General features: G+C 40.1%; 5 protein-coding genes across 13 annotated transcripts; 1 reads left to right on the top strand and 4 right to left on the bottom strand.

Moving 5' to 3' along the window:
* Positions 1–27,625: 27,625 nt before the first annotated feature.
* LOC146507989 (uncharacterized) lies at positions 27,626–44,132 on the bottom strand. Of its 3 annotated transcripts, XM_085177879.1 has the most exons (11): positions 31,633–44,132; positions 30,510–30,596; positions 30,037–30,177; positions 29,777–29,916; positions 29,533–29,669; positions 29,334–29,427; positions 29,091–29,190; positions 28,714–28,973; positions 28,437–28,623; positions 28,138–28,265; positions 27,628–28,051 (listed from the first exon to the last, which is right to left on the bottom strand). In XM_085177879.1, exons 1-11 carry the CDS (start codon positions 31,751–31,753, stop codon positions 27,734–27,736), a joined length of 1,713 nt encoding a protein of 570 aa, XP_085034005.1. In that variant the 5' UTR covers positions 31,754–44,132; the 3' UTR covers positions 27,628–27,733. The 3 variants fall into 3 exon arrangements, with proteins under 3 accessions (XP_085034004.1, XP_085034003.1, XP_085034005.1); XM_085177878.1 differs by having other exon boundaries at positions 27,626–28,051; positions 28,437–28,973; positions 29,777–29,895; XM_085177877.1 differs by having other exon boundaries at positions 27,627–28,051; positions 28,437–28,973.
* Positions 44,133–45,542: 1,410 nt separating this feature from the next.
* bckdhb (branched chain keto acid dehydrogenase E1 subunit beta) lies at positions 45,543–104,998 on the bottom strand. 2 transcript variants are annotated; one of them, XM_085176786.1, is made up of 11 exons: positions 104,626–104,998; positions 102,558–102,635; positions 102,296–102,364; positions 97,887–98,020; positions 95,186–95,341; positions 93,251–93,359; positions 87,387–87,484; positions 85,959–86,069; positions 59,676–59,762; positions 48,163–48,317; positions 45,543–46,089 (listed from the first exon to the last, which is right to left on the bottom strand). In XM_085176786.1, exons 1-10 carry the CDS (start codon positions 104,801–104,803, stop codon positions 48,177–48,179), a joined length of 1,161 nt encoding a protein of 386 aa, XP_085032912.1. In that variant the 5' UTR covers positions 104,804–104,998; the 3' UTR covers positions 45,543–46,089; positions 48,163–48,176. The 2 variants fall into 2 exon arrangements, with proteins under 2 accessions (XP_085032912.1, XP_085032911.1); XM_085176785.1 differs by having other exon boundaries at positions 45,543–46,013; positions 104,626–104,990.
* A 593-nt stretch (positions 104,999–105,591) lies between these two features.
* ttk (ttk protein kinase) lies at positions 105,592–118,420 on the bottom strand. 3 transcript variants are annotated; one of them, XM_085176777.1, is made up of 25 exons: positions 118,401–118,420; positions 117,271–117,358; positions 116,966–117,188; positions 116,778–116,884; positions 116,548–116,691; positions 116,281–116,389; positions 116,119–116,200; positions 115,893–116,008; positions 115,618–115,708; positions 115,300–115,408; positions 114,983–115,208; positions 110,943–111,049; positions 110,242–110,385; positions 109,958–110,127; positions 109,585–109,730; positions 109,200–109,326; positions 108,811–108,903; positions 108,540–108,697; positions 108,251–108,402; positions 108,002–108,126; positions 107,023–107,097; positions 106,750–106,926; positions 106,487–106,583; positions 106,317–106,402; positions 105,592–106,234 (listed from the first exon to the last, which is right to left on the bottom strand). In XM_085176777.1, the coding sequence occupies exons 2-25, from the start codon at positions 117,356–117,358 to the stop codon at positions 106,166–106,168; spliced, it is 3,021 nt and encodes a 1,006-aa protein (XP_085032903.1). In that variant the 5' UTR covers positions 118,401–118,420; the 3' UTR covers positions 105,592–106,165. The 3 variants fall into 3 exon arrangements, with proteins under 3 accessions (XP_085032903.1, XP_085032902.1, XP_085032904.1); XM_085176776.1 differs by lacking the exon at positions 118,401–118,420 and adding an exon at positions 117,936–118,062; XM_085176778.1 differs by lacking the exon at positions 118,401–118,420 and adding an exon at positions 117,936–118,062 and having other exon boundaries at positions 114,983–115,205.
* A 137-nt stretch (positions 118,421–118,557) lies between these two features.
* ebag9 (estrogen receptor binding site associated antigen 9) lies at positions 118,558–129,648 on the top strand. Its single transcript, XM_085176787.1, is given in 7 exon segments — positions 118,558–118,871; positions 119,194–119,288; positions 119,602–119,687; positions 119,834–119,985; positions 121,159–121,269; positions 121,649–121,740; positions 123,974–129,648. Coding segments are annotated over 6 exon segments (642 nt in total). The 5' UTR covers positions 118,558–118,871; positions 119,194–119,205; the 3' UTR covers positions 124,092–129,648.
* sybu (syntabulin (syntaxin-interacting)) lies at positions 124,670–141,951 on the bottom strand. 4 transcript variants are annotated; one of them, XM_085176780.1, is made up of 8 exons: positions 141,866–141,951; positions 135,723–135,766; positions 135,326–135,512; positions 134,731–134,931; positions 132,432–132,531; positions 132,100–132,252; positions 130,681–130,836; positions 124,670–129,361 (listed from the first exon to the last, which is right to left on the bottom strand). In XM_085176780.1, exons 2-8 carry the CDS (start codon positions 135,744–135,746, stop codon positions 128,197–128,199), a joined length of 1,986 nt encoding a protein of 661 aa, XP_085032906.1. In that variant the 5' UTR covers positions 135,747–135,766; positions 141,866–141,951; the 3' UTR covers positions 124,670–128,196. The 4 variants fall into 4 exon arrangements, with proteins under 4 accessions (XP_085032906.1, XP_085032905.1, XP_085032907.1 ...); XM_085176779.1 differs by lacking the exon at positions 141,866–141,951 and adding an exon at positions 140,978–141,175; XM_085176781.1 differs by lacking the exon at positions 141,866–141,951 and having other exon boundaries at positions 134,731–134,877; positions 135,723–135,891.
* Between the last annotated feature and the right edge of the window lie 2,228 nt (positions 141,952–144,179).

Genomic DNA, 144,179 nt, shown 5'->3' with positions numbered 1-144,179 from the left:
AATAAAAGCATACCTGGAAGGAAAAACACACAGTGAAACATTACCAAGCATTGGGTGGCCTCCCCAGAGCCTTAATCTCAACATTACTGAAGCAGTGTGGCAGCCAGCCCTTCAAGAAGCCTGGAGGACAATTATTGAAGTCTACTTACAGACATTATAAGAAAACTGAGAATTCAGGCTGTGATGAAAGTGGCAATATCAAATTTCAAGCTTGTTAGAACTCTACAAACGCTGTTTTTGCCTCATGTTCCATATTCCATAATTGACAGCTTTAGTCATTTATGCAACCTCAGAGTTTGTTAACGTTACTGTGCATCATACTGCATTTACAAGTTATAGTTGTGAATACGATTTAAATATCAGTAACTGTAGTTTCATTACATTGCAGGAGACAAGGCAAAGTAATGTTTTCTGACTCTGACATGGTTCCAAGATACTGCAAGACATTACAATGGTTTTGGTGGAGCGCTCCAATTACACTTCTAGTTTAAAGTAGGCAATTAGTAGCACTTCTTTGATTCAACCAAAACAGTGGAGTTACATTAGAAGGAACCTTTCAGTGTTAGTGTTCTAACTGCCTATACTTTATACTGTAACTTACTGGTCCAAGGACAATGTTTTCCTACAGAGTTTCGAATGGGTTAATAGAGTTACAGTAATTGTGAAATATGGCATTTCCTAAAGCATGTTTTACTTTGGTTTTACCCAGCACAGCTTGTCATCCTTTAAGGCGCAGTTGTGCACCAAGTTTTTATAGACAGAGGAAGGAGGGGTGTAACGCGTTTAGGAAGTTCCATCATAGGGCTCTGCATTTACTCTGCAGAGCTAGCCAGGGTTCACATTATGTTTGCCTTTAACATGTTGCATTCATAAATTGTCCTTTTTCATAGGCACGTGCATTTTTTCCCCCTAGTATGAACATTTATACAGAAGAGCAGATGTGTGTAGTCTCATACACAAATCTTAAACACATGAACAGTTAGATCACTGTGTTTAGGTGTTAACTGACTGATCCCCATGACCAATTCACCAAACATTTCCATAAAGGCAGAATGTGGGGAATGCTCCGTTGAACAGTGTTTTCCCTAGTCTTTAAGCAGTAGAGCGGATGACAGGAATACGGGTTTAGCAGGGCTGACTCAAGTCTGAGGTTAACCATCAACTTGTGTGTGTGTGTGTGTGTGTGTGTGTGTGTGTGTGTGTGTGTGTGTGTGTGTGTGTGTGCGTGTGTGTAAACACAAAACCACTGATAGGTAAAATAAATAACATCATAATCTTGTCACAATGCCAAGCTCTGCTGGAACATCTTGGATCATTTGGGTATTAATGCTCCCCCAAGGCTCGCAAAATTTCAAAATCTCTGGTAGCCCTTTGGGCAGGCATTCTTCAGTTTTTGGTAGCCCAAAATAAATTTAAGTAGCCCGAATAAAAAATAAAGCAATTTTTTTTATGTTTTGTTTCCATTACAATATTATACATTAAAGTATAATATTGTAATGGAAACAAATTAATCAAAAAATAAAAATTACAACAACTGTATAACAATTACAATCATCAACTCAAATACTTGGTTCAAATTGAACAGAAATTTCTATGAACTTGTAAGAACTGTGTAGAACATGAATCAGTCTGTGTCACATCCTGAATCTGAAATTTCCACTGAAGTCACGGGTAAGAGGCAAGTGGAACCAAGATCTAGGCCATTTGCTTTTTGAAGTTTGCAAAGACTGTTCACTCTTTGCAACATAGCACGCTGTTCTAAACAGATTTTTCAGGAGTTCTTGTTGTGCTTGGTTTATTTTTAGTATGTTTTTTGCAATTGCTGTTTGTTCTGGGAAAGATACTGCAGACTGGGCAATAATGCATTTCTTGCATTTCTCATGGGTTCTGACGGGGTCTTTCTTAAAATTACTGGTCCCAGTAACAAAGGCGCTTGTCGACTCAGAAATCAAATGAAACTCACAACACACCTGTCAGAACATCATGTTATTTAGCTCATCATATTCCAGCCACAGAAATTATTTTGTCCATGAAACCAAAAAAGCTGCGCTTTCTTTTTGCCTCATAGTCTGATTTGTCATAACTTTTCCGTTTTGTGGCAAGCTTTTCTTTGGCTGTCACTTCTTCACCCTGACCTGTCTTATTTGGCTGAGCAGGCTGACCTTACATAATGGTCAGCGATTCTTTGCGCACTCAACCTCTCACATGTTTAAGCTTGCTGCGAGAGATTTCACTTGTCATGTTTGAATAGTAAGCTAATTGGTGATAAGACAAAGTCAGAGGAATTGGTGCGCAATTAATCGTCACTTACCAATCAGTGCTGCTGCTCTCTACACACCGTTCGCGCGATGGCAAAATGAAAGTGAAAGCGCAAATTCAAACGCGATTTCAATATGTCACATATTGACAGTGGCTCATCGATGCCAATGACATAATTACTCAGCTACATTGGCGAAAGAATGCAAAAGCATAGACATATATTTTCCTTCCTATGATAGCCCGACGGGCAGGGCTGAGTTAGATTTTGGTAGCCCGACTGGAAAAATCGCTAGCCCCGGGTGTTAGGGAACGGCTGTGTGCAGACAGGAATAGGACCCAAAGTGCAGACTCCGGAGACAAAACTTAAACTCAAAACCGCTTTAATCTTAAACTCAAATATAACATAACTGGAAATATCCAAATAAGGACTGAAAAAACACACAGCTATATAAACGGTAGATCGCGACAATGACAAACTGAAACACAGGGCTTAAATACATAGAGGGAGCAATCAGGGAATGGACAACAGGAGGGAAACACAGCTGGGGCAAATCAGAACTGACGAGACAAGGAAGCGTAAACTGAACACACTGAGATAAGACAGAGACCTTCAAAGTAAAACAGGAAACACATAACACAGACTGAACAAAAGACACAGACTCACATGCAGGCACTACAACAGAGGGAACAGAAATGTGGGACCAGGACAGACACAGACACCGACTGGACACGGGGATATAGCAGACAGGGGAGACAGCAACTAAGGATTACACAGAGACAAACCGTAAGACATGACTCTAATGAAAACCCAAAGACTAGAAATTATAAATAATATAATAAACTCAAAACCCCTGGGTCAACGACCCAGGCATCCTAACACCGGGACGTCGGGCTAGCGATTTTGCGAGCCCTGTCCCCCATATGCTATTGTTTTGCAGCAACCGTAGCTATACAATGTTAGACAGGCGGTTTTACACAGTGGTTTATTGGAGTATGTAATTGCTATGGGACATGTGTGTTCTTTTGCTATGTGCTAAAGGCATTCTGTGAAGCATTCTGTGAAACAGAGTGAATCACCTTAAGAATATTGCACAGTCCATCAAAGATAAAGGAGGGGTTCCCTATGAGACGAGGACTGGCGGGTCAGTGTGAAGACTAGAAACTAGACTGCCAAAAATGGGAAGTAGTTGAGTTATGATCTGAGATTGTGAGTTTCAGTGAAGTATTTTGTGAAGCAAGCAGATAATATTTGGTAATACAGAATTGGCAATCGTGGTGGATGATTGATGAGCTGATTGACTTTGTTGTAACAGTACACACATCTTTCTAAAATTGTTCTCCTTGGCTTATTTGCTCCTTTGTTTTTGCAGTTAGATATAGTTGCTCAAATGTGCCAAAAAACATTTGGACTTCAGGAGGAAAAATTGTGTCATTGTGAACGTTTGTTAATCATGACTCAATAATGAACTTTTCTCTTTTTTTCCTTTTTAAACATGTACATTGATATAACTTCAGTTTATTTTAACCTACATTTGTGTCACACTAGCAGTGACAAGGCCACGATATTTAAATAACCATTAGAGGGACTACTTTGAAACTTGCTACAGATATTCATATTTAGAATATGAATCAACTGCAATATTTTTGAGCATTTTTGATAACATTTGTTGTTTTAATGCATTTGACATTTAATGTCAAATGCATTCAACAAAAACTCTGCTCTTTGTTTTAGCACTTGTTAGCAAGTAAAAGTATGCTAAACTATCATGATTAACATGGTAGATATTATTATTGTTAATTACAGAATGTTATTTATAATTACACCTGAGGTCTTGAATAACCAGGCCCCTCTAGCTAGGGCTGAATCAGGTAACCATGAATCCTCCCTTTGTTACGTTGAAATAGCCCCAGGCTACTGGTAACTTCCCATGATGCTTTTCTTCTTCTACAAGAATGTTTTTCCTTTTTTTATTAATGAAAATCACAGTTATGCCAAGTTCTATAACTTAGGCTTAAATTTTCAGTTGTTAAAACAAAAAACAGTGTAGAACTGAGCTCACTACACACCAATACTGGTGCTGTTGTTGGGACTACATGCTACACAGCCACACTGGGTGCTGTTTCTCAGGTGGTAAAGAAGGCTACCCACTAATTCTAGGGTCAGTGATGTGATCTCTGGCCTGTCTACACTGCTTTGCATAGCCAAGTTAGATTAGCTTAGCAAGCCAATGTTAAGAGGTACTCCCTACATGTAAGTGCAGGACATTTTCTCTGTGAGCTTGAGAGGAATTCCATTATTTTATGCCTAGAGGTGACATTTTATGAAATATATGTTGGGTGAAGCTGCTAAGATTGCAGAGAAACTGATGGAATTTGGAAATATTGTAAAGGTGAAATGGGGATATTCATCCATCACACAAAACATATAGACATATGCACATTTCTGTCCAGTGTGTTTGAGTTCATTTCCTTTCACGTGACACAATATGCTCTGTGAAGCAGAGAACATCAGACTCAGCAGTGTTTTGATGGCTCACTGCTCAGCTGCAAATATTCCGTCATCCAGTGCCAAACTGGGTGGCAAATCACTAAGCATTTCCTGTTGGTGAAATTGTCTCTGCACTGTTGTGATGTTTAAGAAATTGGCGGTTTAACGCACTGCTGCTATGGTCTTGATTGGGTTTCATGGCCTGTAAGGATATGGGAAACAGCATCAGCTTCACTTCAACCGCAGCATTGTGAGCCAAACCTTGGCACAGGCTGCAGCACACAGTGTGTAAACATGTCACGTGAGACCGATCACTATAGTGCAATCTGTAAGTCTTTAGACCCCTTAGTTTCCACAATTTCTAACGTATCACTGATGCTAAAATGGAATCAGTCTTTTTTTTTCTTACTAGGCTACACACAGTAATCCCCGTTGAAAGGACAAAAAGCACAAAAAAATGTTTTTGTCTTATGTCAAAAGTCTTTTGTTAATATATTAAAAAAAATTTTTTTAAAGTGGATACTTGGGTAAATGAGTTCAAATATCCACTTAGTGCTTAATTCATGTATTTTACTCAGCATGCTCTAGATTGTTGTTCATTCATCTCTCGGTCCCTGTCACAGAATCACATACCAGCATTTGATGCTACCACCATTGTGTTCGGCTGAGGTAATGCTTAGGGTTTCCTTCTGGAATTGTGGCCAAATAATTCAGACCAGAGGACTTTTTTGTTTTCATGGACTGACAGTTACTTGGATGCCTTCTAGCTAAATTTATGCAGTTTTGTGAGCATATGGCTCAGGAATTCTTTATGGTCTCTCTATCATAAAGGCTCGATTAGTGCTGGAGCAAAGTTTGTACTTTTGTAGGGTTCTGCTGACTCAGGATAACAAAAGCTGTGCTTTTGTAGTTCATTTCAGATTCTTTTCAGTCACTTAGTCTTAATGGTCAGATCTAGGAAGATTACTGGTGGTTATAAATTTCTTGTCTTTAAGAACTACTTTACTGTTTGTTTGTTTGTTTACTGCATCTTTTCCTCATATCAGTGCATACAAAAAGTCCTGACAGTTCTAGAGCTCTTTGCTTTCACTCTATAATACACCATCAAAGAGACCTCATTTGTGCGTGCCCTTCTAAATTATGTCCAATGAATGATTTTATTGGTCTTATGTATATCTTTTGGTTTGAGAGCTGAGCTATTTAACTGGTAATGAGGTTAGATGCTAGAGTAAGCTTTGCTTAATATGATGATCTATGAAAACAAATCAACCACAGCATTGATCCAGGCAGGTCATGAAAATATAAACTTATTACTCCTCTTTGAATTCTGCTGACAAAACTTATGAGTGCATGTTTCAAGCTGCATTAGGTTGTCTACAGTTGTTCCAAGCCACTTTGCAACCCACATATCTGCCTTAATCTGGATTAATCTTTAGGTGTCATTGATGCTTGTGCTGTTCTGTACAAGGTCTTACTGTTTCTTTTCCCACAGTATAGGTCCTAGAAAAGAGCCATAGTAACAAATACAAATTACTGCAGATGGTAACGGCAATCTTCTACTTTATATAGAGCTACCCCATATGGAAAAGAAATAGTAAAAACTTATATGACTTAACTCATGAAAGTGGCCACTTTCATGAGTAAATCATATAAGGCTTACATGATTTACTCATGAAAGTGGCCACTTTCTCATTACTTTCATATATTGTTTTAGTAAGTATCCAAAACATACAAGTTTCATTATATAATTTTTCAAGGGATCTTATATCTGTTTTTACTCTTGTATGCTTTTCATACAAGTTTCACACAAGACAGATACAAACTTTATAAGATTTATATATATCTTTTCCATATGGGACTGTCCAGATACCATAATGTCGGAAGTGCTAAAACATTCAATAACTTCATAACTTGACTATCCTAAACTCTGTAAAGTTTTAAGGTTTAAATTTAGTTATAAAAAACATGTATGTGACCTGGCCTGGACCAAGCAACAAGCAGCAAGTTAGTGACTTGCTGGTAAACATTTTGGATCATTTAGCAGCTGTAGTTTACCCAGAGGTCGGAGGAGGTCAGACTGTCTCAACCAGCTCTGTCTGAAAAGTTCTTGGCCAGATCTTTTGGATTGTTATCCCACCAAATGATAATAATGTCATCCAGTTAATTTAAGTGCATATAGCTCAGTCCAACCACACATACTGCTTCTGTTTCCCTCCTGGTGCATCTGTCAGCAGGGGGATCACCAATAAATGCAAGATTGGGAGTTTAGTTGGCAGCCAAAGATGTCTGAGGCATAACCGAAGCCCCACAGTGTCTTACAGAGCGACGATCCTTGGGGTCATGATGTGTTCCCATATTTCTCCACACTTTCCTTTTTCCATCATTTTGATAGATGATTTGATAGATCCGTCGATTGAGTTTGCTCCATAACTCTAAATGTATTGGGTCAAATAGATTCAGACTCTATGTCTTGTTTCCCAACTCATAAAAACTGCAGGTTATTTTTATATTTAAATATACATATAACTCATCAGTCTGAGTTCTGGAATTAGGGGTTTGTCCCCTTTAAAAGACAGGTGTCCTCATACTGAGCCATACCTTTTCAGTGTCGGCTAGGCTTCTGTTAGCTAGAGTCACTCAACTGAACCTCTCAACCAAATTTATTAGGCCTTTGGTACCGTTTGTGTTTTTGAAATGGAAATGGAATGCTTTTGTTTTTTCGGTGGGTCACATTCTAGAATTCTATTATTAGTTAGCTCTAATTACTAGATGTGTGTGTGTCCCACAGTTTATTAATGTCACTAGTTAACAATGCTGGGTAGTTTTACTTGGCACTGACTTGTCTCATCTATATATGGCAAATTTTGGTTCCAAAAAAACAAACAACAAAACTTACAGATGAGCATACTGGGTGAGGTTACTATGGCTCCAGTCATCTTTTTTATACAGTATATGGTGCATTTTCTTTTTGAATGTTCCCTATTGATTTTAGCCATTTGGCAGCTCGTAAATCTTAATTAACTCTGAGCAATGGTGTATGAGTTAATGCCAAAACGGGACACCCCTGCTATAGAAACATTCAGAAGCCAAGTGTCCAATTTAAAACTCAATATAATGTATCACTATTATTTAAGTCAAGTTAGTAGTGAGTATGTTTTTTTGTCAAACTAAATTTACAGAAGCACAAAGAAGCAGGAAATGTGCATTAAACGATAAAGGTCTGGAATATATACTTTAAGTTTAAACAATCTTAGACAAACAGTTTCATGATGGCACTGCAGTACTGTGCCTAACATTGATGGGAGCGCGACACTTTTTAGTTATTGATTGAGATGAGTCAGAATTTAATTGCTCATGAAATGCTGTGGAAAATCAACCCCCACTCAAGCTACTGGCATTTGTTTGATGCTCCACTGAGCCGTAGCAGTAATCTTTGCAACAGCAGCTGGTATAGTTTTGTATATAATTGGACTATTTTCTTATATTATCACAGATAGTTGACAACAGAAAAAGCTTTTTAATAAGGTGGAACAACAGGCCAACGGGCTAGTCGCTTCAATAGGCCATTTTAACTTGTCATAGTAGCATATACTGGTGTGATGGATAAAATTAATTACGGTCTCATTATGTAACAGGCATGCCAGTGAGTCAGCATGCACAACACCAGGGCCCATATAAATACGACAGGGCCATAATTAATGTAATCAATTACACCTGTATTACACCTGCAGTGACATCTCTATGGCCACTATGAAACAGATCTAATGGAGATGCAAACAAAAAACTAAAAAGATACACGTGATTTTCACAGATATGATTTCATATTTTCTCTCTCTCACTCTCTCGCTCTGTCACATGCACACACATCCTAAAAGAAGCTTGCAGCTAATAATGATTTTTAATATATAAGCAACCTTCAGTAGCAACTGGCGAAAAATGTTTTGACTCACAGAAATAGAATAAAAAAATCAAATTACTTGCTAGAGGGTGTATATATTTTAACACTTTTTTTCATCCATATTAAAATTCAAGAGAATGCAAATGCGACATAAGAAAAAGAGCTTTATGTTTGTAATTAGTTTAGGGCATTTATACATGGATAAAACTATCATTGTGTAATACAACAGCCTTGCAGCAATATATCACTCATTCCTGCTTCTCTCCAATAGCAAGGCAAAGACCCTTTTCTAAGCTTCACAGCTCACATTTTGATGTGAGGGAAAACACAGGAGTCAATGATAAAAGCTGTCATTCATCTGCTGCTTTGGTTTCAGGTTCCTGGTCTTGTGAATGCTGGCTCACTGAGCAGAGCCAAAGAACAGATGGAACAGATAGAATGATGGCTCCACAGAACAGCGCCATCATTAATGTTTATAACTAACACCTGTGCTTATCCTATCCCGAGTCAAAATGGCTGCTGGCCTCAGGAAGTCATCTCAGACAGTCCTAACTGGGTTATGTAAGTAAATATGCTTTGAGGGGGAAAAAAACACGAGTTATCAAGTACAGAGATAGTACAAAAGAATAAAAATTAGACTAATTACTATTTTCTAGAGATAGTGTCATTATTTCCATGTACTCTAAAAAGCTCCTGATTTGTTAATTTATAGACTTCTTAGAATTATCCTTTCTTCAGTAGGAGGCTTCGTGCCACTGTCAGAAGTGTTAGCTAATGTTTTCTGAAAATGATCAAAGCAGTCAACAAAACTACTTTGAATTATTCCCAAATTGCCCATCGAGAAAGGAAATGAGGGAGTGAAAATGTAAAAGTTTTGTTTTCACTTGTGTCTATATACATGAAAAAGAACACAAGTTCACTCTTACTGGATCCAGAGGAATAAAGAGACTAAGTAACAGCACATGATCGATCAAATGCACTTGAATAAATGATCATCGGTAAGTATGATCACTTCCATAAAAGTGGACGTTTGCTGGTCTGGAGCATTCAGGTTTGTGTTAATACAATGCCACATTTCCCTCAGCTCAGAATATAAAAGAAAACCAAAAAAAACCCCAAAACCCAAGAGCTACAGCTCCGAATCTACAGGCCTCACTTTCTATATAAACTGTGAAGTTCATGACAGTACAGTTTGAAAAAGAAACACCCCCCCCCCCCCCCTTTCCAAATGGTTTATTTGGAAAGTTTGCCAGGAGGTTCTTAAAAGAACATGGCAGCATGCTTAGGTTAGGAGTCAAATATGAGGACATCTGTCTGCCAGCTAAAGCTTGGCTGAAAGTGGGTCATTGCAACAGAACAATGATTCCAAGCACAGCAACAAATCTACAACAGATGAAGTGAGAAAGAATCAAGGTGTTGCAATGGCCTAGTCAAAGTCCAGACCTTGACCTGACTGAAATGCTTTGGTGGCGAATTAAGAGAGCTGGTCATCAACAAATGGCCACAATCCCCAATGAACTGTCACAGCAATGTGAGACGCTAATGATATCATACAGCAAGTTCTTGCTGCTGAAGTTATTGACTCATGCGATGTACTTAGTTTTTCAGAGGACTGTACAGAGTCCTGTAAAACTGTCTCTCTTTTTTTACAATACTGTAGCTTTTGAAGAACTTTAATACATTAAAGGTGTTTTCCTGGTCTACTTTTATTTGAGGTTAAGTGTTACTTAAACACACGGAGCAGGACATTACACTTGATGGTTCTCAACTACACTCTACTAAAATATGATAGCAAAAGAAGAAGAAGCTGATTTACTCTAAAAAGCACATAACTGTGCAACTAACATGCCTAGGGGGATATTTTACAGCCTAGATGTCCACAGTTGTCTTCCATATTGTGGCTTGCCATTCAGGAAGCTATTTAGCATTCAAGATCATTAAAGCAGATTAATTTCTGGTAGATACTTTAACCAAGAGAACGGGAGCCAACATAGAAGGAGATCTAGAATAGATAGATAGAACGAAGCCCGTCTCCCTCGCGCTCCCCCTCCCTCTTTCCTCCTCTCCCCGCAGTGGACTTCAGGCAAAATGACATATAAAAGGTTGTGGCCCACGCTAACCAAAAGTCTGAATGTTTGTTTCGCTTGTTGTGCATGTTGTGCACAACAAGCTTGTTGTGCACAACAAACATGTGCTTGTTGTGGTTTGTTGTGCATCCACAGTTCATTAGACCACACTACTAGAACTACACCACATCGCCTGGAGGGAACATGAGGAGGAGGTGAACAATTTTATTGTCCAATTACTCCACCGGGTAGGCATGCTGAATTCTACTCCCATGGTGATTTTTCTTACAGACAGCCACATCTGCACAACACTGCAGTTAGGCTAAGGATATATTAAAATTGGATAAGGGGGGTAGGATGTAAGGCTTAAATGACGGACAGAGATCCGGAAGCTATGGCCTTCTGCCCTGTGTTTTGTCCCCTGTGAAACTACTGAGAGGCAATGTCTGAATAGATAAATGGAAAAGCATGAAAAATTCAGACATTGAAAGAGTATGAAAGTGACGTATATCACAACTGAGCTAAACTGAGATGTTTTGAGGCAAGATGCGACTTGCAATACAAATAATTCAATGATCAAATAAGTAAATCAAGTAATCAATAAATAAAGCAGGTAATACACTTTTTCAAGTGAGATATCTTGTCTTCTCCTTTCTTTCAGATGAAGCAACATCTGTATAAAGAATAGCGGCCACAGACCTGTTCTCGAGCTTTTACATTTTGATGTATCACCACAGGAAAAGCACAGAAATCAATGATGAAAACAGTCATTCTTGTGCTGCTTTGGTTTCAGCTACTTCTGAATTCCTTGCAAAGAAGACGCGGAGCAAAGCGAAACCTTACAAAGAAACTTCTTGTTGGTTTTTCTTCTCACCCATTACTAAATTCCAGCTGCCATTTAACCCCATCTTGTCATCTGTTTCGCTGTTGTGTTGTCTTTAGATGATACAATTAAAGACAGTCCTGAATTGGACTCCTCTCAACTGATCTACAACCAACTTAGAACAGATGTGCACACAACATGCGCTAAAATGACTACAGGATGATAATAATGTTGATGATATGTGATATAAATTCTTCCACAGCACCTTCAGGACTTTAGATCTGACATCAGCCTCTGCCTTTAATGAAATCTTAGGATCATTCAAGTTCAGTCTAGCATTTTATATAACAGGATTCAAAGAGTCTTGTTTCCTGACTGTCTAACGTCACACTCTGGAATCTGGATCTAGTTTAGGACATTGTATTTAAAAACATTTAATGTGTAGTATGTGGAAAGACAAAATTAATTTTGCATGTTTAGGGAAATATGGCTTTTGACATGCTCTGTGTCTTGAATCCATTGTCAAAAAGTACACTGGTGGTTGGTCGAGAATACAGATAAGCCTCTCGGATCAAAAGAGCATTTGATTGCGGTTTTATGTCTGGAGTCAACCAGTATGTGGTCCATGTGGTGGAAAGTCTGTTCTGCTTTATACTTAAATCGTGTGTGAAACATTCAAAGTGCACACCGAAGCATCTGTCATATCCTCAGGTTGCTGTTACCGATGTGCTGTCACTGACCAGTACCAACATTGGGCTCATTGGGTCAAACGGTTGTTGCTGGCATTCTGCACTGTATCCACACGCTCTACTGTAAACCCTCCAGCTGTTGCTGCACCCCTAAACTTGACTGGAACTTTGGGAGTGATAGACAGGCAGTTTTTTCTGTTCTACCGTGAGCGGTGTGAGTGCTGTCAATGGGGGACACATAGCGGTCAGCATCTAACCAGAACAAGCTGTTTTCCATCGCCTCTGCCCAGGCCAGCACATCATTATTTTGTTTGGATGGTAGCCCTGTCACATGTGTGTCACACTCTCTGGCTGGATGTCAAATCTCTGCTGTAGCCACTTTCATTTTTCCCTTGCAGAAAGCGAGTTTGTTAGTAGTAATGAAGTGCACCCGTTACACAAAGAGGGTTATTAGGTGTATGAATAATAAAATACTACAGTCGCTTTTATGCAGTCACTGCAATCAGTGATTTTTACAGCTACATGCCTGTGAATCAAAGTGTGATATTTAAGTCTTATCTAGAATATGTGAAACATGTGCTAAACTGATTTGAGAAGCAGTTCTGAGCAAACAGAATTTAATATCTGTGCTCTGTGGGAGCTTTCTTATTCACTTAACTAACCAAAATAAAGCATCAAAGCACAGACAAGAATAAAAAAAAATGGCGTAACATTGAAGGCATAAGGGCTGCACATTGGTTTGCATCAGAGGAACATTTTCTGCTGTGAAGCAGGGTGAAGTGGTTACAACAACAGAGGGACGTAAGGATCGCGGGATTGTTTCATTTAGTCTGGAGTATGAGATCCATGTGGGCAAAACCAAGACCATGTGAAGGTGCAATGCAGTGGAAAGTTTGTGCTAATGTATTTTTCTTTAATGAGAGGATAACCTCAAAATCACACTTTTACATTTAGTGTCTAATAATAAGAGAATTAAAAGGAAAGGCTAAAGATAAGGCCTGACTAACACAGGACCTAAAGATGTTAACAAATTAACAAAGAAAGATATTTTTAGGCATAGCTTTAACATCAAAACAATTTAACCTTAATCATTATTTGAATCATGAATCATCCCTCCGTTTTTGCCTTTAAGCAAAAAGCAGCATCTGGTTCCATATGAATCCAGAGTGCTTGTCACTGCACATCACAAGTGGCTAAATGTCCCCGTGCCTGTGACTCACTGATGACATGAGTCAACACCCGGGCACAACCTGCCGCTTGGGGAGTCAAAGGTCAAGGGACGGGAATTAATTAGTGCAAGCTGGTAGCAGAGACAAACGTAACATGGGTCATCACTATCAGCCAAAGATCTCCACTTATGACGTCTGTTTATGAGCATGAATCATCATGCAGTGGCATATCATGCTTGAAACTGTACCTGCTGAAGACTCTGAGATTCCTCCCTGTTTCTGGGAACATTCAGAGAACAGATCAGTCATACCTGGGAGCCTGGGAGAGCCAAAGCTTACAGGATTATGAAGCTGCAGTGCCAGAAATTTGAAGAGAGTATTTGAGGCAAAAGATATATTAAAGGGTCTAGTTTTGCTCCAGTGTGCTGTAAAGGCTGTCAGTTATTGGGTAATTGGTTAGAATAAAGAAATTTGGTAAAACCAGGGGAAGAGCAGTGCTGGATGAAGATGAAGTTCAGTCTCTGAGGCAGTGTAAAGTCAAAAAGACCATTATAGTTTCAATTTTCAATTTATTTACATTTGATTTATGGCATCATATGGAGGAAGAGATATAGACAATTTTGCAGATAAGATAAGAAATGATAAAAAAAAATTGCGTGCCTTAAAAATACCTAACACAAACATGTATACGTATCTTTCAGTGAATGTGAATCCCATATCAGTTCTCCTGTTCATCTCCATTTGTCTCTCTCTCTTTGGCTGCTAAATGCATGAATTTGTTCACCTGCTTGCATCCTTTGTCATTTGTTGATGAGCATCCATCATTAAGCAGCTTTATGTTACCCACTTTTTTTGTTTTTTAAATAGAACAGCTGTGACAGGAAACTTAAGTTGATAAGAGCCAAAAGATATTAAAACCATGTAGATCTGACAGTAATGACATAGTCAGCCAATGAGTGACAGCTTTTATCTTTCACGTTGTAGCTGTTTGATACATAGTGTACATCCACTTTTGATAAGTGACGTGTTTCTAAATTATACAGAAATACTTAAACTATGAATATAAGGTAAAGGAAAACAAAATCAAATAAAACGAATGCACCGAGGACACGTGCTAAAAATGAAAAACGAAAATTTAAACAGAACATGACACAAATGACACAAATTATAACCAACCATGCACTGCATTTAGGGTGAAAATACCATCAGAAGATTAATTTACTTTTATGGTGATGAAATTGACACAACCTTCCACATGCTGTCCATCCATACAGTCTGAAGGCAGCTTTTTGGTCAGTATCCATGGAAAAACATCAATTGTAATTAGGGTTTACTTCAGCACAGGGGAGATATTTTTCCTGCTCACATGGGAGCCCAATTTATGGTCAAATTCTGAGGTTGAAATTACAGAGAAAGTAAGAGAACTGCTGTCAGTCTCGGTTAGTTGGAATGACATGGATAGAGCAAGGAACACACAGGATGGTAACGGCACATGAGGTTTTGCTATAGCGTGATCCCGGAGTGCTGACCAACGCCAAGGGCCGGCAGTTTGAGGTCCACCTTGAACCATGTGTGGAGCTGAAGGCCGTGTTGATGTCAGTTCAGGACAGGTTATTATCTCAAACAGGGGCTTTACACTTTCTGAGTCCTACATGCTTCATAGCACAAGCATAATATACAAAGGATGCAGCATGTAGTTGTTACATATAGTAAAATGCAAAACAGGAAAGAAAGCTATATAGGGATTCACATGATATAATCTTTGGGATCTTTGGAATGGGGTTAAATGACAGGGTTCACTTTGCTACCGAGTATGCTTCAACCAACTATCTTAAAGTGGTGAGCCAAATGCAACACTTCATTGTACATCATATTGTCAAAAGTATCCCCATCCAAATTATTGAATACAGGTGTCCCAATCACTTTCATACTCACATGTGTATATAAACAGCAAGTTAGGGGATGGCCCCTTCCTGTTCCAACATGACTGCACACCAGTGCACAAAGCAAGGTGCATAAAGACATGGATGAGTGAGTTTGGTGTGGAAGAACTTGACTGGCCTGCACAGAGTCCTGATTTCAACTTGAAAGAACACCTTTGGGATGAATTAGAGTGGAGACTGTGAGCCAGGCCTTCCCATCGAACATCAGAGACTGATCTCACGAATGGTCAAAAATTTCCTTAAACACTTAAACACACTCCTAAACCTTGTTAAAAGCCTTCCTAGAAGAGCTGAAGTTGTTATTAAATTCAGTTTTATTCCCTTAATGCACTTAATATTGTAAGGTAAAGACCCTATCATAATATAGAGAACCTCAGCAATCAGACAAACCCCTATGAGCAAGCACTTTGGTGACAGTGGGAAATAAAAACTCAGCAAGGACGAAACCGCCGGCAGAACCAGGCTCAAGGAGAGACAGCCATGCGCCACAACCATTTGGGGGAGAGGGGAGGGAGACAGGACAATAGATGCTGTCGAACAGAGCCAGAGATTAACAATATCTCATAATTAAATGCAAAGTGTTGTATAAAGACAAAGTGAGTGAAAAGGGATGAGAGAAGGAGAAACACTCAGAGCATCATGGGAAGCCCCCAGCAGTCTAAGTCCATTGCAGCATAACTAAGTGAGGATTCGGGGTCATCTGATCCAGCCCTAACTATATGCTTTATCAAAAAGGAAAGTTTTAAGCCTAATCTTAAAAGCAGAGAGGGTGTCTGTCTCCTGAATTCAACCTGGGAGCTGATTCCACAGAAAGCTGAAGGCTCTCCCTCCCATTCTACTTTTAAATACTGTAGGAACAACAAGTAAGCCAGCGGTCTGAGAGAGACGGTCTGAGAGTCTGATGGTACCATATCACCTAATGGGGTGATATGGTACCATGAGGTCTTTAAGATGGTGCCTGAATATTCAAGACCTTGTACGTGAGGATCAGGATTTTAAATTTGAGTCTATATTGAACAGGAAGCAGTGAAGAAAATGAGAAATATGTCCTCTCTTTCTAGCCCCTGTCAGTACTCTTGCTGCAGCATTTTGAAGCAACTGAAGCTTTTCAGTGAGTTTTTAAGATATCCTGATAATGATGAATTATAGTAGTTCAGCATAGAAGTAATAAATGCATGAACTAGTTTTTCAGTCTCACTCTGAGACAGGGTGTTTCTAATTTTAGAGATATTGCACAACATATTTGTTTAATATGTGCACTGAATATATACTGGTGAGAAATGACTCTAACATTCCTCACAGTGTTACTGGAGGCCAATGTAATGCCAAAGGCTGTGCTGACATCTTTCCCCATGGATTAAGAATAGGTCGTCACTCAAGTTCATATGTGTGTGAAGACAGACGAGTGAATACTTCTGTGTATCTTTGCTCCTCCATGTGGTAAATACATTACACAAGAGTTTGTGGGTGTGATAAGATGTGTGTGCGTGAGTGTCCACATCAAGCGACGCTGTGATTATGACTGACCTGAGTAAATATTTTATACGGTAAGAATGGGAATTAATGATGAAAGATGTATAATTACACTAGTGCCGTGGTCTGGTGAAGCTGAAGTCATAAAAGAACAGTATGGTGCGCAGCTATTGAGAGCTTTCTAACAGAAAAACACAATTTATCAATTGACAGAGCCCACAGGAAAAACAATGGGGAGATAATGACTGCTATTCATCTCCCAACATCTGTGAATTAACAACCATGAGCTACAGCGCAGCATTCAGTAAAATCCGAGAAACATAAAATACCGTTTTCATATCTTCCTTCAAAGGATCTCGGGGCAAAAAGTAAGATCCTGTGGGAAAGTAGAAAGTGATACCCTGCGTCACAGGCCAACTGAAATGGCAGAGCATCAGAATAACCGATGCTGTTGTATTCACTTCTTTTTATGTTGTGCTAATTCCAAAAAAACCCAATTGATCGGGGTCATAAAAATGCTTCCACTTTCATAAAATACTGCAGATGAGAGAAATCAAATACAAGTTGCTGCCAATCCATGAAAGCAGCTTTGATCGTTCGAAAACAAACATGCCAATGAGAGACAATACATAAATCAGCAAATTAGCACCTGCAGTGTAACATTTTCCTTCCCCTTTCATTTACCTCTGTTTGTAATTTACGACTTTGCAGCTCGATTGTCTTGCCAAGATTTTAAGTTAAACTATGTTATAGGTGACGTTTTCTTGAGGTGACATGCTCGCCTGCAGCTCCAGCTGGAAGAATCAGTATCCTGGGCCAAATCTCAGCACCTGCAGTGATGGATTATTTCCTGACTTCTACCTGTTTTAATCAGGCCGCCTGCAGTTCACTGAATCGTAGCGAGAATCAATTAAGTGAAAGTTGGAGAGGTTTCAGCAAAGGAGATACACACACTCATATATATGGGGACTTCAAGTGGGAATAGGCTATAAAACTAAATCATACAGTATCTTAAAACACATTTTCACATTATCTCCTCAGTGCAAAAGACATTATGAGAATATATGAGCTTTATTTTTCTTTATCTGTGTTAAAGAATAAAGTGTTTTGGGATATGAGGTCATGCAAAGTGCCTTTGAAACCTTGAAATCATGTCAGTCCTGTAGGATCAAATACACCCTTAGAGGAAGTTCTAAAGTAAGCAAATGAGGTCTGATTGGAGAACAGTGTTAAAAATGCAGCTGTATTTAACAATGTGTCAAACAGGATGTGTGTAGAGATGAGAAGCAGCCATTGGTGTAACTCTGATGAGAGGCAGGGTAAACACGTGAATATGAAGACAAATCTTACACAGAATAATAGAGGGGTACAGTGAAAGTACTGTGTTTGAAGGGGTGTTAATTACAACGAGTAAACATTACGAAATCACTTCAGAAACTATTAGAAACCATCAAGCAAAGGGGAACTTTATTGACTGACACACAAAGGAAGTGATGAACAGAGCTAGCCAGCTTGCAAATCCTGTAACTGGAGACTACACTACAAAAGCAACATACCCCACATACTCACTAGTACTATGCAAATTATATTAATGTATAAAGTCATTCAGTGATCCAACCTCACTGATAGTACTAGGAGTTTTTTTGCCTCCTAAACTCTTCTAGGCAAACTGATGTTTTCCATAAAGTGTTTAAGAGGGGCACTGAGTTTCTTTCACCCTGTGCCCCCTACAGATGGTTTGCATTTCCTCTGTAAATTTTGACATACAGGGTTTCGGCACCACTTTAAAATTTAGAAACAATGTTTTTTTTAAGACCTACAGTAATTAAAAATAAAAATAAAACGTGAAAATATTTTCGTTTTGTTTTTCCTGTTTTCTTTGCTTTTTTATTTTATAAAGAAAGAATAAATGCACATAATAGTATAACATCCATTTATTTTAGTATAATTATCCCTACAAGACAGTATGTGATACTTTTCATTGCCACACAAGACAACAAAGCAAGTCTAGGTTTTGAGCCAGACACACATGTCTAAAATGATCTGTCATTTTAACCATTTAGAGTTTTTAGGATTTCAGCCAGCTGACCCTTCTAGCCTAAAATAAACATTAAGCTTAAAACAAACAACTGAAAATAATTGAAAATAATTCAATGTTTAATTAACTTTTAATTCAATTCTGCTTTATTCATATAACACCAATTCACTGCAATATTGTAGGATAAAAATGCTTCAGTGTGAGAGAGAAAAGACCTCTAGCAGAACCAGGCTTGGGAATGGCAGCCATCTGCCTTAATCAGTTGGGTACGAGGAGAATGGGAAGGGGCGAAAAAGGAATAATATATTTATTTCTATACTTCGTACATATATTACATATATTACACCTGGGATGTTGATCAAATGATATGGCTGATGTCTGACCAAGCAGTGCCATCATGACACAGGTGTGTGTACACATGAGAGAAAGTTTTATTTGGTCCACATCGCTGACCAGTGTCATTCTGCAGTTAGAAATCCTCAGCTGTGATGTTTTCTTTCACATCAAAGACAGATGCATGCCAGCTACCTGGTGAAGCGATGGCAGCAGGGTTATTTATGGGAAGAAGACAAGCTGCCTGAGGCAGTATGGAGCTATGGGAAAGATTTTCTGCTGGAAAAGCTTCATGTTATGTTACAATGACATGTACCACCTATCAAAACATTTTTGCGGATCACATACATCACTTCATGGCAAAAGTATTCCCCGATCGCAGCGATGCCTTCTGGCAGATTAATGCACCCTGTTGCACTGCAGAAATGATTTGGGAATGATTCGAGGAACAGGAAAAAAATGTTCAAGATATTTACTTAAGCTCCAAATTCACTCAATCCAAACAAGCATGTCTAGGATGTGCAAGTCCGAGCCACTGAGGCACCACCTTGCAACTCGGAGGGCTTGGGAGATATGCTGTTTATGTCTTGAAGGCTGATACAAGGAACACCTTCAGAGGTATTGCTGAATGTATGCCTTGAAGGCTAAGTCTTGCTTTGGCAGAACAAGAAGTTCATATAAAGTATTAAGCAGGTGTTTTTAATGTTGGAGAGAGCAGATGTATGTCTTCAACTTTCTTTCATGTGGGTTGTTGATGTTTCAGCATCTAAGAAGATTAAAGAAAATCAATTAAGCTGATATTGTTCTCATTTAAAATGTTCTAACTAAACATTGCCTTTATTTTGTGTGGACCTATCCAGTTTTCATGTGATGTCAGAGCTACGGGGACATTCCCATCTGGTGAGCAAAAGCAGTGCTTTGCCCTCCAGCCATCCTTTGATGATCTATTTAACTCGAATTTAGCCAAAATGCCTGATAGTTGCTGTGCTATCGGATGCATTAATCAGTCTGTTCATTTACAGCTGCCAAAAGAGTGTAGAGTATTTATTGTTTATTGACAAATTAATGCTACCTGAACTTTTCTGGTCCTACATTGTAAAAATACAAGTCAACAAAACGTAGGGTGACCATATTTTGATTTCCAAAAAGGAGGACACCTGGCCCAGTCATGAAGAACTTTAATGATACTGTTTACTTAAATAAAATTTTAACATATTTAAATCATGCCTTCTCTGTGCGGTTAATGAATGGTGAAATAAAAAATGTCATACAGGCTTTTACAAGTCAACAAGGGCAAAAAAATAACTTAAAAACCTCTGGAATTAAATAATGGTACAGAAATAAGGCCTCATCTGTATATTAAAAAAAAATTACCCGTACTGGGACAGTACAAGGGAAATTTTCTTTTGTAATTCATCTGAAAAGCTGTGCTTGCGCTTTGGCATCTTTTAAACATCATCAGGCGCACTGCAGCGCGCTGTCTGTCCCGTCTGCGAGCGCAGAACAACCACTCACGAAGCAGCAGCTTGGGATGACGTCATACATATGGGTCCTCTGTAGGCCTATAGAAAAACCCGGACATTTTCATCAATCTCGAAAATCCCCCCGGATGAATCAGCTGCATTTGAAATCTTTCATCCTGGCAGCAGAAGGTGAGCGATTCTCTACAAGATACACATGAAAGTCACTAAACTGGAGCTCTGGCCACTTCCAGGCATTTGGACAGAATATGGATCACATGTCCCCTAGTCTAGTATAGTACAGTGCATGCAGAAAGTATTCACGGCACTTCACTTGTTCCATTTTGTTATCACGTCTGTGTCCTTAGGGTTGTTGTCCTGTTGGAAGATGTGTGCCTTTCCATTCAAGTGAGTTTACCACAAGTGGACTCCTGTCCAGTTGTAGAAACACAAGTAGAGTGTCACTGCAAAGGCTGTGAGTACATGTTGTATTTTTGTTTTTGATGTTTAAGAAAGCTCAAGCAAACATTTTTTCACTTGAGGTATTCTATGCAGATATTTGGTGGTGAAAATAAATGTAATTTATTTTTGAGTAATCCCGTAACATGATAAATGTGGAACAAGTGAAGCACCATGAATAGTTTCCAGAAGCACTGTAATTCATACTGAATCGCACTGGTAATTTGTTACATTGACAATATTTTTTCTACCTTCTTTTTCAAGCAGGTATCATAAATAAAAGGCTGAAGGGAAACTGTAGATATACTGGAGTGATTAGCATCTGTTTAATAACATTTCTAAAAAACAAACAAACGTGTTTTTAGATTTAGATTGTCCATTTGTAATCTCTACAGTGTGACATAAATGAAATAACCAATAAATGTGCTTTAAATGTCAAAACATCTTTTAAAAGCTGTTCGCCATAAATTAAACGTTTTTATTACCTATTTTCCAACTACTTAGGTTGATACTGACTTTAACATTTCAGGATCTTTGTCAGGATCTTTTATCAGGCAACAGAAAAATACTAGATTTTTGTTTGCATAAAAATATCACCCATCACAAGTGCGAGAAGTCCAAGATGAACATCCCCCTCGATAGAATTAATGTAATGCAACTCAAATCATCTTATTCCATCCAGCCAATATTTGTCAAAGCTGTCACTGTCCAAATGCAGGAAACCTGAGAACTTCAAATCTGGGCTGTCACTGTCAATAAAAATAACTGCTACATGTTTGAAATTTTATGATTACAAATGTGTATGTCCATGCCAGATTATTGCTCAATTGATAATCTAATGATGAGGGTTGGCTTTGTTGCTCTGGGAGAACCAGTGCCAGCAGGATTTAGAAGGCTTTTTAAGTTACTATAAGCCCATTATAACCACTTTGTTAATGTTATAAATAAATAAATAGGGGCCAGGAAACTTTCAGAGCCCTATCCTGGATTAGGTTCATGAGCTCGCATGAAGAGATTCTCTGCTCCTTCTCTCAATCCTTCAGCAGCTGAGGATTTGAACAGGCAAATTCCAGTTTTTCTGACAGAGCGAATTCTTCATCTTCCAAACAAGTTGTTTTAAGTTCAACTGTATTAATATCAGTCCAGACAGTTGACTGTAGACTTCTATGGCATGCTGGTTATGGGAAATGCCCCGAGGCATATCTGAAATCCATGAATATTTCTCATGGTTAGGAGATGGTCACAGGAAGATGCTTGAATGTGCAGTATGAGTTGCCCTACTTCTGTCCACACTTGGCTAAGTGGTGGGCTAGTATATTTGCTATTCTCAGTCACAGAGAGATAATGCAAAATATTAATTAAAAAAACAGAGACCTTTGATGTTGTGCCTCAAATCTGCTCAAGCTAATTTTCCAGTTTTGGGGTCCAGCTCCTAATGCTTCTATTACCACTAGGACTACTTTGGACTTTACCTTCCATATCTGCTCCAGATGTTTGTTCAGCACCTGGTTCTTCTCCATTTTCTTGAGCTCCTTCTTCCCGATGTTGCTGTCCGCTAGGATTGCCACATCTATCACAACTGTGGTCTTCTGTTCCTTGTCAACAACCACTACATTATGTCTGGTTGGTTGGCCAGCAGCTGTTTGTCTGTCTGGAAGTGGAAGTCCCAAAGGACCTTAGTCCTGTTGTTCTCAACCACCTTTTGTGGTTGAGGACTTGGGGACTTCTAGTCCATATGCAGCACAGATGTTCCTATACACTATCACAGCCACTTGGTTGTGCCCTTAAGTTTATTCTGTCCCAACTTGCTTCCTACACCCTATTACTATATGTTGGATAGTCTCTGGGGCACAGGCTGCAAATTGGGCTCTGCCAGCTGGTGCCTTGGGCTTGTTCTTGAGCTCCCATGATCAGAGCCTCTGTGCAGTCCTTTAAGCCATTCTTTTCCATCCACTGGTAGGATTTCTTGATGTCAGCCACTTCTTCCATCTGTTGATGGTATATCACATGAGGGGCCTGGTTTTCCATCATAGATCTCCATCCTCATCACAGTCTTCAGGTGCCTGCAGCATTCTTGGAGCAGCTCATCTTGGGGTGCCATCTTCCTAATGCATTTGCAGATGCTCCATTTTTCATACTGGATTCTGGGGTTCACACTCAGTAATCTTTGCCTTCTCTCTTTCCTTTGTTCATAGAGCCTTAGTGTACTAGACTTCGAGCGAGACGTTTTTGTGTATTAACATTAGTGTCATCTATTTCCTCCTATGGCCAGCTTATTGCAACGTATTATTCCAGCTGGGTATCTGATGGGCAGTAGGGGAGCATGTATTGATGGCTTAGATCTCATTCTACCACTGAGTTGGCTTGTCAGCACCTGTTTTACCTTCTGGCAGTATTTGGCTCCTGCTGATGCATCTTCATGCATCTTCATGATGGCCTGTGGGATACCCAGGTACTTGTAGCTGTCCTGTATATCTGCTATTCTCCCTTCTGGGCACCCACACCCCTTCAGTCTCTCTTTGCAACCATTTAGTCACACCTACTAAACACACACACACACACACACACACACACACAAATGTGTGTGTGTGTGTGTGTGTGTGTGTGTGTGTGTGTGTGTGTGTGTGTGTGTGTGTGTGTGTGTGCGTGCCACGTGCATGCCATTTAGCCAAATATTTGCCTTGGGTGTAGGACTGGTCAGTGGTTGGGAGACCCGTGAAGAGAGGAGGGAGGGTGTGCCTCGAGCCAGTCGGTGCCTTTGAAAGGGGATCAGAGCAAGTTTTTGTCTAATTACTAACATGTTTTCACCTAGACATGTAAGCAATGGCAGAATCTGCTGAGTGACTAAAAGAAACTGAGAAAACTAAACAGCTGGGGGGGGGGGGGGGGGGGGGGGTGTGGAGTACTGTTATTGAATTTTACAAGGAAATGCCACAGCTTTTGTTATGAAAATATCTTGATTGACCTAAGTCCTTTCCAGATTTAGTCTTTTCTTAGCATTGTTGTCCAGAACTCTAAAAAAGGCAAACATTATGCCAGCCAAAAGAGACTAACTACTAACTAAAACTAGACACTCTCTATAGAGAGAATTAATACAGCTTGGCAGTCAAGGCAGAACCTTTATCTTAATGCAGTCCATTTTCATCAAACTCCAGGAGAAAAACTAAAAAGAGCAGTGATATATGGCGAGACGTCTTTTGTAGGGCTGGGTATCGTCACTGATTACTAGAATCGATTCAATTCCGATTCACAAGGTCCCGAATCGATTCGATTTTATTCGATTCGATTCGATTCACTTCGATTTGAATCTGGGAAAGTTTGACAGTCAGAAATATTATAATTCAGATCAGTACATTTACATTTTTTTGTATCTATAAAAAGGAAGCTGACACACGCAAGACTTTATCAAAGGTATCACAGCAGATGCCTTTGTGTCAAAGTAGCTGAGGATAAAACACAGAAAAACATGAAGGTGATTTTCCTGGCCTGGGATTTTATAAAAATATTCTGCAGTACATCAAAAACGAAAGAAAACCAATAATCAACACATGAACATTACCTCTGAAGTTACAGCGGTTTTATTAGAGACATGGCTAAGCGTTTTGCATTTTGCATAATTTTAAAAAGTTTAAATTTGTTCAGTATTGAACGACAGAAATTAGGTTTTCTTTTCAGAAGTATATAAATCGGAAAAAAAAACGTCGGCCGACAGCACTGTAAACAACGGTAGACTTGTGCGTAACAAGCAAGCGAATAATGCAGAAAACAGTACAGAGAGAGGGGGGGAGAGAGGGAGAGAGAGAGCGCGCACGCGCGCACGCGCGAGAGAGCTGTGCATCGTGAAGCAAAACAATAAAAGTAAGAGTGAATACATGACGATGTTTATGTGATGCGTAGTTTGGATCTTCTTTTGCTGCTGGTTCGGTCAATATTGTTTGGAGAGACATCAAACTAACAGCTTTAGAATCAGCGCATAAAGGGCGTGAACACAAAGCGCGGACCCGCCGACAGATCAGAATCAGCGAGCTGTGGGCTTTCAGCCCCGACCGTGAGAAAGGCGACATCTAACTGATTCTGATCCGCGGGTTGCGCTGTGTGTTTATGTCTTTGTGCAGAATCCGTGTTCCTGCTCTCATTTACTGTCTTAGCTGTTTGGTGGTTGTTGAAATTTTGTGAGATTTCACCAGAGATTCTGGCATTTCGGGCAAAATAAATTTATATTAAAAAATCGATTCAGGATTTTAATGAATCGATTTTACGTTATCCAAGCCAGAATCGATTTTAATCGATAAATCGATTATAAAAACCCACCCCTAGTCTTTTGTATCTGAAGCCAAAGCTGGCAGAAACTCATGGTCTCAATGAAGAATGGTTTTGCTACCTACACACTGAACCATTATTTTGACACCCTTCTATTTCACAGTGAAATCTAAGCTCCCTCCGAGGGTATCATTTACTGTGCGGCTGCCTTACAGTTTTTAAGAAAATTAAAATTAATGTGAAATAATTTCCAAAATTATAGCACACTAGAAGAGCAATCCCCAGCTACTTACTCATTTGTGAACCGCAGACAAGCGAGAGACTCTGATTCAAGTTTCACTTTTAAAAGAGTCTCAGCAGGGGAGTAGAGGGAAATGTCTGCCTGCCTCACCCACACTTCCTGTTCAAAGCCTGCCTCCATAGAGGACAAAAACCCAAAACAGCTATCAGTATTAAGACACAGCTTCCTCTTATCAGCTCTGCCACAGGGAGATTTACACAGTTTGTTTCCAAAATGTCTATTATGTCTTAAATCACCCGTGTCACCCATGAATAGGGCGAACAAACACTTGTCTTAATTACAAGCAGCCACAATATCCATCTTTTAAGCGATGATTCATTATTATTCATGAAAAAAAATCAGCCAAAAACATTTGCAACTAAATCTTTACCAGACATGGTACCGCAGCTATTCACACTGTGTGTAAAAACATGCTACACAACAATCAACTCCATGTCACTGCAGAAAATAAACTAGCTTTCAGCTTCTGCAGTGAGTGGGTATGACAGCATTCAAATTTGAGCAGAACTTTCATACTGAAAAGATCTACTCCGAGTCAGTGCTCTGAAGACCTTGCATGCAGCAGGCAGCCATTGTTTCCTCCATTGTTCTCCGTAGCGACTTAAATAAAGAGAGTCTCCAAAGCCACACCACTCTAAATATGTATTTCTGCTGTGCTAATTAGAGACTGTCTGTCAAGCGGGCACTGAGCCCAGGATGAGGGATGGCTAAATATACCAAAACAAAAACAAAGCTTCCAAATGGAAAATTATAAACATTTAGACAGAAAAATCAAGGTCAAAATTGAAAAATATAAGTGGTAAGGTGACTTTATGTGTATTTGCTTAACTGAAGGAGAAGTGCAGCAGTGACAGAAGTCTGTGGTTTGGTCACAAGTTTTGAGACTGTGACTATGAAGCAGGAGCTCTTTTAAAAAGGCAGGAAGGGTCACAGTGTCACTGAGGCAGTTTGAAGAAATTTCAGACAGAAAATGTTCTTCCTTCTATTTTAAAGTGGTTCAATTTAGATGAGCCGCTGCAAAAAGTGTTCTGTGATTCCACTAGTGTAATAAAGTGTGACTTTAGCAGGAAAAAATATCAGATATTATCATATACATAATGGTGATTATCTTTACATTCTTCGGGCAACTTTAAAAACGTTGTACACAGTAAAATTCGGAGTGTTAAAATAACACTTAAAGAGTTAAATTTAACACTGGTCCCGAGTCTATTTGGTCCCATTCGGAATTGGTGTTAAATCAACTCTTTCTATAGTGTTAAAATTTTAGAGTAAAATTAACTCTAAATAGAGTAAAAATTTAACACTGAGTAACACCGCAGAGTGTTAAATGAACCTAACACTACTAGTAGTGTCATATTATTTACTCTATCATAGTGATAAATTAACTCTATTTGAGTAAAATTCCACTGATTTTTAACACTGAATTGAGTTATTTGAAATTAACACTGGGGGTTCAAATAACTCTGATGGGAGTTGATGTTACTCTATACTGTGTTATTCATACACTAATCTCTAGTGAAAAATTAGCTCTCATTGAGTAAAATTTTTAATTAATTTTACACCAAGTAGTGTTACTAAAACTCTTTCTGTAGTGTTACCTTTACACTCAATTTAGTGTTTTGCAGCATGAAAACCTGGTTTCTAATAATTCTTTAAAATATAAAACAAGTAAGCAAAAACCACAACTAGATAATACGTTTAACGGCTTTATTTTGATGTCAGACTCAAAATATTAAAACATCTCATGTAGTGTACATAAAACACTACACACACAAAAGCAGTCATAAAACACTTCTTCACATTGCTTCTTCTTTAACTGCCACATCAGGCTGTAAATTAACATCAGTGTCAGGCTGTTGGTCGAAATAGTTAAGGTGTTTGGTATTTAAATGTTTTCTAAAACCTGAAAAAGTGCCAAACACACAGCCACAGTCACGCAGGGCACATTTAAGGCAAAGATTTCTTCCAGGTAAGTAACCATGGACTAACCGTAAATGCCTAACAAGCATGTTTGAACCAGTAAACTCAGCCTGACAGACAAAACACTTCATGGTGGAGAATTAACCTTCAAGCCCTAAAGAAGCAACCTTGTCCTTATTTCAGCAACTCTGGGACTTTCTTTGACTTTGCCAACATCTATATTGTACACAGTGGTTTGGATGAACGTGTACATGTTGTAAAGCATGGTGTTGTAAGATGTGCCAAACACAAAATGTGCTTTAAACAGTTCATCAAAAGCACCAAGTGAAGAGGTAGACTTGCATGGTATGGCATTCTTGTCAAGAATAATGAAGAACTGGTGGATGTCATTCTTTTTCACCCCAACAGCCAGGAGGTAGGGTTGCGTGCTGGTAGTGATGGCATCAAGGTGCTCTTGGATATTTGTTCCAGTCTGAAAAGACAAATACAGACAGGCAATAAGAATCAAGTGTTTCTTAAACTGGTAATTCATACCATAAAAACAGAAAAGAAACAAACCTTCTTGAAGACCACAAGATGCCTTTCTGCTTGAGAAGCTGACACCTTTCCTGGTCTCCTCCGACCCTGACCAGATGGTGGAATCAGATGTAATAGCAATAGAATCGCTGAGAGGTCACTGTCCCAGCCTGAAAAAAATATTTGTTTTTAATAAAGTTGAATCATCATCATCAATAACAAATTTCAATGCATCTGCATTGACAAAATGTTTGAGTAGACCCAAAATACAAAAGGACAGTTGTTCTGTGACAAACATTATATATGCTGTGAATGTGCTAATCAAAGAAATAACAGCTCACCAATGTCAGCATTAACTTCAGTGCCATCCTCAGGAGAGTCAGCTGCCAGCAAGAGTTCTTCCAGGTCAGTGGTAGAAGGAAGCTTTCTGCCTTGTTGGATAATCTTTCTTTTGAATGTTGTTGGCCACCTCTCCAGCAACCTGCCTGATACATCCTCACCAAACATCAGTACAAAATCCTGTTCAATCTGTAACAGGGATAGAGAATAGAGAATTATATCTGCTATCTGCAAAAAATAAAATGTGTTTACATTGTCAACGTAATGAAAAATATTCACCAAGCCTTTGATATCTTTGAAACGTGGAAAAACAGACAGTATGTTGCTTGACAGCAGGGGGTCAAGGACCATGTTGTGTCGATAAACAAATGTCAACTTCATCTTCTTCTTGACTGTGTCTTCATCAGCTGAATGTTTCATCAGAGAGATTGCTTCCTTACACGCATCCTCACTCAGCACGTTCTCTGTAACAAACTGCAACTCTCGTCTGACAGTTGGTCCGCCACACTGGTCTTCACCCGATGATCCATCTCCTGGTGCTAGACAATATGAAATACAACTTTATCAAAACTAATAATAACATTTAATAACCATTATTAATACAGAACCACAATTTGGAACTGTATTATATGTTTCCACTTAATTATAAATGTTACCTCCAGATGATAATCGCCTCTCTTTAGCAGTGCATCTCTGTATGGTTTTAATCCTCCAGGCCAAGTACCCAGTGCCACTCTCGCCATCATAATAATGTTCCTTGGAGAGTGACATATACAGACATTTTGCTTATTAATTTATCAGTAAGTTATGTAACCATGAACAGTTGATAAGGACATACATTTTGGCAGGATTTAAAATTTTGATTTTAGTTGTATCAGTTATTACTGTTAGCTACTTACATAGCCATTTTTTGAGTACGGGTCACTGAGGTAAGGGAAAAAGGTTACAATTCCTCTGGCATACATTTCTTTTACCTGCCGTGGTGGTGATGTACTGCAAGATCAAAAGGAAAAGAACCAGTCAGCTTCCCTGGAATTAATAGAGTTTTAAAATAATTTGAAAATGATAGTAAAAATCACAGGGCCAGAAATAAATTACCCATTTTTTTCTGTCATGTCAGCTACCAGTATGTTGACCATTTTTCTTCTGGTTTCATCCACCAGGGACTTGGTCCGATTGTACTCATTTATTATACGTTCTCCACCAGGTTTGCTGGTGAGAATGGATTCCACCAACTGCAAAAAACATTCTACATGTTGATATAACCACTACAGTTCAGAACACTTAAACTACAAACAAAAAAGACACTATTAGAAGAATGTGGAAATCTGTTAACTCTTACTTGCTTAGCTTCTGCATCCAGCTTCTGACGTTTCCTCAAAGGGCTGTCTGAAAGGATGACAGTATCCTGTGAATCTGATGAATGTGGCGATGATAACTGGAACCGCTCAGGAGACACTTCTGCAACAGATGTTTCAAGACCTCAAAAATAGGAGCAAAACAAATCAGTTTAGACTCATTTTATACACTCTTTGATTAAACAATGTAATAATGACACACACAAAAATGACATCCAATGAAACACACATCACTCAAACAAACCTGTTTCATATTTGATGGTTAGTACTCCGGTTGAGGGATCTGTTACTATATCCTCAAATACATCCTCATCCAACTCAGTCCCTGAACTATCAAAAACTTTCACTCCTTCTGTTACGGCTGGCACACCAAACTTTGCAAATGCTGGAAACAAGCACACAACTTTGTGTAAACAAAAAGATTACATGACATCGAATGTTTTGTAGCTTAAAATGAAGATCATTTCAAGATACTTCTTCAAAAGTGAGTCAGATAAATAAAAGCTAAATTATTAAGCGCCACTAACATGCTTGATAAGTGGTAGATTAAAATGGGTGACACTCACATTATGCACTTTTCCCCCCACTAAATATACATTCATAACTAAGATGCTTCCAAAACACAGATCATTTTCAATTAATCATAAAATGCAGTTTGAAGAGACTAAATAACAAAAAGAACTTAAAGCCCCTTGTACACCTTTGTTGGTTTCTTACCGGCAATCAAAAACTCCTTAAGGCTTGGCTCAGATACTCTAACAAATTTCTGCACACCTCCGAGTTTTGCTTTAAGCAGCATGCTTCCTGTAGACAGTAATTTCTTATAGTCAGTGCTCTTCATTGAACTACAGTGAACAGAAAATGTGAATATTAAAACAGTCCCATAAATACCAGCAAAATAGCCTTGCAATGTTATTTCTTATTGTATGTTACTTTTATGTCAGTGTAACAAGGTGTTTCAGTTCTTTGGCGGTAGTTTTTAGCCCTTTACTAAATGAGTATTTCATCTACAAGAGATATAATGCTCAATACAAAACTAAAGTAATTACTACTACTTTTTACCATTTGTCTGATCTAACTTAGCACTAGGGAGTCAGTATTTTGTCATCATTAGTTAACATACTGAACAGTCTGGTAACCAAAATGGAAAAAGGAGCGGGGTAACTTTTGTCAATACCATCAACTCACAATAAATACAAACGCTGTCATCTTAAGTTCAAACTACTAAAAAAGAAAAGCATTAAAAACTGAATCCTGGACATTTTGGATACTTTATCAAGCTTATAACACCTGCTGGTTGTACTCCTGTAACTGTAAAATCGCTGAAGACAGCCGAGTTAAAATAAGACAATAACCTTACTGAAAACGACCTCTATATCTGGTACATAGGTATCAAAAAAAGAAAAATGTAACATTTAGTGTAAACCTTTAATTAGTTAACGCTTGGGTTACATAATTTAAAATTTAAAGATAACTAGCGAATTGCCCGCGCACTGAGGTTAGCCAAAATGCTAGTTAGCTAGCTAATGTTAAGATGTAGATCCCAACACATGGAGGGTTTAATTTAATGGAATTTCGAACATGCTAGAACACAACACAATCACCACTACACACTGAAATAAATTTTGATAACAAGCCTTACAGTCCAACACTGATATCAGTCAACTTTTTTAGCTAATTAACAACCTTACATTAGCATACAGACAGTGTCACATTTGCTTCTGGTACAAAATCAAATATATAATAAACATGGACAAAAGGAATGTAACCTTATTTTAACGTGCTACCTGTGCTTAAAATGTCGAATTGTTAGTTTAATAAGTAAATATGAACAACTTACCCTGCAACTGATGTGAAGAAAATGGCGTCCTGAAAAATCCTCTTGGTTTGAAAACGAGTCTGTGGTGGGAGGAGCTTTCTAGAGTAACGTTGACACTGCCTCTTTTAACTCCACGAATCATCACCCACACTGGGGGGCGTTTTGCTCCAGCTGTTGTTATAATGACTCTATTAGAGTAAATACACTTTAACACTGCTGATTTAACACTGGGAAATTTACTGTGTAGCCACGTTTGCTACAATGAAAAAAACAGCAAACAGTTATCTAGTTTTATTTTTATGTAATTCGACGAGTATTCAGTCACGTGAAAAAGAAAGCTTTTACAGGACTGTGTGAAAAACTAAGTACACTCTTACTGTTTCCATAGTTCAGCTCAATTCAGTAATACAGAGAAAACTCCAACAATCAAACGCGCCCCTTCGAGCAAGCACTTGGTGACAGTGGGAATGAAAAACTCTGTTTTAACAGGAAGAAAATGCTTGAAGAACCAGGTGTAGGGAGTGTTGGGTGTTGTTCACATTACGCAGTTTAAACTATTAAAGATTGTAGTAGGTAAACTTATCATTTTCTCACATTTCTGTCACTGTTGTGTTCTCACAGTGGTTGTTGATCAATGGCCATGATGAAGGAACTGACCTCCCAGCCTATTGTTCCTTCAGTGGGCTGGTTTCCGTCATTATCCAAATGTTCTGTCTATAAGATTGTGGAAATCTGCAGTCAGCTGAGACTGAAGAAGTCACTTGGATGAGTGACGAAACGTTTCTCCCACTGAAAACGCTACATCCAGATGAACAGAATCAACTTTTGGAGGTTCTGTCACTGTTGTTTATTATGTTAAATTCCCTCATATTAGATGTATCCTTGCAAACCAGCTCTAGGTTCAAGTTCATATGACATCCATCTGAGGAAAGTTGGCGCTGCCTGATAAAGACATTATTAGCAGGAACATACCAAAGTCTGAGCATATTATGTAGAAACGCAAAGTTCTGGCTGTGCTTCAAACGACTACAATATCCCTGCAAATATTTGTCTTTTTACCCGAATAGCAATGTGGTGTTTAAAAATATATGTTTAAAAATATTTAAGTACATACATGTACGTACATGCATAAATATACATAAAAGATGTGTGAGGTACACCAGTAATACTTGCAGTCAGTGAAATTGTGTGAGAGTCCAGACGCTCAGATAGCCTGTAGTGTTTTTCTTCACCAAAATCTTGTTCAGATTACTTTTGCTTTGAGTAATAGGAACGGTAATAATCACATTTATCCCTCCTTTCCAGTCTCAGGGGTGTCGCAGCTCAGTCAGTTCTCATCACTTTTCACCATCACTTCACTGCCCCCACCCCCCCCCACCCCTGACTCACTCCCAGCTCAGATAGAAGTGCTCTGACTCAGCTTCCAGGAAGGTGAAATGTTTTACTGCTCGCACATTTCCCTTTTGCTGACCTCAAATGACTCCTCTTCTCCCTCCCTGCAAAATAACTGTTCCTTGAGATCCTTCAGCACCGCTGCTCAACGGCACATCTGACACAGCTGGGAACCGAGAGAGGAGCGAAGCGCTCTGTTTCTCTGAAAAGTGTGAGTTCCTTAAGAGTGGAACAATAGAAGTCATGCCACAAGCCCTGACTGGTATGTTCAGTCTGTGAAAACATTACATTTTATGGCACGATAGTGTATTTTCGAGCTCTGCACGAAGGCTGGCATGTTCAAACTGTGGAAATATGTGTCTAGCAGATGGTCTTGATGCAAAGACCGGCGGAGAGTCGTGCCGATATCATGCTGCGCTAATGGTTTGGTAAAGCTGCAGTTTCTAGCTACTGACTGGCTAATATCATAGCAAACTGTTACTGTAATAAATTCTCTCATAAAAACTCTTCATGGAGGAAAAGCTAAATTTCCAGAGCACTGCTGTCTGAAACTGCTACAACTGTACACACAATATATATGAGGCAGTGTAAGATAACACAAATGGCTTGATGCGAATGTTAACTGGAATTTCCTTTGGTGCCTTTCCCATTTGTAGATATCGTATGAGCTGATTAACTGCATACTTATAAACATCCCAGAGAAAGCTATTTATCTTGTGGAATGCAGGAAGATGCAGCCTTTATACAACTCTTGGACAAGCAGCTGATATCAATAGATCATTTTGTGATAAGCAATACAAGTGGTTTACACTTGTCCTTCTCGATGGGAGCTTCAGTACAGAGGGACATCAAAGTGTTGGACAGAAATGCAGCATAGCAGACGCTGTTGATGAAGCGTGCCCAGACATTTTTACCTATCTTTAACATTCCTGCTGACCAGCTGCTGAGCAGGCCCTATCTGACCACATACAGCTGAAAGAATACTGGATGTAAGCATATTCACAGAATGTGAGATAGCATACTTAAAAACAGGCAACATTTACCTCAGATGCCACAAACCCAAAATTTAACAATAATCGGCTTTAATGCGGAGATATCGCTTCTCTAGCAGTTTAGCTCATCAATCGCTTAGAACTGAAATGCAATGAACGTCTGCACTTTATAGTCTGGTGCAGTTATGTAGCCATGAAAAACTGAGGATGTCGCCAGCACAATGGAAAAGTAAAAACTCTTGTGACAGTTTCTAGATTTAAAGCCACCATACGGAGAATTTGGAAAGAAATCCCCCTCTGGATGAGTTCAGAGGCAGTATTAAAAAAGCAAAACAACGCTGAAATTCATCCATCCATTCTCTTAACCGCTCATCCAACTTAGGGTCAGGGGAGGGGGCTGGATCCTGTCCCAGCTATCATAGGATGAGAGGCGGGCTACACACTCGAGATGCCACCAGTCCATCACAGAGCTTAGCGACACAGAGACAACCACATACTCTCACATGCACACCTACTGGATTAATAATCCACAAATAACCTCACAGGAATGTCTTTGGAATTTGGAGGGAAACCAAAGCACCCTGAGAAACTCCATACAGTCACAGGGAGAACACAGATACTCTCACATACAAGAAGACTGCAAATCATTTTAAAAAATCACATCTTTGTGTCAACAGAAATCAATCAGTATATTCTGATAAAAGCAGAAACCAGAGTTGCTCAGGCAGCATATTAGAAATACTTCCTTAGAGTCACAGGTTGATGGCATTTTTCCATATCAAAATTTGGTGTATGCTTATGAGAACACTTACTCACACCTAATCAAATATATTTTTATTTCATTTGCAACATTTGCAAATAAGTGGTGCAAATGCTTTTTAGTGGTAACCAAATGAATTTTTATTCAAATTCAAAGGGGTATGATGGAGTTTTCTAAATTGTGACAAACCAGCTACTGAACCTGTGAAGTGAAAACTTTTGCCTTTAAATGTTAAGTGAAAACTGTTAGCCACACACACACACACACACACACACACACAACCACACAGTCGAAAAAAATGACAGACCGTGTCCTGAGTTGAGGTCACAATTTGCTAAACACATGTCATGGAGGCAAAGGATTGTGGTGGAAAAGTGGCTATCATGTGTGTTCTTTGCAGACACAAAAAGAAGAAGAATGCTGTGCCTACAAAAAAAAATGTTTTTCTAGATTTTTGCCTCATCTCTAATCAAACAGATTGTCTACATGTGGCGCACTGTGTCGACTCTAATCCATCTGCCTAACATACTGTGTAACAATGATACTTGTATCACTGTTATATGTTAATCACCTTCAAAATGCAGGTATCACCTACACTCTTACTTTAATGGCTTCTGTGTAACTGCATTGAGAGTATTCAAGGCTGCTGCTAAATATGATGCTTACACAACATTTTCAGTAAGGATAACAATGCAGAAAGGCCATGTGAGAGATGAAATAGTATGTAAGGTTTGGATAATTTCTCATGTGGCTCTTTTAATTTTTTCTAAGCACTTTAAGTGTAAAAGCTTGTCAAATGGTTAAGCTAAGAAAAAATAATAATGGGAGGTCAGTTTTAAAGAATCTTCTTTAAACTCCAGACCAAGGCTTTATTCATTATTCCTCTTCACAATGTGAAGACTGATAGGCAAGAACAGCCTTCTCGTTGAAGAATTTTTCAACTTTCTTATAATGACTTTTCCTAGAACAAATATTAGACAAGCATTTTCCTTCTCTGTCTCTAATGCACAAACCTCAAAGGCTGCTCTAACAAAATTTCAAGCAAAATGACTGAAACTCTGTTGATGTGGAAGCTGACTTGGAGGCCCTTGGAGTTTCCATTTGTAGGCACAGCACAAACAGTTTATGCTAATTCACCAATTGGGATTTCAATTTTCTGTGCCAAATAACCCAGTCCAAATAGAGACCTGATCTGTTTCCACTGTGAAGACAACAACAATGACATAATCTCACCAATAATCACGATGTTACCTTAATCAAAAGCCTTTCGGGTCTGTTAAATTCACCTTCTCTCTTTGCAAGCATCATGCTCCCCCACCGGTCAGACTCGCGCAGATGGGATGCATTTGTACAGTATCAGTTTTCAGACATAATAATGTGTTGTTACCACCAAGGTGAAGTGCAAAAACGCTGCCCTTCTCGAATGGGCAACACATAGAAACAGAACTTTCCACAGAGAGCATATGCGTGTGAGCCTTACATGCAACACTCCTGCAGTTAGGCTGGAAATTATTTCATTGCTAAACAAATTAGCGCCCCTTATGTCAGGTGACACTGAACTGCCCTCTGTCTCTAACAGGATGTCACTGGCAAATTAAAACACACTGTCAAGCCAACAGCCAGGCAAAATTACATCCATTCAACCAAGAGTGTTTAGTATCCCCCCCACCACTTTCCAATAACTCCATTGCAACCAACTGTCAGATAAAATGGCCAGAACTTTTGTAACTGTGATGATGAAGAAAGACTCATTCATGATATCCAGCAGTTCTGCATGAGAGGGAAGCTCTGATCGTCAGACAGGCAAATGTGCATGTGTTTTGTGTTTTAGAGTTGTTCAGAGTGCCCTGTTTGGTTTTAAAGAGACATGTGGACAACACTTGAAAACCCGAACAGTATTTGCTGTGGAGTCAATTCTTAGGTCTTATGGCACTAGTGAACTAATGTACAGTGCATGCTTTGTGTCTGTGTGTGTACTTGTGACAGCACACTGCTTGCAGGTAAATGTTTGACTAGGTAATGAAGCTTTGAATAAATGGAACAAAAACAGCTGGTGTTCTCCATCAGTCCCGTGTTATTCTAGGAGGTAAACACTATGGTCTGGGTTTTTACAAGCAAATACACTTATCTCATAAGGACAGTAGTTTATAGGCAGTAATTTTATCCTCTGAGTGATTATCGAACATAATATAATCCACAGAGTTGAGAGAGATTTCAGTTCTGCCTTAAAGGGTAGAATTTCTAACACCTCGTTATTTTCTTTCCTGTCAAACACTATATGAAGGACTGACCTATAAGCAACTGCGTTCACGTGCATCTCTGTCAAAGTTCAGCAAAGGCTTAGCTTTTTATCTCTCCATTACCAACAGGTAATAAAATGTAGGCTATATCCTGTTCTGCATTAGTGTGCCCTAACTCCACGAACCTCTGAAGTCAGGGATCCTTTCAGATCTAAAGAGCAATTGGAAAGTATCCCGGCAAAGATAGATAACACAGCCTGTTCTATGAATAAAACAGACTATAAAACAAAAACACAATAGCTTACTTTTAGCTTGAGAACAGACAGATGGCATAATTACAGTGTCAAAAAGTTTGCGCTGTGTAGTTATTGTGCTGTGCAGCTGTTAGTAAACCCATTACTAAGCTTCAACTCAATTTTATTTATATAGTGCCAACTCACAACCAGTTGCTATTTGTAAGGTAAAGACTTTACAATAATACAGAGAAAACCTCAAGAAACAGACAACACCCTATGAGCAAGTACTTAGTGACAGTGGGGAAGGAAAAACTCCCTTTTAACAGGAAGAAGCCTTTGGCAGAACCAGGCAGTAAGTTTGGGGCAGCCATGTGCTGCAGTTGATTCGGGGATAAGGGGAGGAAGACAGGACACAAGACATACTGTGGAATAGAGCCAAATTTTAATAACAACTAATGATTGTGTGCAAATCAATCACAAGTGCAGCAACATATATCTCTTTGCAAACAATCCCTTTTGTTTCAATTTACAGAAAATGCCAATTAAAAAAAAAATCATTTTAAATGTGTAACGACATTTCTATAGCAGACAGTGGAAAAACAGGGACTCTTCTGTCATTTTCTTGTTTATCTATTGCTTAATTACTTTGATGTAGTATGAATAGCAAAAGCTAACCCTGAAAACGACATGCTACATGCACTTTGTCCCACTTTCCAAAGCTGTCCTGTGGGGTGGATTGGAGTCTTTGCCAGGCCAATTCTGGCCCTTGGGCCTTGTGCTTGACACCACCGGTATCAACTGACAGTCGCCAGTTTAAACAGTTCCTCTTTGCTTGCCAAATCCTTTGGTTCTCTCTTTAACATCGTAGGATCATTATGAAGCGACTTGAGACAACAACTGTTGTGAACTGGCTCTGTATAAATGAAATAGAACTGAACTGGTTTGAGTCAGCTTTTTATTCCAATCTATGAACTTTATGTGATGCATAAATCACAGTTTAACAACAAGAATGTTACAACTAAGCTAAGATTTACTTTTTTGCTGACCATAATGTTTTAAAGGACTTTCATGCAAAGGTAATACTTGGAGGCTTTTGATTTGACTGACAGAGGCCTTGCCACCGCTCATTACTGAAGTGATGTTCAACACAACTCTGTTGTGCAGATATGTGCTGTCATGACATGCTGTACTGCTCATTTGACGTTTCTAATAAAACCAGCAGTGTTTTTCTTATCAGTAAAAATTAATGTGCTTCTCAGAAATTGGTTTCTAATTCGATTTATAGAGTTTATGTAGCACTGCAAGAAACAACTCTCAGCAATGCTGAAATGAAGTTATTTGGTACTTTTTTCTGTCCACAACAGATCATTTACTTTACCACTATCTTCATTTTTTGTCTGCGTTAACCACAGAAAACTATCCCAGGCTGTTTGTGTTATAATTAAATATCATGTTGAATAAATACAAAGCAATCTCATGAATTTGTACCAATGTTGTAAAACATGCCTCTACGACCGCTGAAATGTACGAAGGGCCACATTACAGGCTGAGCAGTTCTATAATCTCCACTCATCTGTGGTTGTACAGTTGGACATGCACCGGAGGATCTTCACCCCCCGTTGCTTTGCGTCGTGACCTGCCACCCTGGGTTTTTGAGTTTCATGTAAATTTAGTGTGTAATGACACACTGTCAAGCGCACAGATGCTATTATGGTATCCTTACCAAGCAGAGGTCATCTTTTGCCACCCCACCCAAAGGAGGGATCGCTGCGCCAACATGGTTAAAGGCCCTGCTTTCACCCAGACCAAAATGACATATGATTTTATCTATATATTGGCAAGAGTTTGTGGTGCAGAGTGCTGAGAATCCTATCTGAAACTGTACAAGCCAAACAGATACTTAAGTGAAGTTTTCTTTACAGGTTTTTATATGTGCTAAAATTTTGATTTCTTTGTTCTCTTTTGATTCATTTACTTTAGAGTCAAGAGACTTTAAACTGGGGAAACACTATTACAAGTGTCCCCCCAAAAAAAGTTTATTCTCTTCATCTGGACGTATGGGACAATGGGAGAAACATTTTGTCACTCATTCAAGTGAATTTTTCAGGCTCAGGTAAATGCACTTTTCCCCAACCTTATAAACAGTGCATTTGCATAATGACTGAAACCAGCACCACTGACGAACAACGGCTGTGAGGTCAGTTTCTTGGTTGGTACAGTGGAAAGGTAGGAGGTACTCCAGCCAAGTCTCTAAGATTATGAGAAACAGGGAAGAGAGCATTTGGCATGCAGACAAGTCCATCCATCCATCCATCCATCCATCCATCCATCCATCCATTTTCTTCCGCTTATCCAGGACTGGGTGCAGCAGCCTAAGCACACGTGGGGTGTCCTGATGCCCAGTCATCTCTTCCAGCTTGCCCAGGGGAAGACCAAGGTGTTCCCAGGCTACCTGAGAGGTAAAATCTCTCCAACATGTCCTGGATCTACGGCCGGGGCCTCCTCCTGGTGTGACATGCCCGGAAAACCTCACCCAGCTGGCACCCAAGAGGCATCCTTGTCAGATGTCCAAACTACCTCCATACTGCACCTTCGATGTGGAGTATGGAGCAGTGTCTAATTGTATAAGGATCAAATGGCTTGCAGCAGCAGGCCACACCCCATACTCCCAAAGCACCTCCCACAGAACACTATGAGGGTTTTCTATGGGCTCTTCAAAGTCCTCCAACACCTGAGTTTTTGCTTCAGCCACTGCCCGAGCTGCTTTCTGCTTGGCCTGTCAGTACCTATCGACTGCCTCCAAAGTCTCACAGGCTAGCCAAGCCCAATAGGACTCCTTCTTCAGCCTGATGGCCCCTTCACCTCCGGTGTTCACCATCTGGTTCAGTGGTTATCAACCACTTTGTGGCTGCAGCTCAGTGCAGCAGCAGCTTCAATAATGGAGGTGCTGAACATGGTCCGTTTGGACTCAATGCCCCAAGTCTCTCTTGGAGTGCTGTCGAAGCTCTGCCAGAGGTGGGAGTTGAAGATCTCACGGACAGGGGCCTCTGCTAGGCATTCTCAGCGCACCCTCACAATTCATTTAGGCACCACAGGTCAGCCCAGCATCCTCCCTTGCTACCTGATCCAACTCACTACTAGGTGGTGATCAGTTGACAGCTCAGCACCACTCTTCACCTGGGTTCATCCAGAACATATGGACATATAGATCTGATGATACAATTACAAAATTCCTCATTGGGCCGCAGCCTGGGGTGTCCTGGTGCCACATGCTCTTAGGGACACCCTTATGTTCGAACATGGTGTTTGTTATGGACAAACTGTGATTTGCACAGAAGTCTGGTAATAGAGCATTGCTTGGGTTCAGATCTGGCAGCCCATTCTTCCAAATCATGCCCCCTCCAGATCTCTCTGTTGCAGATCTCTCATGAACGTAGAAGTCTCCCAGTAAGACTACGGAGAGCACCCTCAAAAACCCCACCCAGGGACTCCAGAAAGGCTGGTAACTCTGAACTGTCATGGCGCAGGCGACATTCCCGACCCGAAGGCACAGGGAACAAACCCTCTCATTCACTGGGAAAAAACCCAATGTGCAGGCAGCAAGTCGAGGGGATACTAAGATACCCACCCAGGCCTGCCGCCTTTCACCAAGAGCATCTCCAGACTGAGACAGAATCCAGCCTGGAACCAGGAGACTGTATCTAGCCGGCACCTGTTAACCCTAACGCAAAAGCTCAGGCTCCTTTCCCACCAGAGAGGTGATGTTCAGATGTCTAAGGCCTGGCCACCAAGCACTCACCCGTGGGCACCTTCTCTGGGCTTGGCTCCAGGGCAGGGCCTCAGTAACCCTATGCCAGGTAGGGTGAACTGTTTCCTAGATCTTCCACTCATAGGGGTTTTTGAATCACTTTTTGTCTAGTCCCTCACCCAAGATCAATTTGCCATGGGAGACCCTGCCAGAGGGCAAAAGCCCCCTGACAACAAAGCCCTGGGTACCCTTGGACACACAAACCTCTCCACCATGATAAGGTAGCGATTCACAAAGGGGCTCCATCTTGAGCCAAAAATCCAATTAAAAAGTTTGCCTTTGAAAGTACACATGGTGATAGACTTTGAATGCACTGAAGATTTTGTGCACTGAACATGCACCTTTTTAAAAACAAAAAACAAAACCCTGAAATCTACCAGTACACTTCTAATACAGCTGTCCTAAATTTATAGATTTTGCAAGCCAGGATCAGAGCTACATGCTTTCAAATGTTTTTCTTTCCGAGCTTCCAAGAGTCGATTTCTTGGAAGCTCGGCAAACATCACTGATGGAGTTTCTTGTACAGTTCACAAGGCTGTTCATGTTACTTTTACAAATCGTTTACAAAGCGACACATTGAGTACATTTGCTCCCAAAATGTTAAAAGAAAATGGGCAAGTGGCGCACACTGTGGCACACATCTTGATTTCTATGCTCCTAAGATGAAAAAATAAAAATTAAAAACAACTGAAAGAAATACCCAAATCTGCAAAGTGAGTAACATTCAGAAGATTTTCCAGATGGCTGTTTTACATTAAAGCGTTGGGACTTTCGCTGGGGGTGTAGATTTGAATTTAAGCCATCCTGTCGAGAATTCTGGGCCTTATACCCCTTCCTTTAAAAGTCCCAGGCAGGCAGCGCCACAGGGAAAACATCACCTATTAAGTTATTATTCACACTTTGAAGTCCTTCTCACCTTTCTCCTAAGCTCCACTCAGCTCAGCATTTAAGGCACAAATTAAAAGCAAGGGCCTTGAGGCACGGGGCCATCTGGTCCTTCGTATGCCTCGGCTGTACATTTCATTAGCAGGCTGATTTTTCTTTCCCCACAGCATGAAACAGTACGTACTGAGGGCAAGAGGCAGTAAGACATTTTTATATCACTTAGCATGACTGTTTCTAAACTGAGCATATGGGGAAGAATTTTCCATACTGAACAAGTACCAAAATAATGAATAAATAGTTTTTAATCTCACTAAATTGCAGTTTTCACATGCAACTGCAAGGAATGAGAAGACCAAAAAATGATTTGAAGGTCAAACTGCTATGTTTTAACATACTACAAAGGCAAAATGTTTTTTGTTTTTTAAAATTTGCTTTGGAATAAAGTAAAGTGTATGTAAGTGCCAAACATTGCTTTCATAGTGTCTTTCACCCATTCATACAATACCATAAAAAATTTAAATTTATACATCAGCATTATAAATTCCATTTGTGTTGATGTAATTCAGACATGCCTCTGAAATGATGATCTGTAAACAATAAGCACCTGTATTCTTAAAACAAATCATAGGATGAGAATCTAGCAAATTTAGTTATCATTTGATGTCAATTTAGATCTGTATAAGCTGCACCCAGTTATATTTTTACAGCGTTATTGCATCAAAGGATTTAGTGTAACACGAAGTGTAATGTGAATGTGAGTCACTTGTATTGAAAAGGTCACAGGAAGCCACGCAATTGCAGATGCCCTAAGCTCTATGAAGCATTTTAGCAGCTTTTTTTTCTTGGGTATTTGTAGACCTCATAAGACAAAAATGTAGAGACTCTATCTGCTTACACATTTTTCACAGTTTAGCCAAAAGCCAAAAGGTTAAAAATGAGTATTATTATTATTCATTGTCATGCTTTCTTGAAGATAAAGGGTTTGGTGATAGTCCAGTTTTGTTACATGTCTTTTTATCTTACTTCCAAGGAGCCAGGCTTTCATTGTTGGACAATGGCTCGATCAATTTTAAATCCAGTTTTTCTACCAAGGGTGGATGGGTGGCTGTTAATGAGTGTTATTATTTCAAGAATAAGCAAGACCCAAAGAGACCAGTGCAAGCATTACACATTCATTTAGACAAACAAAGATGCACTCAGGATTCAGGTCAATACTTTCAGGTAAAAGTTTTGCTTGAAGGGTCCAAACACTGTTGTGCCAGATGATTGCTAGAGAAGAAAGAACAGGTTAGAAGTGTCCCCAATGAATCTAAGGAATGAACTGTGAATGGACATCTAACTTGGGTCTCTTTTCTGAGTTGCAGGTGGGGAAGGCAGATGACAGCTCTAGAGGTAAGAAGTGGTAGAGGGTGAGCAAGCAGATAAATATTCTAGGGTGAGTATTGTTGAGGAATTGCCAGATCTTGGTTTGCAAGTTCAACTGGAGCCAAGGACACATCAAGCCATTCCAGCAGGTTGCAGGGGCCAGCCAAAATACACAGCAGGAGGAATTAGGAACAGAGATGACAAAACAAGGTCAGGAAACTAGGCAAATCACAATGTTTGAAGCAATGATCTGGCCAAGAGTGGAGGTTGCAGCTAGGCATTTGTTCCAGAGGAGTGTATAGGAAATGCGAAGCAGGTGTGCAGTGGACTAGAAAGTGGGGCCGAACAGTGACCCAGGGTACACTCTACCTGAGAACAAGATAGAAACAAATGCTTCTAGGTGGCCTGCAAGCTTGGTCAGGGTTTGTCTTGTAAAAGTCAGAGATCAGAAGGGGAACCAGGATGTAAGCCCAATGAACCAAAGACCGCCCCTCAGGATCATAGGCCCTGACCCTGCCAAGGAGGACTGGAAATCCCAAGGTGTATCTGGCGTGAAAGTTTTGGTGAATTTTCACAGGCCCTGATACCATTCCAGGTATGTTGGAAGCAGGGGTACGGAAAATGGAAGATGGTGCTGAGCAGACTACTACTATGATGGGTTTGCACTTCTTTCGAGCCAATTGACTCACAAGAGAGCAGCTCATTTTGTCACAGCTCATGTGAAGAATGTTAAAGAATAATCCCTTATGAGCTTCATCATTCCAACTGGTTTTAGCTACTGGGATGCAGAATTCATTAATCTGATTACTAATTCCTCTAGCATATCTAATATGCAGTTTGTCGTGGCTTTCTTAAACTTTCTTACACTTTTTTTTCTTTACACTTTCTTAAATTCTGCTCTTGAGTAAACTGAAAATGTACGAAATCTTAGACTGAAGTAAATTAATAAGGAGTATGACTAAAGGCTAAAGAACACTGGAGAAGAAAGCTGTGACAGAAGTTTGCCTGTCTTCAAAGATATCAGGAATTGGAAAAGCCTGAGTGGGAGGGATCACACTTACTGAAGCCTCTGGCTAGGGAGGAGGAACGAAAGGGTGAGGACTGAAGTCTGGCATTTATCTTTTGAATTGCATTACTCAGCAGATCTAAGGATATATTGTTGGCCTGCTGCTTTTTTACTAGGAAGTGCAAGACTTGCTCATGCTTTCCTAACACCTGCTGGCTGAATATCATCATATGAACAGCAGCCGAGTCTGCTGAGCCCACTGAGTGGTCAAATCATTCAGTTATATTTACAAGAATGAACAAACTGGGAAGCAGGGTTCAGGCTACAACTATTCACGAAGACTACTTAAAGCAAAGCTTACCCAAGACTGTTCACACACTCGATATCGACTTTCATGCTAGTCAGAATTGTTTTTGCCTTACAGTATATACTACATTTCTATTTATGTTTACAAGTTTCAGTAAGTCGGTGCACTTATTTCCCATTTTCTTAGCAAAATGTCGTCGGGAAACTGACATCCCTCCTATTATTTTATACTATATTTTGTTTCTCTTTATTTTTGTGTTGTTCAGCACTTTAAAAACACACCAGCAATACCAAAGTGCTATATAAATAAACAATGGTGATGATGAAATGTCAAGACAGGAGGGGTGACGTTTGCCCAGCACATATATGTGGCGCATTAAGCACTGGTTGAGGGCACGATTGCTTCTTGTCAGTGTTTATTAATGGAATTGAGGGCAGGTTTTCAACTACTGTTTTTATTGTCCATTGAGAAACCATATCTCAAGATTTTCAGAAACATGCAGTAAATGGGAAAAGGCTCCCAACCACGATCATGATTGATTCCATGTTGAAATCTAAAATGGCAAACACGGACAAGAGGTTTAACAAGAAAACTGATTTCCTTATGGAAGCGCTGATAAGATGGAAAAGCCTTAAAACATCCCAGTAATGGCCATGTGATAAAGTTCTACAACTTTTTCCATTGTTTCACAATTTTACATCTTTAAATCAAAGCTGCGATAACAGAAAACCCATCAGCTCATCTTTAGACTCCTTGCAGGCTGAACAAGATGAGCAGATGGCTGAAACATCAAAAGTGGTGCAATAAATACAACAAAATATATTGAATGAGCAGTAAAATATAGCTGTAAAATATTTTACCAGACCTCTTGAGCAGAAATTGTTTTCCATTTCCAACATGACAAAGTAAATCCCTACAAATCCAAAACACCAAAACCAAATGCTTTCACCAATTCAGCATCTTTTATTTTCCTTAAAATCCACAGATCCACCTTTATTAGTACAACAAGGTTCAGTTCATGTCAAACTAAATGAAGATTAGAGCACAGTTGGACACATTCAAATCAAAAGTAACAACACAGAGAGGCAGACAGTCACAAATGAAACCAAATACACTTTTCCCCACAGTATCCAACTTTGACCTAAGAGATAACTAAATCACATCAGTTTTACATGGAGGTTCATCGAGCAAATGAAGTCACTTATGTCTTGCAGAAGAACAAGGCTCTCTAATTCAGAGATATGGTAACAGTCTTTTAGTTTGAGGACACAGAACAACATGGAACCCATCTGGTTACTGCTTTCTGATTGGATGGTCAACAAAGTGTCTTTTCCTGGCTGCTCTCCACTGTCTGGATGAAAGAAGAGGAAGAAGGAGAGGCGATCAAGTTCAGGGCTACCAGGAGTTGGCTCTGGAAAAGGAGAAAGATTCAATAAGTGAAGAACTTGGCGGTGTGCTGTAGATGGCAGATGAGGAGGAAAACAGATCTGGATGGAGATAGTGAAGAGTGAGGATGAGAGGTGACATGTGTTGGATGCGATTAGAGATGTAATAAATGCCTCTTTCAGACTTACAGGCCAACATTTAAAAGGGTATAACTCAAGGTGACAGTAATAATTAAAAAGGAATTGCAAAAGAGCTCTCAATACATTATTCAACATTTCTGGAAACAATCAAAGGACCAGAATCAAACTGTTAGTATTAGATTCCCAGGATGAAGTTCCACAAATCCAGGGGCATACCCCTGTCATCTATGTCCTGTTAACGCTTGGCATTAAAATGAGCCTTGGGTGGTCTGATTACAAGGTGGTAGGTATTTAAACACACATAATAAATGCTATGGCATTTTCAGAACTCTCCAGCTTCACATCAGGTACATACACTGTATGCAGAGTGACCACATGCACGTCCTCAACTACAATGACAAATCTATGGCAATTTATTTTGATTAATTTACAGTTAGATTAGCAAATCCAGACAGGTGTTACTACAGCATTTACTAAATTTTTACTGAGAAATTTGTACATAAACAGTTTTGGTATTTGCTTCCAATCAGGGTTACAAAGTTTACAGTTTGTCAAATGTAATTTTTATGTTGGAGCACAGTAAAAGATACAAGTGCAAATAGAACAGTAAATGTTACAGTTAGAGATATTGGTAATCACATTATTGGTAACAACAAAGATACAGGAAAATATGTGCCTGGTCTTTAGTGCCACTTCCTTTTTTGAAAGAAATAAAATTAAGTTTAAAATGGGAAAAATTACATTTATGGATATGAAACTTTGCAAGAAACAAAAGTAAAATGAGGCTGACTGTATTTGACAGTAAGTACCCCCCCCCCCCCCCCCCCCCCCCTCAAGTTACATACTGGATCTCCTGTCCAGCCATTTTCTTAATTGCTTATTAAATTCAGGGGCGGGTGAGAAAACAGTGCTCAGAAGCACCATACTGATTCTTACAAATCCCTCCAAAAAATACAAAGTCACAAGAAAATCAGACATATCATTAAAAAACGATTTATTTTTAATTTTTTTTTTTTTTTACTAAAGGATGATTTCTGTTAAGAAATGGTTGAAAAAAGAAAAAGAAAAAGAAACGTATTTCTCACAAACTCAGCTATAGAGAATGATCGTCCTTACTGTATGCAGACACGTGTGCAATTACCCCCTAACAGTCCGGCATGAGCCAGGAAAAACCCTGTCTTCACTGGAAGTAATAAGATGATGTCATCATCCCAATACCTCACATAAGATGACTTCAAACATCTGTATTCTGTACCATGCAGAACATTTGGAGAACCTGTTAAATGTTACTAGACAATATTAGATAGACAGTAACAAAGTAGGACTAGATACGATCACACACGCTCAGCTAAGCGCTAAAAACAGATACAACAAAGATGGACCATGAACACTCTAGCTCTACTGAAGCTTACCCACGCAAGAGGTCAACTTTATTTTTCTCATCTCAACTCCATTAACTTTATGGGCGAACACTATTTAATAGTTGGAGCGCTGTATTACACAGTTACATGAAAACCAGATGCCTTCATTTTTTTTCTTACTTATAAAACTGTTAAATTGTTCCCTCTTAAATAAATTGAAAAATTTGGTGTTGGTTTAAAAACAATAAGAGTGTATTAGTCATTGGAGTTACAACTAGCAACCTGTAATGTTTGTAATTACCAAAATTTGCACATAACCGTTCAAATGCACAATATCTCCAACAGTGGCAACTACCAACAGATAAATAAAATGCAGTTTTGCATGGCAACAACATTTGTAAGTCTTAATAAAAATCCTCTACATGTGCAGTGACGGCTTATATGAAACACAATCTGAGTGTTTAAGAGAAGAGGCAATCAGATTTCCTATGATGCTTCTTGCTCCTGAAGGCAGGTTGTAGTTAAGTTACCTTCTCATGTTTGCATTACTGATATAAATAATACATATTACAGGGTAGCTGTTGGCAGGCTTTAATATAGAATAAGAGTTAGAAAATTACATAATGTCCCATCATAAATTTGCTTCAAAAAGAAGCTGTCAGATTTCTCCTACCTGATGGGGGTGGTTCAGTAGTTGATCATCTTCTTGATTGCTTCAAAGCACTTCCACTTGTCTGGGATGTAGAAGGGCTCAAAGATGTGCGGGAAGGGGGTGTCGTAACCGCAGACCCTGCTGATTGGAGCCTCCAGGTTAAGAAAGCACTCCTCCTGCATGATTAGAACAAATGCCACCATCGTTATTATTAGTATTATTATTATTCTTATTGCAATTCATCATTCATTCAGACAGGAACGCTAACATGTTCATGCATTAACTATGGAAAACAGTCTTACTCCTGCGTGACACATATACACTGAGTCAAATTATGGATTGACAAAGGTTAGGCCAGCAGAAACCTTAAAGCCACGATAATCCAGTAGTCTTATAAATGACGTGCAATGTGACTGAGGCCAACCTGTTATTGAGTCAAATATAAAGAGATTAAATGGCGTAAATAAATAAATGAAAATGTTCAGTAAGGCAAAGATCCCAGCTTTTCTTAATGAGCTGTATAGATAAATGACCAAAACATCGACAAATCTTCTTTGCAGACCCACAGTTTGTTATCAAGGCTAGAGCATGACATGCGCATTTTTAGCTAAGTGTGCAATAGCGTCAAAACTTTTGATATGAATTGTGTGCTCCTGATCATGTAGTACAGATAAAACAGATGTGGGTAACATAAAAATAATTTTATTTGACAGAAACACTATTTCTAAAATTCAGAAATGGACAGCGTGTGTTTGATTTGAAGGGTTTTTTGACAGTTTTTCAGACTTTTCCACCAAAGCAAGATCATCATCACTGGTACTTCCTCAACTCAGCATTTTGACCGTGGCGATTTGTTTTCACCTTCAAGTTTATATTCACAGAACTACTGACAGCAGAGAAACAAACTACACGTTGTAATAAAGGTAAATTTAGGGCAACAGCAAAATGGTATTTGACAGTTAAACAAACTTTACTTTGATCAATATGTATAATATGATCTAACGTGGCTCATTCAGACTGCTCAGAGCAAAGTATTACTGGGACAATTTGGACAGAGTACAAAACAAGCCATGACTCGTGTCTCCATAGTGGCTTTTGACCTCTTCCTGTGGAGACAAAGCAGAATGAAGCTGACCAAAACACTCTGAATGGGACAAACCCCCTGATGAGTTACACGAACACACTAGGAAGCCTGTGCGCAGATTTGCAGAAACAGACCTGAAGTGCACTCTTTCTGATTAACCTTTCAGATTAAACTGAGCTGCGAACAACTCAAAGAAAAAAACAAAACAACAACAACAAAACATTATCTGAAGTTACAGTCTGATACCGAATGAATGCCGTTGTCTTTGCTGACTGGCTGCCATGGAGCACTCTGACAGTCGGCAAGGCAGGACTTGAATGTTTCACACTATGTTCTTCATTTCTTATGCAACATCTGGCAGAGTCTAGAGGAATGTCAGACTTGATGGGGAGATCTTTTATGCTTCAGTGATTTTGCAGCCTGTAAAAGTGCAATGCAACAAGAGAAACTAAGACAAAAGAAAGACGACTCCAGCAGCAGTAGATTGCTGATGTGTGTGGAGCTGATGTTAAATGGTAAAATGGTAAATGGCCTGTATTTGTATAGCACTTTACTAGTCCCTAAGGACCCCAAAGCGCTTTACACATCCAGTCATCCACCCATTCACACACACACATTCACACACTGGTGATAGCAAACTACATTGCAGCCACAGCCCCCCTGGGGCGCACTGACAGAGGCGAGGCTGCCGGACACTGGCGCCGCTGGGCCCTCTGACCACCACCAGTAGGCAACAGGTGAAGTCTCTTGCCCAAGGACACAACGACCAAGACTGTCCAAGCCGGGGCTCGAACTGGCAACCTTCCGATTACAAGACGAACTCCCAAGTCTTGAGCCACGAACGTTAGTACAGTGGAGGTTTCCAATTCACGTCTGCGACCATCAAATAGGACTTTGATACCAGGGGTGTCAAAAGTCCCCTTAATTACTACAGAGTGGGCCATTTATATGGATACACCGCAATAACATGGGAATGGTTGGTGATATTAAAGTCCTGTTTGTGGCACATTAGTATATGTGAGGGGGCAAACTCCTCAAGATGGGTGTAGACCATGGTGGCCATTTAGAAGTCGGCCATCTTGGATACAACTTTTGTTTTTTCAATAGGAAGAGGGCCATGTGACACATCAAACTTACTGGTAACGTCACAAGAAAAACAATGGTGTGCTTGGTTTCAATGTAACTTTATTCTTTAATGAGTTATTTACAAGTTTCTGACCACTTATAAAATGTGTTCAATGTGCTGCCCATTGTGTTGGATTGTCAATGCAACCCTCTTCTCCCACTCTTCACACACTGATAGCAACACCGCAGTGGACATGTATCAAGCTTCTCCATTAGGCAATCCAATGAACAAGTCTGGACTGGTACTCCTAAACCTTGTAGAAGGCCTTCTCAAAAGAGTGTAAGCTATTAAAGCTGCATAGGGTGGGCTGACATCAAAATGGAATGGGATGTCAAGTTCATATGAATGTGAAGGCAGACGAGTGAACCCTTTTGAAAATATAGTGTATTTGTATATGTTTTTGTGAGTTTGACACTTCCACATTACCATTAAATTGCACAGTGCTTTTTTAAGCCATATTTTTTTAAACTGGATGTGGCAGATATGATACAAAGTAAAACTCATATAGGCAAATTAATATTTATTAACAAAACAAATTGTCACGTTTCAGCAAACTTTAAAGAGTTATGTTCATTACTTCTTAATGAACATACAGAAAAGCAGCGTGACTGTGGTGGTGACGGATGATTGCTGTTTCACATTATTCAAATGGTCTGGATTCACATAAACCATGAAATACTAAGAAATATCCAATCATATGATATTTACACGAACAAACTAATTTTCCCGTCATATTCAACAGCCCTCATCCCAGAGCTTCAAACACTTTTCTGTTTGTTTACATTTCAAAAAGCATGCGGTTGTGTTAGTTTATGTATTTCTCCCTACTCCTCCTCCTCCTCCTAATTTGACAAGACAAGAGCTGCAAGTAAAGGCCAACTGCTGCTCTGCACTACTGTGCTCTGCAACTTCGCCACACTTTTTAGAAACCTCAAAAAACCACTAAAGTACTCATGAAGCTTTCTCAAAGCTACTAAAACTATTTCCATTTAGAGAAGTGGTACATCACAACAGAGAAGTCTCATTTAACTGCAGGGTCATGCAGTCCTGGTCAATGTAAAGAATGGGGACTATCACCTTATTTATTCACCATTTGAACTGGGGCTTCAAATTTTAAACCAACAGACTGCAAAAGTGTATATGAGCTTATTTTTTGTACTTCAAACAAGTTATGCAACGACTGGAAATTTGTTCTAACATCACTATTTGCATGGAAATAGGTTTAGAAAGGACCATTTATTCTGAGACCTAAAATCAGAAGACTGGATCGGCAAATGAAGACCTGTTTAGTGGTCACTGTGGTCTCTCATTTTGGTTCCAGTAAAAATTAAAACCTAAACCCCACAGGGAGCTCCACCTGATTTACCATAAAGTATTTTCTTTCCCTGCTGCTGGCACCATTATTTGTCCAACATCTGGACACAGTGCTCTACAACTGGCAATCTGCTCCACCCAGCTAATTTACTGTGATTAGCTTTAATGAATGTACACTGAATGGAGACAACTAGTTCAACAAACCTTCCTTTCCACTTCTCTGTTCTGTTTCCTCCTTTTCTTGTGAACTCCAGAATAACCTGTGACTGATTTGCTCCAACAGGCTGCGGCAGATATTTTTCCATTTCTCTACAAGTTTGCTTGAGCGCGCTACTTTCGTGTGCTGACAAATGTCCATGGCCTTAGGGTCTATGAAGGAGATTGAAAAGAGAACGTGAGAAGTAGGAGGGGAAAACACACTTGTTCTGAACCGTTTTGTAAAGTCTGAAGCTTTCACTGAACAGTGGTGCTACTGTACAACTGTTGCAGACGGCAGACATGTTTTACCTCTGCTAACACAGAATGTGATAATTTGCAAACCATTTAAAAACTAGATTTTGTTGACATGACGTTGAAATGCAATGTCCGTATCTGTGAAGGCATCACTGATGCTTGAAGACAGACTACAGCTTTTGGAGCAACATATGCTGTCAAACAGACAATGTCTTATTTAAGCAGGACAGTGCCAATCCACATTCTGTATGCAATCCAAGACCGTCAACGGGCACTGACTTATCACCAATTTAAAAAATTTGGTTAACAAAAGAGATCTTGAATTGCTGAGCAGCTGAAATTGTATATCAGACTAAAAAGGGCAGACACTGGCTTTTCAAAGTTCAGCAGCTGGTCTCCTCAGTTCCAAAATGCTTACAAGGTGTGTAAAATTTTGCAAGGATGACATCTAATATGTTCTTTTTGTGCTGCTACTTTTTAAAATAAATAAATAAATAAATACATACATAGTTTCAGTGATTTGCTCTTTTTTTTTTTTGTTCTAGTTTTAATCTGCATTTTACAAAATATACCAGCTTCTTGGAATCTGGGCTATTTATTTGGAGATGCAGATTAATTAAAAGACTAGTTTTTTAGCCTTGCACATAGAATTTAAACACCATTAATGGCTTTTATTAGCAGGTAACTGTGGCTCTCATACTCATTTACTGAAAAACCTGTAAACTTTGTAAAGTCAAATCTCAGCGTTGAACAGGAGTGTGCTTGAATAGACAGCCTGCAGCAAAGCTCTGGCACTCATAATAAGATTGTATCTTGTTGGGTCTGGATCAGTCTTTTTGCTCCTGTGCAGCCTTGACTGAAAAGCCCTGCTTTTTTACATTATTCATTTGACAGCAGGATATGCAGTGAAGGAGCTTTTGTCCAAGGTATTTATGAAATGATGAATTTCTGTTGAAGACTGAAGAGGGGAAAAATACCACACCACATGATGCTTTCTCTTCATCTCAGGGTATTAGTGGAAGCAACAATGTGATGACCCTTGTCCACTGAGATTACAACATTGAGATCTATTCTCTGTCCGACTACAGAAAACTAGTCAGACGGTACCAGGGAGTTTGGTCTTTTTGTCTGGATCAGAGCTGTAATCTCCTTTAAATACATCTACTGGAAGTGGGAGAAAAGTACAGCAGTTTGACTGCCTGCCATCCCAGCTGGATGGGGGATGGCCATGCATCTCAGATTTCATTTAAATCTGTGTTTATCTTATGAGAGGTGCATCATTATATGTAATATACTTAAATGTCAGAATAAAAATATGTCAACAGGGCAGTTGCAAAAAAGCTCGAGTCCTGCAGTGGTGCAGGATTTAAAAATACTACACAGCGGGGGCTTAGAATCAAAATGATGATATTTAGATTGTCAGAAACACCCGCAGATTGGAGGTTGCAGTCAGACAGGGGTAGAAAAAAGCCAGTATCACATGCTATATCAGTTAAGAAAGTCCCAAGCCAAACCAGCTAGATTTCAGTTATTGTTAAGTTCGTGACTTCTAAACGTGTTTTTAAAGCTCTCCCAATGATAATGAGATTGAAGGACAGATACAGCATGTATGCAACGTCTCTGTTCTGATCTTTACTCACATAGTAATCAGGGCTCTAGACTAACTTTTTGCCATAGGCGCACGGGTACGCCTAACTTTAAAAATTTAGGTGTACCGGCACAAAAGTTAGGCGCACTCAAATTTTTCAACCGCATCGCTTAACACCACAGTTTTACATGTGATTTTTTAAAAAAAAAATTTAAATTTTTTTTTTTTTTTAGTTGCACCACTGAAAAATTTGGTCGCACTCTAAAGCCCTGGTAATTGTAAGCTGATGCTATGCAAAGTAAATTTAATGTTTTGAATAAGTTTGCAAAGTAAAGCACAGATAGTTCATCGTGTTATGCTGAGTTAAGGATAAGGCAAGTTGCTACTTGTCGGATGTTTGGCAAAGAAGAAATGAAATAATACTAAGAAATACAACAGAAAGGCTTGAGTGTCAGAGCTGTGAATGTGACATTGTTTTGTTGTTGTACTGTTGATATTAGACCTGTGGAAAAACCATTGAGCTCAAAAAGGATCCACTGTAAAGAAAAAACACGGAGGCCTCTTACTAAAGTTTAGTGGGTATGAGAACAATATGATATGTGGGAATTGCAGTTCTTCTAACAATAAGAACAACTATACAGTGAGGCCACTAGAGAAAATAAATAGATTGGATCATGACAAATGCCACTATAAATAACATATTTTTTTTAAAAAAAGAAGAAAAAAAAGATTTAATCTGTCATTAGTCAGCTTCTTTATCTGAGAATCGTTGCGGCTGCTGTTGCTTTAGACTTCTGGTTTTATTTCATATAGGTAAGCCATTAACTTATATTACTGGCCTGGTGTGGGCTTCCTGCTGTTAAGCAAGTGATGATAATGAGCGGAAGGAGACCTTCTTAGCTAGTGCACTACATGTATCCAATCAAATCTTCTGAAGGAGCTTTCTTGTTTACACATTGAACTTTAAAGGCAGTTTAGTGTATCCCCTGATGGAGAACGACAAGTCGGGGGCGGGGGGCCTACCACTGTGGAGAACAGCGCCCAGGGCCTTGGGCTGCTTCTCATTCAGATGCGTCTGACCGGCAACCAGGAACCTGATTCTGATTTAGAAGGCATTTATGGCAGGAGATGGCAAGGCCTTCATCCTCTGCTAACAACAAGTGGGCCAGAGTGGAGACGCCAGCTTTTGAATTGTATCATAGCAGAGGACCACAGCTCAACAGGACATCCTAAGCTGGATGTTTGATTCTGTTAGGTTTAATTACACAAGAATAATCGAAACCACTACCATAAGCAGGGAATCAAAGGGGCCAGTGAATAACTGTTAAACCCCCTCCGTGACAGTGCCACATGATTCAGTGCAATGTCATTTGTGGTTAGAGAGTGAAGCAGAAACTGGAGAACACCAAGCATAAGTTAGAAAACTACCATATTTGATACCCTACATAGGTTATGTTAAGTACACTCCGGTCTAATTGCTTGAAGCTGCCAAGAGCTATTGTCGTCCAGCGTGGTCACAATTATGCAGCATTTTATTATTTTCAAATGATCAGCCAAAGCAAGTACTTTTTTGGAACCTGAAGCTACTTTAGTCATGTCTGCAACGCTTTTCTAGGATGATTCACCATTTCTCTCTGTGCATCCCTGAGGTCCACAAAAGCATTGTCCTGAGCCTCATCTTTCTGCCCTACTGCGTCTGATCCACATCAGTAAAACACTTCGAAAAGGGCCAAAATGACACATCATTAAATCATGGCGGTGAGATCCAAAGCCTGATAAAGGAAACTTGCCAAGTCCTACCAAACACTCTTCTGTTCATAACACAAAACAGAAGATCGACTCCATCTGAGGATCTTTCTGTAAGAGCCCAAAAGTCTGAAGTAGATAGTAGTTGAATCCACGCTGTCTTCAAAATAACAGACTTTAGTTTAAACAGTGCTCCCAGGCAACTAAGTCCAGACTATACAAGCTTTACTGACAACCAGCTTATCTTTTTCTTCACTTGATTTCACAGTTGCGAGACCACACAAGTAAACAAAGAAGTGTGGTATATGTTAGGACCTCGATTTTCCACAATACCACTAATCTGTCTCCAATATTCAGAAACTCTCCAGGATGTTATTGTTGTTGACGGGGACCTCTGACTCACAATCTCCCTAAAAGCTGTATTTTTAGAAGCTTTATTTATTATTCTTATTATTATCAAAGCTGAGTGGGACTGCACGATCACATTTAAATGGCCATTTTATTTTACAACTCAAAGGGAACACACATGACAGCATTTACTCTGCATTCAAGTGAGCAACAAAAGTTACAACAAGCTTTGTGACTTTTCAAGCTGCGTCAAACAAAGACGGATTAACACTGTGTGCGAAGAACAAATATTTCTAATAAAAACACATTAGAACTGAGGAAACCTCAGTGGTGAGCGAGTGGAAGGAAAACAAACTCAATGTTCTGGCAAAAAAAAAAGAACCATGCTTAACGTGGCGCATCATCCCTACAACTAGTGACTAGTCTGATATAATTGCAGGTTTGATTCTTCTACCTGACCATGCTAAATCTGAAAGTGTCACCTTTTCCTTTACAAATCTGCTGAACACATGAGTTCAGCTCAAATCATGACTCACAGCCCTTTTAGGCAACATACTAGCATGTTTTTGGTCAAAACTGTCAAGCAGAGCTGAGAAAGGTGCTGTCATGTAGCCAGGCAAGTACATCTGGATCACTCCGGCACAAGGCAAAGTTTGACATGCTGCGCTAGGTAATGCTGATCGTTTATTATGCTGTCACGCCACGGGCTTGTAACTGGCTGCAGTCTTTAAAGTGTCAATAGCGCTGTGCTTATTTATTTTTAAGCATAATGGCTTGTTGTAAAGCCAGCTCACTTTTTTTTTTTTAGTGAGACTGCCTTTTAGAAGATCTTCAATGAGCCCATTACGTTCTCTCTGATGAAGGGATATCTTTGATATCTTTGATATAATTCATGGTTTTAAGAGTGCAACAGATGCCAGTAGGTCAAGCTGCATCCTGTTGAAGTACAACAATCAGCAACTGTAAAGATTTATTTTCCGAAAAGAGCATCCAAATCTCCCGAGGCCAGGCGAAAACTGCAGATCGATGCAATCAGTGAATACACCAACAGCTTACATCATCTGTACACAATGTGAAAACATGGAAATGAGGTGGATGACTCACTGGCCATTTAAGCCCTAGCAAACAGGGGAGGGGGAGAAGGCAACATCTGATTGACAGTAAATGAGCATGGGATCGATTTTTTCATTTGACAGCTCCAACTCACGAGCATTAACAAGGAAACTGTTCCAGGTAATGCATAGTGTGTCATGCATACAATTAGGCTGATGACTTTTGAGGAGGTGGTCATAAAAGGGGAGATGTGTCATTTGTTAAGACACTAATTGCTCATCTAGATGGGAGTGCTAGTCGCTGCTACAGTGAGTGTCTCAGAGAGAGAAAACACCCCACACACTGAAGATAATTACCCCAGAACACAAGAGTAGATGCAATTAGGATGAAGGGAAAGGGAGGGCTTTTCATTTAGTCATGCATCGTACTTAGCTGAGAATTTGGCATCGACTGTCTCTGGCATGTTGTGGTTACAGTGTGCAGAACTTTTGCATTACCAGCAGCAAGCAATATTTCAGAAATCCAATATGAGCAGACAGCTCAGCTGGATTCACAACCCTTAGATGAGTAGCATTGTATTATCTGTGCAGCTCCTCAGTATTTTTGCTGGGTTTTAGTCTATTTTGTTTACACTCTTGTGCCAAAATTGTTATTACTGTATAGGAAGCGTGATAATGTTCCAGGAAACTGCCCACAAAGGGCACCAGTGCAAGTAGTTAGAACAGCAGCTGTGCTGGAAGCTGTCTGGGCATACCTGAGAACATAATCTCAAATGGGAGATGGGCCAAATTAGAAATCAGGTTAAAAATGTTGTATATGCCATCATGTCATATCAGTGGTTAATTTATATGTTCAGTGAACAGTGTTTATTAAAATTTGATTGAACAGTTTGATGTCTTGGCCTGTATGCCCACAGGTTCCAAGCAAAAAGGGAAATTCCAATATACTTAAGGAGAACCAAACAATGTCAAACAAAAAGTTAATATTAATAGATTCTGCCCATCTTACTCCTACGTTTCTACTGCTATCTAAGCTGATAATGCTCCAAGTTTGGGAACTGTAGTTGATATAGTACTAAAGTGGATGCCAGCAAGAAATATAATCATGCCACTCAGTCTGTGAGTTAGCTGTGGGCTAGATTTTAAAAGATGCATTAAATGTTACTGAAGCAACTGAATCACTTGTGACAGTGACAGAAGAAAGTTCCAAATGAGCTGACTATATGCCAGAGCTGGAAGTTTGCTTTATTATTTTGTGAAATCCCACATTATCAGGAATTTTAAGTAATCAGTTAGCTCTGTTAGCTGGAGGATCCACATGGGATCCCTGTGGATATCTTTAAGAGTCTGGAACTTTTTTGGAGTAGGGGTGGATATATGAATCAAGCTTCATTAAAATCAGTTGAAAGTTATTTATATAGTACCAAATTACAAGAACTGTAGCTTTATATTATAAGGTAAAGACCCAACAATACTAGAGAGAAATCCCCAACAATCAAACTACTCCCCTATGAGCAAGCATTTGGTGACAGTGGGAAGGAAAACCTCCCTTTTAACAGGAAGAAACCTCTGGCAGAACTAGGCTCAGCCATGTGGCACATGGCTGGGTAGGAAGAGAGGACAAACACTAACACTAGTTAGCATTTAAAGTGTTTTATAAGAATTACGAATGCAAATAGCTGACCAAATTAATTTGACTAAGTGAAGATCAGCAAGCGTGACCACCTCTATAACGTTTTGGTAGTCTGGAACATTCAGGTGTGTTAATACAATGGCACAATCTTTAGGTGAGGGGAGGAAGACAGGACCAAAGAGACACTGTGGAAGAGTGCCAGAGATTAATAACTAATAATCAAATAAAAAGTGATGTATAAACAGAGTGTGTGATTGATCAGTTTGAAGATTGAGCCAAGAGTGTACCTCTGACTACGTTGAGCTGTTCTTGAACAGTTTTGAAACCATGCCTGGGTGTGTAGTTCACAAATCTCTCCTAGCCAGGTTGGTGGAACAATTTTTCTGGTGTATGTTATAGTGGTTTATAAGTTAAAAAAAAAAAAAATCATACTGCCATTGGCACTATAAACTATAAGATATATTTATGCACATCATCTGACAAAATTGATTTTGAATTAATTCTATATATGCTCATTTTTCAGGAAACCACATCAACACAACTGCACATTCAACATTCAAGCCAACCATGATTATATTTTACCGCACAATGACTGGCAGCATAGTTCCTCTAGAAATACAGAATCAACTATTAGCAGTCCACATTTATCAGTGAATCTCTTTGACATAGGAAATGTCTCTTTATCCATTCTAAGCTATTTTATGGAGAAAATTATTTTCACTTGGGCTAGAGAATATGATTTCCTCATTGTCTGAGTTTCTGTTGACTCATAGAAGGAATATCATTTCTGATGCAAACTGCAGTGGTGAAGCGCTAGAGGTTTCTAAAGTGCCTTAATTGATTGCCTCTGTGAGCTGTGTGTCAAAGCCACTGCTGCAGCTCCAGCTGCTGAGCGTGCTGGTTAGCAACCAAATTAGCTGGCGAGCACCTCTCCATTGACCTTACTCATAATCTTTGCTTCATGGTGCAAAGATCGGTGCCTCTTCTCAGCTCTACTGTAAACCCAGCTCGGAGGCAGGCCTCTCAGTTTTCAAAACCACAGCTCTGGGGAAATCGGTTAGAAGTTTTTAGGAGTTTTATATCTACCCCTGGAGACGGATTGTCAAATAAAAGTCAACTATAGCACACTATCAGCATGGACACACAATCGATGACATGCATGAATGCATACACTCATGGCCTCCACTCACCTGCACTGTAGAGCTGATTTCAGAAGCAAAGCCTCCTGTTACCGGTGCCTCATGACTGATAAGCAAGCGTCCTGTTTTGACCACCGACTGAAAAACAAAAAACACATAAATAAATCAGTGAGCCATCTCTAAACTTGAACAGGCCTTATAGATGGCAGATAAGTAGGATTATGACTGAGAACACTTCCAAAATCCAAATAAAGTTCCATCGAAAATCTGCAACACTAAATGAAGAGTTAAACTCATTCAGGCAGTTAAATAACTGTGATTTTTGGATGTGTGAGACACTGTGTAGAGGTGAAAGCTTAATTACTGGAGGTGCTACTCCTTCAGTTGTATGTGGGCAGGGAGACTGGTGTTACAGAGTCAGAACGGTTCACATGCGGCCTGCTGTGGTCAGCTATATCTGCTTCCTTCCCTCACAGTGCATGTGTGTGAGTGCATTTATAAAATGGATATGACACAACCGTACAAGCTGGAGGGCTGATTTAGGCTGGTACACTGGGCCAATGGGACAATCATGGACATTAGAGGTCTCAGCCTCCCAGGCATTTGCATTTGGGTTTTCTGAAACCTGACATTACTGCACAAGGATGCCTCTGCTCCACCCGTTATCTACCACAACATAAAACCAGTACTATACTATAATCTTATCCGCTTGCCACTTGTCCAGACCAAAGCTATGTCTGTTCTCTGCAACTTCAGCAAGCCTTTTCTTTTACCCTCACCAGTTTGTTTCCATCAATAAAGTTAAGAAAAACACCTCTGATACCAGTGTTGAGCATATTTTTGCCAGCATTGTTTTGAGATGTGCAACTTTCATGGAGTTACAAGAAGAGGCTAACATAGAGTAATCAAAAAAATTAGAACACTTTTTATTAATAGTATATTATCAAGTCAATTCAACTTGTGGGATATTGATCTGGTCAGTGAAGTAGCAGAGGGGGCTATTATTCGGTTTCAGCTGCTTTGGTGTTAATGAAATTAAGGCTACGTCCACACGTACACGGGTATTTTTGAAAATGGAGATTTTCCGTTTTCGTTTTAAAAAATAATCCCGTCCACACGTAAAGGCAGAAATGAAGGAAAACGCTGCTAGGAACATGCCAAAGCAACAGGTGGCGATATATTCCTAACCGTGCAGAATTGTTGGCCAATCAGAAGTCTAGAAGCCTCGGTGGGAAAAAGTAAACAAAGTTGGGGCATTGAAGCAGAACCAAGTCATATGTGTGGAGGGACAGTAACTGTGTGTGTATATGTAAGCATTTAAACACTTCAGAGTGTACAATTAACAGTAATAGTATTGTAGAAATTCATTTCACTGAAACAATAACGTGGCGGACAGTGTGACGTCAAAAAATGCGCACACCTTTGACGCTGCGTTTTCTGTTTTTCTCGTCCACACGGAAATGCAAAAACTGAGTTTTCAAAAATATCCACCCTGGCCGGAGTTTTTAAAAATCTTTGTTTTCAGTGACCAAAAACGCAGTTTACGTGTGGACGAAAGGTGCACACGCATAGGAAAATCTCCGTTTTCGAAAATACCCGTGTACGTGTGGACGTAGCCTAAGACACACAATCTCAAGAGCATGGAGAAGATTCCAGGAGACAGGCAGTTACTCTAGGAGAGCTGGACAGGGCCAAGGAAGGTCCTAAACCCATCAGCAGGAGCAGTATCTGCTCCTTTCTGCAAGGAGGTACAGGATGAGCACTGCCAGAAATACAAAATGATCTATAGCAGTACAGTGGTGTGAATGTGGGCCCTGTCTTTACTGTGCAGCTGGATTGGCATTTGCAATAAAATACCAGAACTGGCAGCGCCACCACTGGTGCCCCATGCTTTCACAGATAAAAGCAGGTTCACTCTGAGCACATGCGGCAGATGTACTGCCTGTAAGACCATTCAGCAAGACTGATTTGGTGCTGGGTCAGTGAGGATCTGGGGAGGCATATTCATAGAGCAATGCACAGAAAACTGCACCTTGACAGTCATTAGCTGTTGAGATGAAATATTTGAACTTATTGTCACACCCTACTCTGGTGCCATGGGTCCCGATTTCTCACTAGTGCACCACAATGCCCGGCCTCATGTTAGGAGTATGCAGACAGTTTCTGAAGGATGAAGGAACTGATACCATTGACTGGCCCCCTGAACTCCACTGAACCAAATCTAACGGCACACCTCTGGGACATTATGTTTTGCTGCTAGGTTGCACCTACGACATTGTCAGACATGCATACAAGCCTTACAAACTTCTGAGTACCATTTGGAGATCCTGCAATTAAATTTCGGCAAAAAAGACTGACCTCCTGTGTCATCTTTTCACTTTGATTTTTGGGGTGTCGTTGAATTTAGCACTGTTGATTGATGGAAATGTAATTGATCAACCAATGTGATGTGGCAAGCTTTCATTCTTAATACATTACCCAGTCCATATCAGTATAGATATTTAGCATGACTTTTTGCTCCCAACACTAAGATCTGATGTTTTTTTCAGTGTTCCTTTAGTGCTTTTGAGCAGTGTATATGAGTGGAAACGCTGGTCATGGGCTCCGTGCATGTGTTTTCCACTGAAATAACTGTACCGCACAATATGCTCTTCATTTAGGCATGGCTGGGAGAACATCACATACTTTTCCATCCTTAAAAACCACAAACCAAACAGCCGTTGTAACCAAATAACCTGCTGAAAATAAGCATCACATGTCCATACGGCACTGCAAGTTAAGCCTGGGATCCACATACACATACGTGCACAGAGGCAATGTTTACATTGCTGAGGTCCGGGGTTTTGGCTGTGAAGGACTAAATAACTGTGGCAAACTTGTGCCACTATCACTCACTTATTGGAGGCTAAATGAGTCAGGGCTGTGTCACTAATGTCAACATGCCACAGGGTACACTGGAAAAATTGTGTTGCAGGCTGGGCTTATAGAAGTTAAATTTAACACAGTAGAAAACCTAATTTCAAGTCAATTCACTGAGGCTGAATGCTGTTTTTAGCAATCCATAACCAGCTGAGGTAAATGAGTTCAGTGTGCAAAATTCACTGATGATATGACATTATGCTCAGGAATGTGGAAGTTAATAACAGCACTGGAAGACAATAACAACAGTTGGCGATCTACACTAGAAGGAGGAATCAAGCGAGGAGTTGAGAGCTGGGCGATGTCTTGATGTGACATGTTGCTGTCAGCATTGCCTTAGCGAAATGACTCATCCAGGTCTGGTGACCTGGATGAGGTCCATTGCTCAGTCCATTGCTCAGCTTATGCAAACACACACCCACAAAGACAATGCTAACATAAGTTCCAATTTACACTGTGACGCCAGCATTGCCTTGATCGATCCCCTCTTGTTGGTCATGTCCCCGAGGGAACACCCCTCATAGTACTCGCTGCACCAGTGCATTCTTCAGATGCTTATGACACAAAAGGAGCCTGCCACTGTTTATACAATATCGTGGGATAGAATTTCAGACACTAGAGGCTCAGGGGAAAAAAACAAACAAAAAAAACAAAAAAACTTGTGACCTATTTAATAGACTTGTACAAAACCCATGCAGCTTAAATGCACAAAGACAGTTACTGGCAGTGTGTCAGCTAGCTGGCATAAGCTAAGTTAGTTAGAGCTACTTTAGAAGCTGTGCTGGATGCCAGCGCACAATATGACAATATGTTTGGAAAATGGCAAAATGCAGTAATGTCTGGGGCAGCTAAGTGGCAGCCGGTGCGCTGCGACAGTAGTTAATGCAATTTATATGATGGGTTGAAGTTACTGCATTTAAGAGAAACAGTCAAAGCTGCACCGACAGATTAAAACCAAGAAACATTTTGGTACCCTGTTGCTGACTGCATTGCTAAATGAACTTAGGATGTATGAGTTTGAATTCATACATGCCTATGCTGGATATGATCAGGCTATATCTTGTTCAAACTGCAACCTTGCCTTGGGTTAGTTCCTGAATATGAGACTTGGCTTTGCATTTGCTGTATTTAAGTTGTTTCATTTGGTGCAGAGCAAGGGTGGCAGTAAAAGGCTTCCTGTTGTCTTACTCTCGCATTTTACTGTACTGGCAAAAGAAACTTGTAGGAGAAAACACAAGCAGCCCATGCTGGGAATGTCATTAGTTTTACAAGTACTTTGGTAGTAAACCAATTCCAGGTCAAACAAAATGGATAATTTTGCTAAAGAAAAAGAAAGGGAATCACCAAAGTCTTTTAGGAATTACTCCATTTAATAACAGTCTATAGCATAGGTGTCAAACTCTGGCCTGTGGGCCAAAGTTGGCCCGCAGCCTAATTACATTTGGCCCGCAAAGCCATACCAAATTACTATTAGAGTTGGCCTACTGGTATTATACAGCTAATATATATATTGTTTCGTATTAAGCTTTGCTTGTTCCATATTCAGTTTTTCAGCAAAACTTGTTTGAGTCCATAAGAAAAGATTCATTCTTATATCTAGAGGAAGATTTTTTTTTCAACAAATATTAATGTCAGCCCGCAACTTTGTTCCAGTTTTGAATTTTGGCCCACTGTGTATTTAAGTTTGGCACCCCTGGTCTATAGATTTGAATCTAAACCAGCTTCACTGTGTCAGTGGAGAAAAAACAGACGATCACATCATCCGTACGAAATTTAACAGTGACCTGCTCCCTTTATGTTTTTTTTCCAGTCTGGACACAGACGTGTCTTTTAGACTGACAACATCCCTTGAGCCACCCTGTTAGTGACTAAAACATAGTCAAATTCAAACTTAGTTTCCAGTCCTCAGGATTTATCGTCGGGGGACCATGGACAAGATTTTAAGATAATCCATTATATACATTTCAATCTGGGACAAAGATAGCCCAACCAGTCATCCACCAACTTCTGTTAAAGAAGAAAAAATAAAACACAAGAACCATTTTACTCATGTCTATAAGGACCTATTATTAACAAATTTCCCCCTCTGTCTTTCAATATACTCTATTCAGCATCTACAGAAGGCCAAATGTAATTGGTTTGGTAGTCTTATTCCAGCCTATTCATGGCTGGATTTACACCTCAGCTGTCAGAGTCATTCACCTCACCTCTCAAAAAAAAAAAAAAAAAAAAAAAAAAAGGAGGACACACACACACACAAACTCAGTTGTTTTTTTTTTAACTTCTCTGACAGGACCCTGTTGCAGTGCACCAACACAGTAATTGTGGCTGTGGCCTTTAACTTGGTTGCTTCCGGTTGCTGGAAGGGCTTTCAGGAGACAGAACCATCCGCTCTCATCATGCGGTTTGACCCTTTTCTCTAAACTCGTCCTGTCCTCTTATTTGCCCATAACAGCCACCTTCCATGTCGGTAAAACTGGGAGCAAAGCTGCTACTTTCAAGACAGCTGTGGAGCCAGGGGAAGTACATCAGACACTGTAAGAAGATGACCAGTTAGATGTGTCCAATGCGAGAAATTATATGTCTTCAGTGTGCAAAAGACTGTTAAACATGTCATGAATCTTTCAATATAACCTCAGGAAGACATTCTGGCAGGGGGATCCCTTTGTTATGGTTACATCATGGACACGTGCCTGATGGGTTTATTACTCTGCGGCTCGTGTCTACTGAATCAAAGAGCCTTTACTTACCAAAATAAAAGCAGAAGAACAGAAGACTGCAGCAATATTAATTGGGAGGGTGAGAGTGGAAGTGAGAAAAGGCAAGCTGAAAACGTGAGTTCGGAACGGAGACCGAAAATGTTCTTAAATGTGAAGAAGAGTGCATTCAAAGCAAAACTTAATTGTGAAAATCTATTTTATAGGTTAGTGAATGATGAAAAAAACAACAACAAATGGAATACATTCAAATGATTATGTGCAGTTGTTTTAATGTATTAGTCTTTTTAAAAATGTTGATCTGCTTCATCTTTAATTTGTTCTATTGCACAACATTCTCGGACTGATTAAACTCTGAATCTGTCCTTAAACAGTCTAGCTTCTGAGAAAAACCAACAAACTTTAAGTTGTGCTATAAATCAGTAAACTTGTCATTTACTATGAATCTTCCCAGACAATAATTACACGTCCAAACAAGGATACACACCCAGGGCCATGCTTGATTTAAGTGCCAGCTTGGTCACTGACAGCAGTTTTCCTTTAGGTTAAAGACTCAGTTTGGTAAAAAAGAAATAAATAAATGCAGTGCTCAGGTATCTCTGTCTAGTTAACTGGATGCTTGATGCAGCTACCAAGCCAGAGTCTCAAATCTGTACGAAGCTTGTTTGTTACATCCTGCTCCCTGCCCTGGCCCTGAGTCAAAGTGAAGGCTCCTGGCTCATGGTGGCTGGTGGTAGTTGGGCTGGGCGACAGCTCTGGTGGCTACAGCTTTACTACTCATTGTGCAGCAGGGCTGTTATTTGATGCCGGAGTCGTTCCGCTGGCTGCAGAGGAAATGTCATGTTTGCTGCCATTCCCATACACACCCAAACCTAATGAGCAGCATGGAGCCCATCTTCAGCATTTTCTCCATCCTCGCTACAAGGATTTGCATTTTCCTCCACCAGGCTCCTTCCTGACTCTTGCTCCTCTGTGCTGTGGTCGGTCTGTCTCATCCTCGTCACCCATCTTTTTTTTTCTTCATTCCTCCCACGATCCAGCCTTCAAACCATCTATTTATCCTACTCTGTTTTCATGAAGCCTGTTTTCTCAGTCGCAGCGCTCACCCCAGTATGTGGCCTCACCACTCTGAGGCTGGCGGCCAATGACCTGGCATGGCCTCAGAGGCTAAGGTCAGAACTGTCACTCTCCCATGGCACATAAACTCAAACTCACACACACACACACACACACACACACACACACACACACACACACACACACACACACACACACACATACATGGTGGGGGCCACAAAGACATGTGAACAAATACACACACAGAATTATAAATTATGTACCACATACTACTTAATCAGATTTGATTCATTTACATTTACATTAAGTAGAAAGAAGACATCTAAAAAGACAGTAGCATATTTATACAGTATGTAGTTATCACAGAGCAGTAACTCATTCTAAAAGGAGAGTGTTCAGGCAGAAGTGAATAAAAACAGTCCATACTTGGAGCTAATCTGGGATGTGGTTTGACTGGTGCAGAATCACATAATGTGCTTTCAAAGTTCTCAAAACACATGTGAGAATGTTTCCAGAAGTCATTGCCAACACTTATTTGTTGGATCTTTATTTTTTTGCGCCACTAAATTGGCTGAGAATAATTTAAAAAGAGTGGCGATGACAAAAACAAACTGTGCTGTGCTTTCACTGTATGCCTACACACACACACACGCACACACAGTATAAGTAACTCCCCGTCTTCCCATATAATGTGCCTCCTCTTTCCTCAGGCCGTCCATCAAAAAGACAGGAACAGAAAGTTTAGTTCAGTGCCGCCACCGAGGAGTCGTCCTTGCCACTGGATCCGCTGGCTTTGCTCCCTTCCGCCGACCCTGTAATTGCGCCGCTACCACAGGGTCCTAACTTATGCGCCACCATGTGATCTCTGTGACAAATGAGAGTCGGGACAAGGCTCGACTGCTCGCTGGGGCCTTTAAAGTGGCGCTCAGCGATGAGCAGAGAGGGGTGAGTGCTCGGAGAAAAGGGGGCCACCGTTAAAAATCGCAACGCTGAGGGGGAGGCAGGGCGGGAGGGAAACACAAACACTCGTTCGCTTTCTGGTGCCGCAAAAATCACTCGCTCTCTGTCATGATCGAGAGAGGAAAAGTGAGCACCAGGGGAGAAGAAGAGAGGAAGAAAGAGAGAGGGCGAGGGAGTGCAAGAACGAAACAACAGAGGAGAAAGTGTAGAACTGCCTCGATGCTGGGCAGAGGGCCAAGCCATCCTTCAGAGGAGCCAGGACGCCAGAGGAGACCTCAGACAGAAATAACTCCAAACATCCCATAAAGATCCATTAAAACCAATTCAACTCAATTACTCCCTGACGTGCACACACAGACACACATACTCACTCTACCTTTCTGCCCTGTAACCACGCTGTACCGCTGACTGTGTGTGTCAGTGTTCACACACACACACACACACACACACACACACACACACACACACACACACACACGTCCATGACTGCGCACACTTCAACTTGATGACAGCTCTCTGAGCATCCCACAGGCTGACGCGTGTATAAGCAGACAGTATGGTAGTAAAAAATCAATCAACCATTTTTAAAGGCCCTATAAAGTAATGTATAACATAACAAAGGGGTGGTTTTCTGTGGATGTAACATCTCGACAACGTCTTGTAAGGAGGGTTCTTTCTCAGCAGGATAACCTGTATAAACTGAAATTATATAGAATTTGAGGCAAACTGGCTGGAATTTTTGACTTGGGCAGGAAAGCATGTTTAACGCAAAGTCAGAGCCAGGACAACGCTGTAGTCTGCAGTGACAACAGCACACAAGGCAGCTTTTTCGGCATTAAGACTACAACTGATACTGCAGGTGGTGGACAGAACAATGGTACCAAACAGTGAAGCATAATGTGGCCCCAAAGGATATAAACACTACCAGTTCAAAGCTCACAATGCTTGGGTCTGTCAAGGCTCATACAACAGCTATTTTATTAAAAGTGATTAGTCAAGAATCTTTTGAAAGAAAAGTAACCTGGAAAGGGAGCCAATCTGTTTCGAGCCAAGACCACAAATGCTCTCAGATTCGAGCTTCTCCAACACAAGGATGTAGTACACTTCTCTGTTTTTACAATATTACGCAATATTAAATATTGCGTAATATTAAATTGGGATGGAAATGTTGGGACAAAACAAGCACTTTGAAAGCATAACTTTGGGCTCTATAATGTTTTAATGCAAATCTTCTGTGCTGTGTAGTAGACCAGGGGCACTGCTACACATCTCCTTGTTGAGCGGGCAACCCATGTATCAAAGGCCACTGCAGGGACCCAGGTTTGAGTTGGCCCTGGATGTGCACGCCACTCTCTTCCTGCTTTCCTGTCTACTTTCTGCGCTGAGCTGTCAAATAAAGGCTTAAAAAGGAAAATAAATCAGTAAAAAAAATTATAAACCAAACAACTGATGTGGTGACACTGAAGACTATTGGATGATTAGTTACAGATTATACCCAGGAGATATATTTTTAGTCATACCTCAGAGGGATTTTTTTTTCCTTTTTCATTCCAATATTTTTTCTTTGTCAAAGAATTTGTTCCAAATGATGTCACATTGTTGTTTTCCATTTCTACTCTTAAAAATACAAATGTTTTGGGGTTCCGAGGGGAATTTCCCAATATGCAATCTTACTACTAAATGGAGCTGTTTATCCAGTTAATGTTTGCCATGGGTTCTAAATTAAAATGTCATATCATTCATTTTAAATGAGAACGATTCAATCGCTGCATTTATCTTCTATAAGGGGAGTGTGGCGTGGGTGTGGTCTCTGGCCAGCTGCAGAGGAGGGGTGGCACAGTGAGCTCCCGGGGCGGCGCAGGGGCGGGGTCGACAGGTGTGCTGGGTTCCGACATTGATTGTGTGTCTTTTTATGTTGACAGTGACAGTCGGAGGGGGAGCGGACGTGACAGCTGCAGAGAGCGGGAGTGGCTGTGAATAAACCCACATCTCTAAATAAAAAGTTTTGCTGTCAAAATAATCGCCCCAGCGTATGTTTATCGGGTCAAACGCTACAGGGAGCTTCCCAGAATTAAAGTTATCAGAACTTTGAACTGATGTCACCAGATCTACCCAAGGCAGCTGGGGCATGCCCGAGTCATGTCATTCATAAGAAGGAGAACTGATGCTCCTACGCTGCAGGCCCCAAGCTGAGAAGAAAGTAATAATAATTACAATATGGATTGTACGGTCAATAATAGCTGCAAGCTGTATCAAAGAAAAGTACAGATTTTAATTTTACAAAACATGCAAATTTTATGATTGCTTCTTTAAGGAAATTATTCTTGATAATCCATTTATGTTATTTATCTTGGTTGGATGAGGGTTAAAAACTATAAATGAAAGTCTGCTAACTGCAGTAAGTAGAGATGTTGTGCATGTTGTCCTTTAAAATGGGTTTCCTTTAAAGCAGTTTAAAGCATCTGTCCATTTTATCCCGTTTATAGTAGGGTGTGTGGAGGGTTAAATCGTGTGCTGGAGCATATCCAAGATGATATGCTGGTATACCACCATCATGGTGGTTAACACAAAGACAGAGAACCATTCACACTTACAACCACAGATAGGGTAAATTTAGAATCACGGATGAACCTAATATGCAAGCGTACGGACATAAATGCACAAGGAGAAAAGTCCACAGAGAAACATCAAAGCCAACAACAAGGTTCAAACCCACAACCTTCTTGCTGTGAGACATCAGTGCTCAGGGCTCGCAAAATTTCAAAATCCCTGGTAGCCCTTTGGGCAGAGACTCTTCAGTTTTTGGTAGCCCAAAATAAATTTAAGTAGCCCGAATAAAAAAAAGAGCAATTTTTTGATTGATGTTTTGTTTCCTGTTTTGTTTCTGTTACAGTATTATACATTAAAGTATAATATTGTAACGGAAACAAAACATTAATCAAAAAATTGTTGAAACACAAATTACAACATTGTATAAAAATTACAATCATCAACTCAAATACTTGGTTCTAATTGAACAGAAATTTCTATGAACTTGCAAGAACTGTGTAGAACATGAATCAGTCTGTGTCAGATCCTGAATTTGAAATTTCCACTGAAGTCACGGGTAAGAGGCAAGTGGAACCAAGATCGAGGCCATTTGCTTTTTGAAGTTTGCAAAGACTGCTAAATTGTGCCAGTGGTAGTTCACTCTTTGCAACATAGTCTGTTCTAAACAGATTTTTCAGGTTTATTTTTAGTATGTTATTTGCAATTGGTGTTTGTTCTGGGAAAGATATTGCAGACTGAGCAATAATGCATTTCTCATGGGTTCTAATGGGGGCCTTTCTTAAAATGACTGGTCCCAGTAACAAAGGCGCTTGTCGACTCAGAAATCGAGGGAAAACCAACAACACACCCGACAAAACATTATGTTATTTACACGGGTGCACATAAGTGGTCCGCATGTGCGCATTCGCTGTCAAAATAAAAGACGCGCACCAGATAAGAAGTTGCAACGCGCGTTTGCGTCCATATAAAAGACACTGTTTTTGTCCGCTAGAGTGGGATTTTCACGGCACATTCTGTACCACATCTCCGTGCGTTCATTTGTTTGAAGCCAGCTCACCTCCTGCAACCACTTTTCCGTGAATACGAGCTTCTTTTGTGGTTCAGACTCCTTCTGACATTTCTTTGGAGGTGGAGGAACATCACAGTAATTGCTTAAAGGAGCTTCTTCGACATCTTTAAGAGCTCTAAACAAATGTCTGTCCTCCTCCTGAAAATCTTATGTATGCAAACATGCGCTGCAACTTCTTATCTTGTGCGCGTCTTTTATTTTGACAGCGAATGCGCACCTGCGGACCACTTATGTGCAGCCCTGGTTATTTAGCTCGTCATATTGCAGCCGCAGAAATTCTTTTGTCCATGAAACCATAAAGCTGCACCTTCTTTTTGCCTTATAGTCTGATTTGTCATAACTTTTCTGTTTTGTGGTAAGCTTTTCTTTGGCTGTCACTTCTTCACCCTGACCTGTCTTATTTGGTTCAGCAGAACTAAAATATGTATCCTGCTGCTTTTACGCACGCACTCACATAACGCTCAGCAATTCTCTGCGCGATCAACCTCTCACATGTTTAAGCTGCGGGAGATTTCACTTGTCATGTTTGCATAGTAAGCTAACGATTGATAAGACGATGTCAGAGGAATTGGTGCAAATTATCATCACTCACCAATCAGTGCTGTCGCTCTCTATACACAGTTCGCGCGATTGCAAAGTGAAAGCAAAAAACCGATGCCAATGACATAATTACCCAACTACATTTCCGAAAGAATGCAAAAGCATTGACGTATATTTTTCCTTCCTATGATAGCCCGACAGGCAGGGCAGAGACAGGTTTTGGTAGCCCGACTGGAAAAATCACTAGCCCCGGGACGTCGGGCTAGCGATTTTGCGAGCCCTGGTGCTGCAAAGTTTGCAATGGCAATAGCCGAGTGCTGAGGGAGACTCATTTCAGAGAAATAATGCTAATGAGATGATTAACAAATTGTATTATTTTGATTTCATACCCCAGTTCTTATCAAAGCATTAAAAAAAAACTGCTAAATCAAAATAGTTTATACCAAAAGTCCAACTAAAAGGCAGACTGTCACATATCCCATACACTAATGTGCTTTAAGCAGTTTAAAAAAATCATAGTGTCAATCTTTCTTTTTTCATTGGGGAAGTATAGGATATGCTGCAGTGCAAGTTTGTGTGAGACTATAGTTTGCCAAGGAGACATTCAGCAGAGACATTCAACTTTTATTGCGCTCTAAATAAAAACTGCCACTTTTAGCTTGTGACTTACTACTACAATTACTACTTGTACTACTACTAAAACAAAATACCTTCAGGACTAAATGAGTACAATGTTATCAAGAGTCAGACCTTCTTAACAAATAATGTGACCAAAGAAACTTCCAGACACATCACTGAATAATGGAGGGAAAAATGCCTCATTCCATTTTTCCATAAAATTGAACAGATACATAGACAACAATAAAAAGCAATTTAAAAAATACTCTGCAAACCTGGTGATGGCAGAAACCTTGAAAGCCACTACAAGGCAAAAATAAAACAGGATTAATCAACAAAAAGAAGAACTCCTACTTCAGTGCTTCACACACTTCCACAACAGGATGCTGTAATGTGTCCCAGTGACATTCCTACAGAAGCACAAGACCATCTCAGTGGCCATGACATCTGGCTCACATCAACACTCTACACACAAAGGAAAAAAAAAAAACTGCCCTAAATCTTTTCTCTCTTTTTGTTGTGTTGTAGACAATGTGAGCCCCATCATCAATTTCTTGAAAGAATTTCTTTTTTGTCAACTGCTACTGGACATAAAAACTGTAGAAATGGTCTGAAGATGTTTTTCAAACGTGCAGCCTTCCTCAAAGATGTGTAGCATTTCCATGACAGCAATGGTTTCATCTTTTTTTTTAAACTTTAGCAGCTTTTTCTTTTAAAAATAATCTTGTTATCATATAATAATGCTTCACTACATGCCACAGAACAGGCATGTTCTAATATGTTCTGACATCTTTTATATGAGATACACAAAACCACTGAAGAGGCAGCTGATTAGTCTTAAATGTACTCTCTTTGTTTTATAGCCTAACACCAAGTCCAAGCATCCAGCCACAGTCAAAAAGAATTATCTTTAGCGGCAACAACAAGTAGTCAGAGTCTGGGATTATATTAAAACACACAAAACAAGAGACAGGCTAAATCCACCGAGATCAACCGTGGAAATTTACACAAGTGCTTAAAACCACCTACTGGCCAAGAGCCTTGAAAAAAAGTTACGCTTAATATAATTTATACACAAAACACTGAGGTTATCAGAGCTTCCTTTTCCTTTGAGATTCAACGTTTGGGTCATGAGCTGTCAGCATAATGCAAGACAAGCACCACAGTGTCTACAGCCAATAATAGCTCAGCAAAAAGGAACTATCCTCCTGTCTTTGGATGGCTTAAATTACACTGGTAACAATGCTTAAAAAGGAGCAAAGACTTGTATATTTTTCTGCACAAGAGGCTAATAGCACATCTCAAAAACATGTGTTTCAAACAAATCTATCTTTGGAGTTTGCTTCCTGCCACAAAACGTTCTGAGAATCCAAGTTGCCGTCAGACTATGAAAAATAAATAAATAACTAATTAAAAATAAAAAAAAATTCTAGCTTCAGTATGAAGGAGGAAATAATAATTCTGACTGAACTCCATGACGTGCAGTCAAAATAAAGTTGCCAAGACTTCAAAAGTTAACAAAGCCGATAAAAGTTCTGAAAAGATAAAAGTAAAAAAGAAAAGAAAAACATGAACATATTTAATAATTAGAAGAGAGCTGATGTGAAAAGCAAAACATAAAAACAGTTAAGATTAATGACAAATTATTATTACTTTTTAGTTTTGGTTTATGTAACTGACTTGATGATTTACAGCTGGCTTTTAAAAGGAGCTGGAAAATCACTCGGCAAAGGACAATATAGTAGTGTGTGTTGTATCTGAGCAGACCTCTTGGATGTCTTTTTGTCCTTGTGACTTCAGACGTTCTGTGTTTTCCGCTCGGTCTTGTTATCGGCCTGCAGGCTGACCTCAATGATCTCAATCTGCCCACACCTCAGGCCAAAGCTACTTAACTTAACCGTCTCCTCCAGTGGAAAGCCTACAACCTGGCCCAAAGAAGCAACAGGCAGTCCAATTTATAGTGCAGACTGATTTTAGAGGGCTTATTTTGTAATGAAAAGGGCCACTTCATTTATCATTTTCCTTCAGCAGCCGATTCCCATACCCGATTTGGATATTTGCATCTGCCGTCAACACAATATGGCAATTAACCTGTTACAGTACAATTTGGAGGAGGGTGTGTGGGGTTGAATTGCCGTAATCACTGGCTACAGAACAACTATGTCTAATTTTCAAGGTTTTCAATTTTCAGGACTGTGAGTGTATATGACTTTTCAATGTGCCTTGATGTGCATTTGCCAAATTTAAAGGCCACATTTCTCCAGTGAGTGACACTGGGAAGAATTTGAGAAATCTCCAGTGCCTAGCTGTGGAATGTGAATGCTCGGTACTGCCAGGAGGAAGGCTGGAAAAGTGGTCAGTAGCAGACAGACGAAAGTGGAGGGGGGGGGGGGACGTTGGAGGAGACAACCAGGGGAGATTACTATACCTTGAATAGTCTGGTAAACCACAAATTAATCACAAATTTTGTGATTTACATGTCTAATCCAGATAAAATTATCCAACTGCTATGAAGTTAAGTGCTGGTTTCTTCTGTTCCACTGCATTACGCAATATTTTGAGCATCACCGTCGGTGGAGAAAGCGAGGACAGAGCTGGATCCATCACCGAGAAACTAGCATGAGTAGTTTTCCACTGATATAACCACCGAAACACTGGTGTAGCAGTCCTGCTTGCTTGGGTCTACAGAGCTCAGTGTTAACATTGTAATTATAGACACAGGCTACAATAATAAGAACGTGGGGCCCAAACCTCTGTCCACTTTCTTCATGCGCCATTTTTCTTCTCCTTTGATTGATTCCAGTGCATGTGTGACAGCGGGCCAAAGACATTAGGGATGCTGTGGTGGGCCAGTAAGCAGATACTGGCAGAGAACCCCTCGCCTGAAAGGGAAACAGAGGCATGAGCCCCAGCTTGTCTGTGAGCTAATCGCCAGCAGGCTGCTTGCCCCTTCTCTGGCCCAGCTCCAGACCACAGTCAGATAAAAGCAGGCTCTGCTTGCTCACTGAGATGAGTGCTGAAAGTGGGCACCCAGACACTACAACAGATCCAGACGTGAATCCAAACATATCTAGATTTGAACTTCTTTAAAGTCAAAATGTATCTTGGATTATACAATAGTGGCTGAATACACAGCCAGCTGAAAGGTTTTTTCCTCTGACAGAAAATTGGGGCTTACAATTATTTTCAATTTAAAAAAAAAAAGCTGGTATATTAAAAGAACCAGATTGACATGAATCTCATGTAATGTAGCATTATATGAATGAATTTAATGTATCTGATTAATGACTAAACCAATGGGCCTCTCCATTTACACGCGTTATTAAAAACACATTATTGATATGGTGATTTTACCTCATATATTCAAGATTCAAATTAGCTGGCAGCTATATTTTTCCTGCATATAAAAATTGTTGGTGCACTCAAGACAGATTTTAGCTGCAGCCTAAGGAAAATACTTTAACTACATAGTATCCTCCTAATGAGACTACGGATGGTGTCCGGAGGAATATCCTACCAGATCTGGATTACAGTATCAGTGAGGTCCTGGACAATCTGAGGTGCAACCTAGCAGCGTCGAACAGACTGAAACAATGTCCCAGTGGTGTTCTACTGTATTTAGCAGTAAGGAGAGCATGAAAGACAGTCATTGGTATCAAGTCCTTCATCGTCCAGGAACTGCATACATCCTCTTGCCAATTGAGGCTGGCCATTGTTGTGCACCAGGTGCAACCGAGGACCCACTGCACCAGCATAGGGTCTGACAATGGGTCCAAGGATTGACCCACCATCAACCCTGTCATGCTGAACGATGTTACAGGCAGCACTGTGTGAAAAGCACAGGCTGCCAGTGGTGGAGCTGTCAATTCTGGTATTTTATGGCAAATGCAAATCGGGCTGCAGGGTGAGCACAGGGTCCACAAAAAGATGTTGGGGCATCAGGCCACAATCATGATGTCTGTTTCTAATTTTCTAGTCAGAAACATTCACACCAGTGTCCTGCTGGAGGTCATTTTGCAGCTCTGGCAATACTTACCCTGTTCCTCCTTGGACAAAGGAGCAGATACCAGTCCTGCTGATGGGTTCAGGACCTTCTATGGCCCTGTCCAGCTCTCCGATCTATCCATCCATCTATCCTCGTGGGGACTTCCCATTGACATAATGCTTTACCTAGCTGCTTACCCTAACCCTAACCCTCAAAAATGAATGCCTAACCCTAACCATAAACTAATTGCAACCCTGATACCAAAACCACATTTTGAGTGTGATAAATGCCTTCAACCTCGTAGGGACCTGGATTTTGGTCCCCACCAGTATAGTAAATTTCAGATTTTGGTCCCCACCAAGATAGTAAGAACCCATACACACACACACACACACACACACACGCACACACACACACACACACACACGCACTGAACATACTCATCCTGGCTCTCCATCTCTGTATCTGGAGGCCAACTGTTTCTATCCACGGTTGTCTGTTCACATGATTATCATAATGAGTCTTTAGCTAAGTATGATCATATTTTAAAATTAAGCATGGATGGGTCATTTCTACTGGAAGTTTCATTGAAATTCAAAGCGCGTAAGTGGCAGCGGGTGCGGCTAGAACAAGGCCACGTCAAATTACTTCAAATGAAAAGAGATGTCTCTGGCTTAGATGGGGACTTTCTTCAGTTTGTTAGAAGTGAGCCGTTTCTATATCTACACCAAGAAGAAGAGACTTAGCTGGGAATAACTGGAGAGCCGTGAACATGTTATAAGGTTGGGTTTCATCTGCATTACTGCAGTGACAACCTAAAATCAAACACATGCAACAGGAAAATTAAAACCAAGTATGAGTGCTCTGAATAAGCTTTTGCTGACAGACTTCAGACCATTCTTTAAACTGACCACAAATCAATGCTTGGCAATGTGGAATCATTTATAAACTGACATCATCATCATTTATTTATTTATTTACCTCCGTAACTGAGATCAGGGTGAATGGAGAACAACTCTTGATGTTTGTCATGGAGTTATTTAAAAAAGCTGCAGCCAGATGTGGCAGACCAACTGACTCAAACATGGAGAGCCTCAATTTAAAGGTTTTGCTCCATGAGGAAAAATAATCATTCAATCAAAAGCTCACTCAACCACAACAGTTCTAGCACTCACGCATTTCAATCAGGTTTTCCAAAACATGTTTAGAAGAGGTTGAGGAGTATGGCGGGAAAAAAAAAAAAAATCAATGCACTGATATTGACTCTCCCCCCCCACCCCCCACTGGAAACACACATCACGCTCCTTTATTTACCATAAATGTTCTAAAAGTTTTGGTTTCACGTCCTTAATCGTGTTTTTACTCATTATCAGAAAACTGCTTCCATCTGAGAAAGCCGTGATCACTTTTCCATGGCCGGACATTAAAATATTTTTTGAAGCAACATGTCTTTAATGTGTGGTCAAAATTTTTGAATATTTTCCATCGGTCCAATTGTGTTCTGCTTGGCTGAAGTCTGAAGTCGACCTCAAATGACACATTTTCCCCCTTTGTAATTATGGTAGGTAGTATTAAAAACAATAGCAACCACAGCTGCAGAGATGGGGACAACACGCTGAACTTGAAGCCAAGCAGAGCTTGGTGGTGGCTTCCATTTGCTTGCATCTCTTTCCACTTGAGTGAATGGCAAACAAACTGATGTCAGCGTACCGGCTGGCTCCCCGGCTGCTTCCACACACACACTGTGTTTACCTGCAGTCTTTGCCTTAGGACATACATTTACAGCCTGAAGCCATTAAGAGAGAGTGCAAGTTGAGCGTAGATGTGATAAGAAGGTCCTATCTGCTACAGTGAGTCAACAGACTCCAGCGCACTCAGAGCACTCATCATAACCCACATCAGTTCCAAGAATCAGAACAGATGCTGATGCACATCGCTCCCCAAGTACGGCTCGCTACAAATCTTCCTCCTCTATTAAACATCCAGTAAATTCTGCCTTTGTTTAGGACTCTGACATAATGTTATTTATATTTTGTAAGACCTGAGATATTGGTGCATTCGTGCACTGTGTATCCCTAAGTGACTCCTCCTGCATGTGTTAGAGAGGGTTTAACAGGTTCAGCCAAACTGGTTGCATCACTACAAGGGTTGAGATCCAGGCAGCGCTACAGTCACAGAGACTTCAACTGGAGAGCAGGCCAAGAGACATCTATTAAGGAAGAAAGCTATGCACATTATAGAGAGGATCGTGAGCTGGAGAAAGCAGTTACCAGATACGCCAGAGACCTACAAGTTATCTCACGTCCCAAAAGAAAAGCAACACAGGCAGCACGGCTGCCAGACATACACAAACTGCAGTCAGTCCAGCAACTTAGCATGTCTTTTATCAAAGGTTTCATGCCATAAATGTGAATTACTTTAAATAACTTGTCTTTTGACATAAAACCTGCTTTGACAAGTCACAGCTGCGACAGGTTTGAGCAACACATGATGCAGAACAGTGCCTGTTAAGTTCTTTAATAGGCTGTGCTAAGCTATTATAATATCCCTCTGTTGTCTGTAGTAAAGGATTCAAATTCTTCACTTAACCTAAGCCTCCCCTTGTGTTTGCAGACCACATGTTTATAGCTGTACTGTGGTGTAGGTGTCACGTAGTCCTACAGTTCCTAACATAGAGTCAGGCTGCGCTTTCACCCTGCTCACCACTTACGACGACTCACTGTTGTCTTTAATCCCATGTCATTGAAGATAGACCCAATTGTAAGACAGTTTTACCACAGCCCATCTAATTCTTCCTCAATGGTCTCTAAATCACAAAACTAAATGCAGACCTCCTTCACCGGCCAGATACATCCACGCTGCATAAACAAGGCCGCACACAAAGTTGTTTGATATTTTAACCAGCTGTAAAAACCTGTTGCCAATGAAAATCAAACCGTGATCATAAAAGGTTTGGGATTCTCGACAAAATTTATACCTGATAAATTCTTCCCACATCTGAGAAGACCCCTTAAAGGACCGCTACCAGCGTGGTATTTTTTTGGAAGTGTCAAACAGATCAAGTCTTTGGCTTTGCATGTTTCTTCTGTGTGTATGGTTTTTCGTGTAAACAGGATAGAGAAGACAGTACAGTGTTTCAACTACAACACTTTGAAGCATATGATGATGAGCACTCAGTGGAAATGACTGAAACTGCGACCGCCAAACTGCAATTGTTTACTGGCACAATGCGAAAAAGACAAAAAAGAAAAAGAAAAAAAAGAACAAAGGGTCAATCTAATAACACTACGAAATACAAGAGATAAAGACAGCAAGATGACAGATTGTGTTATGCTCTGCAAGTAACTAAGAGATACCAACACAACACCGGCTATATATAAAAAAAAAAAAAAAAACTTTCTTCCCGAGGTGATATTGCACAGACAGCTTTTTGGCCCACTGTATTTCTGCAGTTTGCCATTTGCAAAATGTTAATTTTGTTAAGAAGTGATGTAAAAGTTATGATTGAAGAAATGCAACAAGCACTCCGACTGTCTGCTGATAGTTTTATGTATGATAATGCACAAGTTTAGCATTTACAGCTTGCTTTCAGCGTTGTTAAACACTGATTGGGAGGAATAAAAGGGGAAAGAAAGCTCTCTCTTCTCAAGAGCCCATTTAAACAGAAGAAGCATACTTTCACATGACTTAAGAGTTTTATTGATGACAAGTGTAGAACTCTTCTGTGGGGTTTTCCTATGAAACGAAACTTCATTTTGGCCAAAGCAGCACATTAATATCAGTGGATTTTGTGTTTTTGCTGGTGCTAAATCTAAGCATTTTATACATGCTGCGCCGATAACTCCAAATTTAAAAAAATGAAAAATGAATAGCATAGATAATATTGCAAACAACCCAGCACCAATACAATCACAGTTAGAGACCCACTTTCCAGTTCAGAGCTCGCTTCCATTTTAGTAGTAGACTATTAATAAGTAACTACTGCACTGCAGCCTCAGTTTGTCTACACATTTTATGGCTGACTGGCTATTGCTGCAGATACTCCTCTCACAAACCAGGAGAGACTGGGTTCTCACAAGGTAACAGAGTTACTTGGTGTTATCCTCAGGCTATGGTACATGTTGACGGCAGCACTGGAGATGGGGGTGAACTAATAAGGACTGAATTCTTTGTTTAATTACCGTTTCGTTGTCTGCACTTGCCCTCGCTCCTCTCTGCTTTTCCAACTTGAAGCTAAAGCTAGGCGCTCTGTAAAAGGTGCTACTGTCCCCAGCATCTTGCCTCACTGATGCATTTGCAGTTTGTGGATAGCCTGATAGTCTTTGCAGTTTGATGCTCTTCATTAGCTGTGCAAACTGGGTACTGTGTATTTCAGTTTTCCTTTTTGCCTCACTGGGGACAATATAGTTGGTACTGTTTTGTTTTTTGTTTTGTTTTTTCCCCACCCAAATTCTTCTTTCACTCTCACCCTCCATCCACCGTGTCGAGATTTGTTCACATTACAGGTTAACTATGATTTTAACGAAAAGCATTTCCTGAACCTCTATCGATTATTGCTATTCTGAATTCTTTTCACCTTTATCATGTCTTAAAACTCTTACATTCTGGCAGTCCTAAAGATTGAGAAGTTAGGGAAGAGCTACTGGAAAACAAAAGAGAGAGGGAAAAAAAGCCCCTTGTGGAGGTCCTTCGGGCATCCTGGGTGTACAGGCTGCTTCCTATAAGGACCTGTGCGTGAACCGAAGACTGAATTATAAACTGGCCTCGGTCGGTTCTTCACTGGCCGGATTCTGAGTCTGGAAAACCTGAGAATGAGGCTGAATCACCAACGTCGGACCAAAAGAATAATGGGAGTAGCAGAGATATTTTGTAAGACTCCCGAGTGGCCAAGTCCAACAAATGTAGGCCCGTGTAAGAACAGATGAAAATGTTGGCAAAATGCTCATCAGCTCAACAAGAAAAGCTGTTAATCAGTAGGGAGTAAAGCGGTCCACTTAGCAAGGAATCAGCAAGCTCTTATGTAGCATCTTTACACAACTCCACACGTGCGCTGCCCAAGCACGGCAGGAAGACTTTCCACAGAGTATCATCTGAGCCGTGGGTCTGGCAGACATAAACCAGCCATTTTGTTTATCCCTTAAAGAACGACTATTACATTTACTGGAATGCTTGAGACACTGGGACAAAATTAAATACACTCACTTTTTCTGTATTTTCATAGCAATTTCTACCCATGATTCCTTTTGTCAACAAGAGGCGTGAATATATTTAGATCTGAGTGTAGCTGGTGGCTGCCTCAACAGATCCCTTGGGAAGAAAAAGGCATGCTTCTCTTATAGCACAACTTTAAAAATTTCTACTTTGGAGACACATCGTGCTTCACTATATACGTGCACACTCAAAAAACGACTCACGGGCTATATATAAACCAGCTAACCACAGACTGCACATGCATGCACAAATCCTCCACTCAAAGGATACAGGGGGGAAATGTGACTCATCGGACATGAGAAATTTTAATTGGCTGCCAACAGCTGGATGTGTGTCTGCAGCCTATCTCACTGCCTGCACACTCGCCGCTTCTCACGTCCAGTTAATAAGCAGCACAAAAGGGCTGGCTTTACGGAGACGCGAGGCTGCCGGAAAAGCTGGACACCAGGTGTACAATCTTTTGAATTAACAATGTCTTGGCTACTTCCTCTCTAAACTGAAGAGCACAACTTGTCCTGAAAATCTATTTATCAGAAGAGAACACCCGTTTCAAAAGGCTCCAACGAATCTTAACTGTTTATTTACTGAACTGAAAACAGTTCCATCTCACAGTGCCTCAGTCAATGAAATGATAAAAATGTATTTTAATACATCCCTTGTGTAGTAGAGTTTATCTTTTAGAGTCATGTTTTGTTAGTGTGATTTACCCGTGGGGGTTTCTCAAATGTGTTGCTATCTCGTAAGAAATAACAACTAAAAGCCTAGTTGCATATCATATACAGAACACACTGTTCTCCATGCTTTACTATTTAACGTATATCGTATATATTACTTTTTCAACTTACAACTCTACTTAATTAGGGAGAGAAACCTCTAATGGGTAGCATATATGATAGCTACTCAGCCCAAATGATGTCCTTTATGGAGTGCAAATTATTGTGGGGGTATCTCTTTTTGTATTACTTTTGTGTAACTCACCTTTTCCAAAAAAGTTACGCAGACAATAGAGTTCTTATAGGAGTGCTGTCTGGTGTGTGGCTCAATCAGTTTTTTTATGCTTTTATTGAGAGGGTGCAGGGGAGGTGAATCAAAGGCCTCCCACCTGGGTCACTGATGGCCAGCCAAGCTAAATCAGGAGGAGACTGTTTCAAGTTTATATCCTCTTACCATCAGTGCTGCTTTTGTCCATTTTAAACTACATATACTGCATGGGCAAAGTTACTGACACCTCTTCATATTTTAACTCAGGTGTTATCAGTTTCATTCACTCACATACAGTGGCTTGCAAAAGTATTCGGCCCCCTTGAACTTTCCCACATTTTGTCACATTACAGCCACAAACATGAATCAATTTTATTGGAATTTCACGTGAAAGACCAATACAAATTGGTGTACACGTGAGAAGTGGGACAAAAATCATACATGATTCCAAACATTTTTTACAAATAAATAACTGAAAAGTGGGGTGTGCGTAATTATTCAGCCCCCTGAGTCAATACTTTGTAGAACCACCTTTTGCTGCAATTACAGCTGCCAGTCTTTTAGGGTATGTCTCTACCAGCTTTGCACATTTGCAGACTGAAATCCTTGCCCATTCTTCTTTGCGAAACAGCTCCAGCTCAGTCAGATTAGATGGACAGTGTTTGCGAACAGCAGTTTTCAGATCTTGCCACAGATTCTCGATGCTCTACCGACTCAATAACTACACAGTTTCAAACCTCCTCAGTATTAACATCAGCACAGAAACTGTGCACCGGCAGCTACTTAGCCATGTTTCCATGGCTAAGTAGCTAATGTAGGTGTCATATATAGGCCCACTACTTTTGTCCATATTGTGCAATATCTGAGATTTAAACTCGCATAGACAAAACAGGTTTTTAACCAATTTGACTTTCTTAAAAAAAATTTGGAGTCAACAACAAATGGACTGATCAAAGATTCAGCATCAAAGAGCCATTTATAGATATTATACTTAAACTAGTTCTGCATGGGTGGGTTGCAGTGTGACGAAACTTAGATGGTTGTGTGGATTGCAGCTCTGCTGATTCTCAGGCATTTAAACTCCTGCCAGCCCAGAGCAGCTGCACAGCGCCCAGTTTTTAGGGCACCACTTGTGAGGGGTTACTGAGGACACTCAGGGCACTGTACTACTGCCTGCTGTCACTGCCACAAAAGTGAAAGCTTTCAACTGTGGGTGTGTTTCTTTTTGTGCATTTTATAACATAAATAAGCAACAAAGTGTGTGAAACTTTGAAGATTTCTATCTATAGTGTCACTTGGCTTTGTAGTATTGTCTCAAGACTGCTGAAGTTAGTTGATTTTTCATAAAACATAGTTTTAAGAAAGCTGAAAATTTCATTATTCTGTATATAATGCTAATTATTTTCCACATAAGCTCTTTTACACATTTGCTTGGTGAGTAAAAAAAGTCACTGGTTTGCACCAAATTCCCTCTGAGGTTGGTATCACTAAGGACATCCAGTGTAAATCTGCCAAATCAAACATGCAGAACTACCAGCTGTGGTGACCTCTTGTGGTAAAGCAGATGCTGAAAGTAACTTTAGCTTAATTTTAACGCTAAAGATACTTTTCCTTTAAAAGTTGATTGAAAGCTAAAGGCTTTAAAATAAAGCAAAGTAATCTTTTGCAATATCAAAAGATCATTTGTTCCGCTAGTGCACTAATAAGTCGGCTAATTGTTTCAGCTCTAGCCAGTCCAATGAAATGTAAAGCATTTTAAATATATGCACAAAAGGCAGACAAACACAGCTTTAATTTAAATGCTAAAATCTATCTGTTAACACGTCTCCCATTCCAAACGAAAATAATGGCAGACATGTCTACCTCTGGACAACCAAAGGTCATCTCAGCATTGTGCCTTTGGCTCCTTTTATGCTTGAAATGAACAAGCCGTAGCATTTGGATGTCTCCGCAGCGTTGCATCTGCCACCTTTTATTTGTGATGGCAGGTGTTGCGTAAGCTACTTCCATTTGTTTTCGTTGTGAATAATGTACATCTGGCTATTTGCTTGCTTGTTTCTGATTAATTAAAAGATAAAATAAAAGCCGTTAATGCGTATTCCTGTGCATTAGTCTGGGTGATAATAATCGTGATTTGCACTGAAATTAATTCTGTGCCTTCACTGAAATTTGATAATAGCCTGATTAAAAGGCTGTTTCACTGCTCATCCAACAGAAGAGGCTTGAAAAAGAGACTGGTATCCCTAGAGTGATTAGTGTAATGCAACAGTGACTTTACTGCCAAATATGAAAGAAGGAACAGGCCCTGTGTGTGTGTGTGTGTTTGATTGTGTGTGTGTGTGTGCGTGTGTGTGTTTGATTGTATGTGAGTGAGTGTGTGTGTTTGGGGAAATTGGTTTATGGGTTTGACAGATGTTTAAGGAATATTGGGTTGGAGGAAATGACAAGCAGAGATGTTGTTGACAAGCTCGAGGTGGCAGGCTTGGCATCAGGCCTGTTAAGCAGCACATAAACACACTATTCAATTTCATGGCAGTTGTTTTAATGGGGCACAAATTACAACAAAAAAAAGGAAAAAAAGAAAAATGAAAGAAAGATTGCTTGGACTTGAGAAGCCCCCTTGAACAAACTGTAACTGACTGCGGCTCACTCTGAGTATTTCCGTGCCAACACAATGCTGCAGTCTCTGCCATCAGTTCAAATTGACTCCCTATTAAATTACTACCCTCCTACCACAGTTTCTTCCTGCCTTTTAAATGCTGGTTATAAGATATGCTTGGCAGCAGGCACAGCCTGGTGCTTGCTGATGAAGGTGTATCTTTCAGCAGAGGAGCATGAAACTTGGATAATAAACATGCAAAATTAAACAGCTGGTGACAAACAAAGATGGTTTGTGATGTATTCAAGGACCATTGCAAAAGGCAGCAATCCGAGTCTCAAGAGGATGCATGATTATGAGTCGTGTCTCACTGCAAGGCTCCTTAAGGTTTGACTTGACAGACACGCCTTTTTGTCTCTTCATAACATCAGACCCTCCCCAGCTGGTCTCCTGGTGGTTTAGTCTACAGGCGCTTTGCCCTTGGTGAGCAGGAAAGAATCTTTCTAGGCCACAATTCTCCAAACTGTCTTGTGTCATGCTCCTTCCTGTATTTCAAAGTAAATAAGGATGGAATACCCACTGGAAAGAAAGCTCCCTTCTCAAAGCCCTCCCAAATTAAATATTTTATTTTAGTGAGTGCCATAGCCTGTGTAAGGCTGAGGCAACATAAACTAGCAGTCGCGTCTTTCCAGAGGTAGAAGGGATCCTGTTTATCAGGAACCAAAGAGAACCACACTGCCCAGATGAACGTTGCCCAACTTTGTACCACAATAAACAAAGATCCAGTAGGAAGAAGGTTCCACTTACCAGCAGTATTTATGGCAAATGACCATCTAAATGAATAACAGATGTCAAAGTATTCAGCTTGAAACTCAAACGATATGATTCTCCAAATCTGATTATTTCCTGTTATTCAACAACTTTAAACATTACAGCTTTCATTCAACTGGCATCCTTTGTGCAGGACTGTGTTTTACATCTATTGCTCCACTATTATATATAATCCATTTATTCACTTACTTATAAAAAACAAGTGGCACCAAAATAAATGTTTGTGGTACTCTTTTGAGTTTGCTCTGTTTGTGCTGTGTGCATGCAACTCTGTTACCTTGCAAACGGTTTCGATATCCCAGGGTAGGATGGTCTGTAGATCAATGACCTCGCAGGATACTCCCAGTTTTTCTTGAGCCATGGACGCCACCTCCTTCAGCACATGAATCTAAACAGGAAATGAAAAAGATTTTTCAGTCTGCCTTAAATTTGCTAACACTAAGTCTTACACTTAAAATAATGTGACAATAAAAAGGCATATTTTTATATTATCTCCAGATGCTAAAAACACTTTTGGTTTCTGAATGGAAAAACAAAAGCTTGTTCCTTTCCCACCACAATTCGGAATGTTTAGGAACTTGTTTACCGCACTTTTGACCCATCCCAACTAAAAGCCAGCGCTTGACTAATACTTTGTAACCTAACATTCATATTCACATCTTTGTAAGTGCTACTATGCTTGTTTACAGGTGGTAAAAATGCAATTTTATAATAATGACAATAATTTAAGAATTGCCTTTTATTTTACTTTCAGCTAAACAAATATTGCACCCGATTCAGAACAGACTAACAAAAAGAAAGCTGAATGTGAAAAGTCAGAAGAAAAGAAAATTAGGCATAGAAATCGTCCTGCCTCATCAGTTCATCACTGTTGTGTCCGGGTTCACTGAGTCTGTGTTTACTGGCAGACTTTTTTTTTTTTCGATGCTTCCAAACAAGAATTGCTGTGATAAATCTGAATGATCGCAACTGCAATAGATGTCAGCAGATGTGCCAGTTTGAAAAAATAAAAACAAAAAACACAACAAGCATAATACTCAATAATGCAATTCTGAAGAATAAAAAGTTACAGTTTATTATCATTCAAATAAGCGAGACGGATGAATGAGGGTGGTAAAGGATGCTGTTTAGAGAAAGGAGAATCATGTTTTCCTCTACTTTACTAGATCCTCTTTCCTCCCTATCCACCCTTCAGTATTAATAGTTAGACAGTTTCCTTCAGCACTGTCCGACCCTCCCCCTGCCACGCTTGAAGGTACATGATGCCCTGGATAAGCCTGTTAAAGTGGCTAGGTACAATCGAAGTCAGGGATGACTCCTGGTGAGTTACAGGCATCTTTATATCAAGCTGAGGAACATAAAATCTCACATGTGAAAAGAAAAAGGCCACAATGGAAAGTGTGCAGCAGACATGTAGTGTTAATAGAGAGTCATCAAAAGCCTTGATGTCGTGGAGAAGTCTGGGCAGATATGGTCTCTTAGGCTGCCTGCTGAGAGACCTTGCTGGGACACAAGGGGGGCTAGGGAGAGACTTAGAGTTAATCCACTGCTACCCTCCCTGGGTTTAAATGTCATTTAGTGAAAATGAAACTTGGACCCTCCTATATTCCTGTGGCCATGGAAAATGAGTCAAAGATAGACTATAACATTGAAACTGCTCAGGTAACCTGCTGAGAGTGTGTCAATGATGAGTGTGATTGCCTACCTGCGTTCCCCAGGCAACCAGAGTGACATCACTTCCTTCCTGTAGGATCTCAGCCTGTGAGAGCGGGATGGTGTAAGGGTCCTCGGGAACCTGCTCCACTGAGAAAAAACAAAACATACACATTCAAAACCTTTACATGCAAAATGTAAAATGAGCAACAACAAAAAACATTAATTCATCATTTCACTATGAAGTCTGAGATTTTTAGCTAAAATACTCAAACTCGAACTAAGCGTGCCTCTAAATGACAGACCAGATGACAAACTGATCAAATAACAGACCTTCAAAAACAAAACAAACAAAACAAAAAAAGATCCCTGCTCTTGAACATTTTATCTGGCTCACTTCAAATGCTTCTTTAGGCTTTTTCCAGAACCTCATCTCTCACCACAGCCAGTGTGCTTTTATCAGCACAATCTAATGCATGAGCTAATGAGATCTTCTGCCAGCTATGGGCTTGTAACTCTGATTAATCTTGACAACAACACATTGGGATGGGGTATCAAACCGAAAAGGGGCCACAAACGAAATATCAGCCCAAAAGGGGGGAGCCTCGCAGCCAGGCCCTCTTTGAACTCAAGTCCAAGACAAAGTGCATGTAAGTATATGGTTTGAATAAAAGCTATTAAAGTCTTGGAAAACATTAGCACAGTCATGGAATTTATTATAACGCAAAAACTTATCATAAACTCAGAACTGCCATCACTTTCAAACAATCAGCTTATTAGCAGTATTTATACTGCACAGATGCAAACATTTAACCTCTAAATGTAGCATTTACTGTCTTTGAATCTCATTCACCATCTTGGTTTTGGCTCCAAAGTTTGCACAGCGTACAGGATCTTAAAGTGTGAGTGGATCTTGGAGAACGTGAACTACTAAAAAGCATTTCTCAAAGGCAACACAAAAAGTTAAAATTGCAATTAGGCGGAGTAATTGTGCTCTAAGGAGATGCTGAGTTTGAGACCTTTCTGGAAACCTTGAATGGCTTCCATGATCCTTTAGAGCCTACGAGAAGTTGTTAAAGGAAAGAAAGGCTGCCCATCCCAACAACTTTGATGACTTATGTGCGAGACAGAAAATTGGCCAATTGAGTGGAAAAATAGCCTTTTTCAGAAAGTTAAACCTGAATTATGAAAACTGGGTTACGGTTTAACAAGTGGAATCTTAGGTCCTTGCAAACCAGTATAACCTCAATGGGGCAAATGAGTGGTTTTTGTTCTCTTGTACGCAAAAAATTAGAGGCCCCAGCAATCAAAAAACATGACTTCATAATCGAGCAGAGATCATTAGAGGCATGTGGCACGAGAAGCTGGTTTGCTCTGCTCCTGTAGGAAATGAAAATAACCCTGCACACGCTACAGCTAAAATACCCCTCAGTGTGAAGCCGACAATGGATTTGTCACAATGTAACATGAGGCGGTTTGATGTGTCAGTCACAACGGCAGCCTTACTAGGTCACTCCTAGTGCAACACCCCAGACTTTTTCCTGCATGTGTTTAACCCCAACTCTGGGATGCAATAACCAGGCATCTCAATGTGAATGTAAAAAAAAAAAGGTCTGATTTGCTATATGCAGCTTGATACACTGTCTACACTCCTGCACGATGAACTCCAAATACCCACATAGAATAGAATGCCTTTATTGTCACTATACAGTTGTACAATGAGATACAGAGCATCTCCTACTCAGTGTAAACATGCTGGGGGGGGGGGGGGGGGGGGGTACAGCTTCATGTGTAATGGCCTAGGCATGTTTGAAAACAGCTGTAAGTAATATTAAAGTAAAGGCCACCCAGTCTGAGTAAGATCACTTTGACAGCAGCAATGTCTTGAATTCAGGACAGAAAAGGGGTAGAAAACTATTAGCTAAAACTATTGTGCATGCAATGATGGTAGGGCTGGTTGATATGACCCAAAATTCATATCTCGATATTTTTTTAGCTGGATGGCAATATAAGATGTATATCTCGATATTTTTCGAGAAAATATCGATATCTCGATATTTTTTTAAAGCCATAAAGTAAGAACAAAAAGAGAGTTCTTAGTCAAAGCTGTTTCCCAGATGTCACACAGGCACTTTTATTAACATACAGCATAGATGTACATGAAAAAAAAAAACTACTCAAAAATAAATTATGAGCATTTATTAAATAATAATGCTCCATGAATAAAAGAAAACTATGTTGTTTTTGTGCATAACAAAGAGCTCACAATTGTGCAGTCAAAATGTAAACTAAAAGACGCTGAGCATAATAACATAGAGACAGATTTCACAGCTGCTCTGTTCCCAACTTCTACTGCTTGACTGACAGCCTGGAGTTTGAAATCCGCTTCATAACCATGTCTTTTAACAGGGGCCATTTATGGTCCTTATACACACACAATACGGTAATATTAGGTTGAAGCACAGTACGTATTACTACGCGAGGCTCCTCGGTAGCCGTAATGCTCCGACAATCCATCAAGCGGTGCAGCTCCGTAGCTTGCCAAAGTCGTACTAAAACATTTTTTGACAGATTGCTGAGCGCTGTGTACCACATAAAATCGGTTCGCGGTCATCACAACCAGAATTCATACAAAAGGCGCGCTGTCAATATGCAGTATCGGACACCACTACTGTGCAGCCCCTGTGGGCTGCATGGCGTTAGCGTGGCTAGCTCGTTAACGCGTAAGATTCGTTTTGACCGTTATCTTGTCATATCCTTGTAAAAGCTTCCATATTTGGAATTTCTCAAGCAGAGTATGTTGCAATATAGCAGCAGTGCTCTCAGCGAGTGCTTCATCAAACATGGGCCTTTGCTGTAATTTAAAGAAGGTCCTCCAGAGGCGCAACAACATTTATTTTTTGTCTTCTAAGGTCAGGCGATGTGTAAAAATTTTCCAACCAACAATCATCAGTCTAATAACCAATGATAGGCGATATTATTCGCGCAGGCGCAGACCTTTTGATGGGCGGAGCAATGTGATCATGCATGGGCTGATTTGCGCATTTAGAATTTATACGTTTTGTTTGGAGGGAATATTTTACATTCTTTTCTTGTTTGTTTCAGTATTAACATAGCTACTTTTTGGATTATTAATTAATTAATTAATTTATTTGAGATGCGCCAAATAGCACAAAGACTTAACTTTACGTCTGAGATTTTTTAAAATGTTGGCTGGAAGAGACATTTTGATTTTTAACTTACTTTTTGTTTAATTTTGTATTTGTTGTTTAGTCGAGTGTATAAGACAGATAAACACTGGACTGGCCTTTAAACATGGTTATAATGGAAAAAAGAAGCCAGTTTCTCTTTGTTTTTCGCCCCACCCATTGTGTTTTTTTTTGGTTTTTTTTTATTTAAACAAAATGCGGTGGGGGGGGTTTTTTTGGGGGGGGGGGGTACTGTCTTTCTATCTGTTATGAGTTTGAGTACATGAATGGCTTCATTTGGGCACAGTCTGAGGAGGGTCCATTTGCTCGCAGCTGGAAGAGGGTGCCGTTAACACAGCGCTTCTCTTAGCTTCAACCAACATTATTAGCAAAATTACTCATGGGCACATAAATAAATAAATTGCTCTTGTAAAAACGATCTGCGGAAGGCTGAGCAATATCTCTCTTTTTCCATACACTATCTCACGATCTACTATTTCATCAATCCCACAAGAGGCAGACAGCATCAACAGTGAAATAATGCAAACAAAAACACCTGCCTTCTTCCTGGCTACAGTTATTGATGATAACTGATTTTATTAACTACATAAATCTGAAACATGACACATGTATTACACTCTTATATCCCTTATCAGTCATTTGTCAGTGAGTAGCTATAGCTCTGAGGTATTAAAGCCATCAATAATGATGAACATAAGCTTGAATCTGCTTTTATACATTTTGTTTTGTGCATTTCTTATAAAAGCAAGGATAAACATAAATTAAGAAACAGAGTTTACTAGGGCAAAAGATTTCAAGTCCACCACAACTCTGTATTTTACTTTAAGGGCATAATCATGTTGTAAGTTCTTATCATTTGTTCTCCTTAGATTAACTGATTATTTTAAATTGTCTGTATGTTTGAATAAACGTGTTAGTTGTTGTCTTTCAGTCTGTGTTAACTCTGTGATGGACTAGCGACCTGTCCAGGGTGTATCCTGCTTTATTCTCTGTAATAGCTGGGAAGAGCTCCAGCTCCCCATGACCCTGAACATGATAAGCAGTTACAAATAGACAGACTGATAATTTATCTCATGGTCATAATAGGCCACTGACTTTGTAATAAAAAAAAAAATGCACTGCTTTAAAGAAAATGTATGTATACTTTTAAACACAACTTAAACTAGTAACAGTAAATCCTAATTTATGAAAAATTGACATGCCACCACAGCTGACGCTCACAGACAACAATCAGCTCTATCACAAGTGGACAAGGCCAATAAAACTGCCCATACAAGCACATTGTTGAAATAAGTCACATGTTATTGAAGATCTAGTAACTAATTTACCCCCTTTTTTCCCTTGAAGAGAAAGAGTGCAGTTTCAACAGTATGTTTCAGTTTTTCTACATTCACTCGGTTTACGCTCATTACAAAGAAACACTGCTGTCGTAACTCAACAACTTGACTCCTTACTTCAGTGTGGTATGGCAGCTGTGGGTGATGTCTTTGTCATTAAGAAGGCTGTGAGACTAACAATAATTCTGGTCTGTACCTCGAATGAAACAAACCCTTTAGACAACCAGTGAGCCATTCAATTTCTCCCACCGCCACACTTAACAAAGCCATCAAGCCCCAACTGGACTCTTCGGCAGGCTGGTTCTGCACTAGTTGGTATCGGTGGTTCTACACCACTCTGCTGAGATGCTTTGTATACTCTAAACAGTGATGACTGAGCTCAGCAGATCACACTGAAGTTTTATGAGAGAATATTATGAGAGAAAACTTTAGAACTGATTGAGTTTATACACAGACAGAAAAACGAAAGAAATATATTGGCCATTGTGTTAGCCTAACAACGAAGCTAAATAAAATGACAGTCCATTATTCCATTTTAAAATCGTGTAGGAAATCCTTGTCCAAATTGTGTATGTGCGATTGCTACCATATGGACCAATCACAACTGCTGTGGTCTGCATTGCCGCCTCACAGACTTACATTTTTGGAGAAGTACATGTCAGGCTGTGTAAGCAAACATAGATCAAACAGCTATTAAAATGCCTTATCTGTGTTGCGACAGCCATTTTTACTAATGCCCTTCGTTACAGTATGAACTACTCAGAAGAAGAAAAAAGCATACTTTTTTTTATAATATGACCTGATTCCTGTCAAAGCAGAAAACACTTAAAAAAAACCCCAACATTTTCTTAAAGTCTGTCGGTACAAGTCAAGTCTTTAAAAATTCATCTGTCTTAATTCTTGGAAATCAAATGACCAACATGTGGACGAGGCAGTGCTGTTTTACAGCAGCTTTCAACAACTGTTAACAGTTTATTATGGTATTGCTGGTAATGCTGGACACTGTTTACCCCGGCAGTGTTCCCAAGGCCATGCTGGCCTTGGGGCTTTTTCATGCTACCCCTAAACACTGCACCCAAGGAGCGGACGGGGGAGCGAGTTCAGCTCGCCACTGTCAACACTTCACAGACCATTTAGACGGCCTGTTTCACACTTGTGGCCCAGCTGATCTCAGTCACATTGTTTGTAGTCAGGCACATTGTTTGTTTGTCTAGCTTCGCACCTCTAAAGAGGGAGAACATTTGCTTTTCATAAAGAATCCAAGCAGAAAGTTGAGGGGGAAAAAAAGCTGAGAGGACAACTGAACAAACATCAACAAAGCTTCAGTCGTGTGTTGATTTTACAGTAACTTTACACACAAACCAACTTACCTGCTGCTCTGTACAGAATCTTCGGCTCAAAGAAAATGCATGGGTTCTTGTCAGCAATGCAGGAGAGGAGCAGCCCTTTGGCCTGAATTGGACTACGCGGTATTACAATCTGAGAAATAAATGACATCTGTTAGGCCAAAGAATATAATGAACCGACCTTAATGTTCCCTATTAAACAGAATGGAATATTTAAACGTTTTAAAACGGTTTCACATTTCGACTGCAGAGAATATCATCATATAGTCCAACATGCTTTAAACTGATACCCAACTATACAAACTTAAACGCTTACAAAAAGTGGTTTCAAATGAATTGCGGTGTTTTGCCCATTCTCTAATCGAGAATTGTAAGGTTCCAGATGTTTTATACTAAAAGATCCAATTGTCTCACTTTTATTTCAGGCGTGCTGCTTTAGCCTGCCTACTGACGCCCTGTATTGACAAGCCACTTTGCAACTCACCTACTCCTCTTTTTCATTCTGGATCTGATTTAATCAGTATCACATCTGCTGATATTGACATCTGCTTTGTTCTGTTCTGGGTTGGGTCTTGCTGTTCTTGCTGCCTCTGGCTCGCAGGCAAGTATGCTCAACCTACTGTATGCATTCTACATGTGTGCTTGAAAGTGTAGTTGCATCCCACAACCGAGCCATGCCAACCAATGCATGCTACTGCACACTGCAGTGGTTCTGCTGTACTTAAGGCAAAATCCTGGTTTAACTGCAGCACTGTGTATTTAGAGCTAAATCATTTCTGTGTATTGAGACCGACCCTCAGAGGGAGGGAACCGGGCTGATTATGCACAAGGATTTATCAGTTTGTGACCTTATACTGAAAGACCTGTTTATTCCTCACAGGGGATGAACTGCAGCTGTAAACTTTACAGACCTCAGATGGAAGTATATGAAAAAACTTCTGGATTAAAAGTAGTTGCACTGACAGTATCACAGGACTGATGAATAATTTCATTCCTCAGGCCCTTTTCACACACATACAGACGCTTTGTTCTCTACAAAACTAAAACACAAGACTAAACCTTTGTCATTATGGCGTGTTATAGTTTGAGGTGAAAAATGAATTTAATCCATTTTGGAATAAGGCTTTAACATGACAAAATGTGGAACAAATGAAGCATTGTGAATACTTTCCAGATCCACTGTAAGACATCCCCTCCACTGTTGTAGTGATCTGTTTCTGTAGTTTTTGTTTTCTTTAAATGCCCATAGCTGCCAGTCATATAATTCCGAATGGCAGAGATGCCAGCCTCAGTGATGAGCCTTGCCTCTTTTGCTGCTTACTTTCATTTAGCTGACTGAAGAAGAAAGAAACCCAAAAAAGTGATGTGTGCAAATGTTTTCAAGTGGAGTTAGGAGGAGGTGGCAGAGCTGAGATGAACTAAAGGTTCTACTGAAAACTGTGTCACTACCTGCATCAAATTCAAACAGTTCAAAAATGGCAGCAGAAACTTAAAAACAGTAGTAGAGAGGGTAAAGAAGAGGTGCAATTCAAAGCAAAAATGTGGGTGTTCTGTTCTGAGCACCATTTCTTTGGAACACCGTAACTCTTCGACTGCACTTGAGGCAGGATCACAGCCTTATTGTTGGTTTTCCTCAGGCCAGTTCATATCCCCCTCCATCTCAGCATTTCTAGTGTAAGTAATCTAAACTGGACAGTTTAACTTATACTGTTTTGACTGCTGTGAAAAATTTGGAAAGACTTTTTTAATTGCATCACCACTGATGATGGTGCAGGAAAAGTTATAAAATAATGAAATAACTAAAAATACAAAGAGTAATGATGTACCAGCCTATTTACAACTTCTATATGGTTTTGCTAGTAGACTTTCAAATTCTGCTTTCAGGTGAGAGATGAAATTTAGATTAAACACCCACAAATGTCTAAAGGAAATGCATATACAGTGAAGCAGTGGACTGACCTTGAGGCCCGGGCAGTGAGCAAAGAAGGCTTCGGGACTTTGAGAGTGGTAAAGGGATCCATGGCCAACGCACCCCCATGGAGCCCGAATAGTGAGGTTGCCGCAGTCGAACATGTTCCCTGAACGGTAGCGGTACTTGGCTGCTTCGTTGACTATCTGGAAAGCGATAATAATAATTTAGATTAATGCACCAGCAAATAGTCCAGAACATAGTCATGTAAATATAAGGGAAACTACTTTGCAAAAACATCCCAACAAAAACAGAGCACTTTCTTTGGTTTCTGCAAATAAAGACCTGGCTTCATGTGCGGAGGCATTCTCTCTGCTATTCCCCTTAAAGATATTAAAACGCCACTTAATTTTTAACGAGCGCCATCACCTCAAGTGTCTTTGGTTTCTTTTACATCTACAGTTTCAGACACTGGGCTTCCACCAAAAAGGTGTCCCAAATTTTCCCTCCCCGAAGCTCAGGTGGACTGTTAATTCGCCTTTTACGACTCTCTAAGGTCAGTTTGGACTCCATCGTGTTAAGTGAGAGTGCAGAAGGCGAGAGGGATCCCAGTCAAGGCCCGACACCAGATTTAATCTACTGTTTGTCTGCGTCACAATAGGAGGCTCTTAAAAACTGGCTCCACAATCGCATATTTTGTTTCATGTTGCCTTGACATAGCAGCAAGACTCGCATTTATCTTGTGGAGGGCAAGAATACACAGGATGACACTGGTGTCAACATGTATGCATGGTTAAACAGCAGCACTGTGCTATGTGCTGCTAAGTGTGTTAACGTCACATTAATCTTCTGTAGCAAAGCTTTGAAGCAGGGGGTTGTTCAAAGGGCTTCTTTTGTTCCGCTGATGTTTCTGTACAAGGCTGTAGAAATATTAAATAACAGACATTCAAGGTCCGCTGCAAGAAATATGCAGAACAAAGGAGATAGAAGCTAAATATGAAAAGCAAGGAGTAAAAGGTTCATTTTTCCCCCATTCTGTCTGTCTTTGCTTGAAGCTTCTAAAGATATTGAGTGAGAGACGTATGCGAGGATGCTGACTGTCAATCACAATTACAACAACAGTCACTTCGAGGTGTTTTATATTGTAAAGTAAAGACCTAAAGTAAAACAAAGAAAGTAAAGTAAGTAAGGTGCTCTATTTGATTTATATGAATTCTTTAAGTTAAGATGAGGCCCCGTTATTCAAGACCTTACATGTGATGAGAAGGACTTTAAATTATGTTCTGGATTCAGAGCTAATGAAGGGAAGTTAATATGGGAGAAATATGGGTGCCACTAGGAACACTGAGAATACCCCTAGGAATGCAAATGCAAATGCAAACATGATCCCAAGACTTTTAGGCATCAATTTGAAGATTCAGCAACACTTTGTCTGTGACAACAGCAGAGCTGAGACCTGCAAAAGGTAAACACAGCATGTGCCCGTACCACAAGAAGGCATATCAACTGCTTATCTGTAAACAGCCTTCTAATTTCAAATTTTAGCTGCCAAGATACATAAAAATTTAAACCTCACATCAAATTTAGCACATGGATATTTACCCATTAACAGGTTTTCTAACCTGAACAAGTTACAGGCTTGATTCAGAGACCTCCTGTAACCCAGGTTTCTCTTGAGTTACAAGGATTTAAAAAAAAAAAAAAAAAAAAGCTTCTTCAGGATCTATAGTACATCCAAACTACTATACAGAACATCTGAACACCAGAAAACAGATCAAGCAAGCAGGTACTTGTTTCTGTTACTCTACATCACGGGTGTCAAACATAAGGCACGGGGGCCAGAATCGGTCTGGTAAAGACTCCAATCCAGCCCACTGGATGGCTTGGGAAATTGTGAAGAAGTGCATAGTTTTTCAACTTTTTGATATTGAAGTTTCACAGCTTTTCTGACAGATAAAGAGCTCCTCATTGCCATTCATACTAAATACTAATTAAGTTATAAATTAACAATTAAGATTCTTTATTTGTCCTTGTAGAAAGATTTAATGACATTTGTTGGTGGATTAATGTAGTTAAAAAAAAAAAAAAAAAAACTACAAAAAAGTCATTAAAAAACTATATGCAAACAACAGGAATACATATACAAACATTGTCTTGACTGTTATGGCAGTAAATAAAATACAGAAAACAGTAACTTATTTTGATTACTTACAGAATTGCAAACAATCCAATACTGTACATGGAAATGACAGAAAAGTTCTTACTTTCTACCGTCTACTCTAAAAAAAGGTCTAATTTCTATATAATCTATATATTTATTTATTTACAGTGGGTCCATTTTTCATGATTTAGCAAAAACTTTAACTATTCTTTTAATTTAAATGTAAACTATTTTTTCACACTACAGACTACATGCAGGCCACAATGTAAAATGAATGCGAGATTTCTGCTCAGCATCACAGACATCACTTATAGTTGGAAATATATACTTTTTAAAAATTCATGCTAAACGAAAAACAACTCAGACTTCAGACTGTAACCATTGGAATGGGTTTAAAATTATTTTGGTAGCAGTCTGAAAATTTCATGTGCTTTTTTTTCCCAAGTACGAAATCACGAGAGCTTAAAAAAATACTGAAAAAAATACAGCAGATTTTCAAAAAACAGACAGTTCCTTCATGAACATGTTGATATTTCTGGACCTGTGCAAATACTCACATTACTTTATCACTGAGCAAGGCAGCGCCATACCTGGTCAAAAGCAGGAAAGATGTAGTCAGCAAACTGGATCTCAGCGATGGCTGTGGCACCAGCGACAGCTACACCGATGCCAAATCCCACAATTCCCTGCTCACAAAGAGGAGTGTTGAAGACTCGGTCCTTACCTGGTGACAAGAAAAAATTAGGAAGGTAACACACACATACAAAAAAATAAGTTCTCACTGAGCTTTTAAGGTTTCAGGATTGCTGGATAATGCATTGATTCAGAGAAATTTCTGAGACTTTTCACACCTGACTGAGGAGATCCCAGAGAAACACACCGTTACAATGCCATGTGGTCCTAAAATAAATGAACTGAGAAGCTGATGACTTCTCCTGAGCTGTAACTAACCAAACCTGCAACAAACACACAACCCCCATGGAGTAAAAACAGGAAAGAAAAAAAAAAAAAAAACTATTTTCCAATCTCCACCCTATAATCTGAGAAAGAACCGCAAGAGTGTTGCACTAAATTTGGGCTGAGAATCTTATTTTTTGCTCTCATCTTTGTGTATTTGCCAGCCCAATCCTTTTTCTGTTTCTCTGGGAAGTGTGCTTCTCAGCAGCAAAACTCTGCCCTTATGTGCCCTCTGGACTCACAAAGTTCAATTAGCAACCGCGGCACCACAACCAAACCCCCACCCCTCGGAGGAACACACAATTAAGCGATCAAAATTTAGTGCCTCACTGCTCAGACTGAGGCCGACCTCAAAAATGAAAAAAAAAAAAGCAGCCTCATGTGAAAGCGACAGTAAATAACGTGTATGAGCTTCTGTGTCATCAAAGCAATCAGTAGTAAGTAAAGTAATAACACACAAAAAGACACATCAAGTGATGCCAAAATAACTCTGTTGTGTTGCTGTTTGTGCTTCGTGAGTCTAGAATGCCATTTTAAATAGACGACATGGAACTTTTATAGTCAGCTGTCTGACACCCACACTGCATTCAGTGCAACGGGCTAAACGGGAGTGAGAGGAGAGCTAGTGCGCCGTAGCTCTCACAGCAATCAAGCACAGGCAGCCAGAGGTGGAAGGAGTGATCACTGAGGTGAATGCATTGGTCTCGTAAAAAGCCACTCATATGGAGTCAGCCCTGCATTACCCCTCTGTTGTGTGTAATGACAGCGGGGCAGAGGTGTGTGCCATCCTTTTCAGTACAGAGAGGAATAAAAACAGCTTTGCTCTCGTCACTGTACACAAGGATGAGATGGAAAATAATGATCCCTTTCCAAAAGGTCAACACTTCTGACGTCAATGAAAACAAAAAGGCAGCGCCCGCTACTGTAGGGTGCGTTTGAGACTTCTCGCCATTTCCAGGCTGCATACAAATATCCACCGAAAATGTAAACAAGAAAGGAAATCTATTGACATCCAATTAGCCAATCAGCCTTGTGAGAAACGAGGAAAACAATTAAATTCTGTTGCTGCACACACACAGTTAGTCTCCACGCTTGTGTTATGGAGTGGCAGAGTTTAATGGAAGACAGTGTGAGTTGCTATTTGGGTGCTGTTGCCATGTCATTAGACATTTGTGTACCCAAACAGATTTACTACTATGGTGGTCAATGATACAACCAAACCAAAGTGGTCATCTTCTTTTAAATAATACGTCATAACTGAATGACACTGTGGAGACAAAAAAAAAAACCTTTTTTTCCTCCTTTTTAAATGCCAAAGTACATTTTTCTCCACAGGTTGAAACTGAAAAAGAAAATTAAACTTTACCATGCAGGACAGCTAAATGCAGAGCATATCCACCAAGCTGTTTTTTATTAATGTGCCTTTTGTTCTAGAACACAAGTAAATAATTTTAATACTTGGCTTTAATGTAAATTCCATCTGTCATCAAAACCAGAAACAAATGCAAACATGCTAAGTCACGAAGCATGTGGCCTAACTGTCCACTGAAACTCGAACTGCTCCAGTCGCAAAACGTAACGGCAGAAAAAAAAAAAAAAAAAAAAGAGTCAAAGGGGGCCTGCGAGGTGATTCTAACCTTCCTCAAATCAGTGCCTTAAACAAAACAGAAACGCCAAGTTTCCCACATTGCTTCAATTTATTTGCTTGAGGTTTGATTGGAACTCTTTTAATTAAGTCATGTCTTGTTCTGCGGTGGCCCACGAACAGCATCTGTGTGGAGAATTAGCTCCACCAACTGTTTCTCTGTGTGGCCAACTCTTAATAGTCATTAAACTCAAATTCAGGGAAGACATATTAATTAGTGTTGGCCTTTGAAAATTTTCTTGATATTTAATTAAAATATGTACTGCTTTTGGTTGGAAACTTGACCACAGCCTGAAAAGCAAAAGAATAAATTAAAAAAAAAAAAAAAAAAAAACGAAACAAAAAACAAGCTCAGCAGCTTCTTCAGTTTAAGGCCAGGCAGACATTGCCTCATTTTAACCACGAATTAATCACAGAACTTAGACTCTGCAGGCTCAAATTCGATTTGTCATTCAACACAGTCTGCAGGGGGCTCCCTACCTAATTAACCCTAATGAGCTGTAATAACATCAATGGGATGCGTCAAGGTACTCACCGTCCCTAAGAGTGGTTCCGCCGGAAGTCTCTTCTTTTTCAAGGAAGAGACCTCCAGCAGAACCAGAGGAACCTGACTGTCTCTTTAATACAGTATAAAGTGCTTTGAGACAGTTACTGATGTAAATTCTTGTTAATCAGATTGATCTCAATGAACGGACCTGTTCTGACCCTCGTTTTAGACAGCAATGTGCCACAAGGCATCTATGAATTATGGGTATTACAGCAGACCTATTAAGCTATTGCTCATTTTCCATCACATACTGTATATTATGTTGCAGTGGTGTTTGTAAATATGGCCAAAATTTCAAATCAAGAGGTCAGCATCTGTGCAAGTAACCCTTGACTGCTGGAAGCTTAGGCTTAGCTCTGCTGTAATTTTTGTTTCCTACTCTTGACTTTCTATGACATCAATAAGGTCCCTATCAGGTCCCTAATACGCTGAGCTGATATAAAAGCCACAGCTCATAGTCTGCTGGAAATCAATATAAAGGTGAGCGGATCCTATTCAAAGTGAGGAGTCAGGTCATGACAAAAGTCCAGTGTGAGTGCACGGTTACCAGAGAAGTTGCAGGATTAAAGCTGAACAGACAAGTGTGGAAACAAAAACAAAAAAAACCCCACAGTCCTCTCATTGCCTGGCAGTCTGTCACAGGTTACATGGACACTTGATTAGAAATGGAACAGAGGCATCATTAACATTATTATTGACACCTGTTATTTTCTGACTATTACAAGTTAAAATGTTGACTGTCAGAGCTGTAGCATTACACTCTTTAAGGATTTGGATCTCAACGATCAGGCAAGATTAAAATTACAATTTTTAAAACTTCTAACAATATACTGTTAATGAATTCAATAGTTGTGATAAAAACTATTTTTTAACTGCTTAAACAAATATAATAGTGGGTGTCACAAAACAGTATTTATGTCTGTGGAGCTCTGCATTTCAGTGCCAAAAGTCTCAGTATATCTTGTCCACTGACTGCATTATACATTACACCTGTGCTTCTCCGGTTGTCACTGAGACTGCATACAGGCCAGATCCTCTTCACCAGGATCTGTCTGAACGCCCTGCAGGATTCTGAGTGCGCTATTTAACAATATCAGAAAACTTCAGAGAAAATAATGAGCCCCAAAAACAAAACTTATAACAGTGAGCTTCATACTATATCAGTTCATTGTAAGGCTTCCCCTACAACGACTGACACGTGTGCCAGTAGCTCATGCTGGTCCTCTGGGTGAAGGCTAGGCAGTAACAGGCCCTTCCCAGAGCAGTGGGTGGTGAGATTCTCAGCAGTGTTTTGTTGCCATCTAGTGGTGAAAAAAAATCACACTGACAACAGGTTTCCTTTCAACTATTCAGGTGTCACTTTTGAGAGGGATTCTTAATGTCTACCATGCATTTGAAGAACCAGAGACAAGTCAGGCTTTGGTCACAGAGTGTAAGATTTAGCGGACTTTGCACTATATCCAAGACTACAACGGGGCTCTTTTTGAGATTATTTTCAATGATGCTCGTAAGTGTAATAGTCAAGGTGAAAAACCTTTAAACAATGGAGCAGAAACAGAGGGAAAAAGAATGGTTACTCAATACTTCACAATGCTGACAGAGCACCCATTGTTCAGCTGCCTGAACTTCACCTTCCATGAGCCAAAACAAGCAAATGTCAATGAGGAAAAAGGCTGACTTAAGACAGCTCGAAATTATGTTCCTTACCACCAATATACCAACCAAGAACAACTTTGGGGGGAAAACATTTTTATGATTTTTTGTGATGCCGTGCATTGGTATGCATCGCTGAAATCAGGTAAACCTCGCTTGTTTTAAGGTCAGCGTTAAACTAGAAAGCAGCATCTTACCATATTTGTCCCTCAGCCCCACTGTGCATCGGAACACTCCACCGAAGGCGACATCTTCCCCAAAGATGACTGCAGAGAAACAAGAGTACAATACAGTCAGCACCGTTAGTGCTCAAGTACACAAGAGTGAAAAATACTGAAAACTCCTTAGATTAAGCCACTTTGAATGTTTTAGATTTCAATAACTTGGACAGCTTGATTCATACTTTCATGATTGTTAGGCAGCCTGGAGGTTTACAGAGTGTGTCTGTGTGCCTTTTACCTGCGGTAGGATCGCTGGCCAGAGTGTTGTCCAAGGCACTCGTAATGGACTGGAACAAATTCATCTTCTGGGTAGGACCTTAAGGTGAAACAATTAAATAAAAAAAAATGAAGAACTTCACACAAAAAAAATTACATATGTCTTAATGGTTTTACACAACTAGGCCTCAACAGAACAGGTACTGCAGGAAAAACACATCAACTGTGATTTGATTTCCTGTTTTCAATGGCGTACACACTGTGTTACAAAATAAAGAACACAAAAGAATAGCATGTTTTCAACAAGGGCAGGAAAGGAAAAAAAGCAAAAAAAACCTGATACAGCATGGTTTTACAATATTTGATTACAATATATTTACAATTATATATTACAACATTGTGATATTGTTTTGACACAGGCATGCTAAATATGGATATTTTAATAAATAAATTAAAGCACAACAAAAAAGAGGGCTCAACTCGCTTGAAACCTTTCTGCAAATAGTTGCGGTCTGACTCGAACCAGCTGCAATCATTCTTAGACAGGTTGTCAAAGGTTTGCAAATAACTGCTGTTTAATTTATAAACGCAGACAGATTGCCACCATGTTGCCATCAATCTGGATGAATGTTTATCAATGAGTACAACTCGATAGGACCTGAGCCAACTGGCTACCAGCTGGTTGTATTCTGGTTATATTGCTACAGCACAGGAAGGCTGATGAGCACAAATCGAGTAGTGAAATGTGACTTTCTGTCCATACAGACAACAACAGATATGTGATTTATGAGGATTTATAGCAGTTAATTGCTGTATCATTAAAAACATGTTCAAGAGTTGGCAACTTGACTTCACTGAATTGCAGACTGATAGTAGACTGACGCTATCTTTTTTTCCAACAATAAAAAACAAAATAACTAAAATCTGATAACATTGTTTTATTGGATAAGACAGATATTGAAAAAGTTTAACTCTGAGTACATAATTTGCAGTTGAAACAATGTGAAATTGAACTTTGTTTTGAAATACTCAGCTTATTGCAAAATGTTAAAAATTTTGATTAAAGTATTGTGATAATATTGTATTGTGGGGTGTCAGGTGACTCCCACCTACAATTTTCAGTACCATGTTGTGATTCTGGATCAAGTAAAAGTATATTATAGAATAAGCAATCAGCTTAGAGCCTGGGACTAGATCACACTAGAAGGAAAAATTAAATACATTTTTAGTTACTTCCTTAGTAGCAGGTAGCTTTGAATGTTTTATTTTCTCAGTTTTACACCAGGTGCCCTTCCTGAGAAAAGAGACAGTGTCTCCTCCCAGCATCAAACCAGAAATCTTTCACTTGTCTGGCAACAAGTAAGTCAAGGGCTGTTTTCTGCAATGGAGTGTGCTATTGCTTTGTTATTTCAGCATTCATTAACCAGGTAAAAAAGACTGGACCCATTTGCAAGAAGTCGTATGAACGCTGTGGCTATGAACCCACAAGATGCAGGAGCTTTTCATGTAAGTGAAACAGAGCATCCTTTGGGGGGCCTAAACAAAGAGACTGCATTAAACATAAAATGTCCAAATCCCCATTTTGGTTTATTTTAGAATAAAATAATGATAATAATAATAATTTAAAAAACACCACCAACAACACACTGGTGAGCCTTGCCGTCAACAGAGGAGAGGATAATACTGTAGGATCCTTTCCATTATGAGGACAGCTTCACAACTGCTTCACAAAAGGAAGATGAAGGAGGAACTCCAGCAACACTTACGGGAAGATGAACAACATGACAGTATGTCACAAGACCTTGATGAAGGCCACAAGACTTAAAGTCTTCCCTTAAGTGTTGCTGGAGTTCCTGCATTGTGAATTATTTCATTCTCTCCATGCACCTTGGAAGTAGGTGAAGTTGTGCCAGAAATTTTTGCTCTGACTTAACAAGTAAACAGAAAACCCCACGTGCAGCTGTTTCACGCCCTTTAACCATACACGATGTAATTCACGGTGACAGCTTATTTCTCGGTTGAACTGAGGACATTCCAGCGGTATCAACACGACCCGCTCCCCCATGTTAGCCGATTAGCCAAACACTCACCGTACTGAGACGGGACGGGGTCAGGCTGAAAGGTAAAGTGTGCCGCATGCCTTCGTTGTGTTTTTGTGCGGGAGCTGCAGTTCGGCGACAGTTTTAGCAGCGTGGTCCCCAGAGAGCCGGGAGCGATGGAAAGTTTCGACTTTGCACCTCGAATGAAGAGCCGAGCAGCAGCCGCCATCACTGTTGTTATGAGTGAACAGGGAGGGCAAGATGAACCTACGACTAAAGATCGTCTATTAAATTGTTTCGCTCCCGATCAACTTCCGGGACTTTCCCAAAAGCTTCAGTAAACGACGCGGAGAGATTTCATGCCAGCTTGTTTAAAACAAATATTTCTCTATTAACGTTTTAGAAGCTATTGCTATACTCATTAGAATACGAGTAGGAGAGACCCCGCTCTTTGTGATTTCTGGGAATAGTGGCGGAGTGAGAGCTCTTCTTTTCTTCCTGCCTCAGCGAGTGAGGCCGTGATTGGTCAAAAGGGAGGGTGGTGTGCGCAGTACGTACAGGTGTCTAAAATCGTTCACTAGACGCCGAGTTTCAATTCTACGGAAGAGGATTAGGGCCACTGGAAAAAAAAAAGAAAAAAAAAAAAGTGGGCACGTCTTTTTCAGAAAAGCCAGAATTCTGGCTTTTTTCTCAGAATTCTGACTTTAATCTCAGAATCCAATTCTGACTTTTCTCAGATTTTTTTCCCCAGTGGCCCTAATCCTCTTCCGTACAGTTCCCTGTGATGTAATTCATTTATATATTCATATGTATTTCATATATTATTTTATATTTTATTTATCAACGCACGGTACAAATGTAAGTAAGTATTTTTTGCATTAGTGTATGAAAATTTCTACATTTGTGTGTAAAGCATTTGTATTACAACTCGATAGTATTGCTGCCCTCACAGGAAGAAGCTTCAGGTTCAAGAAAAAAAAGTTCCTACATGTCAATGGAAATAAACAAAGCACAAACTCTTATGGTACAATACAGTACGTTTATTGGATTATACTATACTGCACAAACTGATAAGCCAAAACATTAAAACAAACTTAAGTGAGTAACACTTAGAGATTCTACCATTCGTGTGGATTTCTGAAAGGTTCTACCCACATAAATTCTGTTGCAGACCAAGCACATCCTGTAATGGCAACACAGACACAAAGTTTTTTTCCTGATCTCCCCAGAATCTGAAACAGCATTCACAGGATGCACTGAAACAAGCCAGTCAATTCCCATGGGACTGAAAGTCCATCCTGCAACCGACAGGATCCAAATGAGCCACTGCCAAATGTCTGGCATCTCTGACTACAGGTCAGAGCTTTTGGGGGGTTCTTTTGGTGATTTAAACCACACAATACTAAGTAGTTTTAATGATGGCTAAATGGCTTGTGCTTATATTTACTAATGAGTAAAAATGAAACAATGTGCTATTTTGTTTCAAGAAAAACAAAGTTATTGCTTTGTTTATCTCACAAAAAAGGGAAACTTTAGTGGTTATGAGTGGTTTAAAAGAACCAAATCAGCCACAACACATTTTCCAGGGCAGTTAAGATGATGACTTTGCACACTCTGCAACATCCAGCTTCCTGCCACTGCTGCACATTCTTGCCAAATTCTGTGACGATGAGAGAGCAAAGTTAGCGCTTCAGAAACTTGTTTAAGAAGTCTGAGAAGAAATTTTGGGAGGTTACTCTTACATTAGCAGCTCGAATGATGCTGTTTGGAGACTGGAGGGCTGCGAGGTCTGTCAGGATCTTCTTAAGATCGTTGTTAGAAGGATATTCTGGAACAGAGTACAGGTGAATTTCTAACGTTAACCTGGCATCTTCTTAGTACACAAACTTGTTACTGATTGATGTACATGTACCTGGTTCAGGTGATGCTTGTGGTTTGAGCTGCAGATACGGATGCTCCAGCAGTTCTGCAATGGAAATTCTCTCTCTGGGGTTTCGTACCAAGCATCTCTGGTAAAAGGAAAAAAAACAAAACAAAACAAAAGCTGAATATTTTTATTTTACATGACTTCAGTAACACTTCTAATAAAGACTCATCAACAATTGATTGGACAGATTCTCATTTTAATGTGTGTAAAACTGTAACACAGAAGTCCCATCTATGGCATCGTTTCACCTTCAACACATCGAGCAAATCCTTCTCCGAGATGTCAGGAAACTCTATTTTATGGGAGGGATCGATGATGGCGTGCAGCTTGCTGATCTGATTGGTGATGCTTTGGAACGGAGTCTTCCCGTAAGTCATACAGTACAGGATACATCCGAGGGACCACACGTCACCTTTGGGGCTGATCTGTCGAACGAAATTAGCAGAAGGTGTCTTACCTGCTGTTGCATTCTCGGTTTGGTTAGTGACTTTGTCAAATCAGTAAAAACGAAAGTAACACACCTTTGAGCGTGCTTTTCCTGTCTGGGATGACGTGTCTTTGATGGCTTCAGGGGGCATATAGTTCAGAGTTCCTACCTGTGTTGACAAATGATTACGTGTTACACATGTTAAGCCATTTTTCCCAACTGATTGACATCCTTAAGCTGAGCTGCAGCTTCAACTTATTTAAGAGAACTTAAATTAGAAAACTGGCATTTTCTGTTGTCCCTCACAGTATGCTCATTTAGAGTTGCTTTGCATGGTTTGAAGTTCAAAATCATTCTTCTGTATCTTCTACGGGATCTTGTTGCAATCCCTGACTTCATCCAGTGTCTGAAGAGAGCCATTTTAGCTCTGCTTCAGCCTTCCTCTGATTGGCATTTTTACCCAGTGAAAAGCCGCTCGCTAGATATTCTCTCTTTCCTTTAAAGACCCTTCTGTTTTTTTGAACTTCAGCAGGTCGCTTCTATATACTTAGGACACCACCCCTGCAGACATTTTGATTTATTAAAGCAAAAGAAGAAAAAACCCCTCCAAAAAACCAAAAACACACAGGTGAAATAAATTTCTTTAACAATGGCTCTGTTGCTTTAACTTTCCCAGTAGGCCATGATACTGGGTCACAGGCCAACAAGCATCAGCGCCTTAGTGGAATGCACTCATTCATACATCTGTGTTATTAATTCATCTGGGCTTTTTCCTGCGATGTCAAAATATCCGCTGGTCTATTGGAAGAATTGACCGTGGGCCCTCAATCTATCTTATCTGAAAGACTGGAACAGATACCATTTGTAGCCTGTGACTGGAAGTATGCTGACATTGACCATGCAAACCAGAAAATGTCTGACTATCAGGCTATACTGGACAGTCTAGCACAGATATCATCACTAGAGTCCACCAGATTGTTTTCCAGCAATTTCATTCCTTTGTAGTTTGATTGCGTGGGACCCAAGCTGACATGACACGCGAGAGGTTCAGTGTATTAATTAGTATGACTTACTTGTGAATCCTTCATAATGCTCGTTACATCTGGTTGGATTCTGTTTGCGATGCCAAAGTCGATCAGTTTCAGCGAAGCATTCACTATGACGAAGTTAGCTGGTTTCAAGTCGCTGTGGATAATTCCTACACACACACACACACACATGCAGTAGTTAGAAGTGACCATCAGTTACTATGACATTTATGACATTTGAACAATACTGAAAGTGATAGTCAACTGATAGTGAGAGGCACAAGAGAAATGAACCGTGTTTGTGGATGGTGTGGACGGCCTCCAGCATGTTCTTCCAGTAGAACTTCCTCTCTAGAGGGTTCACAGTTTTGCGGTTTCGCAACCAAGTGTTCAGATCCAAGTTTCCACACTCCATCAGCATGTAGATGTAGCTGTTGGTTATTTCACTGAAAGAAACAAACACAACCCACATAAAACACAACCATCAGGACATTTATTGAGGCAGAGATGTAAACTTCAGGTAAACAATAGAAAAAAGGCTGCCTAATTTAAAAAATAATTTCTGGATAGGCTGTGCACTCACTAGTCATAGAGCTTTACAATCTGGTCGCTGTACTGCTGCAGGTGGTTCAGATGTTCAATTTCATTTTTGTAACTCTCTATAGTCTGAGCATCGGCCTCCTCGAGGTTCACATATTTCACTGCATACAGCTGCTTTTTATGATCGAGCACCTGGTAGACCTGGAGGGGGAAAACAAGCAGTTGTTTAAAATACAAGATTAGAGGCCAACTGGACTGTCAGACTGTGGTGAAATGTTTTTGGCATTATGGGAACTCCTTAACACTGTTGTTACCTTACTCGATCCCCCGCGTCCAATCATCTTCAGAATGAAGAACTGCTTCCCCTTAATCATAATGGATTCATTGGACAACGCACTGAGGGAAGCCTAAAATGAGATCCAAACAAAGATACATTTTCTCATTAAAGTTGAGAGTAGTATTTAAATTACTGCTGATATTTCCAACTGACTGGACTGACTGAACTCTGTCTGGCATTCAAGTGACTGTTTACTGTTCAGTCAAGCTGGAAAAAAATGTTTATACTATCAAGTGCTATTCCCCACACACATCTGAAATCTTTAATTAAAAACAAACAAAACAAAACAACAAAAAACTCCACAGTATGTTGTTGGGGGGTTTTTTATGTATAAGACAAAACCAAAAGGAGGGCATGAACATATACCTGCGGTGTCTGGGCACACAGCATTTGATTTAGAGGTGTGCATGGCTGCTGAGCAGGCCCAGCTCTGTGTGCCGCTGCTGCAGAGGAAGACACTTCAGGGCCCCTCTTTACAACAGGAGTAATGAAGCTGAGAGGAGACAAATACAGGCATGCAGAGTGTGACATCTTATTTCAATAGAAATATTCTAGAATACAAATGTATTAGCTTATTGATTTGAAGTAGAATTGATTTTAGTGCAACTTTTTAGAACCTTACAATAAAGCATATATTTAAATACAGTTCCCAGTGGAAACTAAAGAGCAGAATTACAGATATGAAAAAACACTTTTGCTTATGCTGCATATTTAAAGAGAGATTTCACAAATACCCAAGTCAGAGTATTACCTGTTAGCAGCTGGATATCTATTGCTGTTAGGTGTTTCGCAGACTGTTTGTGAGTAAACTTTGGATGGAAGTTGGAGGGATGGTGTAAGGAAAGACTCTGCGAGACGAGGAATGGGTCTAGGTTCAGGGGGCGTTGTCTGTTTAACCTTATAAGGGAAAAAAAACAACAACAACAAAAAAACGTTTAAGGTTTTGAGACATAACCAAAATAAATGTTTACATACATGTTCTGAGTGAAGATAATAAACACCCACCAAGTCTTTGGATATTTCACAAGGAAGACATAAGCTAACACCAGCTTGCATGTAGAAAAAACAAACTAAAATCTGTGTATCTAAAAATTTAGCAGTAGATTTAAAAAGGGCCATCAGACCTCAGGAGAAACATGACGGTTGATGGAAGTTGGGATCTTCCACTCCGATAAAGGCTCCCTGCTCGCAGGTTTAGGCTGCTCTACTGAACGTCTGACAGGGACCCGAGCAGGAAGCTGTACTTCCTGGATTCCACCACATGCAGACATTACAGGAGTACTTGCTTGCAAATCTAAAAGAAATTTGGAAAATATATAATGCATTTAGAAAATAACAATGTATTTAAATTAAATTTAAAAGCATGTTCAAGTTTTGACCCATACAATGAACTGACTTAAATCTCTACCTGTGGGAGGTTCCTCCTCACTGGTGGGCAGTAGCCGTTTCTCTCCAGCTTTAAGGTTATGTATGGCCATGTCCAGAAGCTCGGCTGGCTTCGCATTTAAAGTGTGGGCTTTGTGCAGAATTGAAGTTGCTTTGTCGACATTACCTAAAAAGAGGATAGTAGGGGCATAAATAAATGGCACTTCAATTATGTTTTAATGAATGATTGATTGATTAGTAGACATTCTTATGGCTAAACAACAGAAAATACAGACAAAACTTTTCACTCACTAGCAAATGTTTGGCATGCATTTTGAATAAACTATGCAGACATAGTGATCCATCGATCAGATCTAGACAAAAATTATGTTCCTTCCAGGTGTATATGGGACCTTATTGTAACAGATTACACTGAGATAGACATTTATTAAAGACATTGTGATTACTGATTACAATGATCTTTCTGTAATAAAGTTACACTACTGCAACTGGCTTCAGTTATGGCAATACTGTTTTTCTAAAGCACCGACTTAATTAGTTGCTTTTACAGCAGTACATTGCATCTCTGGACTACCTATTATTTTTCTAAAGTGGTGCCACCTTTAAATTTAAATTCCTCAGGGAGGAGTCTTGAAGTTGTGCAAAACAATGTCCTTATTTGTATGAGTTGCTCCTTATTTTCAGCTTTTTGTTTTGAGAATGTGGTTCCAGAAAATTACATACCTTGAGAGACCTCAAACTGGGCATGTGCTATGTGGACAAAGGCAAAGGCTTTGCAGTTGGATCTTGCAACTATGAAGTGGTCCTGTGCTTCATCTGGATCCTCGATCCTCCAGAAGAAAAAGGAAACAATGATACACTTAAAGAGCAGTACTGATAGCTATCATTTGGTTGTGCCAATGCTTTTTTTGGTGGGACTGAAAGGCTGTGTGGACAGTTGACAGCACTGCAAAACCTTGGTCTTCTGTCAGTGGGTTTCATGATGTAGACACCTGAAATGGTTTTCACTTCACAGTTGTGCCTTGTCAGCGTTTCACTGTGTAATTTCTTGCCCTCTTAATGGGGTTGGGACCATCTGTTGTGCTATGCAGAAGTCAGGTCGGTACACAGCTAACAGCTCTATTTGACAACTGTTAGAATTCATATTATGGCAAGAACCAATCAGCTAAGTAAAGAGAAATGACAGTCCATCATTACTTTAAGAACTGAAGGTCAGTCAGTCCGGAAAATTGCTAAAACTTTGACTGTGTCCCCAAGTACACTCGCAAAAACTATCAAGCGCTATGACGAAACTGGCTCACACAAGGACCGCCCCAGGAAAGGAAGACCAAGAGTCATCTCTGCTGCTGAGGTTAAGTCATTCGAGTCACTAGCCTCAGAAACCACAAGTTAACAGCACAACAGATTAGAGCAGATAAATGCCACATAGAGTTCTACTAGACACATTTCTTCGCCAACTGTTCAGGCAAGCTATTAAGAAAAGCAACAAGCAGAAGAGATTTGTTTGGGCCAAGAAACATAGGGAATGGACATTAGACTAGTGGAAATCTGTGCTTGATCTGGTGAGTCCAAATTTGAGATCCAAATTCGAGATCTTTGGTTCCATCTTTGGGTGACGCAGAAAAGGTGAACAGATCATCTCTACATGCCTGGTTCCCATCGTGAAGTACGGAGGAGGTGGTGTGATGTTGTGTGGGTGCTTTGCTGGTCACACTCTTGGGGATTTACTCCAAAATGAAGGCACACTGAACCAACTTGGCCACCACAGCATCCTGCAGCGACATTCCATCCCATCTGGTTTACATTTGGTAGGACCAGCTGATCTAAACCAATTAAGATGGTTTGGGATGAAATGGACCGCAGACTGAAGGCAAAAGGGCCAACACATGTTCAGCATCTCTGGGAACTCCTTCAAGACTGTTGGAAAACCATTTCAGGTGACTACCGATCATTTCACAACATTTCAAGGAAATTTGCAATAAAGATATAAATTATATTATAGAAAAAATGTTTTATCAGTGATTGCAGCTTGCAGGCAGAAGATTTATTAGTTAAAACAAAATGCATTGCATTTTCCATCTTTGTTTTTCCAGTGACAACCTAATTCAAAGTGTGAATTTATTGCCACAGGGTGCTAGCAGTACCAATGCAACCATAACGACAGCAGGGCTCGCAAAATCGCTAGCCCGACGTCCCGGGGCTAGCGATTTTTCCAGTCGGGCTACCAAAATCTATCTCAGCCCTGCCCGTCGGGCTATCATAGGAAGGAAAAATATGTGTCAATGCTTTTGCATTCTTTCGGAAATGTAGCTGGGTAATTATGTCATTGGCATCGATGAGCCACTGTCAATATGTGACATATTGAAATCGCGTTTGAATTTGCGCTTGTTTTTTGCTTTCACTTTGTAATCGCGTGAACTGTGTATAGAGAGCGACAGTACTGATTGGTGAGTGACAATAATTTGCGCACCAATTCCTCTGACATCGTCTTATCAATCGTTAGCTTACTATGCAAACATGACAAGGGAAATCTCCCGCAGCAAGCTTAAACATGTGAGAGGTTGATCGTGCAGAGAATCGCTGAGCATTATGTGAGTGCCTGTGTAAAAGCAGCAGGATATATATTTTAGTTCTGCTGAGCCAAATAAGATAAGTCATGGTGAAGAAGTGACAGCCAAAGAAAAGCTTACCACAAAACACAAAAGTTATGACAAATCAGACTATAAGGCAAAAAGAAAGTGCAGCTTAATGGTTTCATTGGCAAAATAATTTCTGTGGCTGCAATATGACGAGCTAAATAACCAGGGCTGCACATCAGTGGTCCGCAGGTGCGCATTCGCTGTCAAAATAAAAAACGCGCACAAGATAAGAAGTTGCAACGCGTGTTTGCGTACATAGGATTTTCTGGAGGAGGACAGACATTTGTTTAGAACTCTTAAAGATGTCGAAGAAGCAAGCTCCTTTAAGTAATTACTTTGGTGTTCCTCCACCTCCAAAGAAATGTCAGGAGTCCGAACCATAAAAGAAGCGCGTATTCTCGGAAAAGTGGTTGCAGGAGGTGAGCTGGCTTCAAACAAATGATGAACGCACAGAGATGTGGTGCAGAATGTGCCGTGAAAATCCCACTCTAGCGGACAAAAACAGTGCCTTTTATATGGACGCAAACGCGCGTTGCAACTTATCTGGTGCGCGTCTTTTATTTTGACAGTGAATGCGCACCTGCGGACCACTTATGTGCACCCGTATAAATAACATAATGTTTTGCCGGGTGTGTTGTTGGTTTTCCCTCGATTTCTGAGTCAACAAGCGCCTTTGTTACTGGGACCAGTAATTTTAAGAAGGGCCCCCATTAGAACCCATGAGAAATGCATTATTGCTCAGTCTGCAATATCTTTCCCAGAACAAACACCAAATACAAATAACATACTAAAAATAAACCTGAAAAATCTGTTTAGAACAGCGTACTATGTTGCAAAGAGTGAACTACCACTGGCACAATTTAGCAGTCTTTGCAAACTTCAAAAAGCAAAGGGCCTAGATCTTGGTTCCACTTGCCTCTTACCCGTGACTTCAGTGGAAATTTCAAATTCAGGATCTGACACAGATTGATTCATGTTCTACACAGTTCTTACAAGTTCATAGAAATTTCTGTTCAATTAGAACCAAGTATTTGAGTTGATGATTGTAATTTTTATACAGTGTTGTAATTTGTGTTTCAACAATTTTTTGATTAATGTTTTGTTTCCGTTACAATATTATACTTTAATGTATAATATTGTAACGGAAACAAAACAGGAAACAAAACATCAATCAAAAAATTGCTCTCTTTTTTTATTCGGGCTACTTAAATTTATTTTGGGCTACCAAAAACTGAAGAGTCCCTGCCCGAAGGGCTACCAGGGATTTTTGAAATTTTGCGAGTCCTGGACAGCATCATATCCAGTCACAAAGGATAAGTCAAATGTAAGTGCAAAAGCAGCCCAGGTAGTGTATTCATTGTAACTCCAAGTAAAAGTATAACTTAACAATTTTTAATTCCATCCATCCATCCATTCGCTTCCGCTTCTCCTTTTCAGGGTTGCGGGGGGCAACCCTGAAAAGGATTGCCCCCCGCAAGGGATAGGCGCTGGAGCCTATCCCAGCTGTCATAGGGCGAGAGGCGGGGTACACCCTGGACAGGTCGCCAGTCTGTCGCAGGGCCAACACACAGGGACAGACAACCATTCACACTCACATTCACTCGCACATTCACACCTAATGGCAATTTGGTTATTTTTCCAAATAACCTATCCCCACAAGCTGCATGTCTTTGGACGGTGGGAGGAAGCCGGAGTACCCGGAGGGAACCCACACAAACACGGGAAGAACATGCAAACTCCACACAGAAAGACCCCGGCCTGATGTTGGAATTGAACTCAGGACCTTCTTGCTGTGCGGCAACAGTGCTAACCACCGTGCTGCCAATTTTATGTTTTTAATTTAACATAAAAAAAAACCAACAACCTTGCAACTCTTTAGGAGCCACATAATAAGATGCAAATCTAAAAATCTTGTTCCCACCTTTAGCAGAAATTTTGCAGAGTATTGTGCTTTGTTGAAAGCTGTTAAATTAGGAGGCTGGCATGTGGCTGAGACATGCCTGGCTTTGTCTCATTGTTTTGCGCACTGAGAAACAAACTCCACCGAATCATTGATATCATGATTTAACACTTTTATAAAAATTTATATTGGTATTATTGTGAATGATATGATGGGGCACTCACCCTTTTAGTTCTGCATATCGGACTAGTATTCTGGCATAGGTGGTGTTTTTGCTGTATTGTCTGACTGGCAGCTTGAAGAAGACTTTAGAGTAACAGTCCTTGAGCTTATTCAGAAGGTTGATGTCTGTGTGAGGGTTCCCTCTCTTCTCCAGGTTAGTCAGGTATGCCCAACATGACTCAGGAGAGTTGGAATTGACGATCTGATCAAAATTGTAAGTTACATCTGCTAGAAAGGAAAACAGAGAAGGGGACACAGTGTCTTTCATTCTCACAACTATAGAAAATAAGATTCCACATGGAAATATGTAATGTAGTACCTTCCATTCTTGAGGCGTTCTTTGTGTAACATGTGTGAAGGAGAGTTGTGGTTGAGTCTATGGCTGCCTGGTCCTCCCAGATGGATTTCTCTGGACTAAGAGCTGGTTGCTGAGAACACACACACACACACACACACACACACACACACACACACACACACACACACACACACACACACACACACACACACACACACAAAAAGGATTCAACGTTTCTTTCTTTGGCTCAAGCTAAGGTTCTTCACACAACAGATCATTAGAAACGAAAGCCACCAAGTGTGGAATTTGAGAGGTACAAATACGTTTATTTGTACTCACTTGAACACACACTAAATCCCGATCCACAGCACTGTTCTTTGAGGAGGATAGCCTCCTCAATACTGGGTTCATATTTGAACCAGATGTTTGCCTAAGACAGTGACACAGATTAAGCATGAACAAAAACTCTGATATAGGTTTCATTGACACTGCAGGACATTACACACAAAGTAAATTCACTTAATTACATATATTTCAATTGTATTTCTCAGATCACCCCACCCCATGGCCTACATTCACTACATTTTAACCAAAATAAATAAACATAAACATACCTGGACAAACTTGTGGGAATTGATGCATCGCTTCCTTTGGAGACCCTGCTATTATTGTAGTCATCATCATCATCCTTTTCTGGGATAGAGAAAGGTACTATGGGAACTCTTGCTGGCTATAAAGCAAAAATGTAAGAGCAGAACTTGGGATCCTCAAAGACCTTTTGGTAATGGGTAACACGGTACAGTTTCAAGTGAAAAAAAAAACCAAACAAACCCCACAGACCATTCCAACTGCTCTCTTGCGCTGAGATCCTGTCCTCCAGCCTGGTAGTTGGTCATCTGGTGCTCCACCAAGGGAGTCCCTCCTGAAGGACAGAACAAAAAATGTCAGATGTTCCCCCTTAGAAAAAGCCTTCTGGGAGTTTGAGAACCACTTTATTCTTACCCTGAACTAAAAATACTTGAGAGCTGCAAGTCACCTGTCCCATCTGACGTTCTGCTTACTTTTTGTAACTCTGAGCCTTTTTTGACAGAGTTCTGTGCATTACTGTTTGCTACCGACAGAAAGAAAACACAAAATATTTAGAAGAGAAAAGCATAACTGGGAAAAGGGCATTATTACATTTGAGCTCTATTGTGACTTTCTACTGCTGGACAGTCAAGTCAAACAGCAACATGTATATAATGACACAAGATAAACATGAATGCTCACATGGTAAATTTTCCTTATCCTTTGAACTCCATAGTTGTGCTTTTCCATTCTGAATGCTTCGCAAAGCAGCCTCCAGCTGTTCTTTCGGTTGGGCACCCACCTGAACAGCATTCTGCAATATGTAGATGCCTCTCTTTGCGTTGCCTGGTAAAGTGTTAGAGATTAAATTAAATATTCTACACAGCATTTCTTGAGAACTGGCACATGTTCTGAAGGACAAACATTTCTACCTTGAGAAATCTCAAACTGTGCATGTGCAATGTGGACAAATGCAAAATTCTGGCTGTGGGACCTTGCCACGTTGAAGTTATCCTCTGCCTCACTGACATCTTGAATTCTAATAGAAAAATAATAATAAATGACCTAGTGAATGCACAGATGAAAATATAATTAAACCAAGAACAGGATTTCTACTCACGCTTTCAGCTCTGCAAATCTGACCAACATCCTTGCGTAGCTCTCATTATGACAGTGTTTTCCCAGTGGCATATTGGAGAACACCCTGGTATAAAAGTCAATGAGCCTGGTGAGGTGATTACTATCCAAGTGAGGGTCTCCTTTTTTCTCCAAGTCCATCAAATATGAAAGGCATGATTCAGGTGAGTTTGAGCCAATGACCTGGTTAATATTGTCTGTGTCATCTGTAACAAGCACAAAGTGTCACAGTTATGCACGGCAATGCAGACATCTGGCACACATGACTACTTGTTAATCCTTTGTTACCTTCATTGAGATACTTTTTAATTTTGTTAAGCTTTTGATAAAGCATGGCAAGTTTCTGCTTTCTGTCTGTGTGCTCCTCTTCCTCCATCTGAAATGATGAGTTCAGTCAACACAAATAAGAAATGAGCCCAAATGAATATAAGCATTTTGCTTGAATAACAAGAACACAAAATCCAGCACAGAAAATGCGATTTAATGTTAATATGACGCGTTTATTAACAGTTATTAATAATGGGGAGCTAGGACTGCAGACATTTAAAAAAAAAATCCAGAGCTGTTGTTAAAGGAGTAACCAACACTGAGACAATTCTCAGTATTTAATTACCATTAAGTTACCAGTTTTGTGTGATTTCTCATTCTAAAGTGAGGAATACCTAGAAGGTACCATATGCTGGCTTGGTGAGCAGCAAGAAATAACCTAGATAACAAGTTGAAGACTAGTTACTGAACAAATGCTTTCCTTATAAACCTGGATAGCTTCGTGTTTACAATCGGGGCTAGCTCATTTTCTGGCTAGGTAGCATGTAGCAATTTTGCTCAAGATAACTTGCTCATCAAATCTCCCCACTGTGCAGAGGAGTCGCGCACTCAAGTGAAGTTAAACACGCATTAGAACATTTTTAAAAACATGACGTTAAAGTGCAGTAAAGCGCAAACCATCTCACCGTGTTTAGGCCTGCCACAAAAAAGTCACTTGCGACGGGAATTACAGCACAATATACTGGGAAAAAGGCTCGACTTCAACTGCCAGATTTCAAATATGCCACTTCCGTTGGCGTTGTGTATTGATTGGGTACTTTGTGATGACGTCACGATGCGTTCAGATTACAAACAAGCAAGACGACAATAATAAAGGATAAATATAAGGGAGACGCGTGTCTTTCTAAACGTTTTTGAGAAGTATCTATAGATATTTACCAGCGCGTTGTAATTTTTATAATTACTTCTAGCTTGTATTTTGAACGTGTATAAATTGAAATATGCAAATATTTTTCTGTCCTCATACGTGTCCTGTATCACCCTCAAATACTTGTCTACCACTTTTGACTTCCTAATGCAATACCATATTTCCTCTCTTGGCACCCTATGATGCTGTATATGCTTTCTCTGTATAATGGTCACATATAGACCTTCTCTATATGTGACCATTAACACTCTCAAAGCCAGCATAAAATCTGTAGTGCACGTTCTTCACCATAAAGCCATACAGTGCATGTCTTCTCCATTCTCTCCTGTATTACATACTCTCCCTTTTTTTCCAACAGCACTTGAATACAGCACAATCACGCTTCCTGTGTTTCTGCTCCTCCCAGTTCAAAGATGGCAGCCATGGGACAGAGACGAGAGACGACACAAATTTAGGACTTTTGTCATGAAACAAAACTGGATTGCGGAGCTGATACCTCCATTGTTTTGACATAACAGTGAATTAAACTGTCACCGCCAATGTGTCGTCGTAGGAATAGTTTAAAAGGGTTCAGAAATATGTTTTCCTGTGGGCTAAGCTAGCAAGCAGAGGTTAGCAAATAAATGAACTTGTCTCTTCTGCCACACAAGAAGGAAGCAGTTGCCTTTCATACGGTCTATTGGCATCTTATAAGGTGAGTTTGTATCTTTTTTATGATTGTATAGACGCATATTTTATTAGTAGGTACAGCTCGGTTGTTTTCATGAGTAAAGAACTTGCATTGTTAACGTTAGCCTTAAGCTCGGTCTTATTCTATGGTGAATAAATACGGGTTCGTATTTCAGTGAGGTGCTCGTGGCACGGCTCTCGAGATTAAGTGTTTATAAAAGCTTACAGATTTTGTTTTCGCGCAGTCCTGTGTAAATATTCGTCTGCTTTGCTGCAAGTGGAGCATACAAGTGATGTCCGTACTTGCAAAATCAGATGCGGAAATCTTTCCTTTTCTTTCCCACCAGCTCAATTTCATCATGGCCATCTCTCAGTTCCGTCTATTTAAGATCTGCACATGCCTAGCCAGCCTTCTTTCTTTCTTTAAAAGGTTAATATGCAGGTAAGCACAAATGCATTGTCCATTACAGCATGTACGAGACATTCATCTTTACACTACTACGATATTTTTGAAAATAAAATAGGAGATAAGGATTTAAAAAATATTGTTCTAGCTTTATGAAACTCACAGCAACTCACAGCATTTACCACAATTTTTGCATGCATCAGCTCCACAACTAGAGATCCTTTTTTGTGCATGTGCTGGATGCAAGGTTGTCACAATGCACAGTAAAGAGATTTGATTGTGGTGTTCAGTAATGTGCAGTTTCTGCTTTTTATAATAATGGAGAGTTTAATTTCATTGTGTAACACAGGACTGGAAGGGGCCGCAAACTCAGTGGTGATCAAATAACTCTCCCAACAACAGTGGATTTTTCATCATCTGTACCAAAACAGGCATGTACTGCAGCAGTCATCAGCAGCTGCTTTGAGAAGAGGCTGCCATACAGGAGACACAATTTTCTTGTTTTCATAAACAAATAACTTTCAGGCGCTATTGTGTTTTTATTAGTTTATTTATTAGTTTATTTTTATCTGCACAGGCAGAGATTGAGGAATGGAGCTCTTGGGATGAAGAGGCTCCTACAAGTATTAAGATTGAAGGTGGCAATGGCAATGTTTCCCCTCCACCCAACGATGTAGATGAAGAGCCGGACTACTTCAAAGACATGGCTCCCACCATCAGGAAAACACAGAAGGTATGTCTGCAACAAGTCAAAGCAGTTGGTGCCGCGTCTATGAAAGTGTATAACCCCTTTAAATTTGTCTTTTATTAAGTAAACTTCACCTGTGAGGCTCAGCTCCTTATTTGTGGTGAACTTTGACCATGTTTGCTGAGTATACACAATTATACCAGTGTAAATGTGACAGAAAATAAGGTGAAGTGTAATATAAACTTATTAAACAACACATAAACAAACTATAAATTCCATGACATAGAGTGGCCCTATGTCATGGAATTTACAGTTTGTTTATGTGGTTGGCTTTTTTTTCTTTTTTAACTGAAGAGTCGTAGGTAGTACTATTGTGTTTGACTTAAGCAAACATGATACAAAATACAATGAAGATGCGGAAAAAAGTTGCCGCTTCAAAGGGAAAGGCTACTATTTGTTTTCCAACTGTTTTAAATGGATCCATGCCACAGAAAATTCTAATAATAATATTATAACTGTAGCTGGTGTCAGGCTACTTACGAGGGGCAGTTAATAAAATGTATATTCTATTAGAAACTTAACGGTAACATCTAGAAGTAATTTGCACAAACAGTGTCGATCTTAGTCTTTGTTTTTTACTCAGTTTAGAAATGGGCAGATGTAAAACAAGAGACACGCAGTGCAGAGTTTCATTTATGTATTCTATTGCAATATTAAAACTTTAGCTTTGATTTCCTGTAATAACAAGAAATGGCATCTAATATATAACTCTATTTGTTTGTTTTTAGCAAATCTATTTGTATTATTTTTAGCAAATTCTTAACTGGTGTCTAAACCAAGAAGCATGACATAAATATTCTGTAGGCATCCAGATACAGTAAAGAGTAAAGGTTTTGCTATTAATGCTTTGAATGCGATTAAATGTTTCTTGTGATCCAAACCCATGGCTTTTGCTTGAAATGTCTTTTTTTGATACATAGCCTGATAAGTCCTGCAGCCACGGATTAGAAGTTGTTTGAGTGCAGAAGTAAAGTGCTTTTAAAATGTAGGGTTTGTGATTTCTAAACATACAATTTTTGTAGTGTAACAGTGTGATTGCTTGAAAATCTCCCATTCTCAGCTTGTCCTTCCTATTAATAGTTGAGCAGCGATTCAACATTAACTCCTTTTACTTTGACTCTAAGCTCCTCTTCTTTTTTTCTGGTTTTCATATTGAAGATTGTGTTGAAGAAAAGGGAACCTTCGAACTATCTGGTGCCTGATGGCTCAGCAGGCTTCTCCAGCAGGTTGGCAGCCTCTCAGGATATGATGACTTTCATTCCCCCCTCAGTAAGTTACACTATTGTTGGAAGACTGTTTATGTTTTACACTCTGTATGCTAATAATTTTATAATTATGCAGGAGAATTAGTTGGCCATCAAAGGAAAGCAAAACTTGTTTTATCAGTAAATAGGCTTGTGAAAAAAATTGTTAAAGCTGCAGGACTTGAATCTTAGAACACCCAAATGTCAGAATGACTCAGTAAGCCTTCAAAAGAATGCACCAATCCCCTTCTCTTATTCCACTGGTTCAGTAAATTCTGATGCAGTTTGCAACACTCTTGTGTGAACTGACGTTTTTGATGTATTAGACATCAAAGGCTCCCAACTAAAAATGTTATCATAGTGTTATCTCCTTATATAAGACTGCAAACTGTCAATTTCCACAGGCTGAACTGGGTGAAATGGACACCTGGCAGGAGGACACAAATGCCTGGGAGGATGAGTCTGATGCTGCCTGGGAGGCAGAGGAGGTGCTCAGGTAAATGGGCCAAGAGTTCATCTGCTTCTATATACAGCAAATACCAGTTTGCTACCTTAACTAAGCAGTTATGACACAACAACAGGAACAAGGACTGTTTTTTATGTTATTAACCATGTTAAGATTCCAAGACTGAGGAATGCACAACAACAGGTTTCATGGCCACATACAACAATCTGTCTGTATTTATACAGAAAAATATTTTTTACAACATAACACAGTTGTAAAAGATTATTATTCACAATCCTTATGTTAATGCACACCAGGTTATAGTTGGATTTCTTAACTGTTATCTAAATGACCCCACGTAGATACCTCCTGTGAAATGCTGTTTTTTATTTAGTTTTTAATTGTAATTTTTTGCAGACTAGGGGGAAATTATGTAAAACAAGAGAGTGATCAAACCTTTTATTATGCCAACACATGTGTTCCTTGCATCTCTTCCTCACACCTCCTACCAGTGAGGACAGAGGTGTCTAAACTGAAAAATAAGAAATCTTTGCTTCCAGTCTTACAGCAGAATTTCTTAATCTTGGTGTAAAAAACATAGATTGTTAACATAGCTGGTTATTAGCAGTTAATTCCTATTTAGTTTCTCTAGTTTCCTTTAACTCATCCTCTATTACAGGGGTCTCAAACTCGCGGCCGGGGACCGCTTGCGGCACACATCACCGCTGCTTGCGGCACACATCACCGCTGCTTGCGGCACACATCACCGCTGCTTGCGGCACACATCACCGCTGCTTGCGGCACACATCACCGCTGCTTGCGGCACACATCACCGCTGCTTGCGGCCCTTATATTGACGTAGAAATATAATACAGTTTGGTCCTTGAAGTTACTTTTTTTGTTGGGGAGGATTTGTTTGTTGCTGAGTGCAATGTTAAAATAAGTTTTTTTTATAAGCAGAAAATTATCTAATATGAAGGCAATATGAGCAGAGAGTACAAACATGTGTTAGTTCAGTAAGAGAGTTATTTGTAAAGAGAAAATTTTTCGCTAGCAGACAAAAACTAATGTGTACACTTATGCCTGTATTTTTATTTTGTTAGATATATATAAAATTATAGCAGAAGACCTTCCATGTGTCTGGCCAGAAAGAGAGTACCAGTCTGATTATGTGGTAGTTCAATGATTGGCTACAGTTAGTTAAGAGTGAGGAAAAAGAATTGCGTTCACGTTTGCAATTTTGTCTTGTTATACAATATGTTAAAATGAAAAAAAACCCCACTGTATTTTCAGAAATGTTTTTGGGTGTTTTCTGGTTTGTTTGGGGTTTTTTGTACTACTTGAACACTAAAGTGGATCGCCAATGAGATGACAGTGCCAGCAGTGGCCCACAGCTCATATAAGTTTGACACCCCTGCTCTAATAGATGGTGTTATTTGTTCAGATTTTTAAAAAAAAAACAAAACTTGAATTATTCTATCTGCACAACAACATGGCTCTATAAAAGTATTTTAATTCATTTGTTTTTATCTCACACAACTCAAAGAAGTCTCGTGAGCCCATTATGCTCGCCGTCTCTTGTTGACGGCACTGCACGCCAACAGTGGTCTCACATCCGCTGCCAAAAGCTGCACTTTGGCATTCCGGTTGTTTGTGCACCTCACATCTTTGTAGTTAGAACACGAGTGTACAATGTTGGGGTGTTTTGTTTTGTTCTTTTTGGAGGGGCAGGGGGTTATTGTTGTTAGTTTTTTTTGTTTTTGTACTGCTATTTGATGATCAGTACAGATGTTCAGGTATTCACAGATTATACAGATACAGATGACTTTGTGGGAAACCCCAAACAAAAAAAAAAACTACTTCTTTGCTTCTGGTTTTGACTTCTCTTCCTATGCTTGCACTGATGTGGAAGATTTGTCTGAGTGATGACCTATCATTGAGTAGAATACGCCAGCCGGTACTCGCACCCTCAGTGCTGGTATAAAGTGATACCGAACTGTGGCGACATCACTGTTTGCACACAACATCAATAGTGCGAGAATAATGGGCCCATTATATTTCTTCTTGCAGTCATCACTTTTCTAAATGTGTATGTTCATTTCATGGCCACCAGATGACAGTGTTTGATAATACTTTGTCGGCAGTGGCACAAAAAGCAGGGTTTTGTTTTCCACCATTCTCAGCTGACCTAGCTTTTGGTGACATGCTTTGGTGTGACATCACTTCCTGTCACCTATTTATTTATTTTTTTTACCTATAATTTTGTGTTTTGTTTTTTAAACAGACAACAGAAGATGGCTGAGAGAGAGAAGCGCTTCATGGAGCAGCAGAGGAAAAAGATGGAGAAAGAAGCTCAGAGAATGATGAAGAAGGAGCAGAAAATTGCCGTCAAGCTCTCATAACATTTTAAAGAGGCTCACTTTTGAGCAACAGGAATTGGGGGTGGGGGAGGGGCAAAGACGCTATCTCTGTCTTTAAAGTCACCAAACCTACCAGGATTCTTACTGTACACTACTCACATGTTAGCAGATTGTCCTTCTCCTCCCTTTTTCCACCAGCAGCATTTTAGTGTGTTTTCCAGCTGCAGCAGCATAAAACATGGCAATGTTGAGGGCAGCGGGTATTCTCACTCTTCATGTGGCAGGGTCATTTTGGTCTTTAAGGGAGATTTAAGGGAGATTTTGTTTATACCATCCAGATCGTTTTAGAAGTGGCTTTCTGAGATTCTGATTAAATCTGTTGGAAAATCTTCCATTTTGGATTTTCCAGGAACATTTGTAAATAAACCGGTACTTGTGCTACCTGTTGAAACATACACAGGGAGTACATTTCTCTCTTTTTTTGTAATTTTTACAACCTCAAAAGGCAAGGACGTCTAATTTATTTTATGCATCATTGAATACCAGTGAAATCCCTTGGTTTGCTTGATTTTTTTTTTTTTATATATATTTATGTCTTTGTCTGACAAATGATCTGTTCGTTGTTTCTTTTCTTTTGTTTTTTTTTTTAATGAATTATGCTTTTATATTTCACATTATCTCCCTGTGCTGTATGGCCCTTATTTTGCTGGAAATCTGCATTAAAATGAAGGCTGGAAATTTTCAACGTGCGTGTGGATACATGATGGTAGACTAGAACGTAGCCAATGCAGATATTAGCTGTGGGTTCCCATGGTAATCTCACTGCATCTCTCTGCCATTCACTCATTTTTGTCAGCCCGTAATATTGAAGGAGAATTTCCAGTGATTGATGTGTCATTTTTTTCCCCTTTTATCTTGGGGGAGGAAATCTTGCTCTGCTGTTAAATAGTTGATGAATTGTCTGCAGAGACCCAGTACTTAAAAAACATGGGTCATCCTCACTTTGGACACTCATACAGTAATCTTGGCAAATAATGGGCTGATGGATAAACGTTTCCTAGCACATCATTTCAAGTAAGTGCTTCTGACTGAGCATCTTGTTATGCATCATTGTAATGAAATTCCCAGTCAGTGTTGTCATGGAAACATTGGCAAGTGCAGATACAGCATGTGTTCATCCATGACTTGTGATAAATGGTGCAAAGCAAGTCAAAGAAGACATATCTGGGTTAATATTATTCAATTGTTTACTGACAAAATTTCTGTTAAAATGTCAATGATAAAAATGAATATGAAAATAATTAGAGCATGAATAGATTCAAGAATGAAAATAAAAGCAGGTGTGGATTTATTTTCTTTGGAAATGCCCTTTCCCTGTTATTTTCACTGAGAAAGGCTGCATGTCATGTTTTCCTTTTTAAATTTTGCACGTCGTGATTTTTTTTCCAGAAATTAATCATTAAAATCCTGTTTTCACACACACTTAATGGTAAAAATAGCAGTGGTTGAGCACAACATAGGACTAATATAAAGTAATAAGTCCAGAGTTGACAAATTGTATCCCTGCTGTATTAGACCTACACAGGTTTTTAATAAATTTTGATTCATACCTTCAACTGAAGACAATCTGGCTATGCCTGATATGTAAATAGTAAAATAACTCCAGCAACCATTGTGGGAAAGGTAATAATTTTTCATGAATACAACCTTTAGGTTCAGGCTTTTTCACTGTCTATGAGTGTTTTTTAGGTGTCGGCCACTTGGCAAACAACTTGTTTCTACAGTGAAATCTCACTCTATTGGAAGGAGCTCTGTAAAATGTTACCATCAGTGATGGTTCCCAGAGGATGAACCTTACCAATATCTCACTCTGGTTTTTATTGAAATTTGTCAAACTATTGGTGGAATTGCCATTACATTCCTGCAAAACAGAAATATGTATAGACTCTTCCCTTGACATCATCATGTTAAAATAAAATTGACCTAGAACTTTCTATTTTTTAATCTCCTACCTGCAAACCAGCCTCATGAAAAATGCTGCAAACTACAGAAGTGATTAAGGGGAGAAAATGTGACAAAACCTTGATGGAGTGACACACACTTAAAGATTGTGTTAACGATTGCACTTAGTTGGAGATTATGTATCGGAATTTCAGGAGCAGGACCACGCCTCCAAACACTCGTTCTGGTTGGGTTAGGTTAGGTTCCCCCAGTTCTGCAAGCTGTTCATTCTCGTTTACGTGCCCCACTCTCCTTGTTCTCAATTCTTTAACTTCTTCACTTCTATTTAGTGCATGGAGATCTGCCAGGCCCGGGAGCCATTGCCAGTCCCCTTCGAGGCCTTCCCCAAACCGCAGCTCAATTAATGTCAAAGCATTCATTTTTACCTACTAAAACGCTATCAAACCTAAAAATGAGGACGTGGGCCCAGCTAGTGAAATAAAGAAGTGGAGAATGTATTGTATCATCATACTTTCTCAAGGCCATAAATGTTAGCAATGTGGCTAATAGGCTAATGTAGGATGGTTACCATGTTGTAAAGCATTTCTTTTCATGATCAATCATTTAAGCATCAGAGTCAAGCGTCACCATGCATGAAGATTCCTGTATCAAAACACAGTCTGATGCTAAACTGGCCTGTAGAAGGTACTGACAGACTATTGTCATCACACATCTGACCTCCATCATAATGATGTCAGTCCCATCTACCTGGGGACTCTGCCGGCCTGCCTGCCAAACCTCTCAGAGACTGACCCACTTTCAGAAAGGGAAAGTGCACGTCATCAGTCTTCAGAAAGGGGATAAGCTGAGTGGGTGCAGTCACATCCAGTGTTCTTTAAACAAAAACTGGTGTGCACTCATGCTCAAACCAATGCTTGCCCACTCATTTAATCTAGCATCCCTACACTGATGTGGGGATTACAGCATCTGATGACTCAGATGCCTTATGAACCGAGGAGTCATGGTTATGCAATGTCAACATAGCATTTCTCCTTACAGCTGGAGCGGAAATGGACCCATTGTAGCAAAGATGCAAGTGTTAGCTCATGTAGATTTAATCAGCTTTTTGCTTTAATTTTTACTGAATGTGATGGGTATTATGCAATCACTAAAGGCTTATGTGGGCAGACTCAGAGCTGCACTGACCCAGTTTTTACTGGTGTAAGGGCAGGTTTAACAGCTTCTGAGAGATCCCAGTAAAGTGGATCTAATGCACTCCACAGGCGGAACCACAACCCAGGGGACATCTGTAGACAGGTTGAGAAAGCTTTTATGTAAGATGAGCCATCACGAGAGCATGTTGCTTGCTGGAACTTTGGTTCTGATGAGATACCCCACCCCCGTTTATTTATTTATGGTAAGAAAAAACAAAACAAAACAAAAAAACTCCCATTGTTTGTCTCGAACAGGACTCTTACGCAAGTCAAACTTGGAAAAAGATTTCCATGAATTTTGATAAACCCAAAAGCAAATATGTCAAAAAACAAACAAAACTAACAAAAAAAAAACCCCAAACCAAAACACTACAACATAGCCAGAATTATCATGCTTTAATAATAAAGATGCAAGGACATTGATGTTACTACCAGTATTGCACATTGCTCAGGCACATAACAAGTGTCAGTTGCTTTGAAGCATTAGCTTCTATGAACAATACACAGGCAGTACCAAGTAAAGCTCTACACCCAGAATGAGGGGAGGAAAAAAAAAAATTCACAAAACGGTGAACTTACATTAAAGCTTTGGCTGAAGGTTTAAGGTTTCTTTATGAAGAAAGGAAACATTTCAGAACCCACCACCCATCAAACAGAAAGCAGCAGTCAGTCTTTCACCTCCTGAAAATCTCTTAACAAAGAACTTTTGCTTTAAACAGCTAGGGACACCACAGGACTATGATAACACACAACCATCTACCCAGATGATCTGCTTATACATGTAAATCATAAATAAATACATAAATAAACCTTGTTATAAATAATCCCTTCCATGTCACCTCTTGGTAACTACAGTGCAAAAAAAAATAACAGTGCTCAAACCAAAATGACTGCATTGATATCAAGTGTTCAACGATGTCACAAATACTCTTGGAAAGATGCTTAAGTGCTTTAGTTCAAGGTCAGGGGTTTTGCATGCGGATTGGAAGCCATTACGCATCAGGCCTATGAGTGATGTGACGAAGAGAGTGCAATCCCATGATGCAGCAGCCCCTAATCAGGGCAGCAATGTTGTACACCGGAGTGCTTCCGTCCAAGCCATGCCGTGAGTACAGCCAAGCCACTGTAGGCAATACTGGTGCCGCTACTGCCACCAGATCCACCAGGAAGCTGTTGCTCCAGTAACGCTTGCCGACCACATCCAGTCCTGATGACAGATGAGAATCCTCCTCGCCGACAGTAAAGTCCAGCTCCTCCATGAATCGTCTGTTCTCGGAAGGCTCTGAGCAAGATGTGCCGGAATCGGTGGGGGTGTCGGGGCTCTCTGGAAATGTGCTGGGTTGGGAAGGTGTTGAGTCAGGCTGTTTGGTGGTGGTGCAAGTGGAGCCAGGTAGGTTTGGGAACCCTAGAAGACTAACTGGAGCTGATAGAGCTGCATCTCCTGCTGCAACCCCATGGAACTTTAGAAGCTGAAAGAGCAGAGCCTGCAGGTCCGGAGGCATGGGCATGATGTCGGCCTGGACTTCTTTGTCCTGATGTGGAAGTGTGCCTGAGGTGGCAACCATATCTGGTAGAGTGGGCTGGGTTCCAGTGGATGAATCGGTTAACTGTCTCTCTCCTGACAGCGCAGACACTCCGGGCCCAGACTCTGCACTGGCCCTCAGCTTGCTGCTACAGTCCTGACTGAAGTCCATTGCAGTGGACATGAAGACCTTCTCCAAAATGTCCGCTCTGTTCGCCATCTCATCATTTGCCAGCAGCCCGCTGTCTGCCATTGCCTCTGCTCCTTGGTATCCCAGCTCCATCGCACCTTCCTCATCCACCACCATCTTCTTCCCGCTGCCATCAGAGCTGTCGTACATAAAGTCCAGGGTGTTTTCATCTTGGAGGTTGGCACCACTCTGGGCGAGCTCCATGCTTTGCAGCAGGGACTCCAACTTCCTGTTTTGGATGTTGATGTCAATGAAGTATTTCTGAATTCCTTTATCTTTTTCCATCAGACTGCTCTTCATGGTTTCCACCACCTGACGCAGCTGCTTGATCTCTTTGCGTGCTTCTTTGAGGGACAGCTGAGCCTCCACCCGGTGGCACTCCTCTTCAATCCAGTCCTCCCTCATTCTGCTAAGCTGGGCTTTAAGCTCCTCAATCTCTGTCTCTCTAATAAAGAGGGAGGAAAACATCCAAGTAACTTAAAGGAACAGTTTTTGAATACACACTTGTGAACTTTACCATGTAATTTGTAACATTTGAAGAAAAAAAAAAAAAGCCACTTATATTCCAAGTCTGAAGCTATACATAGTTTAGCTAAAGACTAGGGGATGGCTGTGACAACCCACTGTGTGTGTGGGTTTAGGTGGCTAGACATTTACTGTTAGAACATAGAAATACACTATATGGACAGAAGTCCTAGGCCACTTAAAAATGCCAGGAGTTTTTTTTTTTTTTTTTTTAAAAACAAAACACTGCACTTATTGAGTTTGTAACTTTGTGTTGTCTGTCACTTTAATACAAATGTCTGTGAAGGCTGATGGCCTGAATTCAAAGGGGGGAGTGAATAACTATTCAGTTTGAAATGTATGAAGGTATGTACAGTTACATTTATGTAAAAAAAAATTAATCAAATAGGAGGTCATTAGTTTGCAAAATTACTCTGACCTAAAATTACTGCTCGTGTCTGGAATTTTGTGTCGAAGTGGCAGGTGGGCCACACACGGGCCTTAACACTTGACATATGACTGGGTAGCATTATCAATTTAAAGCCAACAACCTGTGTTGTTTATGGTTTTTGAATAAAATTTAAGAAACTTTTGTCTTGTATTTTGATTAGAGTGAAAATTTAAAATTGAGTGGGCCCCATGGGATTCCCGGGTTTTTAAGTGGGCCAGAACACTCTTGACTTTGCGAATGGCTGGTGTAACTACCACACTTTTAATAATGGATTGCATTTATAAAGCACTTTTCAAGGCACCCAAAGCGCTTTACAATTCCACTATTCATTCACACACTGGTGGAGGCAAGCTACAGTTGTAGCAGAAGCGAGGCTGCCATATCGCGCTATCGGCCCCTCTGGCCAACACCAGTAGGCGGTAGGGTAAAGTGTCTTGCCCAAGGACACAACGACCAGGACAGAGAGCCCGGGGATTGAGCCGGCAACCTTCCGGTTACAGATGAGCTTCCCAACCCCCTGAGCTCCTGTTTGAGTCTTCATGCTAAACCACAGTCCCATATTTAATGCATGACAAGGACATTATTTAATCCATCACTGTTATAAGCGCAGCATAGGAATAAAGAAACACTTTAAAAAATATGCTTTGCTATGTGCAGTCTTATGCAACACTCCTTTTCCAGGGGGTTTAGACTTCACAAGATGTTAGTGAGAAGCAGAACTGCAGCATGCAAGCATTACATCAGCACAGCAGTACATTTTTGCTGTCATCCTGTCTTAAAACTGAACAGCTGGACATGAGGCTGCCAACCTGTCATGGACTCTGTTCTCAGACTCCAGCAGTTTGGTCTTCAGGTGTCTGATGGCCACTTCCTTCTGCTGCAGAGGGGTGAGGTACTGCTCAGGGTTCGGAGGCCTGATTCCGTGGTTGTCACCACATGAATGGTAGCGGCCCAGACCTGCCCTTCTGTTGTGCATACAAAGAGAGGGAGAAAGGGAAATGAGGTTGCCGGTGGATGTTTACACCTCGGGAAGTGATTGTCTGTCATTCATCAAGCAGACATTTTTAAACAGCTGCAGAAAACAAACCAATTTAAAACTTCAGCTAAATTCTCCCCACAGAATGTAATTAGTCGGATTCGGAGTGCTGTCAGGGCAGATGCTCCCTGAAGCCTGGAATTACTGTCTGACACAGGATTACTGACATGCAGGCAACAGACTTAAAATCCTAAAATGCTGAATACAAGCAGCGTTAGCTAGCAAAGAAATCACCTTAGTGGAAAAAGCCTTGGCAAATGTCCCCTACATGCCCTCAAATAGGTGTGTCATCATGCTCAGAGAAAACTAATAAAAGGATTCCTGTCATCCCCAAAAAAGCCGGCGGATTTGGATGATATGCAAAGCAGCATTTAAGACGCTCTTTCACCAGCACGATATCCTAGCAACCTGGGTTACTCTAGGCTTTGATGCAAATATGCTGCATCTCTGCCAGAAATAGATACAGCCCTGGAGAAAGCAGCATGTGAGGGGGAAGCAATGTCACATGACACTTAGCCAGGCAGAGGAATGCTGACAAACGGCACGTCTTGGAGTGACAGGACTGGAGGATTATGATGCACTTATGGAAGCTGTGAGCATGGAAAACAGGGCAGATTCTGTGTCTGCACAGAAACTAAAAGGGTTGAGTGTCTATCGTTTGGACTGCTCCTGAGAGTGGATTTTTAAAGTGAAGGCTTATGCAGGGCTGAGATGCAAACTAACGGAGCCTTTCAAATAATCTGCTGCCTTAAGCACCATGTTAGAAATTCAGTTTTAGCAAATATTTAAGACTCAGGCAAATGTATTCTGTTGTATGAAAAATTTTATGACCCTGTTCTCTTTGCCAAAGCAAACTGCTTTCGCTCTAGTTGCAGATGAGACCCAGTCAGAAAGGTCACTGTCTGGGTACCATATTCAGACATTTGCTATATTAAATCCCCATTAATCCCAGCTACAGCCAAATCATGACCAATATAATCCCAGCCAGCTGCAAGAGAGGAAATGATAACTGTCTGAGCCTAATCCAGCCACCCACTCACTAGTGGTCACTGTACATGGCCCGAGCCACAGCCTAAACCTCTACAGTCTCCAAAATGTACCTGCTTCTCTTACAAAAAAGGTTACACTTCAAACACATTTAACAGGAAATAAAGAGAAAAGGGCAAATAAGCATGAAATCTATATTTATTACCTAGAAGTGGGGCTGGAGGTGCAGCTGCTGCTGTTGGTTGAGGAGGCAGCTCTTGGAGGAGTTCGGTAGGGAGCGTAGAGTTCTGCATCTCTGTTGGCTGCTGGGTTCCCGGCTGGTTTGAACACCGGAAGTGGCCTGATGTGAGTGCTGCGACTTAAGATGAAAGAAAAAAAAATTAAAATAAATAAATGACGACAAATAAATATGGGTGTTCATTAATAATTTCTTTTAAGTGTGTATATGCACACTGCAGTCTTGCTGGATAATGCATGTCTTGAAAACTTAAGTTCAAATCTGTTAGTGATTTAGGATGCACATGTTAAACCTCATACCTGCGTGAAGGAGCTTTCTTTCCAACTGAATTGGAACTGAGAACCTCCCTGGTCTTTAGGCTGCCTGTGCTGCTGGAAGAGCTGAAGTCTGCCTCACTACCTGAAGGAAGGAAAAAAAGGAAAAAGAGCACAATGTCCCATCAGGATAAAACAAACTGTTGAACAGTCATCTTTAGTGATGCAGAAACACTGACTGATTCCTGCAAGTGTAAAAATGTGGGTTCTACATAATTATGTCTCCTTTTTTTGGCCGCTCCCTGTAGAGGTCAGCGCAGCAGATCATCCGCTTCCATCTCAGCTTATCCCTTGCATCTTCCTGTCACACCAACCCTCTCCATGTCCACGCCTGCCGGGCTGCTCCATCTTCAACACCCTCTGTCCAATATATCCACTATCCTCCCCCTCTACGTATGTCCAAACTATCTCAGCCTTGTCTCTCTTTCTTTGTCTCCAAACTGCATGACCTAAGCTGTCCCTCTGACATACTCCTTTCTAATCTCATCCATTCTGGTCACCCCCACTGAGAAAATCTTAACATGTCCAGCTCTGTAATCCATACATAATAGTAAGTCTCATTACAATCTGGTAAACCTTCCCTTTCACTGTTGCTGCATGATTCTGTCACATATTATCCCAAACACTCATCTCCACCCACACTCTTCTTCACCTCTCCTGTGCACTAGCCATTGCTTTGGCTCGTTGACCCCAGGTATTTAACGTCATCCATCTTTACTGCTTCTGCTCCTTGCATCTTGGCCGTTTCACCCACCGCCCCCTCATTCTCACGCATGTAGTCCGTCTTTCTTCTACTGACTTTCATTCCTTTTTTCTCCAGACTCTCTTCAAACCTGCTCTCACTACGTGCCACAGTGTTGTCTCCAATCATCAGAGTCCACGGAGACTCCTGCCTGACCTCATCTGTCAACCCATCCCTCACCAGTGCAAACAAGAAGGGGCTCAGAGCCAAATCCTGACGCAATCCCATCCTTGCCTTGAACTCCTCTGTCACTCCTACGACACAACTCACCACTGTCTCTCTGTCTTCTTACATATTTTTCTGCCACTCCTGACTTCCTCATGCAGTCACACAGTTCCTCTCTTGGTAAACCATTATATACTTCCTCTGGATCCACAAAGACACAGTGCAACTTTTGATCACCACTATACTTCTCCAGCAACACTCTGGGTTCTACATAATTTAATGAGGGTCAATTTTATAAAAATTAAAAAAAAGAATCCCACTTAAAATTCCTGCTAAAAGAAGCCAAAAGTTACCAGCTAGTCATATGACTCCTGCCTTTAAACCACAGCCCAAGTTAATTTGAGTTTAATGCATCAGAGCAATTAATTTTCCCAAGGTGCCACATTAGAAACTGAAACCACTTTAGATTGAGTTTAACTTATTGTTATGCATTAGAAAACCATTTTTTTTTAAATCATAAACAATCCTTGATTCAGCAACCACTGCAGGATTATGATGTTGATATCTCTAAACAGGATTTCCATCAAGATTTATGAGCAATCTATACTAATGCTTAGCCAAAAATGAACCATATCATCATAAATATCACTGGAACGTCACAGTTAGCCAATGCTATCCAGCCTTATGCAATCTCTCTCTGCTGTTGTCCTGTTGCAGCAGGACAAAGGCGTGAGGCCTGGGCACAGTGACGTAAGCAGAACAAAAGCAGGTCATCATTTTAGAGTTTCAGTGATTCAAAACTGAAATCAGAGTCATACCTGAGTAGTGTCTTTTTCCATTAAACAAAACCATATTACTGTGTCCAGTGAAAACAGCAATTAAAACTGCTCAAATCTCAGTGATCCTCCACCACTTTGTGAGTCAACTAAGAGTCTGTGCACCTTCAGTGAGCTGACCTCCTGCTAATCAGCCTAATTGGTTAAGCTCCCAAACATTTCTCCCCACCAATCAGTGCCCTTGTTCAGTCTGATTATTAATCAAGCATTTTCCCCCCTTTGCCTCAGACTATAAGAGAAAAATTTAATTTTCTGATAAAAACAAATGCACAGATACACAAATGGCTCTTCTCCCATTCACAATTTTCTTTTTAGCAAGCAGCTGCATCCCAGAGTGGGAAATTGTTATGTGATAACCATGCTGCACTACAGAAGTCTGTGAGTAGAAAAAAAACAAAACTCATGAGTGGTAACAGAATCAAACCTTAGGATCAGATGATAATACAGCAGGGCTAAGCTGAAGATTTTGAGATTTCTTGACCCAAGTCAGCTTTATCTGAAATTTTGTTTTTGTATTTTTCGCAGTACTCTTTTTTTGTACCTCTGGCTTTCATGGCCGACCTCAGCTCCCTCTTGTGCCTCGGCGCGCTCCGTGCTTCACCGCTCCACTCGGCCATCACCCTCACCCTCTTCACTTTGGTCTTGCGCTCTGGGAGTATCGGCGATCCGTGGGCACTCTGCTCTGAGCCTGACGGGGTTTTGGAGGGGGACACAGACTGACTAGTGGGGCAGCCGGTGTCATCTATTGTAGACAGGCACACAGACAGTAATAGCCAAGAATGGGCAGCGCAGGGCAGGCAGCGAGCATAAGCAGTCAATCGCAACCTAAGTTTGCTCTCTGGCAGATAGCACAACAGCTTTTACAATGGCTCATCACCACCAGAAAGTAGCTGTCAAGTAGTTTCTGTGGTCACACACATTCACTCTTTGCATTTTTTGCTCTGTTTCTTAATAGAGGCTAGTTTGGGAGAAAACCAAACAAAGATGCTTTTTCTTTTTGAGCGTGCATAACCTTTGCTTAAAATTTGTAAAATGTTTGCATTGTAGTATTGTCATAAGATTTTTCAACTGACCACCAGTCACGTTCATTTCCTATTAGGCATGTCCTGCCCTTGCCCTGGAGCTGAGCTTCTTACCAGAACAAAAACTGTTGGTGCTGATGGTCCTCTTGGAGTGCTCGGAGCTGATGTCACACTCCCTGCCCTCCTCCTCTGAGAAAGGGGAATCAGACAGAGGCAATCCCTTGTCTTTCGGTCGGAAAGGATGGAGGACCAGACGTGGGATGCGGCTGCGGGGGCTCCCTTTCTGTGGTGATTTGTTTTCCTGTTTATCAGAGCAGGAGGCACTGATGTAGTGCATGTATGATAACTATGATTTTATTTTATTTTTTCTCTTGAATTACCAAACGATTTAGTTCAGGTCATATTTATCATTAATTATCTTATGATAATAACTGCAAGGTTGCAGATATTTTTGTTTTATCTTTGTTTTTATGGATAAAAAAAGAGTATTTTGCATTCAGTTAAGGCTCACCTCATATTCTTGGAATGGTCCCATTGTGCCTCACGCTTTCTCTTCTGATCAGTGTGAAAGAAGAAAAAAAATAAACAGGTAAGTCACATTCCTGTGGACCATATATAGATAAGAATTTTGATGTGGAATTCAAACTCATAATAAACAAAGGCCATCTATCTGAACCCTGTTACACCACTGAATCCCCCCCCCCCCCCCCCCCCCCCCCCCCACACACACACACACACAGACAAATGCTGTCTGGTACAGATGGCACTAGAAGCCTGAAGGCAGACTTGGCCCAACACAGGAACTAAATTAAAAAATGCTAAAAATAAACAGTGGGCTACCTTCTCATATCAGGATCAGTCGGCCTATAAACAATCAAATGAAGCCAAGGAATTACAGAGAAAATCCAAATGAAAGGAGATTATGTAAAAATAATTATGAGTCTACATCTATGTAAGAATCTTAATAGTTGCAGAGCTTCAATGTACAAGCATGCTGATGTTAACGTACAGAGGTTTGGCATTTCTGTTTACTGTGTGAGCATGCTGAAGTTTGCCGATGAGCAATAAAGACATGCAGAGCAGGGGCTGAAATGTCTTTACCTTTGCAGGAAAACTATTACATAATGATGCTAATCAAAAGTTCAGAAAATCTAAGTTTTAACCCTGAACCCTGGACAAAAAAACAAACAAAAAACATATGGCAGAAATGAATTTTAAATCAATTAAAGGAACACTGTGTGAGATTTAATGGCATCACATTGCAAAATGGAACAAAGTTAATCCTTTCATTTCCAAGCATGACGGAGAGCTCATAAGCGTGTTAATTCAGTCTAAATGTGAAAAGCCCTTTCTAGAAACCATATTTGGTTTGCTTGTTCTGCTCAGCAGCATGGCAGGATTATTATAAGAAGATGTGCTGCCTATAAAGGGCTCGTTCTAAACTTACTTCCATCTGTAGTTGGACATGATAATACCTCTAAATTCTACACACTGGACCTTTATCAGAGTTTGCTTATGGTTTTGGAACAGTTCGGTCTTTGTGCAGATGCAGATACAAAGAGCAATCTCTTCATGTTCAGATTATTCATCAAAGTTATCCCAGATTAAAATGATAGACATAAAGCACAGTAATACAGTAGATGAGGCCATTCTAACTCTGCTTATCAGCTGTCTGTGCAAAAAGTGAAGGGCTGCCTGCCAAATGCCACAAAGTGCTTCGATCAATGAAATCTAATGGATGCTGGAGCGATGCTGTAGCTTCTTTTTCTATAAAAGGGTTTGAAATAGAAGCCAAAGCAGAGGGAACTCTGATCTAACGCTGAACTTTTTTTTGTACATGCACATTTAAACAAGAGAGAAGCATTTTTTATTAATGCTCCATAGCTAAATAATGCAGATCTTCTCTCACGCTTGAATAAACTTTATAAAATTACTTTAGTTCCTCTTGCCTGTTGATTGCCTCTCAGCACCCTCGAGTAAGGGGGTCAGTTGCATAAGTACATACAGATTCTTTTTTGGGGGTGGCATTGGGAATTATGTCATTGACCCCAGGGCCTGTGTGCTGCTGTCGCATCCTTTGACTCTGATCTCACCCTCCCCCCTCCTACATTAAAAAACAAAGTACTTCGATCACCTGCCTTTGCAAAACTAAGGACCCAATACGACCTATTATCCATTAATGAGTAGCCCAGAAGTGTGCAAAATCCTCCTTTCCAACCCACAAAGGACCAAACTGAACTGCAAAATTAGAACACAGAGTCTCGGGACTCAAACTCCACTTTCATCTTCTTCAAAAATAGACTGACGTGTGCTGAATTGTACTGCACCACTTTATCTTACACTTTTATTCTTTTGGTTTTCAGGCATCCACAATTTCATCCTTCGCTGTAGTAATACACAAAAGCCCGGTGCAATAGCATGGCAGAATCAGATTATAGGCACCAAGCAGGGCTGGGCGACTGCTGCTGTGCCCTAGCAACAGTCATAGCAACTGAAAGGGATAAGCTGTGCGAAAGAGTCGAGCTAGAAGGAACCAGTTATGTATGAATGTGCACAGAGTGAAGGCTTCTGCTTCATCCTACTCAGCCCTTCGCTGACGAAATATCTGGAAGTGATGAAGGGGAGGTACCATTCAGCTGCTCGATGCTTTCCTCAGACTGAATGAACATTGTGTACTCTAGCCAGCGTGTTTACGGAGCATCGTGCCACTGATTTGATGAGATCAATGAATATTTATAGTTTTTTATAGTTTTAATGGATTTTCTTTTAAACTGTGGCTCTCATTAATGGGTTTTAAAGGTAAAACAAACAAACAACTAAAAGACAAACCTGGATGTGGATAAACTGAAACGAGCTGAGCAGAGAAGATGAGATGTGTGATTTTTCAATTAAATAGGGTGTGGTCAAGAGGAAATGTGGATGGTGGTGTCAGCCTGTCTGACAGTTTTGGTGCTAACTGAAATGTGGTGTCTAAACAACTATGAGGCAGACTGTCACAAGAATACCAATGATTTTTTTTCTTTTAAGGAAGCACCGCTACCAGGATGACAAATTTTGGAGGTGATGCCACTGAATGGACTGACGTTATGCAAAGCAAAGGCATCCATGGTTCCCTGAAAATAACTCGACATGACTTTATTGATCTTTTGACTTCCTTTCTAGTATCTCTCAGAGGCTGAGGCCGAGGCTGCATGTAGTGTCTTAATAACAATTGGCTGGAAAAAGAGTGGTCTCAGTGGATTCTGACAGTCTGCTAATGATGCTGGGTGTTTTAGCTTTACGATTGGCTATAAAAGTATGTGCTTTTACTTACTTTTCCCTGAACACTCTCTCACAGTCTGTTCTCTAAAACCTAAAAGATGAATTATGGATTTGATCAACTGGTCTGAGCCTGACTGCTGAAGAATTCTACCTATTCGGAGCCATGGTAACAGGGTTCTTGCTGATCGGAGCTGGCTTGGCCCTGGCTTATCGAAGAATTAAGGAAGCGGAACCGGCTGTTCAAACCCCGACAAGGCTGCCCGCTGGGATTGAAATGATGGGACGAGGCGTGAGTTTTCAAAATGGGCTCATTGAGTGCAGCACGGAGAAGATCTTGGAGAACACACGGCTGCCGTGAATACTCAGAACAAGACCTCTGAGTGAAAAACTGGATTACATCTGGAGGGGCTAGCTCGAATAACACCTTTGAGCGCAAATTGGATCAAATCTTGGGAAGTGCGCTGCGATCGTGAGTTCTCAGAACCTGCTCTTTGAGCAAAAAGAATGACAACATCATGGAACGTAAGTTTGGATAACATCATAGAAAGCTCACGGCTCTCCAACGGGAGATTGAGAGACCAGTGTTGGACTGTTAGAACAGCTTTGAAATTCATATGAGTTGTTCGCACTAAAGTAAAAACCATCATCACTTCATGCGGAGACCCCTTCGGCGCCAGCTGCGGTCTCAAGGCTGGAGCTGAACAAAACACCCTGATAACGACTGTGTTTAGACTGTTCCCCCCATTCCATGCAAGGCCACCTGGTTTGGCTGGAAGACTGTTTACTTAGCCTGGCAGGGCGAAGGACACTGTCTTAGCTGAACTCTGGACACACACACACACAGACACTGATCCCCCCCTCCCTTTCCAAACGCCTTCGATGCTTGTGCCCTACCAGGGAAGATGGCAGCCGACTGGACCAGCGCAGACATGCTGGAGGACCGGATGCGCTGTCTACACCGGTTCTCTCTTACCCTTTACCCGCCCCTGTTGCTTGTCTTGTGTTTCTATGGTGTATTGACAGTCATGTGCTTTTTGTGCTGAGGTGTTTTTTCTGTTATCAAACTGTTCTCCCACTACCTGCTGAGTAAGAGGCTAAGAACTGCCTAAGGTGCAAAGACTCCCTTTAAGCAACAAACAGCCAAATTGCCTGCATATGTGAACCATAATAAATCCAAAAATAAATAAATAATAATTTAAAAAACTGTATTCCAAACAAACTTCATGGGAGGTTGCTGATTTAGTAAGCAGATGAACTGGGAAAGGATGTTTTATAAGAACTCAGTGGGATACAAGTAAACAAGTCTTTAAGCCTCCACTGGAGCTACTCCCCTCATCCAGATGGTGTTGTTTTAAAACAGCTTGGAGTGGGCGTCAATAATAATTCCCTTAATCCATCCCAGAGTATGTGTTTTTTCATAATGGTGGTGACACACATGAACTAATGCGAAGCTTCTCATTCCACTTTGACATTAACGTCATAATGCAGTCGGTACATTTGCTGTGTTTATTACTGAGGCATTAAATTGCTTGATTTCTGTGAAAACCAGCAGATGTTTGACTCTTGTTCCCCCTCCCTTTGCTGAAATAAAAAAAAGGAAAGATTCAATGGAATGATTTCAATCTCTCTGCTGAGTCACATGTCATACCTGCAACTTTTATTTTAAGCCCACCAACCCTTAAACAGACTGCATCATAAATGCATGATGTCAGTGCTTGGAAGTGACTTTCACTTTCAGCATGAAGTATTCTGAAACTAAAAGTGACTTTTGGTAAAATAGCTTCCTGCCAGTACAGAAGATGTGTTTATACAAAAGAAAACCACAGTCAACAGAATTATTCTCCATATAGTGGCGATCATTTTCGTTTGGATGTCATTCCAGTGCTGTCAACACACCCAAAATAAAAGAGAATTTGGGCAGCCATTTAAACCATCATTAATAAACCCTCGGACAGCGCACCATGTGTTTACATGCCTCCCTTTGTTTACCACAGCTCCCTTCAAAATCCATTTTTCCTTTTCTTTTTTTAAACTGAGTACTATAAAGCATATTTATAACATCATACCAACAAATAAAGCGGTTCTTTTCATATAACCATTTAATAGTTGCTCGATTTACATTTTTATCCTATCGCATCCAGCCGTGGGATTTTTGTTTTGTTTCATGTGGCGCCCCCGCAGTTTCTGGGAATGTTTTCCTGAGGCGCTGACATGTCTCCAAAATAACGATGTGCGGAGTCAGCTACAGGACGTCTCTGGCTGTGAACAACTTCAAGCATGGGGTGGACAGATTTCATCCAAAATGTCATATTTATGCGCATAGGCAAAAATATTATTATTGGGGGAAAAAAAATCTAAAGAAGACTCGCTCCTGAACTTGTAAACAGCTCCACCCCTCCCCACCTGCTGCCATTCCTAAAATAGTTTTAAGGGAAAATTTTTAGAGGCTAACACGCGTTTGATGCGACATCGTTTTCAATGAGAGGATCAAAAACACAACAACACCTGCCTGGATGGTGGACGGTGACGTTAAACGGTGATGTCTCTCAGAAGGATGCGCGTCAGTTTGGGTGAAGCACAAAGGGTCGTTCCTCTGCTGGTGGTGCCAGCCTGCGCGCTGCTGCGTGGATGTCGTGCGGATGAGAGCTGAGTGCAGACTGACGACGCACGCGATTGGGCAAGAAGTGAGACCACTGACTGTGCGCGCGCAATAAAGTGCCCGCCATCCCAAGTGTGTTACATAACGAGCTGGGCGTTACTTAACCACCGAAGCCCCCCCACCGTGTAGCGATATGGACTTTGTACAGCACTACACTGCGTGCTGTCCACGTTTCAATTTTACATATAGTCTACGCATTATTCTTAGAAATGCACATGATGCAATAGTATGCTATATTATAATACCCCCCCCCCCCCACACTGCAAAACTAGATTTAACAGGATTTAACATTGATCGAAACCATATCATCTATCAAAGATTTTACATTCCCTGCACGGATTTGCGGCATTCCTTAAAATCATCCCAACGGACACAAGTTAGAACCGTTTAAATACCAGATATACAAATGGCATCTGCTGTACACATACAGAAGGTTGTTGTTTTTTTGTTTTTTTGCACGAACATGTACACGAAGGTAAACACTGTCTGCTGACTTGCTGTCAGGGTCTGTTGGCTCTCCATGGTGCTGAAACTGAGGCCGATTGAAATACGACGCTGGCGCTTTAAATGCCATTCATGCCGTAACGTTTACAGATTCTGCAAACACACACATACATAAAACAGTGTTTGTGTCACGCCGCTGACTGGCAAATGTGCTGAAATCAGAGTGACAGACATAAAAATAAAACTTTGAGCGCGGTGAAATAACTCGACTGTTAATGTTTTTGTCTTACCTCATTTATTTGGATTTTCATCAGTCGTTTTAAAGTGGATTCTAAATGGAAACACAGCACAGTGACTAAGATGCCAGCGTGCCACCTCTAAGCAGGAGTTTGTCTTGTATCACGGAGGACCTCTGCTGGAACAAGAAGACACTGAAGCTCGGTGGGGAGTAATGCTTTATTTTAAGATGACCGTATGCGCGTTTAAAATCAACTACCATTTTTGCCCTCACAGGCCGACTCCACAAAGAGCAGCTCGACATGAAACAGGAGGGAAAGTAATAGTAGAACTAGTTAATGTAGCTGAAGCAGTTTCAGTGTCATAACGTTTTGTTCACCGTCCTGCTATAAATGTGATTTAAAATGATTTAAAGGGTCAAATGTTACCTTCCCCAAGCTGTTATCACTTCTGGAGACCTTTAGCTCAATATCAGGTTATAAACTTAATATATCGAAGACTCAGATTTTAACTTTTAATTATAAGTCAAATCAGGAAATTAAGTCCAAAGCTAACTTGAATTGGGATTTGGAGCAAATTAAGTATCTTGGAGTAAGTATCCCTAAAGATCTCTCAAAAATATATCATGCAAATTTTAAACCTTTGTGCTATAAAATAAATGAAGATATTAAAAGATGGAACTTAATACCAATTTTAAATTTCGAGTCGCGTAGACCTATTGATACGGTCAAAATGAACGTCTTGCCTAGGAGGATTTATTTCCAAACACTCCCAGTGGAAATAACTGATAAACAATTTCAGGAGTGGGACAAAATAATTTCCAGGTTCATATGACAGGGGAAAAGATCATGAATCAAGTACCAAACTATCCAGCTGGCTAAAGATAAAGGGGGGTTGGGGTTCCCATTTTTGAAAGATTATTATGTTTCAGCTCAACTGAGGACCCTAGTGTGTTCCATCTTGCTTCCTTTACCAAGCAAGATGGAAAGAAATAGAAATAACTGCCTCAAGAGATTTTCCAATTCGGGCAAGCTTAGGGGATGTGACACTTATTAAAAAACAAATTAATCAAGGAAACCAATGGATTAACTTGTCTTTAAAACTTTGGTTACAATTTCTTAACAAGAATGATTGGAATGAAGAGACCAGGATTTTAAGATGGTGCTCTTATGATCTAGATTTTTTACCCAATAAGATAGATGCAAGATATAAAAACTGGGTAGGACAAGGCTTAACGGCATACTGTGTATGTTTATGTTTTATGTTAAGGGAACTCATAGGGACTTCCAATCAGTAAAAGATCAATACCAGTTAAGCAATACGGATTTTGTTTTAGGGTTCTTCAAATCCGGCATCATCTACATAACTTTATACCCAAGAGAACAAATCTTTTCTTTCTTCCTGTTCTGAATATATTTGTTAAGGCATACCATGTGGATCCTGGTCTCAAAGTGATTTCTAGACTGTACAAGGGTTTACAAGAGGTTAAGAATACAATCTACATTAAATAAAAATGGAAAAGGAAAACAAATATGGCCATCTCAAACAATATTTGGTATCAGCAATGTGCTTTTCAGTGGAGAATCTCTAGTTCTAATATATGGAGATGTTTTGGCTGGAAGAGTCTTTGTAGGTTTTTTATTACACCTGCACAAAGTAAACATTCTAATTACTCCAGCTGCTGGAGAAACTGTGGGACCCAAGGAACAAAACATTTCCACTTGTTTTGGTCTTGTCCATTGATCAACACTTTTTGAATTTCGATTCACTCTGAGTTACAGACTATTCTTAGTATGCAACTTCCCTTTAATTGGGATGAACTCTTGTTTGGATATTTATACTCAGTAAATGTGGATAAAGTGACCAAGCTGTTATATGGCATTTTGAGTCTGGCTGCCCGAAAGACTATCACTAAGAAATGACTAAGTGTAAAAATTCCATCACTAAATGACTGGCACGAGACTGTCTATGGGTTGTTTAAAATGTAAAAAATTACCTTCTCTCACAGATTTCAGTATGACACATTTGTTGAGATTTGGGACAAATGGAAACATTACATTTTGTTTGAACCTCTGTAATCCTGTATGTCATATTTTTGAACTGCTATATATATATATATATATATATATATATATATATATGTGTGTGTGTGTGTGTGTGTGTGTGTGTGTGTGTGTGTGTGTGTGTGTGTGTGTGTGTTAACTAGATGGTACACCTGTTTGTTTACTTTTGTTTTCTTGTGTTTTTATAGGTTGTGTCTTACTTTATGTTCTTTATTTAAAAAAATGTATATTTTTGTTTGTGGTAAATTCTAAATTTACCACAAACCTGCCCTTTAAAATGATTTAAAGGGCAGGTTTTTATTAG

Source organism: Neolamprologus multifasciatus, chromosome 11, assembly GCF_963576455.1.
Source record: "Neolamprologus multifasciatus chromosome 11, fNeoMul1.2, whole genome shotgun sequence".
Classification (NCBI taxonomy): domain Eukaryota; kingdom Metazoa; phylum Chordata; class Actinopteri; order Cichliformes; family Cichlidae; genus Neolamprologus; species Neolamprologus multifasciatus.
This window is presented reverse-complemented; position numbering and strand designations above follow the sequence as displayed.

Bases quoted from the DNA above. Each gene is read 5' to 3' on its own strand.
- ttk (XM_085176777.1), bottom strand. From the start codon at position 117,358: ATGGAGGAAGAGGAGCACACAGACAGAAAGCAGAAACTTGCCATGCTT. The intron at 115,709-115,892 runs GTATGTTTATGT...TCACTGTCTTAG, and splicing joins ATTCCCACAAGTTTGTCCAG to GCAAACATCTGGTTCAAATA. The intron at 115,409-115,617 runs GTGAGTACAAAT...GTGTGTTCTCAG, and splicing joins GGGATTTAGTGTGTGTTCAA to CAACCAGCTCTTAGTCCAGA.
- bckdhb (XM_085176786.1), bottom strand. From the start codon at position 104,803: ATGGCGGCTGCTGCTCGGCTCTTCATTCGAGGTGCAAAGTCGAAACTT. The intron at 102,636-104,625 runs GTGAGTGTTTGG...TTTCACCTTAAG, and splicing joins CCCCGTCCCGTCTCAGTACG to GTCCTACCCAGAAGATGAAT. The intron at 93,360-95,185 runs GTCAGTCCACTG...TTTATTTCTCAG, and splicing joins CTCACTGCCCGGGCCTCAAG to ATTGTAATACCGCGTAGTCC.
- sybu (XM_085176780.1), bottom strand. From the start codon at position 135,746: ATGGGACCATTCCAAGAATATGAG. The intron at 135,513-135,722 runs GTGAGCCTTAAC...TCTGATAAACAG, and splicing joins GACCATTCCAAGAATATGAG to GAAAACAAATCACCACAGAA. The intron at 134,932-135,325 runs GTAAGAAGCTCA...TGTCTACAATAG, and splicing joins CACCAACAGTTTTTGTTCTG to ATGACACCGGCTGCCCCACT.
- LOC146507989 (XM_085177877.1), bottom strand. From the start codon at position 31,753: ATGATTCGTGGAGTTAAAAGAGGCAGTGTCAACGTTACTCTAGAAAGC. The intron at 30,178-30,509 runs GTAAGAAACCAA...GCTTGTTTCCAG, and splicing joins TAAGGAGTTTTTGATTGCCG to CATTTGCAAAGTTTGGTGTG. The intron at 29,428-29,532 runs GTAATTTATTTC...TTGATCTTGCAG, and splicing joins GACATGACAGAAAAAAATGG to TACATCACCACCACGGCAGG.